Source organism: Nesoenas mayeri, assembly GCF_963082525.1.
Source record: "Nesoenas mayeri genome assembly, chromosome: 1".
Lineage (NCBI taxonomy): Eukaryota > Metazoa > Chordata > Aves > Columbiformes > Columbidae > Nesoenas > Nesoenas mayeri.
The window spans coordinates 69,820,703-69,960,460 of record NC_137541.1 but is presented as its reverse complement, the minus strand read 5'-3'; the positions used below and the strand labels follow the sequence as shown (position 1 = coordinate 69,960,460).

General features: G+C 36.2%; 1 protein-coding gene across 1 annotated transcript; it reads left to right on the top strand.

The window, feature by feature from the left end:
* Window positions 1-18,167: 18,167 nt before the first annotated feature.
* Window positions 18,168-125,784, top strand: CCDC91 (coiled-coil domain containing 91; the record flags this gene model as incomplete). The annotated part of the gene is made up of 12 exons (XM_080358420.1): window positions 18,168-18,197; window positions 18,303-18,381; window positions 22,055-22,212; window positions 25,472-25,660; window positions 27,578-27,682; window positions 51,107-51,184; window positions 65,548-65,655; window positions 80,351-80,443; window positions 80,623-80,691; window positions 84,331-84,507; window positions 98,904-99,017; window positions 125,662-125,784. The coding sequence occupies 12 exons, from the start codon at window positions 18,168-18,170 to the stop codon at window positions 125,782-125,784; spliced, it is 1,323 nt and encodes a 440-aa protein (XP_080214546.1).
* Window positions 125,785-139,758: the final 13,974 nt, after the last annotated feature.

Genomic DNA, 139,758 nt, shown 5'->3' with positions numbered 1-139,758 from the left:
CAAAGCAGCTCTATTGTTTTCCCCTCCTCAGCAGGTTGGTGAAGAGAAAATATAGTGAAAGACTCATGAGTCACAGTAAGGACAAGATCACTCACCAGTTAACATCACAGGCAAAACAAACTCAACTTGGAGAAATTAATTTATTACCAGTCTATTCAGAATAGGTTAATGAGAAATAAAAACTAAATCTTAAAACACCTTCCCCCACCCCTTCTTTTTTCTTGGGCTTAAATTTACTCCCAGTTCCTCTGTCTCCCACCCTGAGTGATGCAGGGGATGGGGAATGAGGGTTGCAGTAAGTTCATCACGTTGTCTCTGCTGCTGCTTCCTCCTCAAGGGGAGGACTCCTCACACTCTTCGCTGGTCCAGTGTGGGGGTCCCTCCCATGGTAGACAGTTGTGCATGAACTTCTCCATTGCAAGTCCTTCCCAGGGGCTGCAGTTCTTCAGGAGCAGACTTCACGAGTGTGCATGCCTCATGAAGTCACAAGTGCTGCCAGCAAACCTACTCCAGTGTGGGCTCTTCTCTGCAGGGGGTCACGGGTCCTGCCAGGAGCCTGCTCCAGCATGGGGTTCCCAACCTCTTTTGGGCATCCACCTGCTTTGGCATGGGGTCCTCCATGGCTGCACATGGAGATCTGCTCCAGGGTGGACCTCCATGGGCTGCAGGACAGCCGGCGTCACCATGGTCCGCACCATGGGCTGCAGGGGAACCTCTGCACTGGTGCCTGGAGCACCTCCTGCCCCTCCTTCACTGAACCTGGTGTCTGCAGAGCTGTGTCTCTCACATGTTCTCTCTCTTCTCTATGGCTGCAGTTGTGCAGTTTTTTCCCCTTCCTTCTTAACTGTGTTATCCCAGAGGCGCTACCACATTGGGGAAGCTTCTAGTAGTTTCTCACAGCATCCACCCCGTAGCCCCCCTGCCACCAAAACCTTGCCAAGCAAACCCAATACATTAGTGAAGGGTCTAGAGCACAAGTCTGATGAGGAGCAGCTGAGGGAACTGGGGCTGTTTAGCCTGGAGAAAAGGAGGCTGAGGGGAGGCCTTATCGCTGTCTAGAACTACCTGAAATGAGGTTGTAGCATGGAGGGTGTTGGTCTCTTCTCCCACATAGCAAGTGATAGGACGAGAGGAAATGGTCTCAAGTTCTGACAAGGGGAGGTTTAGATTGGATATTAGGAGAAATTTCTTCACAGAAAGGGTTGTCAGACATTGGAACAGGCTGCCCAGGGAAGTGGTGAGATCACCATCCCTGGAGGTGTTTAAAAGACATGTAGACGTGGTACTTAGGGACATGGTTTAGTGGTGGACCTGGCACTGCTAGGTTAATGGTTGGATTCAAGAATCTTAAAGGTCGTTTCCAAACTAATGATTCTCTGATTTTTTGGAGTTATCCTTAGAAATACAGGGATGAACTGCCTTTAATGTTTATAAAGAAGGCTGACATGTCTTTTGTTGGTGTTGAAAGACCAACATTGGTTTAAGAACCACATTTTCTTTAAAAGGAGAAGAGATCAGAAATAATGTGCTTGAAAATTTCCAAAATAGAGGCAACATATATTTATTTTTGGATACTATTAAATTTAAATTGAGTGTATGCCCTGAAGACTTTGGTATACATAGATCCTTTTTGTTTTAGTATCTGAAAAAAAGTGTGCACCCTCTATATTTGTGCACACATATGTATACACACATCGTTGAGCAAAGTTATGAGTGTGGTTTTTTTTTTTTGAACTATAGCAGGCAGCAAATGTGTAACATAAATCCTTAATACTTTCAGTACACACACTTAAAAGTAAAACACCTTTGTCATGCATTTGATAGAGGCCAAGGTAATCCTGTTATAAACTGAAATTATCAGCAACAGATTTCAAGATATTTTGAAAAGGGTGAAGATACTGACCTGCTGAATTGCCTTGATGTATTCCAGAGTGTGTTTAAGAAGAATTTAAAAAGGTAGTTTTTATAGTTATTGTGATGTAAACAGTATCAAAGACATGTTTTGGTAAAGTGGATGCAAATCAGAGTTGAGTAAAGAATACTGAATAGCAGAAGTGCTCAAAAGTAGGTATAAAAAAAAATTAAGTCACTTTTTATTACTGCTGATCTACATGACATATGTGAAACACACACTCAGAAATGAAGTGATTTATTTTTTTTTTGACGTACCTGGATAATTTTTCTTAAAACCAGAAAAAAGTTAACAAAGTTATTGCAAAAACATTACACATTTTTATTTTAAATGGTTGTCTTCAGGGAGTAGCTATGCATAAATTGTTCAGATTTCCTCACAGTGTAAACTACACTGTGGTATGATTACAGTGTCTAGTTTAGAAGTCTAGATAATAAATGAGAGTTTAAATTTAAAAAGAACAATAAAATATATACAATTGTACATCACCATTGAACCCTATGGAAAAATGGACACATCTGGATTTAACCTGGTTCCACTATAACTGATTATGGAACATCTGGAGTTTGTAAAACTGGTGGAGGAAAGAACAGTAGCAGTATCTTTGTTACAGCAGGGGCTAATGTGTAGTTTTTGCTTATTAATCCAATCCTGGTTCCTCCATTAGGTTTGACTTATAGAACCGCATGCTAAATAAGAAAGTGCGGGAAGGGTGAAAGAAGACCAACAGTTTGCAGAGTTGAATTTAGTTATAGTCTTCTGGCAGACTGTACCTCCTGTTCAGTACCCTGGTGACAGACAGGCAGCCTGCATTCTGAGCTGCTCTGGTTAAATGCACTAGGCTTGAATTTCTTGTAATTATTTTGTCATTTTTGATTAAGAAAAGGGTTTTTCTTTGTTCTTATTTAGTGAAAAGTTTATGATAATAATTTTCCATATAGTTTGTCTCTAAAGAAAATTATAATAATTACCTGGGACTTTTAATTGTTAAATGCATTGGTTTTGTTATTATTTTATATATATAATATATCCAAGATATATAGGGTTAATGGTTATTGTTCAAATATTCAGACTTTTTCTTGCAGACTTTAGTCAGGCAAAATTTGCCTTCTTTGTGAATTTTGCTGACTAAAGACTATGTAATTGCCCAGTAATTAATGTAGTTAAAAGATACCACTTTACATGTAGTTTACTCTTTGGAACCTGAATGTTTTGCCTGTTTTCTCTGTGTTGCCAGAAGGGATCACTTCTGCATAGCAATTTTTGGATAAATTTCGGTTGTTCTCTTTAAACAGTGCCAATTTCAAAAGCTATTAAGCTCTCCGAATATATAAGGTCCTTGTTAACTTAAGTAATTCTATGAATTCTCAAGTATATTATATACAAGTTCACTATAGTTTGCCATTATTTTCTTCTTGTATATGTATTCTACATTCATGGTAGTTTTATACTTTAGGATGGATATCTGTTAGGCGTGCATTTATTTCCAGTTTAACAAAGATGTTGGAGAAGATACAAAACTGTGATTTCAAATAAACTACGTGGGAGAAAGAACCATTAGTTTCGCTTGGTTTAGGAAGGTGTGGTACATTTTGAATTAGACACAATCTATGATGAACAGAGGCTTGTCTGAATATATTGCCTATACTTCGTAAACTTTGTGCATTCAATTTATTCTGCATCTTAGCTGTGAGGTGATGTATGTTTTATGAATTATCTAGTTTTTATGTGTGTGCATGCTAGTGTGAGACTGGATATTCTTACTCGTCTAATACCACATGGCCATTGATGCCATCGTTGCTGCAAAGAGAAATACAGTAGAAGGCAGAGTCATTTTGAAGGTGATCAATGTGTGCTTAGTGGCATAGCAGAATATGTTTTCTATTTCTGGAAGGATCTGCTTGATAAGCCTTGTTATGTGACAGTATTTTAACTGCTAATAGAACTGAGGAGATATTGTGCCCACCTTGGAAAAGAAAGTTGAGTTTGTGCTTCTGGGGCATTCCTGGTGTGCTCCCTGCCTAACTTTGTAGGCTGGCTAGGGAGACAAAATTCAATGGGTTATAGGATGGGTGAAGAATATGGCTGGTATCTTCTTGTCTCTTTGTTTGGGGGCAGGGGGAGTTTAGCTTCTGTTGAATGAGAAATAATTGTTGCTTAATTGTTAACCGATGAGTAATATTCTTGATATCAATGCTCTCATCACATACTTGGTAGTGAAAATACTTAAATGTCTGGTAACTTGTTGGATATGGGACCTCTTAGAAAATGTCTTCCTCTTTCTGCAATGGGTGCAGTAGTGCCTACCCATCTTCCTCATAAGCTTTGGGACCAGAGAGGAACAATATTCTAGAAATGTGTAGTAGGTATAAGGAAACAACTTGGAGAAAGAAATTACCCAATCTATGATCTCTGCTCACAGCTTCCTCATCGTATTACAAAGGCATCAATGGCAATCAGTGTTTCCTGTGAGAAGTAAACATATTTTTCTTGATTGCAACAGGGAATATCCATTTGATCAAAGGTCATGTGATGAAAGTGTTGTATTACATGCTTAAAATAGACCAAAGATGAAAAAAAAAAAAAATATAATGTGCACAGACAGTCTGGCAGCAATGTTTTCCATTGGAAAGTAAATTAGTATTTTTGTTTTAGTAGTTCAAGGATTGGGAGTTGGCCACTGTGAAACCTTTCCAGTTTCCTTCATAAGACTCATATGAAAATTAGTTTAAAATCATCTCTTGGGCTTCTTCTCCATGAATTGAACCTTCCCTTTAGGAGAGTGTGAAAAATCAAATTAATATGCTTGCTATCTGAACAAAAAGTTATTAAGTCCTCTTTTCAAGTATTACTAAAGGGAGAAAAAGTTGCAATGATGCATTCTTCTTTCCATGTGGAAGGGAGTAATGCGTGGTCTTTTCTGCTTCTAACAGTAGATCCAGAGACTGCAAAAAAAAAAAAAAGGTTACAAGTTTTTATAATGACAAGTCATGTTTTATTTCAGTGTTTGGATTAAGCTTTCATAGAATCTGAATTTCCAGTAGATGGCAGGCAGGGAGGGTGTGGGGGGAGAGTATTATTATGGTTATTTAAGGTGTTCTGTTTCAAGGCTAGCAGTTGGCGTATGTAAAATCACTAAGACTTTAAAATCTGAGACATAACCTTTATTCTTTTTGATAATATCATGTCAGAGAAATAGGTTAGTATCTTTTTCTTTCTTCAAATTAGTACCATGTCAGCGTGAGAAAAACTGTACTTCCAGGGTTTGGAGGAAGCTGAGCGATGAGTTCTGTTAATTGGAAAAGTCTTCCTCTCTATTAGGAGACATACAGTAATAATAAAAGAATGCTATTTATTTTTATTTAATATAATTGCTATCACATCGTATTTTGCATAACAGAGGTACTATGTGCTAGTGATTTTTTTTTTTTTTTTTTTTTTGGTAGTATATCCATGGTCACCTGTCAGCTTTTCTAATGTAAAGATAATATTCTTTACACTGCCATTTTGTAATTTTTGCAGACTGCCTGTACACAAGTTAAATGATATCGCTTTCATAATCTTTAAATATCAGGTTACTGACCATCCTTTATATTTGTCAATTTACTATTTTATTTTTATTTGAGAGAAAAAGCTGTATTTTAACCACATATTAAAGTGATTTACTGAATTTGTGGTTTTTTCTTCATATGAAAGGTTCTTTTTTCCAGTGGAAGTAGTGGTATGTTTTAGAGTCAGTGATTTGCTCAGCACCAGATTTTTCCAAAGTGGTTCATTGGACCAAAAATCTAGTATTATCCTCTTTCTTGGTTTTTGTTTTTATTTGCTTGTTTTAAATCTGTAAAGGATATATCCCTTGAGCACTCTTTTATTAGCATTAATGGCATTTATTTGTACAAGTTACCACACATCCATACAAGCACGTATTGAAAAAGTTATGGTTTTTTGCCACGTTAAATTAAATTGTTGCTATGATGCTCAAATTGTTACTAAGATTGTTACAAACCTTCTATTTTCAGATCTCTGATTGTGTGACAAAGTTCCCTGGGGGCAGAACTTAGTGGTTTTTACTATCCGAAAGCTTCTCCCTTCATCATACAGACACCTCTTTTTAAGTTCTAGTAAAACACATTAGTGTGATTTGCAAGTAAAAAGAATGGATTGCATTTAGGAACATTGTATATTGACAGAAAATAATAGAGAAGCAAAAGTATTTCAATTTTTAGTCCAAGTTCTTGAAGCTTACTAGTATTTTAAGTGGAAGGAAATGCATTTGAAATACCTGTGACCCTTTTATTTTACTTTTATACCTTTTTTTTTCTTAAGCTTATCAAACATGGACTATAGAAGAAAGTCCAGTGTTTATCCTAGCATTCCCAAACCCTTAACAGTGGATGTTTCTGTACCATTCATTTCCTTGATTGTAAGTAAAAAGATTGTGTTACGTGAATAAGCACTTCACAGAAATTAAGCAGATAGTTGGAATACCCAGTTGCACAAACTGTCTGGAGCTGATATCGAGATCTTCTCTTGAGAGAGAAATGTTAAATAGCAAAACATTGTATCTATCAAGGCCAAGAGGAAGATATAGACTGAGACGACTGAAACTGTCTTAAAAAAACATTAATTAATTATGAAACTTTAGACTTTTGTTTTTGAAAAGAGAATTGCTATTTGTAGATGTCTTACCATATTCAATGTCAAATCCTTCCATTTAATGATTTTTAGGGAGAGTTTTGAACAAATAAAGGAATTAACATTACTACTTCCAGAGAAGAAACATCCCCATGCAATTTTTCTTTCTTGTCAGGATTTTTTTTCTTAATGCCAAGTTCACTTCAGCCTTCTTCAAAAAATATCTTTGTTGAGAACAGAGATTTATGTAAGACATTTTTTTCCTTGAACTCATTATGAAAATGCTTCATTAGGTTTTTATTACTTTTGTCCCTCCTACAAGAGTGAAGATTTCTAGAGGTACTCTTTTCATGCTTCTTTCTTGAAGATGGTTCATTTGTCATTAGCAAACCCAATCCTAAAATGATCCTGGACAGATTTATTTATTTTTTAATTTATTATTTACTAAACTATTCTGGATAAAACTGAAAGCTTTGAATTGTAGACCACACACATATAGAAGGGACATCCGGAGGTTTTGTAGTGCAAACCTCTGCTTAAAGCATGTATGGTTAGAGCAGGTGGCTCAGAGCCCTGCCTGGTTGAATTCTGAATATCTTCAGGGATGAAAAGTCCACAGTGTCTGTGGGCAGCCTGTTGATCTGGACTTGATGTTGATTAATTGTAGATAGAATTATTGAATTCTTTTGGTTGGAAAAGACCTTTAAGTTCATAGAGTTCAAATGTTAACATAGCACTGTCAAGTCCACCAATGTCTCTAAGAACCTCATCTATACGTCTTCTAAACCCCTCCAGGAATGGTGACTCCACCACTTCCCTGGGCAGCCTGTTCCAGTGCCTGACAACCCTTTCAGTGAAGAAGTTCCCCCTCTCTATATTGTATTGCCTAGCTACACATAACAGAAATATTTAATTCCAGTTTAATTTAAGCTACTTTCTGAGGGGGTTTGGGGACAAATGGGGAGGAGGCTTGTTGAGGGGAGAGGTTTTTCCTTCAGAAGGCACAACATGTTTCATGTATCAGCTTTGTCAAACTTCTCACATCAGTTTATGTACATTTTGTGATAGTGTGTGGCTTTTGAAGTAAAAAAGATATTTGTGATAGAGAAGCTTGTAGAGGGACACTGAAGAAATTTAAAAAAAACAGTTAACTGTGTGATTCTTTATTTTTATAATGAATCAAAACCTAGTTTTTCCATGTTCTGATCACAACAAAACAGTTCTGATGAAGACTGAAGACCTTGGAAGGACTTCCTATATCATCTTGAGTTGCTGAAGTTGTTAGAATTAGGTCTTGAGAAATTTCTTCGTCTCCAGAATCTATAGATACTAAGACGAATAAAATGATAATATGCTACTTCTGCTGGAGTTGCTGAGGTTTTATTTGAACTCATCTTTGAATATCTAGAATGAAATGGTCAGTGTTTTTTAAGTGGAAAATTCTTCACATTGGGAGAAACTGATAAAGAATCATGGGCAAAAATGTAAAATGATCATCAGTCAAGAAGTACATGTGTTATAATAATTACTTATGTCAATAGGTAACCCTCGGGAATAAAATCCATATTTGTCTTGTTAGGGATTTTTTCTTCCTGACCATAGATAGATTTCAGTGACCAAGACATTTGGAAGCCAAAGTATACAGACCTTTTCTCTTTCCTACTTTTTAATTGAAAATATGTGCTGGAAGAACCACTGTGATACTTGCAAAGTTTTTTCTTCTGAATGATGCTGTCCTCTGAGTACTTATGGTTGCACATGAAATCCTCATGTGGTCCATGGGTTGTGGTCTGGCGTAGAGACAAAAACTGTACATGCATGTGGTAGATCTCTACCTCAGGAAATACACTGAAGTTAACCCTGGCAATTATTTCTGAATCACAAGCAGAATAGTATTTTAGAGGTTGACCTATGGTTCACACCATTTTATTGATCTAGGAGAAAGCACTTCTATCTCTATTTATATTATTTCTTTCTTGTACATTATGCACACCATGTATTTGGTGATTTTACATATATGCAGAGCTAAGGAGCAATGAGGGAAAGTCAGGCAGTTTCTATCTAATATTGCACCTTTTTTCCCCGCTTGTGATTTCTTTTGCTCACAGTCTATATCCTTTTGTTCTTTGTTACTCACAGAATAACATTCTAAATTACTTCAGTACATCATACCTTTTACAAATACATTTCTTAATAGCTTTTCAGAGATCAGATTTCACAGAATGATGATGTTAGTTTCTTCTAGGATATGTGTGGGGAATTACCAGTTCTTGCATGCGTTTTCCACACAAGGCTGTGTTGTTCTTTTTCTGTCTTACATCTTAGGTGAAGTTGTAGGCCAATACCTGCCTTCTCTGTAGGAGCTGTCAGAGCCCTTTTTCTTCTTGTGGATAAAACTGGAATTTTCACTTTCTTTTTGTGAAGCTGTATCTCATCTAGGGACATGAAATGGACTTGGAATTTACACTTTATTGCTTTTTTTCTTCTTTAAACACTGTCTAAAAAAGACAGAAGTGTATGCTGAAGAAGAGGACCCTCAAGTTCTAAAACAACTTTTTATGGAACTAATTTTGCAGATTATCCTAATACCTATTTTTGTGGAATTTCAGAGGGTTTTTTACTCATATTAGTTCAGCATCTTTCAGATGAAAATATGATTTCTAAAGAATATTTTTATTCCAGTTTCTTTAATAAAGACTATAACCAGCTAGAGAAGTCTTGTTTTGTTTGTGATTCTATGTGGTTGCTGAAAATTTTGCCACCCATATGACGCTTATAAAAGTTACGGGTATTTACTTGCATACTGTGGTTCATTGTTCTAAAAATGCCTTTGAAAATTAGATTAGGAAGGGCAGTTATAGAAGTCTTGCAGATTGCATAAGATGTTCTTGTTACATGAAACCGATACAAATGCTACAGCTTTTGCTGTTATTGTTTTATTACATAGAGCACTTAGATATAAGCAGTGTTATTTCAAAATTGCTTATGAAGTTAGGTATGAAATGTCATGTCATAGGATATAGTATCGTACATGCTTCTTACAGGATCTTTTGGTCCACCTGGTGACTTCTGAGATAGGGACTAAGTGGTAATTTTTTATTTTTTTATTGATTAGTTTCACTGTAGGAATCAATAGAAAAGTTTTAGGTGTTGACTTATTTTACATACTCTTATTTTGTGTAAATCAATCCTGGACTTTTATTGTCATGTTCCTTAGTGTGCTGTTCTCATCTCTGAGCGTTGAAACCTGGAGACTCTTCAAAAATAAATGGATAAATGAATCGATGAGAAAGGTGATAAGGAAAAGAAAATTCTCTTGTTATCTGCACTGCTGTTTAACTGCTGTTGCCTTGTTGGACTGGGGTCTCGTCCTTTTAGATATTCTAAACTTGACTTTATGTGACTTCAAACAGCTACGGTGGCTTTGATTTCAGGTGGGATTGCATCAGGTGTCCTTGTGAGATGCTTCTCAAACTAAATTTGTTCTGCGATTCCTTGAATATATTAAATTGTATTGGTTTATTTGGGCTGTGGAAAAGAATTAGTTAGAAAGGGCACATTTTTCTTAAAAGTCTCATAGATTTCAGTTGAATCAATTACAATATAAGCAATTACTACTGTAAAATAAGTGATGTTTCGCGTCTGCTTCCCCCCCCCCACCTTTATTTTTTTTCTTTGAAATTAAGAACCTGTTTTATTTAGTAAGTGTTTATTGAGTGAGTACTGAGTTTTAAATGAAACAAACTTGCTTCCCAGGAGAAAAGTGCTTTGATGTGTTCTGTGTTGTCTTCTTTTTCCCTATTACCTTGAAATCTCTTCCTTTAATATGTGATTGGGCATGCTTCTGTTGTGTGTTCAAACACAGGTGTTAACTGCGATATTATTGTGCATTTCATTATGGGAGCTGAAATGCATACTGCTTCATGCTGGTTGGGATTTCCTGCGTAACAGAATGTATGACTGAGTACACACTGTAACACGATGGAGAACGTTGGCATTTTGGTAATGCCTGATTTTTGCTATCTCTTGAGAGGTCTAGGACATAAAGCCCTTGAAAAACTTTGTATGGTGTGGTACCGTCTGATTGAAAGATAAAAGGATGGTTGTAAAGTAGTGAAATACTCTTGTTTCAGTCTCACCCTTGCACCTTAGATGCTACAGGTTCTCAGTCCCCTTATATAACCACCTGCTTTAATAACTAGTCTATACAGGCAGACGTAAGTTTCTATACCTACAGGGATTCAGATGCTCTATTTCAAGAAAAAAAAATTGTAGGCTTTCTTTTTCTGATGTAGCATGGATCAAAGTTTTCATTTCTTTACATAGAGAGATGTAGATGCTGTATGCATTTGGCAGCAGTTTGTTGGTTTGAATAATACTAAATGTTACTTTCCAAAGTTGTTAGTTTTCTCCTTTTTCTTAAAATTTTGAAGCTGTGTTTGCTTTGTATTGTGGTTAAAAGTGACTTAAAAAAAAAGAAAACAAAAAAATCCCAAAACAACCAGAACCAAAAATTAAGAACCATAAAATGCCCTGCCTTTCTAAAAGTAGAAAACTTAATTGAATTTCCAAGTTTATTTGGGCATTTCATTCTCTGAAATGATAAAAACCATGTATTTCTATTTCTTCTTAAAAGGTCTTCCTAATGTTTACCTTCTGTTCTAGCGAGATGTCATACAGATATCTGATTGAAAAATAGTAGCTTATCCAAGATTCATTAATGAGCATGGAGCTTGAAGCAGCATATTTCTTAACAGTCAAAGAATTTCTAGTATCTCTGAAGAAATAATTAGCCTAATTTCTTCTATATAGTTGATTTATTATATTTTTGTCGTGAACTCTTAATTTCTTATGTCTTGTGTTAATTTTTCAACTTCCAATATATTTTTTTTAAATAATGTTTATTATAATTACTAATGCAGTCTACGTTTCCAAATTGAAAGACGGTCTTAAATTTCCCTCTGGTCTCATGTCCTCATGGTCTTGTGATGTCAGCCTCTGCTCACTCTGTATTTTCCTTGTTAGATACAGATGATAAATACTGAAAATTTAATACAGAATTTAGGAGCTGTTAAGAGCTTTCCCGTTAAAACCAATACAGAATACTCTTTTTCTGTAACAAGACTGTGAACTCTAGTCATTAAACAACAAACCACTAAGTGAATGTTAACCACATGGATCATGTTATCTTTGTAGGAAATTTTTCCATTAAATTTTACTGTATAGTCAGCTGCTTTAGTAAGGAAAAAAAGTCTGCAGAAGCTTTTCATTGCAAACAAGATATTACTATGAGGCAAATTACAGAATTGGAAGTTACACAAATAAAACATTAAAAGTGTTGAACTCTCCGTTGATTTGAAGGATTGAGAATTACTGCATCATATTGTTGCATTCATTTTGGAAAAAAAAAAACAAACTCACCTACATTTCAGTACCTTGTTACAGCTTCTAGTTTTAGAAATCGATACCCATCAGGTATGCTAGAAGAAATTAGCCTTTCTACTATGAAGGGAAGTTAGAATTCCCCAATCTCAAAAAAAAAAAAAAACCAACCAAAGAAACACAACAAAACAAAACAAATCAAACTGCCAGTAGCAATTGCTTAATTTTTGACAATGATTTTTAGTAACATCTATATTGTTTTGTGCCACTGAATCCCTGGCTATAATAAATGAAAAGTATTCCTCTATTTATGATCTAAGTGTTATTAAACAGGTTACTTTTAGTGCTGAGATCTCAGGCAGGAGTGAAGTGAGTCATCTAAGTTCTCTTTGTTTTTTTTTTTTATTAGAAAAGTTTACAGGTGCTGTAAATTTATTTCAGTTTCTCCTGTGCTGTACGTTCATATTCTGGTCTTTCTTGGCTATGTATCCTTTGTGGTATGTGTATTCTATAATAAAAATTTTCTAATTAGTGACTTAGTACCTACTGTAAGTTAAGATGCAACATGCTTATTCTGTCATTGGTATAGATCAGGAGAAGAGTCTATATCAGCTGAGTAAAAAGACAAAACTTTGTTCCTGTTTTGAAATTACTGAGAGTACTGGGAGTTTTGGCAGAAGAGCTATGAGGAGAAGCGTATGTGAGCTGGTTAGAACTTTGCAATACAGAAATTTATCATCTGTTCTGCTCTTTATTACAGAGGTATTGCCAGTATATATGCTTTCTAAATGGCTTTTTTTTTTTTTTTAATTCTGAACCTATCTAGGATAGGCTATTTGGAGCCTGCGCTTTTGGCCAAAGATTATTCTTCAAATAATGCGGTCTATGTTATGTCCGGTGAGGAAACAGCTAATAAGCCTGTCTTAGATTGGGCACATTGAATGAGTCATTTAGTAAGCATAAACATGCAAAGTAAAACCGATACATTGTCATAGATAGGGGTTAACCACTGACAGTATTTGTCAGAAAGACAAATGCAGCAGTCCCACCCTCAGCCAGCTCCACACATGCTGTTCTGACAAAACAAACAGCAATGTGCTCTGTAAGTTGTTCCTTTAAAATGTACAAAATTCTGCAAGTAAGTTAGCTGCTTGCTCAAAATCGCAGGCCAGGTAATATAGTTTACAGTTGAATGTACCTGGCAAAATTAGTTGTCTTTATTACTGAGGCAAGTCTATATTTTATTTATCAAGCAATAGATCAGGACTTGATTATTTTGAATTCTTACTAACCAGAAACAGATGTTTAAATGAATGAAGAATCCTTCTAAATTCACTGTTTGGTTTCTCTACCACTTTTGCCTTTTGGATATGAAGAATACTGGGATTTCTGGTAGGATTACAACATTCTTCCTCCTTACAGTTGGAATGGGGAAGAGGGGATTTTTTCCCAGCTTACATTTTTCTGTCTTATTCCTTGTGAATGGGTCCTGGTCTTCCTGTATATAAAAACATGATTTTGGTATGTCTGTTAGGTAGGTGCATTTCACAAAGTTCTCATGACCGTAAGCTGATGGTCAGGCTTTGGTGACTGCATTTTATGTAGGAAAGCACCTTAAATACTCACAGCTATCTGTTTGCTGAATACATTCATCGTGCATTTATTGATCATAGAGAAGAAAGTCTCGAGCAACCTGATCTGAATACAGTGTTGGCCCTGCTTTGAGCAGGAGCTTGAATTGAATGACCTGCTGGTCTGAATTCTGGCCTAAATTGTTGTATGGTTTGATGAATACAAACTTATTTATATAAAATCTACTGAAAATGCAATGGCTTACATATTTGTGATCCATAAAAAGTTTCCTTCTTTTCACAGGAGTATGACTGGAGAGCTTCTCAAGCCTTTTAGGATATAACTGTCTTGAAAACTGTAATGTTTTGGAAATGTCCTGGGCTGGATGACCTCCTGTGTCTTTTCCAACTGTAATTTCTATGAATCTGTAATTTTGAGGTTGACTTCTTGTTGCCCAATTTTACAGTTACTTAATTCCAGTATCAGGCATATTTTAAGAGACCACATTTAGTCATGGTAAGACTCTGTGGGTTGTTTCAGTTTTTTGCTATTTTTTAAATCCTTCTGCAGATTGTCTGCACTTAATGTATTTTTTCCTATTCCGCTGCCACAAATAATGTTCCTAGTCTGTGAGGAAATAAAAGTCTGATGACCCATTTTGGAATAGATGATTGATTGAAAAATGCTTGTCCTGAAATCGTTGCAGTTCTGTGTGAGGTGTTAGTCTAGTTCTGCTCTTTATTTGTACCAGAAAAGCATTTCCATCCCCAGAATAAGGGGTGGAATTGAGAAATTGTGTATTTGGTCATATTTTCAGCATTGTTTTCGGTTAAGTTTATAACAAATTATTCAAACATTTTTTAGAGCTAAATGAACAAGTGCTCTTGAGGGCTATGAAAGACTCCTAGCTAAAAATAGGCTTGATTAATTTTTCTTCTAAAGAGTTCTTAAAACATTGGTGTGGCCCAGTTCCCTTCTTGCAGAAAGCACTCTTTTATGCAAGAATAAACATCTTTTTGGAAAGACATCCTCCAGTAAGAGCCGTTGCACTAATAGTCTTTGGAAAGAACACTTCAACCTTTGAGTTTTTGAAGTGCCCCGTGTCAGCATCTCTCAGAACTTAATCCATGCTTTCTATCCTAATTTGCTTCCTGCTTGTGATCTGTACTAAGTTTGCCAGTTTCATTCTGAATTTTGTCTTCTTTTTCCTACAGCAAACAAAGCTTGTAAACAAATCAGGATTTCTTTTTGATGGACTAAAAACTTAGTTTTGCCTTTGAAAACAGAGGCGCATGTACATGTACGAATATATGTTATACATAGACAAATAACAAATAGTCCTTGCTAGCTGTTTGACAGTCACTTAGCTCAGAATTCCTGTGGAATCTCCAAAGAACTGGAAATTGGAGGATTAGCAGTTAGGTGTGAAAACACCATTGATACTACTAAGACTTGCTTGGAGTCTGTTTCTCTTTTATTCCATTTAAATGATGTGTGGAATAATTTATAGATTAATCATGCTATTCATAAAATGTCTGTGTTAAAATTTGTGGAGTAAGGTAATCTTAGGTCAAAATAGTCTTGTGATCATTACCAGACTTACAAAAACTGTATATGAAATGTAATAACAAAGATGATGGATTCAATAACAGGTTGTTCTCCTTTTTTTTTTATGCCCCACATCCTTTTTCTCTATCAAAAATTACTTCTGTTTTATGTATACGTAAGTTCCTATAAATTTTCTTGTAGGAGTTTATGTTGCCTTCCTGGAAATCCTTGCTGGTATTTAACAAACATTTTGCCTTCAGAGGCTTCTGTCCTTTACTGCCCTGTGTCAGTGCTGCATTTGATGATAAATGAAAGTAGTTAATCACTTCTTAGAACATTATTTTTTATTTGACAGATAATTTTGTTTGCCTTTGCAATTTTTTTTAAAAGACTCTCCATTTTAGTGTGCCTTTCCAAAACTGCTTTAATTCTGTTGTACTCCTCCAAACCTGTTTGAGTTTGTAGTTTTAAAACACAGTACTGAGTATGGAATGTACTTTCTCCAGTTAAGATGATGGGAATAATGTCTCCTGCTCTTTGGGAAAAAAATCTGCTGTGGTCCTTTGAAGTAACTTTGGGTAGAACCTGTAGGACCTGTTAATGTGATACATAGTGAATAGATAAAATACCTATTTACCTTTCTAAAGCCCCTCTTTCTCCAACTGACTTCTCTGATTGCTCCTTGATTACTGCATTTTGCAGTACCTATATGAAATTACCAGTCTGTTTTGTGTAGCATTTAGTAGCAGGTAGCATGAATACATTGGCTTTCTCAGTTGTTTGCACATTGCTGTCTGCTTCAGCAGTGATGTTCTATCTGTACAACTTGCATTGCTATCATTTGTGTGTGCATGCATTATTTTTATGAGTTATACAGAGTGCTTCAAAAATAAATCGCATTGCGACTTTCTCCTGTGAAGATATGTCGAAGACTGTTTTTGTGCCACCATTAGCGACTAATCTGGGCGGCCTCAAAAACAATCACAGCAGCAGTGGCCTCAGAAGAGACTTTCAGGGGAGTTTGGGACAAATTCAATTAATTAAATGAATTTAACTAATGTCTTGGTGTTGTCAGTACAGCAGGTGGAGGGAACATAGAGCACTTATAAAACGGTCACTAAAACTTGTTAACTCATTAAACCATTTTTGTGTAATTGTAACATTGCCCTTGTGAAATATACTGCTTTGAAATTGGGTCCATCTTTTTGAAACACCGTGTATATTAAAGCTTTGAATGTTAATGGAGTGCATGAATATTTGACCTGTTAAGTTTAACATTGATGGGGAAAATGCCCAACTGCCTTCGTTCTCTCTAAGAACCAAAACAACACAAAAGCCAACTAATACAAAACCAGCAGAACACCTTGCAGACCCTAAAAAAGATATTTAGTTCTTATATCACATGTGAATATTGGACAATACTGTTCTTTAACTAAATCTGCCTGCTTACATTGTGATAGTGGTGATTTAATAAAGTTCATCAATAAGGAATTGGAAATCAATTTGTTAAATTTTGTCAGATACGTGTTTGAATTGAAGTCTTTCTTGGTAGTGATTTTCAGCAGTAGATATGAACTGAAAATGTCCCCTTCTGGCAATCTAATACTTTAATTTGGAGATTTCCTCCGAACACTTTGAATTCTTCTGTTTCTGAACATGTGCTTTCATAGTAATAGAAGATTCCCCAGCTTGTAGTCTTCTTTTAACTGAAGTCAGTTAACTTTACAAACATTTTGACATTCTATAAAGACCCTAACTTATTTTGGATCATCTTTTAGTATCAGAATGATTTTTTTTTTAAGATGTATAATACCCTTCTTTGAACAGACATGTGTATCTTGAGTTACTTTAATTAGCTGAATAACTTATCCTGCATTTTTGTAAAAGGAACTGCAATTTAACTATAAATATATCAAAATGCCACAGAATTCAGGGCTATAACTCAAAAATGCTGATCAGTTTGTAAAATCTAAATCAGCCTCTCCATGAAACCTAGAGAAGGACCTCTGTGGTAGCAGAAAAATTTCCAGAAATTCACCACAGTCTTTTTCTAAGTTGTAGTTTGTGCTGATGTTGCCAGACAGCTAAGAAGAGATGGGAAAAGCAGGAAGTCTTTTTGGATTTAATCACAGTGCTGATTTGGAAAAGCAACTTAACAATGGAAAATATTTTTATATTTTAAATCATAAACACAAAACTATGAAGTACATGGTAGATCATGGTTGCATTAAATTGGATCTGTCTTCATTACTAAAGAAGAAAATACTTCATCTTGGAATTTGATTTTCAGAAATCCCACTTCCTGGATCCTTTTTATTTAATATGTAGCCAGACTAAGTTACTTGTTGTTTTCGGTACCATTTGTTGACATACTGGGGTTGAGGTAATTAACTGCTATACTTGAGAGCAGTAGGTATGGTACCATCTTTCTGTTTTCCTATCTTAGAAAACTTTTTCTATAGTCTTGCTTTCAAAAGATGTTTGACAATACTGATGGGCAGTGCTTATCTTTTCCCTTGAAGGTGTTTGATTTCCATTGTAAAATACTGATTTTTTAAATTTATCTTGATCAATAAATAAGTACTTCTTAAGAGAGATCTTGCAGTTCTAGCCCTTGCATCCTCTATATGAAAAAGTTCCTATTTAGGTCCCTTGACCTTTTGTAGAACTTGTTAGTTAGGAAGACTTCAGTTAACCTGTGGAGAAGAGTACTTGGGTGAAAGACTGAATACTCATTTCTAAAGGAGAAAGTGATGAGGTTATGAAGGGCACATAGATGAGCTAGGTAGCAGTTGTATCCAAGTGAAGGTCTGTACCCATCTGTCAGGTAACTGGAGTACACAAACCTGAATCATTTTGCATTTTGACTCCTTCGAGACTGGCCAATGAAATACACCCATTTTCCTGTGATGTAGAGCATTATATTACTTCATATTGCTGGGATTTTGGGGTTTGACCAGAGTGACTTGTTCTACCCAAGACTGTCCTTTAAAACTAATGCCATAACTTTAGTCTTACAAAGTTTGTATTGCTACATTATGAGTGAGGGGGATATGATAATTTAGTATTTTTTGGTTTTAATTCAAGTTTTCTGCTGTATTCTAGTACCAGTTGAAAGATGGATGATGATGACTTTGGAGGATTTGAGGTATGTTATTTGGATGACTGAATTTTTACATTTAATTATTAACAACTTTTAAATAGGATTCATAGTATTTTGTAAAATAAGTAACTTTATTTTTTGTGTTTCTAGGCAGCAGAGAGTTATGAGTGTGGAAATGGTGAAAAGCAAACTACATCCCCTGCTATTGCTTGGGCAGCATTTCCTACAGGTATTCATAAAATCACAATAAAAATTCTTAATAATCTATTGATGTCCTTCTCTATTCACTCTAAATATTAGTACCCAGAAGGGTGTGTATACACAATGAAAGAGTAAGCAGCAGTGAGCTAGCATAAGTATGTTTCTGAGTAATTATTTTGGGAAGCTGTGCTTCTCAAAGTTAAACTTTCTTGAGGAATGAAAGAGAAGTAGTTTATCCATTTCAAAGTGTGATTGGGATCTCATGGGAAGAAGAAATGGAGCTTCTTCACTCAAAAGATATTCTTACTTTTGATTGTGGAAGGTCTGTGACAAATTGTGGGAAAACATACAAATAGCAAACTTAAAAATAGGACTTGAACATGCTGCTTTCTCCATTAGATTTCTTTGATTATGATGGAGTCTTTTAATTGCTTTGTGGGGGGAATGATCTTTTTTACTTCAGCAGTTTTTAAAGCATCCAAGCAGAAGCTGAAACCATTATGGCGCTACTTCCATTAATTTATATAAATGCCTGCTGCCTGTCTGGATTTTAAGAAATGAATAAAAGCTCATTGATAGTGGATAAATGTACAGTATTAGTAGAACTAAAAGATTAAGGAGGTGTTACTGATGGACAATTGATTTTCTTGTGAGAATTTAGTCTAGATTTCACTGCTTTCACAAAAGAACCACCACTTTAACAGCATTAGTTAAAAAAAAAAAAAAAAGCCACAACAAAAAAACAAGCAACCCACATCTTATACACTTATACTTCTTATACACTTATACACTTACACTTCTGTGGTGACACAGAAGTCTTGGGCTAGGCTGTACCAAAGTATTTGAAGTATTTCAAAATTAAGGGAAAAAACCTTGCACTCAGAATGTTTCTTTAGTGTAAAATCTTCATGCAACTTTTTCATGCAAATGTCACTTTGAATAAATTAACTTACTGCAAGAGGCAAGATTTTAATAGGATCGATCAAAATGCTTGTTAGGCATGGGTTTTCTGGCCAGACATCATAATTAATATTCAGCCTCTTTGAATCACTTCTGGGAACCAAGTGAACTAGTGATAAGGCACTAGAATATTCCATAATTTATTTTAGAGTTTGTAAAAACCTACATTTTTTGCTTTCAGTTTTGAACTGTATTTGTCTGTAGCTTAAACATAAGACTTAGTACTCCCTTACTGTTCTTAGATCTCATCTTTCCAAATAAAAAGCTTTTATTCCCGAAGTGGTTTTTGTTTGTTTATTTGTTTCTTTTAAATAGATTTTCCTCTTGTTCAACTTTACAAATACATGTACTTAATCCATGGTAATAAAACACTGATGTTTGAGTGGTTCCCCCACAGCCCATACACTGGGCATACAATAGTGATTCTTTTTAGTACTTCCCCATATTAAGACAGCAAATAAAAAAGGAAATCTATCACACATATAATGACACTAAGTAAGAAGGACTAGTTGTTGCTACCTCAGTTAAACAATCAGAAGGAACAGACGCAATGCAACAGGCACTTCTTTGAACTTTGCTAACAGTAGTAGCAAAGACACCTTAGTAACAGAACCACACAAATGCACATTGTTTTTCTTTCACTACTTGCTCATTCCTTAATATTCATAATGCTTATTTTCTCAAAGAGTTAAAGGTCTTTGGACCAGCCCTACTTTCTATTTCCATGTTTATAAAGCAGCTGGTATGATGGATGCTAATTAAAACTTGCAGCCATGAGAGATTAAAAGTAAATAAGTTTGTTCTCACATTTACCATTTAGAATAAAAACGATGTTTTCCTATTAGGTGACACTGCTAGAGAAGACTAACAGAAAGAAGTACATGCTCTCTGGTAATTGTCCTGGTAGAAGGGGAAATTCTTACAAATTCCTATTTTTCTCCCTTTCTAAACCAGCAACCACAATTAATAAATGTTTTCTGATTTGAAGTACTGCACAGACAAGACTATTTGCACATACCAATAAACATTTCATCATACTGTAAGCCTATTGAAAAAGTGAAATCAACATTCAAAAAGATAGGCAGAAGCCCAAGGCAAATTTCAAGGTCAAAATTTCTCACTGTAATCAACACTGGTGCCTTAGAAATAATGTCTGAATTCTTCTTGCACGCTCAGAAACACTGCAAGAGGTTTCAGTGTTTTGTTTTATAACTTTTTTCTATCTTATAAACATCAGATATGAGTAACATACTCCCCCTCCATAAAGTTCAGTTAATCTTGGGTATGTATAATGATATTACCCTCCAAATTTATCAAATCATCTCAATAGCACCATAATACCTTTGAATTTTAACATTTTTGCTGGAAACCTTATTGACTGGCAGATTTCTAGGGTAAGGCAAGAACAACTTATCTATAAATAACACCGGACAGACAATTCATTTATTTCTCTTACTAGAAATATTAACTTCAGAAAGTTTTATGTGACTTTTTCATGCAAACATATAGTTAGTGCATTTTCATGCAAATGTTGCTGTGAATCAATTAACTTATTGGAAGAGGCAAGATTTTAATAGGATCAATCTCTATATGTTGATGTGCCACTGTCAACTGGTATGTATAGAGAAGCAGCCAAGTGTTTCCTCTTGATCGGAGGACATTCATGCTCATTGAAGTCAACAGATAAATTGCTATCAACTTTGTTTTCCTGTTGATCTTATCCTAGTTACACTTTTGGAATTAACACTTACTTATGCTTTGCTTATTTTTGAAGTCTGTATTCTCCAACAGATGTGGAAACGCACCTCATTCTTGTGAATAAGTGATTTGCAAATACAGTGATTAAAAGTGTTGGTTTTGGAAGGGGAAAATTGCTAAGGAAACGAATAAAACTGCAACAGCTTTGCAGAATGCTATGCATGCCATCCGAGACTCTTACCTTTATTATGGGCATATTGAATGTCAGCTGATACCTATTAATGTATCTCTCTACTCATTCTTTAAGTAATTTAACCTTTTCTGAGAGTGATCCATTTACATTCAGCTGAAAACAGTGTAAGTACAGGAAATACTTTGTCTGTTTTGATTTAAATTAATTAGTTGTTGCTGTTTGTTTCACAGGAAAGATAAGATTTTTTTTTAACAGATTCTGTTCTTCTTTCACAAATAAAGTTGTTTTCCACTGACAGTGATAATTTTATTGGGTGTTTGTTACTTATGTATCTTAGAGTGTATTTGGCGTATTCTGTCATGCTAGTTTCCTGCATATTGGCAAAAGTAAATTGGCTGGTGTCTGTAAATACAGTAATTTTCAGTTTATTTTTTTCTAAGGTGCTTATTCAGCATTATGCAGGCTGTAGATTCTGCTCTGATGTTACAGCTGGCAGAAATTCCTGCCATGTAGAATTCAGCTTTCTGTCTCTTACAGTTGTCCTTGAGCAACCATATGTGGGGCTGGGATTCAAGCAGATTGCTGAAATTTGAACACACTAAAACAGCCTTAAGCTTTCTATCTGAATTTAACTTTTAACTGAAAATGTTCCGTGATACATTTTACACTGTATACAGGATAATTCTCTCTTCAGTGCATTTAGATTGTAAGAGGTACATAACTTTACATTAGTATGACTGTACTTGCTACTAGCGTGACCAGTTTTGCTAGGTATAGATTACAGAAACAGAATTAATTTTGGAATTCTTCACATTGTGTGTGTGTTTTCTGTTTTTATTTCTTGCATTAGTATGTGAAGTCCACGTATCTCCTGATGTTCTTCTGGAGCACTCTGTGTTGCCTTCCTCCGTGATTCCTTATGACTCATTCAGTGTATCGAGTGATAATGTGACAACAGCTATTCAAATAGCCAACAATATTATAAACCCAGCGGTTCCTGAAGAGCAGGTATAATCACAATTTTTGTTTCAGTATGGGAGCTTGGTGTATTAAACATCTTGTTGTTGTGTGTTTTCTGTGCAAATTTAGATTGACTTGCCTTTAAACAGCAAAAAGTACTTGGATTCTTGTGATACAGACTTTGGAGTGAAATAATTTTTAAAGGATGTTTATATCATGTTACTGGGAGACACCATACTATTTTGGTATGGACTGCAAGAGGGATAACTGTGTTAAAGAGTTCATAAAAGTTAAAGGCATTATGGTAGTGAGAGGCATGAAACTAGGAAACAATAGCAGGAAGGTTATCTAAAAAAAATTGTTGCTCCTAATACTGTAAAGATTATTGCTGTACAAATATGTCATACTTCTATGTTTTCTCAAGCAGTTAAGTGGTTTTCGGATTAAAGAATTAATGTTTAATCTTTACATAACTATAGTTAATGAATTTTAGTTTTATTTTTTATTTTACTATATTTGACTGCTTTCTCCATCATTACTTTTAAAATTGATTTTTTTTTTGGCAATCTGACACAGTCCTAGTTGTGTGATCTTGATCTCTCCTTGTGGTTGCAATACTGCTGACAACTGATCTTTTCTGTTTGGGGGGTGAAAGTGTTTAGTTTTTAACCACATGATTAGGTGAGCAAAGGAAGGAAATGCATTTCTGCCTGAAGATTAGCAGAAGAATGCTAAATTGCTGTGGACAAGAATGAAATAGACTTACTCTTCTAAGTTGATTTTTATTGCCATTGATTGCAGTGACACCTCATTGAACCAGTTTACTGGTTATAAAGTTCCATGTTTCAGGACTTGAATTAGAAAATGCTCGTCATTCTCGGAACCAATCAATATTTAGGGCTATTTTTGACCTACCCATTTTCAGTGCTTGGTTTCTTATTCTCCAGGTAGTCTCATCAAGTCCTAGGGCTACTCATGGTGAAAACTGTATTTCACAATTGAGTCAGATTTCCATAATCTAACCATTTACAAGCATTTATGTAGAGCTATTTAAACAACTTGTACCAAATTTTTGTTTAGATTACACTGAATCTTACTGTTTTTCCTTTGAGCAGCATCTGTGTGTTCACACTTCCAGAAATACTGTGGCTAGTACAGCTCCAATAGTTCAGTCTTAGTAATGAATTAGTTACTGGTTTGGATTTGTTCCCAGCCTAATGTTCTGGGAAAGCCTAAAAAAAGTGAAGAAGAGATGTGCCGAGATGCAAATGATACCAAAGAAATTTTCTTAGAAATCCAGAAGTTGTAGGATTTTTCTTCAGAGGGGGGAGTGTTTATTTTCTTTTTTGACTGATGCCAGCTAGGGTCATTTTCTGTGTTGAAAGCTCTTCATCTGCCTCTCTGACAGTGTTTTGGTAAGTAAATTTGTATTACTGGCAGGATGATCAAAATCAGCTTTTCTTCAGCCACCACAGATCCTACGCTTTTTGATTTTGGCTAACAGTGAAATATGAATAACCTGTGTCCTTTCTTGTTTGAGCTGGGCCAGCCACTTCAGCTTGTGTGTTCTCTGGAAAGAGGACTTTGGATATTCAAGAATACTAATGCTTATGTATATTTTTTGAAACTGAAAAACCTTTTGATTAGGTCATCTTACTAAAAATAAGAAATATACTTTTTTACTTCTGAATAATTATGTGTGCAATTTCTAGTTATAGGCCTTGTTTCAGCTTTTCTCATCTTGTTCTGGTCAGCTGCTGACAGACCCATGGTTCCATAAACTCTCTTCTTAATGCAGGAAATCATACAAACTAAATAATACAACATTAGCAAGTGTTACTAAAGGGAGAAAGGGAGCTGAGAGGAGGTCCTTTAACATTATTTTGAAATGGACATCAGCCCTTGCACTTTTGGATAAAACCAAAGGAAAATGTTGGGCATAAAACTATAATAAAATATTCTTACACCTGTTGGAAGAGGATGGCAGCAGACCTGTATTCTATGATTTTATCTCTAGAGGCTCTTGAGCTTTCATGTTAAAAAAAGCTTGAACATTTCAGGTTTGAAGATCGCAATTTTCAGAGCTCCAATCTAATCTTGCGTAGTACTCAGAAGCAGAATTAGCACGTCTAGCTCCTCTTTACTTCTTGCAGAAGGGGAATTCAGAGCACAAACCGCAGTTTTCTTTCTGGCTGTTTTGTCAACTTGATCTTATGTATCCATGTACAGTCAAGATCTCAGTTATTTTTGTTTGTTTCCTTCTTTGATTCCTTTGAGAGATACTTATTTAAAGAGAAGTCTATCTGTTATTTGAGGGTCAGTTTGAAATAAAAGGTGTTAAGGTAACGGGTTAAATCAGATCAGTCAAACGTCTCTTGATAAATGCATTGAGATCTTCCTTTCACTAACCTTTCCCAAATATCAAGTGCTATTGACTTTCAAATTGTAGCTGAAAAGGTGGCAGCTGGAGTTAATCTACCAGCCTTTTCCTTAGAAGTTCCTTTACTGTGATAGAAAAAAGTTTTTGCCTTTTTTTTTTAAAAAAAAAGGAGAAAAAAAAGCTTTGGCTTTTGTTAATTATACCACAAATTATTTAAAGCCTCACCTAATTTATTTTTATGGTTTTCTGAAAATGTAGGTTTATTATTAGTGTTTGATCTGTTTTGGGTTGTATATTCTAGAAACCTCTGCTTCAGTTTTGTACTCCTACAGTTCACTGAAATAGCATTAACAAAATGTTGTAGACATGCCCCAATTACTCTTATTCTGTTGGTCTAGCCTCAAGATGACTTTCCATTTATTTTAGCACAAAAAATCAGTACTCCCTTTCCATGGCTACTGTTTGCTGCCCGCATTAGGTGAAAACATAGAGTGACTAATTCACAGAGAGTTTATTTTGCTGTAAGCCTGATGCTTTTAGAGAGATGATTCAGCTTCACTTCTGTCTCTTTCCATCTCTTTTTGATTTTTTTTGACCTCATTGGAAACTGAGGCAACCGTGCCATCCTCCTTGAGGCCTTCTCCTAGAGTATTCTTGAAAAGCACTTGAGGAGATCGGAAGTGTTGAAGTGGATCCATCTAGAATTACCAGTTACTGTTCCATTGTCGGAGTTTTCTTTTTGGCTAGCACATCCTACATTTGAGAGTGTGCGTGGCCAGTTTCAGAGACATGTGGTTTCAAAAGAGTAACCTTAGTATTTACAGTTCTTAAGTTCTGTAATATCATCTGGGAATGAAATTTGACTTGACCGGAATGTTAAATTCCCTTTACCATTTCCTTTACCATTTTGTTTCTTGTATTAATCAGATTCAAGCAGATATTCCAGCTGTTTCTTTGAATGTAATTGAAGACAAGACTTTAGTTAACTCAGCCAGTGCTTTGGTTGACGCTGAGACAAAGAGAACAAATGAACAGAAGAGCTACCTTCAACAAGCTGTTGCAAACCTAGAAAGCAAGCTTTGCACTGCTGAAGAAGACAAATTAAAAATGAAAAAGGTATGAATATTTTTTGAAATTCAAATGGCATTTATTTAAATATAGTTGGAACTGGCAGGGATTTGCAATGCATGTTTTGTAGAAATTAGAAAAATTCCAGAGAAATTGGTGAAATTCAGCCAACATACTTATTTTTTTCGTGTCTGGTGTCTGTTTTATACTGAATTTTTCCAAAGTTTCAGGAAAAATCCCATTTTATTTTTCCTGGAGGGGGAAAAAAAAAAGAAAGACAAGATTTCTGAGCATGGACACATGTGGTTAGATGGTGTAGTGATTCTCCCATGTTTTGAGAGTGTGTGGTCACCAAAGTTGAAAATGTCCTTGGCTGTCTATATGAACATAACACATAACACTTTATTTATTTTTTTTTCCGCTCCTCCTCTGGGGACTCTGGTAACTAAATCTTTCATATTCCTTCTAATGTGAATATGATAGAGTACCGAACAGGACTATGCCTGTAGTTATGCATCTGAGTTAGTGAAAGGTCACTGAGGCACAGGAGAGTAAATTTAATTTCTGCTATTCTTAATACTGTTCCTTGATAGCTATCAAGGTGTGCTAGAGAGGGAGGAAATGGCTTGTTGGAAATTAAAATGAGGTTGAGTAACTGGAGCCAAAGGTGAGGAGGTCTGCAATGGATTGATTCTTCTAGGAGTTAAGTGTGTAGAGAGTAGGGCTAGAAGAGGGAAGCTTGAATACAGACTGCAAGAGGAGAAACTAGGCTGTGAATTGAAGTGGTGTTGCACAATCAGTTTCTGTCTCTACAGTTGAAGCAAAGACTTTGAATCTCAAGAACTGTTTTTACTATTTTGTCCAAAAGCAGCATTGAACTAAGCAGACCTGCTCTTTCTGTCCTCCTTATGACCCTCTCAGTTGCGCCTTTGTTCAAATAGCTGTGCAGTGATCTGGCAGGTCATTTGTTTCTATACTGGCTTCCTGCGTGGCTGCAGAAATAGTTGTTCTTGAACAACTGAAAGGATGCCAACAGCTTATGTATAGTAGGAGTGAGTTTGGTAGGAGGAACAGCTGCATTGAGGAAAAAATAAGAATCTTTAGCTCTTTGTACAGCAAATAATTTTGAAGTTTATTGTCAGTAGTGTCATTCTCCTTCCTGTCTATTGCTTCATGTTGGGCAGGCTTCTACAGTGGGTCTCTGCAAAATCATAGAATATTTTAAAATATATTCTTTTTGGAGATGCAGGTAGAGATTACTGGGGCTGTATGTAATGGGATTTCTGCCTTTTTAGTGAAACCATTTGCTAAAAGAACATTTAATATGATTCTTTTCAAATGCAGAAACACACAACAAGCTGTTAAAAATATGGAAATAATTGGAATAGAATAGTTCCAGTTGGAAGGGATCTACAACAATGAAAAGTTAAAGCAAATTATCCAAATGCCTCTTAAACACTGACAGGTTTGGGGCATCACCCACCTCTCTAGGAAGCCTGTTCAACTGTTTGGCCAACCTTTTGCTAAAGAAATATTTCCTAATGTCCAGTCTGAACCTCTCTTGATGCAGCTTTGAACCATTCCCAAGTGTGCTATCACTGGATAACAAGGAGAAGAGCTCAGCACCTCCCTCTCCACGTCCCCTCCTCAGGAAGCTGTAGAGAGCCATGAGGTCGCCCCTCAGCCTCCTTTTTTCCAAACTAGACAGACCCAGAGTACTTGGCCACACCTCATAGGACATGCCTGCCAGGGCATGCCTTTCATTTTAAATACTTTATACTTCTTGAAAATATTGTCTCAGTTTAAAGACTGCAATCAGAGTTTTCTTATACAACCTTTTATCTCTGTGTATATTACGATAGCAAATGTAGCTTTCAGAAATAGTTGGAATGACTACCTGAATCTGTATTTTCACAGGTTGTATATGTTTGTAAATTCACGTATTTTATTTTGTAAACTTTATAGGAATTGGAACATTTACTGGAAAAACATAGTATTCTGGAAATTGATTTATTGAAGGAAAAAAAAGAAGAAGTAATTTCACATCAAGATCATTACAAGATGCTCCAGGTAATTTCTTTCTTGTAGGATCTTAATTTTTTTCAGGAGAGTTTTCTATAAAGTATATTTCTGTCCAACAAATATTCTGTTAAGTATCAACAGGCCTACTTCAAAGCCTTTTGAATTTAAAAAATTTCTAAGGTCTTTAGATCAGAGCCTGACTTTTGATATTAGTGGGAATATAGGCTTAATAGCCCACTTGCATAAATACATTATTGTAACTTGGATCACTCATCCTTGTTATGATCTGTTTCATAGAACAGATGAAAAGAAAGAACACTGCACGGTAGATCTGTGTTTAACAGTATGACTTAGCGTTTTCTACAGTAGCTTTGGCCAATTATTTGTAAAGTATTATCTGACTTGAATATGCAATAGTTTGTATTGTGTAGTGAAAACCTATGAAGTGCAATGGAATTAATATTGCATCCATTGCAAAAATCAACACTGTTCATTAAATACATATGTGAAGTGTCACACAGAAGACATTTTTCATTGAAGTTTTCAGTCTTCTTCCAGTGTTGTAACAGGACAAGCTATATATTATAGACTTAAAATATTTCAAAATTTTGGTAATTGTTGGTAATTCAGCTTCACTTAGGTTTTGGGGTTTTTTTTTCTGCACTAGATGGTTTTTAAGTAGCTACAGCATTGTTCCCTGCTCGTATTTCATGGTTGCTGTAATAATTTTTATGGAATTTTTCTTCCTAGAACTTATGGTAATATAATAAACTAATATTTTTTTTTAGTTTGTTTGTGTAACATTCTACTCAATGAAAGAAATATTTGCATAGCTATGTTATAAAAATAAGTTTTTCTTAAAAAACTTCCAATTTATGGAGCATCATAAACTCTTGACAACAGAATAAGTGTTTTTGGGTTTTTTTTTAACACTTTCAGGATGCTCTTCAAGCAGAAGTGTTACAGTAGTGAAAATGTTATGTTACTGTGGTTTGCAAATATCAGTCTGTCTGTATCACGCCTCTTTGAGTCAGGTACTATGGTTTTCAACAATGGCAATGAAAGCATCACAATGTTTAACTTACTTTGTAGAAAAGCTCACATCCTTCCTCTTGTTGTCTTCTGGATGTAGCCAGAATCAAATCAGAGAAGAAACTGAGTCATGCTTTTAAGAGTTGACAGTTAAAATGACTTTCATGAAACTTGAATATTGGATGCCTTCTGTTAGAACAGCTTTTAATGCCAATTCCTTTTGTCTTTCTCCTTTGGCTCCTGCTGCACTAGGGTCAACACCTGTGGCCACACAGTGAGTCAATCTGGCAGCTATGCAGTACAGATGTCTGTCTCGCTAGCATTTCTTTTTCCAGTAGAAACAGCTGGTTATTAGTGCTGTTGACTCAAAAAGCTTAAAAGCTGACTGTAATTGTGACTCTGATACAGCTTTGGGAACTCTCAGGACAAGACTTCCAACTGAACTGATTTTGGCATCCGAAGCTGTAGATGTGCTTTGCCTTCATTTCTCTTAAATGAAATTTCTAAGTTAATATTTGAGTATAATATGTAAAACAAATGCCTCATGAGATGGTTCTAACTGCCTTTTACATGAACATGGATTATTTCGTACACATTTATATTTACTAACTAACTAACTGACTTTTGGCACTTGTGACATAGGTAATTCTCGAAAGCTGCTTTGGAAGTAATAGAGACAGTCAGTCAAATCATTAATAGGGTGATATTTAGATTAGATTTTTTTTGTGAAGTTATTATGCTTAATTCTGAGAGAAGATTTCATTGATCTTTGTCAATTAAGCCAGTAATTTCTTTCATCTTTTCCTGTTCATTTCTGCCTCAGTCAAAGGTGACAGTTATGTTACCATGGTTTTGTTGTCACAAAATTGTTTCGATAAAATATACTTTCAGGTTTTTTTCATGTTAAATATTTTGAAAGGCGAGATAGGAACATAAAGCATATTGCACATGTTTTCTCTGAGTTGGGTTAGCATGCTGATGGAGTGAATTGTTTTCTGGACCAGTCACAAACTTTCTCCATTGCAGGTATGAAAAAAGCCATATATTTAATTTGAATGAACAAATTGAAGGGGAGGGATAATTACTGTTCCTAATCAGGGGGACAGAATTCCATGTCCTTGATAGAGTGTTAGCATTTAAGCAATGGATGACAATGGAGTGTTGCCACATTTATGCTTGCATAAAAGAGAAAAGTAAAAATTTCTGTGTTGCGTCTAAATATAATTCGCTTTAAAAGATCAAGATTGAACAGAGCCTGTAGTATTTTCACATTCTTATTGTTGCTTCCCTATGTTACTACAACAGCCAGAGACAGTAAAGGGGCAGCAGTGGGTTCATAACAGAATAAACAAATTGGTGTTGACTGATATTATAGAGTTGTTTGGATATTTAATGCAATGTTCTCTTTGAGATCTTGAATTCATACAGGCTGGTAAAATTAGAGTTATGATTCTCACATTCTCACTTTGGTATTTAAGAGGCAGAATAACATGTTGTAATTCAAACTTCTTTGCATACAAAATATAGCTGAATTTAAATTGCTGTGGCAAGTGTTTAGTTTTCTTGACTTGTGTGCAGTGTTGCAACCATAAAGTTACATAAATATAATGTTAGCCTTATAATTACTTGCTCATTTAGACAGGAAAGAAACAAGAATAAAAGTATGTCTCTCTGTGTTTTTTGTTATATCAGTCTTATTTTTTCCCCTTTTTTTGATCGTATATTCTAATATATTCATCTCAACTTTTAACACCTCAGCTCTTCTCTAAATGGGAGGTGCCACCTCTTTTCAAGACATTTAGTGCTATTTGGCAATACATGTTTTTGACCATAATGTAGAATAATTTGTCATTTTAAACCTATAAATCTAAAATTTTGCTGCAGCCCTACTGCAATATTGTGTAGAAATGAATAAATACCACATTTTAAAACTACCAAACCCCGATTTGTAATATAGTGAAAAACCATCAATAGCACACAGAATCACAGAATGTTAGGGATTGGAAGAGACCTCGAAAGATCATCCAGTCCAATACCCCTGCCAGAGCAGGAACACCTAGATGAGTCTACACAGGAATGTGTCCAGGTGGGTTTTGAATGTCTCCAGAGTAGGAGACTCCACAACCCCAATGGGCAGCCTGTTCCAGTGCTCTGGCACCCTCACTGAGAAGAAGTTTCTTCTCAAATTTAAATAGAATCTCTTGTGTTCCAGTTTGAACCCATTACTCCTTGTCCTACTGTTGGTTTTCACCGAGAAGAGCCTGGCTCCATCCTCGTGACACTCACCCTTTATATACTTGTAAACATTAATGAGGTCACCCCTCAGTCTCCTTCAAGCTAAAGAGACCCAGCTCCCTCAGCCTTTCCTCATAAGGGAGATGCTCCACTCCCTTGATCATCTTTGTTGCCCTGCACTGGACTCTCTCCAGCAGTTCCCTGTCCTTCTTGAACCGAGACGCCCAAAACTGGACACAATATTCCAGATGGGGTCTCACCAGGGCAGAGTAGAGGGGAAGGAGAACCTCTCTCGACCTACTAACCACCCCCCTTCTAATACACCCCAGGATGCCATTGGCCTTCCTGGCCACAAGAGCACAGTGCTGGCTCATGGTCATCCTGCTGTCCCACCAGGACCACCAGGTCCCTTTCCCCTACACTGCTCTCTAATAGGTCATTCCCCAACTTATACTAGCAAAATTACTACTTCTATTTAGTAGGTGATGGTCTCTTATTTCCAAATCAGAGAGGAAACATTGAATTTGAGAAGGGAAAATAGTGCCTGAGTTCTTGCACTCTCAGTAGGAATTTAAGTCTTTGGACAGATAATTTAGCTGATAAGACTTCTGATGTTCAGTCTATCTACAGACAACTATTTTTTGATGATTCACTAAGAATGGGATCATACTTTTCCTCTGCTATTTCTTTATTTACCACACAGTTGTACTTAAAGTAATACTGCACTGCTGCTGGAAAACTTTAGTTGTGGTTATACACATTTTTTCCCATCATCATCCCCTTCTGGAAGTTAAGTGGGCTGTTTTTTCAAAGAACAATGTAGTTGATGTAGTGTCATAATTCTTTTTGAAATAAGCTGGTTTTGTTCGTTTTGCAATTGACATCTGTTCTTCTCACTTAGGAAATCCATCCTTGTTTTGAAAGCACCAAAAATGTGTTCTTTTGGAACCCTTCGTTTCTGTTCAGCCTTTTTTTTTTTTTTTTTTTTAGCAAATGTCTTGTAATTTTTTTTTTTTTTGAAAAAAATGACTTTAATGTGCTTCTTTTATTTAGCAGGTGGGGAGTATGATTTTGCCTCTAGTATGAATACTTCCCAGTGTTTGACAGAAGAACCAACTGGGCTCTCTAAGTTCCCTAGCCTTTGTTTTGTTGTTGATATAAGACTGCTGTCAATTTCTAGCCAGCACTAGACCTATAGTATGTGATGGATTAGCTGTCCATAATGTGAAGATTCTCAGTGGCTGAATCCTGAGGACATGAGAGAAATCTGAAATGCTTATCTTGTATAATAGGCCTGTTCATGTCGGCAACAGGAAGGTGTCAAAGTTTGTGTGTTTGGAATGAGCACAGACGATCACAGACAGAAACCTACCCATTCTGGAAGACCCCTGTATTATGCTTTTAATGTACATAAGCAATCCCGGCCTTGTATGAACATTAATTTCCTAAAGTAATTTCAAGAAGCAATCTTGCAGTTGGATGTCTAACAAAACAAGCTCTTGGAAGCACTTGCAGTTGAAGTGACAGGTTGAAATGGTCATGTTTCCTAATGCTAGTTGGCCATATGCTGAATACATTTTGTATCCTGTATTGGAAGGTATAACTTTCTCTAGAGGAAGTATTCCCTGTGTGTTAATACTCTAGTAAATGTAGTGTATGTTTGGAAAGCAGCTCTGTGTTCCTCCTGGGTTAGCTGCTCCTGCTTCCACCTCCTCTACAGTTCCATTTTATGCCAGAGTTTAGTGAGGATTAGTTAAACCATACGGGCCTCCTGCTGTCCTGCCGCCTTTGCTTGATTTTCTGCTTATCACAATGGACCATCCGTGAGCTCGGAGGAGGTAATCCTTAAATAGCAACCAGCTCTCTTGGAACCCTCTTTCTAGGGTTGTGTCTCATGGAATTCTTCCAGGCAGACCCACACAGAGACCAGAGTCTTCTCTCCTGAAGTCCAGTGTCATGATCCTGCTTTTTCCCCTGCTCCTTCCCCTCCCCTGAACTCCATCATCTCATGGTCACTGCAGCAAAGGAAGGCTGCTGCTGATCTTCACGTCTCCAAACAGTCCTGTGATTTTAAGTATCAGGTCTAGCAGAGTGCCTCAGGGATTGCTCCTCAGTCACCTGTGTTACGAAGTTGTTATCATTGTGCTCCAGGAGTCTTCTGGATTGCTTATGCCCTGCTGCGTTGTCCCTTCAGCAGATACTGGGGTGGATAACATCCCTCACGAGGACCAGGACTTGTGAACGTGGGGCTTCTTCCTCTTGTTTGAAGAAGGCCTCATCTACATCATCTTCCTGTAGACCATCTGGTCTCTAGCAGGCAGATGCAGCAATCTCTGCTGTGCTCATCTGCCTGCTACTCCCGACCAGTAAGTTCTTGACTGATCACCTACCCCAAAACAGAGCTCCATGCATTCCATATCCTCTCTTGCATAAAAGGCAACACCCTGTGTTCTCCTTCCCATTCTTTCCTTCCAGAAGAATACATTTATGATTCTGGAAAATGTGTTCTGCAGTAGATTGGAAACAAGTCTTGGTGCTTTTTGTGACTGGAATACTAGAAAATGTATGTTTTTGTACAAAACTAATATATGACTTACATCCTGTTAAATACCATCTTCTAAGAAAATATTTAGGTTGGTTTTAGGTGCAGACATAGAGGAGACAGAATGCTAATAATGAAAAATAGGTGTGAAAAAAGTAATCTACCGTACCTGCAACTAAATTTATAAAAGAGATTCCAGGAAACTTCACAGGTCACAGTGGGGTTTAAAATTATGGAACACTGAAAATGGGGGATTTCAGAAAAGGCACTTTCACAGATAGCAATGCATCTTTTTGCTGAAGTGTTTAAGGTATTTATGGATATGGCAACAATCCCTTGCCCACCTCTTTTTCAACTGTGTGCCAGATACCTCGCGTTTATTTCTTCACCTTTTAGATTTTTTTTTTTTTCAATATTACTGTATGTACTCTTCTTTCAGACACTCATTTTTATTCAAAGTCTCTATTTTATTAATAATTTCAGAGCTGTTTATCTTTCGGCCTGTTTTCTTTCCCCAGTTTTGGTGTCTTCTTTTCTCTAAATTATTTTTCCACACTATGAGGAAAAATAACTTCTTTCTTTTAGGAAAAGATTCTGCTCCCTTGCCTCTATGAATTATTTTATTGTCTTGTTTCAAAACAGTTAATTAGAAGAGTGCATGTAAGACTAAGCATGCTAATTTTGTTCCAAAATTATGCTCTGCTTAAATATGTGTCTGTAACACTATTGTGTTGTTACTTAACAACTTTGAATGCCTAATTTGCTGTGTACTGTAGTATTCAGTTAGTGTCACAAATTATGTGCCTCTTTTGGATGTCTAATTTTAAAGGTATGCAAGAAATTGTGCTTAGACAATTTTCATTTTTCTAGTGTGTAAGTATGTGCAAGTAAAAACATTTTTTTGGAACTGAAATTCCTGTCCTGACTGTTTTCCAACTGGCCTGACCTGTCTTATGCCAGTGTATCCTAGATTTATTTCTTTATATTGACTAATCTATATTCAGTGTATTACAAGGCTGTCACAGCTACTGCACTTCTCCATTTGTGCATTCACAGCGAGTGTGTTCAGGATGATTCCTCTTTTTCTCTTTTTCTATTTAACATGGAAATTCTGATTGAGACAGTTGTGAAATGTCCAAATATATTTAATACTGATAAACTGGAGCTCTTTACCGCCAAGCTTGTCTCATCAAGGTTTTCACTGGATCTAGCTTTTGTAGAAATAGTATCTTGTTGGATTATTGGAGGTATAGTGGAAATGTGCAAAATGTACTCAAAAATAAGAAACTCATGTCAACTAGAACTTGGATAATTGTACTGTTAAGGCAATGTTTCTAGGTCTATTATCTGTCACTTGCCGTGCACTTTCTTAAAAAATGTGAGGAGTAGTACCAAAGCAACTCCATGCCTCTGTATCCACTTGAATGCTGTTTGTATTCAGTGCAAAGCATCTGATACAGTGTAATTATTGTGAGTACTTGACCATTACTGAAATACTAAATCTTGGCCAATATTAGTGAACATTAGTTAATACTTTTAACAGCATTTTTTAAATTTCATGCTTATATACTTGGGAGAAATAAAATGCATAGCAAATATTAGGGTGACATTTTTGGAAAAATTTGGACAGATTGCCTTTTCATTGCCTTTTAAATGCTAAATCATTTTATTAGGTTGGTGCAAAAGCAATTGTGGTTTTGGGCCGTGAATTTTAGATAATTCTAAGTAGGCTCAAACACATCATTTTTAATCAAAATAGGAACCAGTAACATCAACACATTTTTGCCAATGAGAAATAAGTTTGTTTATTCCTGTAGCATGAAAAACCGTGCTTTGGAATTTGTCAAACTCTTAGAAAGTATTTTCTGCATCCTACTGTTTGTGAAAGTGTTTTCCCTGCAAAAAGCTGTCAAGATGCTTGAAGAAGTGGCAGTCAGTTGGCGAGAGGTCAGGGGAATATGGCAGATGAGGCAAAATTTCATAGACCAATTGGTTCAACATTTGAAGCGTTGTTTGTGCGATGTGTGGTTGGGCAATAACGTGGAGAAGAATTGGACCCTTTCTGTTGACCAATGCTGGCTGCAGGCGTTGCAGTTTTTGGTGCATCTCATTGATTTGCTGGACGCACTTTTCAGATGTAACAGTTCTGCTGGTATTCAGAACACTGTAGTGAATCAGAGCAGCAACAGATCACCAGACAGTGACTGTGACCTTTTTGTGGTGCAAGTTTGGCTTTGGGAAGTGCTTTGGAGGTTCTTTTCGGCCCAACCACTGAGCTTATTGTCGCATACAATACACTTTTTGTCACATGTCACAATCCGATTGAGAAATGATTTGTTGTTGCGTAGAAGAAGAGAACATGACACTTCAAAACGATGATTTTATTTTCTGTCAGTTCATGAGGCACCCACTAAATGAGCTTTTTCACCTTTCCAGTTTGCTTCAAATGCCGAATGACTGTAGATTAGTCAATCCTGAGTTCTTTGGCAACTTCTCGCATGGTTGTAGGAGGATTAAAATGATGTATAATGTAAGCACTTTTTTAAAGAACGTATTCCAATATAAAACAGAAAATTTCAACCATGTGAAAACTGCAGTTCCATTTGCACCAACCTGATATTTGGTTCATATTTAACTAGGAATGGCTGCAAAATACAGTTTACTACATTGGTGAAAATTGTATTTCCTGACTAACCTATTAGTTAAAGACCTTTACATTTACTTCTTCAATTCATATTAAATTTTATTTATATATATTACACATGTGGCATTGGAACTTGTTCGTAATTTGAAAGCTTTTTCTTGGCTAAAGGTTTATCATTTAAAAATAACTGATAGTAATGAAAACTAGAACATCTGTTCTTAAATGTGAAGGATGTTGAGATAAAACAGACTTTCCAAATCCCATGCAATTCCTTAAAAATAAACCTATCACTTAAATGTATTGCTAGACAGACAATATTTAGGGTTTAGGTATACAAATTTAAGGATTCTCAAGCAAATGATTGTTTAAGGTAATTAATGTTAATTTCCAGAAATAAATACCATAATGAAATTTAATTTATAATATAAAAATTCAAGTCTCATTAATGCTTAAAACAATAAGCCAAGATACTGTGATATAGGACTGAGAGAAATTTTGAATTTCTTTGTGTACTGTAATATGTTCTATGTGTTAAGAATAATTTCAACTAGTAATTCTTCTCTTAAGGTAGTTCCTGTTTATACAGAGGGAACAATCCAATTTCCTTTGCTAAGTTTTCAAAAGGCTGAGGGTACAGTCTGAATTTTGAGACAAGTATATAGAAAGAAGCAAGTGTGTCATTGAAAAGCAAATTTCCATTCATCTGCTAGGTAGAAGTTTGGAATAAGTCTAGGTAACTTCAGGGAAGCTAAGAAGGAAGAACATAGTTTGAGCTCATAAGCAAGAAGGAATGAAAAATATTCTGGACATCCTTTATATGCAAGCTATATAACAGTAGTATTTTTGATTGAAGAGCCTTCTCGTTAGTGGTAAATAAGAAAAGGAGATGCCCATTTCCATCTTCATGAACTATAAACCATAATTTCAGGCAGTGTTTCAGTTTGCCTGCTTTTGTGGCAATGTTTTACAATTTTTTTTTTTTTAATAAATTAAACACACCCCAAGAAAACAAAAATCAGAAACAACTCTTTGTACTATTTAATAACTACTATTTAAAACTCATAAGAAGATATTATTATTACAGTTCTGTGACAGTGTAATTTTTATAATTACATTTTAAAATAAGAAGACACTTGATGCTTGTTTCCATTAAGGAATATTAAATCTCATGCTTTCTATTTTTATGTAGCAGTTGCAATTTTCAGTGAGGTTTTTAATAATGAGTTGTGCTAACATTTAGGCTTGAACACAAGAAAAACTGTAATAGATTATCATGAAATTAGCTTCTTATAGGGAGGTTCCGCTCTCCTTCCTTCCTTCTGAGTTTTCCAGTGTTTATCTGGTATTTTTCCAATATTATCATTTGCATTCATCCGGGAACTTCCCCCTTGTAAGTAGTGACAAAATAAATTTGGTCACCAGAAGAGAATAATGCCTGGATTTCCTATGGAGTGTGATCATGTCTCTGCCACCTGGGAATTCCAATACCTGCACAGAAGCCCCTGGTTACCAGCCAGAAAGCAGCTGCAGGCAGCTGGCGTGCTGCGAAGTTGCTTCAGTGAATGGGACTTGGACCCATTGCTTATGAAGATTCATTTTAGCCATGTATCACCTTGCCACGTTCAGTGTTATTGTTTTAAGCTACGTTAAGCAGGTCTTAGATATCTTAGATACCTTATACTGTTGTTATTTGCTAAAAATATGGTGGCAGTGTTAACTGAGGAAAATTGTTCAGGGTTTTATGATATTCGGCCAAAAATGCAGTGGACATCTTGCGTGCAAGGAGAAGGAGGATTTTGTAGCTCTCCTGTAATGAAGACTGCAGGAGAGTCTGAAGAGATCTCATATTTTGCATAATACTTTATTGAGATAGTTCTTGATGGATAAGGTCTAGTGCAGGGGTGTCAAACTCAATTTCACCGGTGGCCACATCAGCCTCGCAGCTGCCTTCAAAGGGCCGAATGTAATTTTAGGACTGTATAAATGTAGGAGTAGTCACATTTGTACAGTCCTAAAATTACATTCGGCCCTTTGAAGGCAGGCACGAGGCTGATGTGGCCCCTGGTGAAAATGAGTTTGACACCCTTGGTCTAGAGGAACTTTCCCCCCTTCTTATATCCAAGTTGTCTGTCTTTGCTTGCACATACTTTTGAGAACTGAATGTTTATTAAATAAAAATAGCAGCTCTTTGAGGCGTTGCAATTCCTATGACAGTATTTCATAAACTTTCAACACATTCCTATTCTGTCACTACCAATTAACTTACCTTGTCAGATATCAATCTCTGCCATAGCTGATGAATCTTCCCTTGCACAATAGACACCCAACAGTATTTTTTTAAGGAAGAAACAATTTTTTATTATTTTTTTTATATTTTGTATTTTTAATCTCTGCTGCACTACTTTATAAATATGGCCTCCAGTCTTTAAATACCTTTACATATGCTTAATAAATCTGCATGCATCCAGTTGAGGAAGGCTATATTTCAGTAGGATTTCCTTTCACTTTTAAAAAGGCCTTTAGCCAAGAGCCTTACCTTAAGCAATGTTTGTGCCTCTCTGAAGAGGGGAGCTGATCAGAACAAGAATGTGTCTTGATTGTGGTTTTTCTTATCTGGATTAGCCAACTCGTGGGAGGCCTGATGTAGTGTGAAATATCAAGAAGTTTCAAACAAAGTTAATTACAGCTAAAGCATTCCGTCAAATTCAGTCTTAATGCTACAGCTTTTTAAAATCTGTTTAGATTTTGATTTGTCTTTTACAACAAGGTAAGCGTGGGCTGGTTTCTGCGTCCCTGTGTACAAAGGCTTGTACAAAGGAACCGTGGGACTCTCGAGAGGGGCAGCATATGTATAGTCTGAGTTTGTAGACTTAGAAGAAGTGATATTTATGTCCAAATGAGAGTCATTTTGCTTCTCCCTCTCACTTCTTCAGCAATAGGAGGGTTCTTGCTGTTATTGTTTTGCTTTGGGGTGGTGATTTTTTTGGTTTGTTTTGTTTTTAACTGTAACATATTGAATAGATTAAAGAAGTGAGCTGTGGAGTTACTGTTGTCCAACTAAAAAAATTCAAAGATGAAAATGAAGGTTTTACCATTGTTGGAGGGAAAAGGGGGGTAGAGTGTATTTTAAAAACAATATAATGGCAAAAAAACATTTAGAGGGTGAATGACTGTTGGATACAGTAAGGGAAAAGTCAATCACTGCTTCAAAGGTGTGCACATGCAAGTCTTGGATGGGAGTGTGGTTCTCAAATGAAGACAATGGAAAAATGAAAGACTCTAAGAAGACAAAACAATAAATGCATGTTGATTCTGTTCAGGTTACTTTATCTCTGCTCTTTGTTTGGGCAGGAGAGAAGTTGCTAGGCAGTTAGTTTTGTTTATTTGTTTTTCCCAGTTCTTTCCTTGTTGAAGGCTTTCTGTAGGGGGAAATTCTTTGCATATCCATATACAGATTCAACTGAAGTAAATAAAAGCTTCAGCTGAAGGCCAGATTTGACTTAATTTTTTTTCTTGTTTAACATTTTCCCTAAATTCATGTTTCATCCTTCAATTAATACTCTATTATTTTGCTTTCAAAAAGACTGATTCCTGTTAACAAAAGAAATGGTATTGTTTTTCAAGGAATCTTTCTCACAATTTCTTTTTTTTTAAGTGTTGATATAATCAAGATTGAGAAATAAATGGAGTGTATACTATTAATAAGCGACGTCCCTGTCAACATTCTTGAGTTGTATTCCTCTTACAGTATCTTTTGAAAAGCAGGGATATATGTCTATTTTTGTTGTTTTCCCTATATATTTAGAATTTCCAATATTCATCTCTATGTATCTATTTGCATTTTGTGGTCAACTTCTACAATAGTAACATTTTTAAGAAATGGATTGCATGACATAACTTAATGATCTGTAGTTTTTAAAATCTAGCAGATCTATGTGTTTTTCAATTTGCAATTAAATTACAAAAAAACAAAAACAACCCACACACACTAAAACCAAACCAACCAAACAAAACCACACCAAAACCACAAAAACCCCCAGCTGCCTCCCAACAACAAAAACAAAAAAGAAACAACCAAACAAAAACCTGAACAAAAGCAAACAAAAGAAACCCAGTTAACACCCAACATTATAATAGCTTTTAGTTACCTATGACTTAATGAGGTATCAGTCACTGCTGTGTTTTTCAGAATGTTACATCTGATTGGTTCTGGCTTAAATAAAAAAAATTTAAAAAAAGTTAGGTTTTTGTGATTTGAGAGTCTGCTTAGAGGAAGAGAATAGATTAAATGTATCATCATTTTGATACATTTAGATTTTATACCCACCTCACCCTCAGAAATGGTAACTTTTATCTTCTCGAGTAAGTAGTTTTGCTTTTAGTTCAATGACATCAGTGTTTCACAGCAAGTACCTTAGGTAAATAAGTACATGCATGTTATAGTTTTCACATGGGAATGCTCGTTATGTGTGTAGGCCTGTATCTAGGTTCTAAAGTATGAGAGCTTTTTTGTGAGTGTTTTGGTGGTGTGTGTTTTTTACAAACACTGTACAACTTGAACTTCATTGATGACAGACAGCTAGACTTTGTCATCAACTTTGCTAATCAAGCCAAAGTTCTTAAACACAGAGTTAGGAACTAAGTACTGTCATCTCTTTTTGCCCATCTTATGTGTTGCTAGCAAAGGAAAGGAAGCAAGACTAGATTTCATCTTTCATATATGAGTTTAACATTTATTTATTTTGAGGAAGTGTGATTTTAGTCACCTCAAAGGTGGGAGGTGGTAAAACAAGTAACCAAAACCAGACTTCCACTCATCCAGCAACACAAAAATTGAATAGATTTTTCAGGGGCCCATGTCAAATGTGCGTAAGCAAATACATACAAACTGGGAAGAAAGCAGGAGGAGCTAGAGCTCCACGTGCAGAGACTGACCTACGACATTGTTGAAATAACTATGATGTGTTTGGGTAGTCTGTGTAGCCAGATCTCTAGTATGGATGGTCATTAGGAAGGCAGAGAGGAAGAAGAGGTGAGGTTGGCAGCTTCAGACCACAGAAATCAGAAGAGCAGACTGGTTTGGTTAGGTGGTGAGTGAGCTGGCTGTCACTGTGAGAGAATTCTGCATCAACTCAGAGACTGAGGAAAGTGTCTGATTATTGGAAAAAGACAAGAAAGATGATGTATGGATCCAGACTTGCCAGCCTTTTGATCCTTGGGAAAATCATGGTGCAAGTGCTCTTGGCAGCCATTTCTTGGCCCATGAAAAAGGTGATTGGGAATAGCCAGCATGGATTTACCAAAAGATAAATTATTCCTGAACAACCTGATTGCCTTCTGTGATGAAACACCTAGACTGTGGATGAGAGGAATGCAGTTGACACTGTATATCTTGACCTCAACCTGGAGAAGAGGAAGCTTAGGGGGAACCTGATAGCAGATGTCCAGTGCATAAAAGGTTGTCAGAAAAATGAAGCTGGGCAGGCTCTGCAGAGATCTATAGCAGGAGGACAAGTAGAAGTAGTCATACATTGAAGCGCTGGAAGTTGCAGCTTGGTGTAAGGAAAAGAAAATACTTTTATGATGAAGATAAGCATTGGGGTGTTTATCCAGTGAGGTTGTGAAATCTTGATCCTTGGAGGATTTCTGTGTCTGTCTGGACAAGAATCTGAACAATCTGGTCTGAATTCCGTGTTGGTCTTGCTTTCAGGAGGCGGTTCAACTACATGACCTCCAGAGATCCCTTCCAACCTTAATGATTGTGTGATTTTGTGATTTAATACTCTGGTCATAAACTGAGAAAAATAAACAGCCCACTCCCAGTCACTAAAGTCATAATGCAAATCCAGAGGATACTCCCCAGGCTGAATTATTTGGAATATTTTACTCTAATCTGGCCTACCTCATTGCCAGCAAAAAGACATTAGCAGTTAAGGGCAGGGCCAGGAATGCCTGAACCAAAAATCTGATTAATGCAGTATTTTAAATGTTACACAGAATATCAGTTACTGTAAACTTAAATCACTCTTGTATGGAATATAATATTTTTGGTGTTTTTAAAGATATCTGCCTTGTTAGAACAGGAGCTCACACTATGCAACATATCTATTATCCTATGTGAGGTTTTACAGTAAGCAAAACATAGTCGTTCAGAATGTGCGATTGCATAGGTAGTTCCCTAAGCTACACAACAAGAAGTGAGAATGATTTGTTATAAAGTATGTGCATCTGCAGTTTGAGTACCTTTTTCTGGACTGTGGAAGATGCTTCCTTCTAGCTGGAATTTTTCTGAGGTTAGGCAACAAACCTTTTCCTTCAGAAACCATAGTAATACTATTGTATCTTAAAATGAGGGAGAAGTTAGTTCTGCTTTCTTAATTTACTTTTTTCTTGTCTTTGGAGAGGGTCTTGTGTCTCTTTTGACTGTCATTTTTTTGTGTTTTGTTTGTTTGTGTTTTCCCCCTACATGCTTAGATTATTTATGAATTTGTCAGGTAGGTAAAACAAATAACAGATGATTTAATCTAGAAGTTTACAATTTGATAGTAGTTCTCCGAATGCAAGGAAAATGTTGGAGTAAGTTGCATATGTAGTTTGCATTATGGGTTGAACAATATGGTCTAACTGCGAAGTCTTTGATTTTATTTTATAAACATCTTTTCTCTTGAGCAACAAGGTCAGAAGAAGTGTGTCTTGCAGATCTTCAGTGGAGCAAGTCTAGATAAGGCTTTGCTGTTGTCTTCTTCAGTACTTTTTTTTCTTGGCATTTGTATTATTCCAAGCTCCTTGTTTTGATGCTCAGTTTCCCAAACTGTTTTTCATTCTGTCCTGGTATCTAAATTCTTGTCATCTTTCTATTGTACAACACCTAGATGAAAAGATGCTTATTTGTCTCTCTGGTTGTCCTGCAAGTTCTGTCATTTTTGTTCAACTTGAACATCATACCCTTCGTGTGTTATGTTCAGGGAACAAACAGACAAAAAATCATTTGTGTTAGAGCTGCTTTGCTTGTACTTTCATGGGAAAATAAGGTGTTGATCAGCTGGTTTTCAGATAGTATGTCTGATCTGGAATGTTTTTAGTGTTCAAAAATGTATTTACAAATCAGGAAGGAAGGCACGATTGGAAGAAGAGGTAAGTATATCACCATTGTTTTCTTCCTGAGCTTTGTAACAAGAGGCAGCCAAATAAAATAGTTCAGATACTGCAAATGAAAAGGAAATCCAAATATAAAGATCTAACTTTTTCTGGTGATATTGTGGTAAATAGTATTGTTTGCATTGTAGTTTAGCTTATTTTCTATACTGCAAAAACAAGGAAGGAAGCAAACAATTTGTTCTTTTATTACACTGGAAAAATTTCAAAGATATGTTAATCTTAGAGTCTTTACATGCAATGGTGCCATGAGTTGTTACTTTGTATCCTCTAGAATTAAATCTTAGAAAGTTTTTATTCATGCCTAAGTAGAATTTCTGCCTGTATGCTTTTGAAGCTATTAGACTGAGTGTCAAGTTTCTTTGTTTTCTTAAACATATATGAAAAGACTAAGGCTGTCCTCTAGGAATGTATATGAACATCATTATGTGTTATTACAAGTCTATGAAAATTCATTATGCATTATTTCAATTAGTTGTTTTTCTAAACATATGTTGATGACTTCTCAAAGGTTAACAAAGCTGCAGAGGCAAATGTTACCAATTTAGTTCAATTATAGTTTTGTTAATATAAATGGTGGTTCTGATTACTATTCACTGTGAAATTTGAAGTTTCATATATTTGAAACTAGAAATAAAAGGTTGTACCCAGATTAAATATTGAAAAAACATATATGCTGTAGTGAACTGTAGGCTATGAGTCCTTTGGAAGAGTTTACCTGTGATAGGTCCATAAATATGCAACAGTCCACTGTTTGCTTTGTAATACAACAGCAAGTTCTTTGTAGTGCTTTCTGTGGAAAAGTTTTGAGGAAAAACAAGTAGCCTCATGATTAATACATATAAGATTAGGACTGGATAAATATGATTGTGGTTCACAGAATGGTAGAGGTTGGAGTGGACCTCTGGAGGCATCTACTCCAACCCCTATCTCAAGCAGGGCTATCTAGAGCCAGTTGCCCAGGACTGTGTCCAAATGGCTTTTGAATATCTCCAAGAAGGGAGACTCCACTACTCCTCTGGACAACCTGTGCCAGTGCTTGATCACCCTCACCATAAAAAAGTGTTTCCTTATATTCAGATGGAACCTCCTGTGTTTCAGTTTGTGTCCATTGCCTCTTGTCATTTGCACCACTGAAGAGAACCAGGCTCCATTCTCTTTGCACCTTCCCTTTAGGGATTTATATACATTGATAAGATCCCCCTGAGCCTTATATTCTCCAGAGTAAACAGTGCCAACTCTCTGAGTCTCTCTTCGTGTGAAAGATTCTTCAGTTCCATCATGATCTTTGTGACCCTTTGTTGGACTCCAGTTTGGTTTCCAGCATGTCTGTATGTTTTTGTACTGGGGAGCCCAGAGCTTGACACAGTACTCCAAGTGTGGCCTCACCAGTGCTGAGTAGAGGGGGAGTATCACCTCCCTTGACCTGGGGGTAGTACTTTGCCTCATGTAGCCCAGGGTACGGTTGGCCACCTTTGTGGTGAAGGCACATTGCTGGCTCTTGTTCAACTTCTTGTCCACTAGGACCTGTCAGGTCCTTTTCTGTGAAGCTGTTTCCAGCTGGGTATCCCCCAGCATATGCTGGTGCATGGGGTTGTTCCTCCCCAGGTACAGGACTTTGCACTTCCCTTCATTGAATTTCACGAGGTTCCTGCCAGCCGATATCTCCAGCCTCATAAGTTCTCGTGGATGGCAGCTCAACTGTCTGACATACCACCTACTCCTCCCAGTTTTGTGACACTTGCAAACTTGCTGGGGCTACATACTGCCTCATCATCCAGGTCATTAATGAAGGTATTAAACAGGATCAGCCCCAGAATTTACTTCTGGAGTGCACCACTAGTTTCTGACCTCAAGCTATAGACTCCATACCACTGATTGCCACCCTCTGGACCTCGCAGATCAGCCAGTTTTCAGTCCACCTCACTTTCTGCTTATCCAGCCCTCACTTCAGCAGCTTCTCTATGAGGCTCTTAGGTGAGACATTGTCAAAGACCTTACTGGAGTTTTGGTAGATAATGTTCCTGCTCTCCTCTCAGTGAAGCCATGCTGACTGCTGATGACTTTCTTGTCCTTCCTGTGCCCTAAGATAGTTTCTAGGATTAGCTGCTCCATCACCTTCCCAAATACTGAGGTGAAGCTAACCAGCCTGTAGTTCCTTGGGTCTTTCTTCCTGCTGTTTTTGAAGACAAGAGTGTAATTTTCTTGTCTCCAGTCCTCAGGTACTTCTCCCAATTGCCATGGTTAGTCTAAGAGTACTGAGGGGGGCCTTGCAATGACATCAGCCAGCTCCCTCAGCATTTGTGGATGCATCTCATCAGGCCTCATGGACTTAATTATTTCTAGTTTGCTAAAGTATTTCCTGACATGATCGCCTTCTGCTAAGGGTAATTAATCCTTGCTCCAGACTTTTCCCTGGTCGCTGGGATTCCTGGAGGCTGGTCTTGGTAGTAAAGGCTTTCAGTACCTCAGCCTTTTTATATGTCCTATGTGACAAGGTCCACCATCTTCTTCAGTAGTGGGCCCTACATTTTCCATAGCCTTCTTTTTGTCTTCTTATAGAAGCCCAGCTTAGTTTTGACATCCCTTGCCAGATTCAATTCCAGCTGGGCTTTGGCTTTCCTAACCTCATCCTTGCATGCTCAGACGATGTCTCTGCATTCTTCCTGGGCTACCTGTTCTTGCTTCCAACCTGTGTGTACTTCCTGTTTGTTTTTCAGTTTTGCCAGGCTCCTTGTTCACCCACACAGGCCTCCTGGCAGTTTTACTTGACTCTATAGTCATTGACTTGATCCAATCTTCTGCAGTCTATTTTTTGTCCCTCTGCAGTCTGCAGGTCAGTTTCCTATCTAGAGAGAGAAGGAGAACTCTCCTTGTTTAGTTTTTTCATGCAATTTTTATATAATAATGTAGTATACTGTAGTAGAGTAACACATAAATACTAATATATTTTAAAATATATATAGTATATAGAAATGTGTTGGGTATTATTACTGACTTCAGCATCAGTGGCTATTGATGACAGCCGGCAATCCTTTGCAAGTTAATACTTTGTTCTTTATGAACAGTGGTGGAATTTAATTTATTCTGAAGATTGATGCTCTTGAGATAAAAGACATGAGAATGTCCTAATGAAGATAATAATTCCTTTCATGCTTACTGTGTTTAATGGAAGCATTCTCTTTCATCAGCTTCCCTGGGTTTGTTCTCCTGTTTGCACTTTCTTCTTTGCTTTCTCTGGCTATTAGATCATGTCATTTAGATTTCATACAGAAGTAGGAAGTCATCAGTGGCACAAGATGCCCTGGCACAGTTATAGCTCTCTCTCAAAGAAGTAACTATCTATATAATGTTTTAGAAACCTGAAGGCAGTCAGAGGCAGCTTTGTGAGCCAAATGTACTGTGCTATTCACCATATCGTACAGTTTTGCTAGCAAAATGTATATTAATACTAAGAACACTTATTGTTAATTAACAGGTTGTTCTAAATGTGAGTTAGCTCTTGTTTTTCTTGTTTAATGTCCTCGGTGGAGAATCTCTGTATTTACAACCTGTAGAACAAATGAGCTGTAACTCTGTAGAGAACAACTGTAGTTGTTCTTCACACAATATTGATGTCTTAAATGTGATAGGGTAGAGATCCACGTTACACACTGCAAGTACTTGAAGAATTTAGTTACATGTGTCATGTGAACTACAGTTATGTTTCAGTTTTGGGCATGTACAGACTCTTCCATGCTATTTCCTTTACATAGTTTTTCACATTTAATCAGTCATAATGTCTCCCAGCAGACTGGTCCATTCATACTCCCTCAGCTCTGGCTCAGCTCACTGTATTCAGAAGTTGCTTGTGAAAGTTTGTTCACTACCTCACTTTGTTATTCACTGCAAAGTCTTCTGTTGTTGTATATTTCAGGTAATAATGATATTTACTTATATAAAATAAATGATAGTATCTCCTTGGTTCTGGTGGTGAGCTTAAGATTGTGCACTTTGTATGTTCTTTTGGTTGTGTAGGGAAATCTGAAATCTTTCTTTCCTTCCTATAAAAATGTTTGGTCTTATCATTAGGTTCTCAGCTGGATCCTTTCACTAGGATGTTGGTGATGTGACCAAAGTAAAAATATTTGCTTTGCTATAGACTCGTGTCTTAGTTCTATAGAGTTCACATTCTTATTTCACATTAATAGTAATAGTGACCAATCTGTATTTTATATACAATAGCACACTCTAGTGTGTATATTAATTAGCCTTTATGGACCGATTCTCATCATGTTTAACCCAATTTTCCAGTATTTCTGTTCTGTTGTATTCAGTATGTTATTTTTTTTGTAGAGAAAAGTATAGACTTCCGTGAATTGGAGGAAATCTATATCTACAAATGAAAAGTTACTAGTTTCTTCATTAAGATACTAGATGTTATTTATTATCTTTTAAGGTGATACTTTGAAAGAACAAAAACTGATAACTTTTGTGGAGAGGAAAATCTTGATGTAATGGAGGAATTTAATCCAATGTGAAGAGTCTTAATGATGTAATTGTGTACAGCAAGACTCTGTAAGGTGGAGTTGAAATTTGTATTCTACTTTAGTTGCCTGCAGGGAACTACAGTTTGCCATTTTGCATTACTACAGAAATTAGGAGTGGAGAGTACATCACTTTCTAAGATGTTGGCTTGGACTTGCAGCTATTCTGCAGATACCATAGCCTTACGGAAGACCAGCAGTCAGCATCAACTCAGATAACTGGCTCGCACGTTACATATAATACTATGACACTGCTAACAGGTGTTACTGAAACATTTGTACAGTTAAAACGTGAGTGCTTTCTGTTAACTTACCATTTTATTAGCAAGTTTTTCCTGACTTTTTAAAACAGGGTTTGTGAATAAGTGATGTAAAATGTAAAAAGCACATAAAATCAGTTGACCCCAAAATACAGGGTTTTATTTTATGGCTCATATTTGGTTATTTGTAAAAGTGGGCAAAAATTTGGGATCTTATCCTAAAATTGATTTTATTTCATCTATCATTTTTCCCACATATAAATGTGATCTCATAGTGTTTCTTTGCAGTACTGGATTTTGCTTTATCTGTGTATTACTGCTCTGATCTTCTTTAATGTTATAAATTGTGATTATTTATAATGTAATAAAAATAGGGATTATTACATTAATTTTTTTTTTCCTTTGATCACAAGATAAAAATCAGTGGGGAAAAAATACCCGTAGAAAAAATGTCATTAATTCAATAGGCGTGATATTAATATAAATTAATTTCTTCAGTTACTTTAAAAACTTTAGAGCTTTTAGGTGTTAGTTATCATAGAATGTCCTGAGTTGGAAGGGACCCACAAGGATCAGTGAGTCCAACTCCTGTCCCTGCACATGACAACCCCACAGTTCACACCATGTGTCTGAGGGTGTTGTCCAGTCTCTTCTTGAACACTGTCAGGCTTGAGGCTGTGACACCTCCCTGGGGAGCCTGTTCCAGTGCTCCACCTCCCTCTGGGGGAAGAACCTTTTCCTAATGTCCAACCTAAACCTCCCCTGGCACAGCTTCCTGACATTCCCTTGGGTTCTGTCATTGGTCACCAGAGAGATCAGTGCCTGCCTCTCCTCCCATTGTGAGGAAGCTGTAGCTGCCATGAGGTCTCCCCTCAGTCTCTTCTTCTCCAAGCTTCTCCAAGTTATGCCTGCTGTAGAACTTAGATTGTGAAATTATTATGGTGTTTACCATTGTGGGCTGATTATTATAAAAAGATATGTAGATATTTACTTCCTTTTCAAGTGGCTGTGTTTGGTGTCCCTAATTGGCAAGTCTCTTCTTTTGATGCTGGTTTTGATACATGTTAGATGCACTGACACAAAGTAATTTTTCTAAGCATCCAATTTTGATAATGACAGGAATTGCAGTAGCTTTGAATCAGATGAGAAGTGAGACAAGTACCTTTTCTTCCTTTCCTGTACATGCTTTCATTTATTGCTGTTACAGTATGTGTGACACGTGCAGGAATGCCAGAGTGGAAAGTTAGCGGGGAATCTGTGCAGCCTCTGTGGGTGGCATGCACTTTCCCCCAACAATTCAATACAGTCTGCCTCTTTAAAAGTTAGTAGAAAAATATATCAACTTAAGGGCAAGTAAATATAATGAAATAAAATAAGTCTGACAGGACACATCAGTGAACAGGACGTATCGTTTCTCATTCTTTTGTAACTTATTATACAGCGGTACCTCTTCAGCATGTGTCACCTCCTTTTCTGGCAATACTCCAAAATCTTTACCCTCTGGTCAGTCTGTGATCACTTCTAAGATCCCTGGGTGATCAAGGTTCCCCATTTAAGCCCATCGTGTGATCAATACAACCCACTTACTCCACATGGCATCAATTGCCCTTTGAACATCCAGCCCAACCGTGGCAATCGAGGTGCCAGGAGGAGCTGTGCTTCAGTACCAACCACTTCAGAAGCAGCTTGAGCCCCTCAATATGCTGCCAATATCTCATTTTCAGTTTGAGTGTAGCAGACCTTGGGACCTCTGTATCCCCGACTCCAAAATCCCAGGGGTCAACCTCGAGTCTCCCCTGGTGTTTTCTGCCAAAGGCTCCAGGTAGGGCCATTCTCCCCAGCTGTGATGTAGAGCACAGTTTTTAACATCTTGTCCTGCCCAGACTGGCCCAAGAGCTACGGCATGGACTGTCTCTGGCTTAATCTGTTCAAAGGCTTCCTGTTGCTCAGAATCATTCTTCTTCCAGGTCACTTGATAGAGAGTCTGATTGTGAGGGGACTTGTTTCTGGGTCAGCCATCCTGGCAGTGTAGAAATTACCCCATCTTAGCCAACCCAGCACAATGGTGTTATATGTCCTTTTATAATGAAATTGAACCTGCTTTCTTAGACGCTAGGTTTCACTTGTTTCAAACATAAAGATCTTAGTAAACATGGAATTTTATTATTTAATTTCAATTTGAATTTTATCTTAAAAGCAATAAATATATAATGTAAGTTGTGTCTGGTTTTGCCCTGTAATCACTACAAGGTAAGTTTTGTGTTGAATGTCTGCTTTCTGCACCAGTTTTCCAAGGTGATTTAAAGCACCTGTGACTTGCTGTACTAGCTGATTTAAGAACAGATCTCTGAAGCAAAGGAGGGAGAAGGGAAAGGTTTTCATCTTTTTGCTGGTTGATGATTTGAAGCAGTAGTGCTGCTCATTGGTAAGCAGGAAGTGCTGATTGGAATCTAATGAGGTGTCCTCATTGCAGACACAGAGAGCAAACAACAGGCAAGCATTTTTAGCTAAAAGCAAAAATATTAGAATGTTCTTATTAATGTTATTTTTAAATAATAGTGTGAATAAAATAAAAGTAAACTGTAGAGCTTTATTTGAAAAACATATTCAAAATGTCTTCTGCAAGAACACTTTCCTGGGAACCTTAAGAATAAAAAAAGATAAAAAAGGATTTGCTCTTCTGAGGAAGCTGAATCTCATACTAGTCCATGTCAACATTTTTATTAATATACGCAGTGAATAACATTTACAAAGAGAGTGATTTGGACGTCCTGCCATTCACAGGTATGCCGAGAAACCAGAAAAATCAGGGTAACAAAGAAAATTTTAAAAACATTTGAAGAACCATTTAGCGTTATCTGGTGACTAGTGAAATAAAATTAAGAAATAAAGAAAAATAAGCTTAATACTAGGACCAACTTCAATTTAGCTTATATATAGTGTTTAAAAGGCCAAGACGTGTGCTTTTCTTCATGAAAGATATAAAAAATGAGGAAAATAATTTGTCCTTACTCTCCTAATTATTTTTTTTATGTCAAGTGCCAATGTTATATATAATCTTTCCACTCTTTTGTACAGGAAAAGCATAAACAGGAATTAGAAGACATGAGAAAAGCTGGACATGAAGCCTTGAGCATTATTGTTGAAGAATTCAAGGTAAACGAATTGCCAAGATAATGTAATTTCTATAAATTTTCTATAAATAATATTCTTGTAATAGAGTATAATAAGTTTGTACTACAAGCAGCTGTCTTTAGTACTGCTTGTTCTGATTGCTCAACCTCTTTCACTTTAAGACTGTCTTTTCTGCTGCTTCTAATTTAGACTGCTTGGCCTGAAATTCTGCATGACATGTTTTTCTCACTCTGCATTTTGGGAAATTTCAGATAAGTAGGTTAACCATTTTCAGTAATGAAACTTAAAACCACAACAAAACAGAAATGCTGGGAACACAAATCTGACAATGTAGTTAGTGAAGGGGAAATTCAAATTCTAACTGCTCAGCAACAGCAATTCATGACCAAGGAAAGATCTGGGACAAGGCTAGTAAGTCCAACTTCAGAATGATTTAAATTTGCGGGAAGCAGCAATGCCAAAGACAAAAGGACTTCATGTAAGAGAGTGAGTTTTGCCTTGGTAATGAGGTAAGAAATGTTGCAGTGTTGTCTTGTAGCAATCCATCCTGGAATGTGAGTGCTCAGGGGCCACTTTTGGTAAACAGAGTTGAGGCTGGGGAATGAACTGAACATTGGGCTAAGGTGCCCCATGCCAGTGCTCATAAGATCGGTGCTGGTGCGAGTGTATATAAGGAATTGTCTCATATTGCATCTTTGCAGACTCCTTGTGGGGCTGCTTATGGAGGTAGGACTGTCCAGTCCATTGTTCATTAAATGTGTTTAGGTTTAAGCAGAAATATGTTCGATTTACCTCAAGGAGTGTGATAAAAATTCCTCAGCATTAGTTGGGTTTTGAATGGAGCTGTCAAGGTAAAAAGGGCAGGACTGGGGTTGGGTCTTCTGATTTGAATAATATGCTGAAAATTTGAGACTAGGATCTACCAGTCAAGAGGCCTTTGTTAGAGAGGGTAGGCAGGTTTGTTTGTTTTCAGTGAATACCCAAAACTTACTCGCAATGTATGTTTCTTCCTGATGATGTCAGGATCTGCAGCTCTAGGAGAGCTATCTGTCCAGATTCCAAGTCTGCTGCAAAATTTGAGATGTTAATGTTATGCAAAGGTTTGGTTTTTGTTTTTTTATTTTCTTTTTTTTTGTAATTAGGTTCTATGGGGCGTGTTCCTCACATATAAGGTAGGCCTGCAAAGTTTCAAGTCTAAGAGAGCATCACTCTGTAGGGGACATCCAGGAGAATGCTCTAGGGAGACCTCATTGCAGCCTTTCAGTACTTAAAAGGAGCCTATAAGAAAGATGGGGACAGACTTCTTAGCAGAGCCTGTTGCTGTAGGACAAGTGGTAATGGGTTTAAACTAAAGGAAGGAGATTCAGGCTAAGCAGGAGGAAGACATTTTTCACAATGATGGTGGTGAAGCACTGGCATAGGTTGCCCAGAGAGGTGGTAGATGCCCAATCCCTGGCAGTGTTCAAGGCCAGGCTGAATGAGGCTCTGAGCAACCTCATCTAATTGAAGATGTCCTTGCTTATTGCAGGGAGGTGGGACTAGATGACCTTTGAGGTCCCTTCCAACCCAAACTATTCTCTGATTTTTTGATTATGCCTTTAGGACCCTCTGCTTGCAAGCAGCCCATGTCGTAGACTGCAGAAAAGTATAAAGTAATTCTAGTCATCTGTTTGCAACAACTCATAATAAGAACGCCTATTAATAATTTTGCTAATAACTGTTAGTAATGCTCTAGCTAATATTGAAATTGGACTATCTGTCGAAATATGTCTGTTTCCATCAATACAACTTAAACTAATTCCAACTAAAGGGAACCTATCCAGAAAACAGTTTCAGAAGTTTCCATTCCTGAGAAAAGTTAAGCATGACTGCTGATGATATCTGATTACTCCATGCCTCTCTCATTTCACTTCTGGAGAATTTTTGTCTTTCTTTTCCTTACTTCTTTGGAGACCACTTTGCAGTAGAAGTTCTCACATGGGAGTTTTCTTCAGACAGTCCCACTTTGGATGGGCCACTGAACATGTGGCGTAACAGCATTTTTCATTTCTGGTCTGTGCTAGATGTGGATAATATGTCTGTCCTCTTCTATGTGAACTTATATTTCTTAAAATCCAGTGAGCTATTGGTAATTGCTGTATTTACGTTTCCTCCTATTATTTCAGAAAATATAAACAAATTGTGCAATGCAACAATTTTGTAGAGTTGAATGTAAGTTCTGTATCTTTTCTAGATAAAATATTTCAACATTTTAATGAATGATTTGTCCCTTTTAAGGAATAATTTCTTCGTGTGTAGTTGGAGGAAGGAATATACTCATGTACCATATTGATTTTTGAAAACTATTTCACCAGTCAACTGGAGATTGGAAGATCTGATAATGTCATCTGACAAAAGAAGATTTATGTTTATCAGTTTCTATGATTTGACACAAAATATTAGGGATTTAATTGAACACTCCGATTCTAAACAATATTAATATTTAGCATCTCATTTCTCATAGACTGTTTATATTCAAGTTATATAAAGGCATTATTTAATACCATGGAACTATGGCATGAATATACTTCATACAAGTCTTCCTGTTGCCTCATGTGGTTAATTGCCATATTTTGGTCAATGAGATCACAGTAGTCTGAGGAGAAATAACATCAGGTATGCCAGCCTCTGAGTAAAATACTGCAACCAACCTTGTCTACAAACATGCAGTGAGTTATTTTTCAGAGTAGCAGGAAAAATAAAGTTTGTTAGGTTTAAAACAATCAAGCTTTTTTTGGTTGGTTGCTTATAGCTTAAATAACTTTTTAGTAACCATTTACCATGTATAAAAAAAATGAATACCAGTGAATCATCAGATAATTCAGTGAAAGCAAAAACTGTTCTGTAGTTTTGTTTGAGAAAATAATCTCATGAATTTTTTAAAATGTTAATTCATGATTAATATTTTAACATGGATTAGGGTTATTGGAGTCTCCTACTCTGGAGACATTCAAAACCCGCCTGGACACATTCTTGTGTAACCTCATCCGGGTGTTTCTGCTCTGACAGAGAGATTGGACGAGATGATCTTTTGAGGTCCCTTCCAATCCCTAACATTCTATCATTCTGTGATTCTGTGGAATGTGTTTTTGTAGGTATAAAGTAATATTTTACATTTTGGGGACTACTCATATCTTTAGGAATTTATTATATTTATCAAACATGTTGGCAATTAGTAGTCGGATAACAAAATAAGGAGTCCTACATATATTAATAGCATTTGTTTACAAATGTAAGGTAAATCTGATTAGTCTTTTGAGTGAAATACAGAATTGTGGAACTCACTGACTCTCTTAATTTACTCGTGATAAACTATGATTAATTTTGTGCTAAAATATGTCTCCTTTAGCATTTAAGACTGTGCTACATTAATACGTATCATTTATTTCCATTTTCATTAGATTTTGTAAGTACTATGTAATTAATCCCCAGTTTACCTGGATTGTGGAAATTCACCTAAGCAAGTCTACTGAATTATTTAAAAGGCATACATATGAAGGAAAATCTAATGATAAATACACTCCTATTACACATTCCTTGGGTTCTGATAAAATGAACTGATGCAGGTTATTCCAATCAAGTGTTTGTCCATGGCTGAAATTAGGTTCTATTGCAGTCATGCCTGCTGTAATTATAACTAATCCTCTCTGATACCAGCCAGTTATAATTTTGTAATGTCATGCTAAGCACAGTGGTATCATGAGTGAATATAATGCCCAACATTGGTTGTTTAAGTATAGCTATGTACAGATATGCTATGTACAGCATACATGCTCATAGGAGGGCAATGAGGCTGATGAAGGGTCTAGAGCACAAGTCTCATGAGGAGCAGCTGAGGGAACTGGGGCTGTTTAACCTGGAGAAAAGGAGGCTGAGGGGAGACCTTATCGCTGTCTAGAACTACCTGAAAGGAGGTTGTAGCACGGAGGGTGTTGGTCTCTTCTCCCAAGTAGCAAGTGAATAGGACAAGAGGAAATGGCCTCAGGTTGTGCCAGGAGAGGTTTATATTGGATATTAGGAAAAAAAATCTTCATGGAAAATGTTGTCAGACATTGGAACAGGCTGCCCAGGGAAGTGGTGGAGTCACCATCCCTGAAGGTGTTTAAAAGGCTTTTAGACAAGGTTCTTAGGGACATGGTTTAGTGCTAGCTTTTGGTCATGATTGGACTCAATCATCCTGAGGATCTCTTCCAACCTAAATGATTCTATGATTATATGATTCTATATCAACCGTTCATCATTGGTCCCGGAAAATAACTTGTAGAATCCATCAAACCCCAAATCCATTAAATAAGTTATTGAACCTCGGGATTGAACAACAATGGAAAAGAGTTCACTACTTGCCTTTTCTGTTTTTCTAACATAGAGAGGTCTTCCTACTGATTGATTTGTCAAAGTGCCTTTCCTGTGGTATGCAAAAGAAAAGGGAGTTGCCTTTTTTTCACTTCTGTCTACAAGGTTGCCAAGTTAGTAACCAAATGCTTGCATTTTTCTTACATTTAGAGCAAATTATTACTCCTTGCAGACTTACTGCAGCAGACTTTTCTGTTGTTTCATCTTTATATGCTTGGAAATGGGTTATACTTTCTGATAACCACTCTCCTGTACTTGGGGAATTATTTGTTGCAAAAGGGAAAATATTTCTTTACATTGATCTTTCTTTAGTATGAAAGGCAGACCAGGCACTCAAGTTTAAAAACCAAACCCTCTCAGTTCCTACCCGTGTTGTGACTGGTATTTTTTAATAAGGCCAACAGTGTCAAAAATTGAGCGTATGCAAGAAATCAAATACTGAATGATCTCATTTCAAGGACCTCTGTACACCAAAGCACCTGGAGTTATTGCAGTTGTCTTTGGAATATTGGCTAGCTAAATGTGCTGGGAAAGCCATTAACAAGGACCATTAGACACTTTGTAGCACAAGCCCTCAAAAACTTTGGCCATTGTTGAGCATCTCACATTCTTATCTTCCTTTCAATAAATAAATCACAACATAGTAATGAAATTTGTATTAAAAAACATGGGAAAACAAATTAAGAATGAACTTAGTGATCTGTGTAGGCCAAGTCTCCCCGTCTTGTGTTTACCTAATTTTGTTTAATTTCTGTCTTTCATCTCATTATTTTTTTAAACTTTTATCCCTGGTAATTAACTACGGTAAATAAAAGTAAATGTAGATCTTGGAAGTGATGCTTGTGGGATCGTGTCACATTTTAAGATACATACTACAAGCAACACGAGGATTTTTCCTCTGCTTGTTTAATCAAGCTTTTGTTCTGAAATTGTCATAGTTCTGTAAATAGACCAGTTAAGATTTTTAATCTGTTTTGTTTATTCTTCTCACCATATAAAATATCCAGTAATGTAAGCTTTAAAAAATATGAGGTTACAGGCAGGTGTATTTATTTGATGGTATTTATTTACTTAGATTATTTCATGCAATTATTAGTCTTCTAAAAGACAGCTTTTGTGAATCAGATATGTGTTTCTTTTTATGGAAATTAATTTCCCCAGCCCTTCCTGATACAATTTTGTGTATCAGTTTTCAATGTTAAATGGTTGGGTTATTTTAGCTTTCCAGAATGTAAGAACAGACAGATTTGCAAAGTACGGGATATGTTGGGGCCATCAGATTGTCTTTCAAAAATATTTGTGTCAATAATAGACCTCTGAACTGAAAGGTTACCCTCTAATGAACAAAGGAAAATTTAAAAGATCTAATTACAAAAGAAGTTAATCTAGAGTCAGCATATCTTTTTTTAGACGTAGTTTATCCCTAGTGAGGAGGAAAAACTCTTGAAATGTGTCCAGTTCTCAGCTCCTTAAAACACCACCTTAGTTTATTAAGTTTCCTAGATGACATACTGGCTCAGAAAGGCCTGACATATGAATAAAATGATAAATTCAAAAGTTATTGCAAGAGCTTGTATTTTCCTTCCAAGTACTACACTTGTCTAGTTGCACTAGAATTCAAGTGGGCCTTGAATATAATACACTATTGTTTTTTGTCATGAAAAGCTGATGGTTGTAAAAGTTGAGATTCCTTGTTATTTTTTTAGTATAGGAGTACTCATGTACAATGGTGATGCTACTACAAGAATCCCTCTACCGAATTCTGGTAGGAAAAGGTATAATCAAGTTTCAATCTTCTGAAGATCTATCAAAAATATTTTCTTATTGATTAAAGCATCTTAGTATTGTAACAGTAATTGCAAAAATTACAAGATATCCCTCCCTCCCTTTTTAGTAAGGATGATTTTTTTATATATGGTTCTGACTATAGAACAATATATACAGTGTTAAGTATTATAATAATTGAGAGATTTGATTAAGAGCATGTTTGCAGTTTATCTCTGGCAGAACAGTGTTTTGTAGAAAATTAGTAATTTAAACTCACTTGCCAGTAAAACTGATATATAAATAAACTGAGAATAGTATTCAAACTGTAAGCAGCCCACCATTACTGGTATACCAAAAGCAGTTGCAAATGAAACTGAAGTTGTTATACCACTTTACAAAAAACACATTGCCCTATTCTTGTATTTTATTTCAATGTCTTTTATGTTTTGTCTTTGAAACACCTGACTATAATTCAGTTAACACTGGAAACAGGACAGTGCTTAGTGAAACCATGAACCTTCTTCGTACTCTCATGCACATCAAAATGTGTTGACCTTTTGTAAAGAGTAACTTGTGAGAAGAATTTTCCACAGGAAATACTTTTTGATTCGATATGTAAAATTTCACAGCACAAGCTCTGTTTAAAGCTTTGGTAGCACACTATGACTACGAGTGGAAACAATTCAGGAAATTCAACTCAACATTTTGTTTTATTTCATTTACAACCTACTGCATTGTAAATTGCAAGTTGACTCTGACTTAAGCAGGAGCTTATTTGCTTTCATTTTTAATATTCACTTGTACCAAAAAAAAAATATATCTATCTTCCGTAGCACCTAGATGTGTATGTCTCATTTTCACTTAAATGGAGGCTCACCTGAAAATAGCCTGATTGTGAAAATACACAGTATCTCGGGCTGAAGTGGTTAAGTTGGATTCTGTTGAAAAAGGCATTTGTGGAAATCTTTTAAATAGTTTTCTTTATATTGTATGTGTACTAGCTTATAACTGAGTTACAACACGACCAGTCAAATAGTATGTATTATTGAATTAATATATCTTCTCAAAGCATCAGGAAAGGATTTTGATTGTGTCCTTTGCTCTGTTTAATAATTCAACAATCAGTTAATTATATTTTGCCTTTAAGTAGTAGAAATTAATTAGTGGTGGAGACAGGATGCTGAATTAGATGAATCACTGTCTAATGCTATGAAGCACAGAATTTCTTAGCTGCTATTGCTGAAATTAATACTGCTATTTAATATAATTCACAAGTTTGAAGTAGGATGGTAACTTTACTTTTCACTAGGTAATGTTATTTTTAAAGATGACTGACTTGGGCCATCCTGGTTCAGCAATTTTGAATTGAAGGAGGAGTTTGTTTTACTGGCTTATGTTTAGTTACCTGAGCAAGTTAATAATGGTTGAGCAGGAGAAGGCAAGCAGGGATGATCTTATTTTGGATTGACTAAGGGTTTGAAGCTGTCCCTTTGAGTAGCGCTATAGAACATAATGCAGCAGCCTGCACATCATGACGTATGTTTCATACTGATGTTTCATGTGAGTTGGTTTAACATTTTCAAACAATGCTACACACCTGAGAAGTCTGGTTTTTTCATGGAGTTATACTGTTTTTTTCTGAAGAGATGTGAGGCGATAATAAACTCTGCTCTGTTTTTCCTCTTGCCTTTTTTTCTGACTGTTTTTTTCCTCCTATAAAAAGAGGGAGTTGAGAGAAAGAGATTTGGCAGTTTATTACTGTTGTGGAATTTGGGATTAATTTGGGGATAACAGTCTATATTATTGCTATATAATTCAAAAAAGATTCTCATAAATTCGAGCTTTTAGCCATACTATAAATCCTGTTCTGGGCAAGCATCTGTGGCTTCTATTGCCAATAGAATTAAGACTGTCTGCACGAGGGTTGGGCAAATAGGTTTGTATAAAAAATGGGGTGAAGTATCCGTGCTATGGTTTTCACAAAATTTTAATAATTGCCCCTTTACCTTTCCAAGGATGAGGACAAATTTTAGAAAGCATCTAATACTCTACACATATAAAACTTGTGGAAATGCAGGATGAAATTTTGTGATCATTTGTATTTTCTGATCTTTAAACTTCTCAGATTGGGCATAGTAGAGTTTTTTTGGTCTCTAATGTGGATGCTGTGATGCAGTTCTCCAGTGTTCCCACAGTACACGTAGTGTGCTGTCAATTACATTCCAAGGCTACTTAATTCTCTGACTATTGCTAAAGCATATAATAGAGTAATTAAGATGTCTATTCCCTTAAGGACAACCCAGGGTGATTAAGGATGAAGTTCTTATTATGATCTTTGGATCTAGTTTTAACTCGGTGTCTTCCAAAATTATTCTAATGTATGAAACTTAAAGCTAAGTTTAGCTCTGTATCTGATTTCAAACTGGAACTTGGACTAATTTACTTTGTAAAGTTCTGTTTTGTTTTGGTAAAATTCCTCTTTATAAAATTAAGATTAATTCATTTTTAATCTTTCTGCAAACTGATTTTTAAATGTTTTCTACTGTCATTTAAATGTGTGAAGGTTTTGATAAGAATTTGAAGAAATAAATGGTTTCTGTGATTTTTATAACCCATCATATATAAAACTAAAATGGATATGAAGACTCTTTAGAGAATTTGTTCTTAAGGGGTTTCATTCTCTTTGTTCTGTTAGAAGCCAACAGGCATTTTTGGTTAGTGAAGGAAAAGTGGGATCAATTCTCCGATAGCTTTTCTGTGTTAGGAGAATGATGAGAAAGGAGGAGAGAAGCAGAATTTCCGGAATGGTTTTGAATGTTTCTGATAGTTTATGTTCCAGAAGAAGACTTGCTTTGCTGCCATTGTCATCCTACAATTCCTGTAGTTTAGAGCATTCATTTGGAGCAGCCACACTATGTATATTTACTGTTAAATATGAGCATGCACATTACTCCTTAGCTTTCCTGTTAACAATGTGAATTTGTTCTTTTAGCACCTCCCCAAAATAGTTCATGTGCATATGTCCAGAAACAATGAACAGAAAACATAAGACAGTTTGGTAATGGAGTATAATGTGCATTTGGAATATGATTTATTTCCAAGTGGCAAAATAGCAAGTAAAAGGTAGAATTCCCACATGAATTCTAGCATTTAAACTGCCTTATCATACAGCTAAACCATATAGTTTACAGACACCAGGTGATGTTCCATTGCCCCTCCCTCTCAAGGAGCTACAAGGTTCTAACACATTCTACAATTCTGCTATTATTTTGTTAAGGCTGCTTTACTAACAAGAATCCAGAGGAGCAGATATTAAAATTAAAACTGTAATAAATGAATCTTTGAAATTTTAAAACTTAGTAAATTCAGCTTCATCTGAAGTGGTTCAAGACACATGTTCCTGTTCTTTTGCAAAGGAAAATCAGGACAGAGGCAGAGTGCAGACTCCTAATTTTCCTTTTTGGTTGAATTCCACTGTTTTTAGTCCTGGTAAGATGAGATGAGCATATAATAATTTATTTCATTTGTTTTTGAAGGAAGAAAATACATCTGTACATCAGACTGCAATCCATCTGATACCGGGTAGATTTTGAAAAAGGACCTAAAGTTTTGCTATTCTATATCTGACTCTGATAATGTCCTGTCAATTCTTTGAGACATCTTAAGTTCCTGTACTGAAACTGAGAATACTGAAGTAGATTAATTGTTAAAATATGAGGTATTTTATTCTAGGCACATTTTTTTTTACCAAATAAAACTCACTGGATACCTTAAGCCAGTGTAATTTTCAGAAGTAATTCTGGTTTTAGAGGAATTAAATATAGATGTGTTAATTTGGCACCCTTTTCTTCCTCAAATAATTTTCTCAGTGCTATTTTCTACTGTCATTTTCTTTGTCTGATCTACAAGCCAAAACAGCTATAAATTAATGTCTGAGGCTTAAAACTTGACCAGATTTTGGCTTTGATTAACTAAAAAGATTATGCCAAGTTGGAAATCAATTATAACTGAACCAAACCTAGTAAAACAACGTAATTGTAGACGTTAATCCTTGGTCTTCTTTTTTTTTACCCAGTTTATTAATGGCAAAACTGTAATATGAGATATGGGGAAGAAGAAAATGTTAAAAAGCACTGTATGTATGTTTACCTGACTACTTGGAGCTGTGGTGATATTTTTTCATTTTCTTTTCAGGAGTCAGAGGAAAAATGTTATTAATACTATTCTTACTTTATTATACCTAAAGATATTATGATTATTGAGTACATAAGCTTTGTAAATTCTGTCTTTGATTAGTGGAAAGGCATCAGTTCAAATGAATCATGTACTTACGATCATAACTATGGTTATACAGCCACTATAGTGGCTGCAGTTGGATCTTACATTCCTGCTAGGCTTTGTATTTGAATCTTAAGCAAACAACTTTAATTTTTTATCTAAGGCACCATAGTCCTTTAAACTTTTCCCCGATACAATGACTTACTTAAGGGTTTGGGAGGCAGAAGATTTTTGAAAGCCATAGAAACTGCAGATGGAAAAAGAAGATCTAGTAGCTCCTATCTGGCTCTAATAAAAACCAAAAAAAAAGGTGACCTTACTTTTGGTTAAAGGCAGATATAGTTAGGGCTTGTGAAATGTGTTATGCTGAGGGAGGAAAAAAACAAACCAAACCAAACCAAAACACAAAGCATAGAAATCCTGAAAACCTGAAGCCACCACTTCCTCTCTAACAAGTGTAGGCTGAGTCAACAAATGTGATAGTGTGTAGTGTGATATAGTGTATATGTGATAGTGTAGAAACAGATCCATATCAAAACTGATACCTCTTGCCATCACAGTCCTGAAGTTGTCTGTTGGTACAGGGGGACCCTTGCCACCCTGTGTCAAGAAAGTTCATTGCATAATATGTAGAAGGAGAAATTAATTACCAAGAGCACCCATATTGACATCCTACCACTTGACTTCATGCAACAGATGCTGTGGGCTACATTCTGCTGTAACCTTACTTGAAATGGTTCAATGAGCTATTAAAAGGAGACTGTTCCAAGAATGCCAGCTTGATATTAGGTCAATGGCCACAGATTTGTGGAACATCAGCCCACCAGGATAATTATATAATTAATTAAGCAAGAAAGTGGTGTTTCAGCAGTGATAAGTTGTTGCCCAGAATAGCAATTAGTCAAAAGAGTTGTAGTTTCATTGTACTGAAGGAAGTATATAACTGTGAGAGTGAGAGATGCCTATTATCAAGTAGCCAGATGTATGTTTTAGTTTAGTAAATCAGTTTTTTCAATTCATAATTAAACTAGTTGATTATCTTGACATTTGCAAAAGCTTTGGATGGATATCATGTGTCTCTGCTGTATTTACGCCATCAAGAAACCGGTGAGCGTGATCAGGCAAAGAAAAAGTGACCTCATTTTTTTAACTCCGTGTGTTCTTTTCTCTTTTTTTGGTCTCTCTTTTATTTATTTTTTTTTTTTTTTTTTCAATCTTGGAAAGACTTTATCTTATGACACCTTTATGTTCATATTTACTTTTACAGTCAACAGGAGCCAGGCAGATGTAAGATGTGTGCAATGACCATACTAGTGTCATAGGCAACGACTGCATGTTCAATTAGAATTACAGGAAATTGTCAAGTTTGACTTTTATTTTATTTGAAATATTGTCTTATTTCGGATAATGTCTTACAGGACATGGTTTCAATGATCTATGAAGAACAATAGAAGTCTTAATTTAAAGGGGAATTTACATTTATCTAGTCATGCCAATTCTGTAAGACACTTTTCTATTCATACTTTATAAGAGTAGACTTTTCATTTTATAAAAGTGCCTTATCTGACAGTACTGACAATTGTGATCAGTCCTGAGCATAAACATTTTCCCATGATAAAAAACAAACAAACCAAAACAAACACTCTACACTTTAAAATAAATCAGAGCTCAGCATTCTGATTTGATTTTAGGCGTATCTTAAAACCATAAGGTTCTAAGAATCCCCAGATTCCTCTTGAAAGGGAAAATCTTATTTTTGTACTAAGGAGCTATTGCTATTTCGGGGTATTATGTGCCACACCTCATCTTCTTTTGAAAAGATTGAAAATATTTGGGCCCTGGCATAAATAATTCATTCTCTATTTGAAAGGCCTGTTTGACTGGCTGATCTGCTGCATCTCTCCATAGAAAATAAAGATTATTGTCTGGAGACACAACATAGGTGCTGTCTGTGAAGTACTGTGCCACATAGGGGGATTTTTCTATCTCCTTACTCCAACAATTAGTAGAATAGTCAAATACAGGGTCAGTTCTGTGATACTGTTTAAACTACACTAGTAGTATAAGATAGAAAAGTAAGGCTTTTGTTTAGGAATGTGGAATTTTATGTATTTTCTAAAGAAAATAATAATAAAGTAATTATTAAAATGTAACAACGTCTACGTGCCATCCAATGAATAATAATTATTACTTTGAAAACAGAAAGTTCTTTACACCATTTCATGGGAATTTAACAGTCAACAGTTAAGTTTTCATAGTAAGTCGCGTAAAGCGACTCAACTCTTGGCCTGAGCAAGAAGCTATATAAGAAAGGGTATTGCAACTTAATGACCATTCTGTTACTGTTTTCCCTAAAATCAGCATTTGATTTTTTTTTTCTTTTTGTGCCAGTTATATGAAACAGTTCTTGTCACAATAGTTTAGACAAAAAAAAAAAAAAACCCAAACCATGAAATAGACACTTAATTTTTGCCAGTGATATGTGGCAATTCTAGTTGATAGGCACTAGGATTTAGCAGATAAAGTTTGACATACAGAAGTTGTACTTCTTTGAGTATTGAGTTTTTGTGATTCCCTGAATTTATGTCAATAAAAGCACTAAATTTAGTTGGAAAGAAATAGGCTTTTATGAAAGTAAACTTATGGGTAGCTAAATGCCCTGCAAACACCATTCAACCTATTCTTAAACTTTGATTAAAATAAATGTTAAGCACCATTTTTTACCTTTTAAATCTTTCTGAAACTGTGCTGAAAACTGCTACCATACTATATTGTAACACTATGGGAGAACACTGGTTTTGGCATAAGAGGCTAATTAGTGGAAAATGTGGAAAGGTAGTTCAGTAATTGTCAGAAGGGGTTTTTTTGTATACTTTTTCTTTTTTAAGTATTCAAAGTCATATTTGTTTTGCGTTTTATGTTCCACGAAGTAAATAGATCTTTAAAGTTTGTATGAAAGATGGGATTTTTTTTTCCTTTGTCTGCATTGGGACCAACGGTCTGTTTTCTATAAAACTTATGTCTGTTTTAACTTACACAGTAATTTCAAATACTTCACTATATTGATCACAAGTTAAATATAGTTTGCTATGATGTGTATAAATAGCCGAATGAATATTTGCAAAGTGACATAAATATTTTATAATATTAGGGAAAAAGACTTGCATAGCATAATTTGAGTAAATCCTGTGTTAAAATACCATCGTCGTTTAAAGAAGCCTGAGCGCGCTTCCTCAGATGGTAATCTGTTTTTTCACATATCTCGGTATTTTTTATTTCTCTTCTTGCAATCAGATGCTGTGAATTCTGCAGAGTTCTGTCAAGTGCACGTGAATACACACATATGCATGCACACGTGCTCACACACAAATTAGTTCCTAATTTTATAATCTTTTTGTTACTGTTTCGGTACTTTGACTTTCCGCACTTTGACTTCCACTGCTTCACATTTGAGCGTGAACTTCCTGGGGGGGCATTCTTTTATGTTCCAAATTACTCAGAATTTCCATCTGCTTTTACTTGACTTGTGGTTGTGAAGATCATGCTTGGCCCATGGTATCTTACACTGTGCCGAGAGGATGTGGAGTTTTGTCAGCCAGGGAAATATGCCTGGCTGCTTTTTTTTTCTTCAGCAGCTTTCATATGCTCCTCTTCTTGTGTGGTCCCACTAAACTGAGTATATTTAACAGAAATACTCTGCCTCTGTATCTTCCGTGTGCTGCTCTCTTTTAAGCAGACTGTGTATTAGAAATCTGAGGTCCAAAAAATTTTAGTCCTGACTGAAAACAAGGTAGTGTTACATAGAAAGGTACTTTAATAGTTGCACATAGCAGATTTATAACAGCATTCCGCATTCTGGTTATACACGAGTATGAGTAGATCTGCAGTTACCAATAAACATCCCAGAGTTATATCTTTGTCGAACGTTCTATGCTTTCTTTTTGCAGGCACTGCTACAGTCTACAGCTCAACAGAAAGAAGCAGCTATTGAAAAACAGTATATACTAGCAATTGAAAAACATTCTCAAAAATGTGAAGAACTTCTTAATGCTCAGGTATGGATGTACACATACAAAATTTGTTGTGGTTTTCTTTTAGCTTAAACTCTTTTCTGTTTGAAAAAATATTAGGATATATGATCACCAAAGAAAATAATCAATCTTTCATGTTATGTCCTCAGCATAACAATAAACGCAAGTATTTAAAAATGCGAAGTAAATAATGATTCTTCATCTGTTGGGATCAAAGGTGTTTTATAATGTTTAAACCTGCTTAGAACAGATTCAAGAAGTGTGTAGCATTGACAAAAAGTTTGGGAGCAACTTGATACTTCCCTCTTTAATGGATGCCATTTTCTGTAGTCTTGGGGAAAACATGCCATTATTTTTAAATTATGTAGTTAAATGAAGGATTTAATTATATGGGATTTGTACAAATTTTTGGTCCAAAACATCTGTTGTCCAAACCTATTTTTATTTCATCAAAATATTGCATAAAAATAAAAAACTAGCTATAAGTAATTACATAATGTTCACAAATCTATATACTCAAATAGGCCTATATTGGCTCATTTAATGTGATGAGTAAAAGCACACTGCATAACAAGTATTTGGAATCGCATCAATTACTGGAAGTATCTGAAGAGTGTAAACCTTTTTTTTTAATTGAAAGTATCTTGATTTGACTTATGTATAGCTCCTGAATTAAAATAATAATTAATATTAATATATAAGTGGATTTTTTTGTTGTTTTGGTTGGTGTTTATTATGGGGTTTTTTGTTTGTTTTGTTGTTTGTTGGTTTGGTTTTGGGTTTGTTTTGGGTTGTGGTTTTTTTTTAAAGCTAATTTACTAATAGCATGCTGAAGTTGTTTACATTTGATTTAGCAGTATTAACAGTAACCTTTTAAGTGCTGTTAGCAACTATTTTAGTAAAAATACAAAGGATAATAGTGTATTTATTTTCTTGGCAATATTAGACCTAAATACATCAAAAGTCCCTTTGAAATATTCCACCATTTCCAAGTGTGTTTTATGACCATTTGACTGTTCTGACAATATCAATTAACACTTAGTGCAAACATGTATTAAGTATATAAAAGTCTGTATAAACAGTATGAAGGAAAGATGTAATAGTTTAGAGAATCGATTCCATCATGAATGAGTTTATTGCACAGAACTACAGTTATTAATGCTGTATTAATGAAGCTCTGCCTAACAAGCAAGTAAAAACAAATTTTAAGAAAATGTTTTCTGTTTCTGAAATGATCGTATTGTTTAGTGACTTGATATCATTTTCTGAATGTTAAAAAAGAATCAATATCATGAAATCTGGAAGAATTACAAGAATATTTTTTGAAGGTGTACTTATATGTTGAGCAAAAACATTACTCCCGTGATCTGTCACATTTGCATTGTAATCCTAAAGGTTTGGACAGGAATGTGAAAACCTGTTCAAGAGGTTCAGCTTTACCTGGGAGAACCTAACAATGAAAGGGTCGTGGAACAGGAGAGTACATGTGACATATCACAGTGCCCAGTTCATGTCATGTGTATGTTTAATGCAATTTAACACCCTCTTTGAATCCCAGAAAAGGTTTATTTGATAAACTTCCAAGTCATTTCTCATTTAACTCAATCAAGTTTGCCACCTTCAGTTGTAATATAAAACTGGGATTTTGAAGCCTAGTCAAGTAGACAAGTGTGAATCCTTATATTAATAGTAGAACTACCAGGTTTAATAAAATATGTTGACTCCTAAATCTTTGTTGGAAAAGATCTGAGAAATGTGTAGTATGTTTTTATTCTTTTTGAATAAATCTATTCTTAAATGTATGCTTTGGTGTTTTAAGATTTGGTTTTTGGCACAGCAATAATAACACAGTTCTGTACACAAACATATCTTTTTTTTTTTTTTTCTATTCTAATATTCTTGCCTTACAAGCGGTATTTTGCCTTCAGACTTCTAAGCCCACATAAAACTTTATCAACCCACGTAATTTTTGTCCTTGTTTTCCATTCCTTCTAAATTTTCTGCTCTTTTATTTCTAGTCAAGATTATCGTATGACTCCTTCCTTATGCTTTCTCCAAATCCCATTTTCCCCATAAATTCCCATACCGATCCCTCCCAAAAAATCTTTTTGAGAAGGAAGGAAAGCTGTTTTTCTCTGCTTGTCTGTAACTTATCATTAGAGTATATTTAAGTTTCTGCTTTTGAAGCTATATTTTATCAGAGTGTAGTGCCTGTGATGGAGACGCATGTTAAAAGTGTCGAGAGAGGTACCACCCTGGTGATAAGGTCAGTGTACAAGGCTGTATCTTCCAGATTTTAGAGGCCTAGTTCTATGGTTCTATTTCAGTTCTCTGCTGGACAAATCTGTGCAATTCATCTTTGATCATTCCATGTGAGGTTTTTGCAGCATATTGGCTAGCTATAGGTAACATCATTATCATGTACAAGAGGGAACCATCAGCCCATCAACACAAATTGTGTTCAGTTCTATATCTTGTTTCAGACTCTCTGTTTACTGTACTCTTCTAGTTCTAACTCCATAGGCCTGCAGCTTAGAACATTGCTAAAACTGCAGAAACTTCTCCAAAGTAAAATTCTGAACCATTTTCTATTCTGGTCCTTCTGACAGATGCCTTCTCCACTGATCTTAAAGTAAGAAAGTTCCAGTCTATTTTCTAGTTGAGTTTTATTTGCTTGAAGTTCAATATACTCTCTGACATACTATACTGAACTGCCTCTCAGTGAAGTGTCCCTCTATATTAATCATTTCTACTGTCCATTGCTTTTGAAACAAACACTTGAGAGATGAGCTGGTGGTATCACCTTACTGTTCACGTACTGCCCACAGATGCCAAGTATTTCTACATCTGCTCTTTTCTTAGACCATTAATGTCACTTGTGTAGTATATGCTATCTCAGATGTCCCCTGGGTCTGAAGTTTATGGGTCTCCTTCCCCCTTTCCTGGAATGCTTTGAAAGGACCAGCTTCTTCTAAGAAATTTATGATCACTGTAACGTATGCTTCCTGAGGAACAATCTATAGGGCTGCTGTTTTTTTCAAGGAAATTTACTCTCTTATCAATGTTTCAAAAAGCAAACAGACATTCTTGTGGTATATTCAGGGGCATGAGGTTCAGGGTGTCTTTCATCAATGAACAGGACCATGAGAACTCTTCTGCTCTATGCTGGGAACCAGTCACATCATAAAGTGAATATTTGGGAAAGCAATGTATGCCAGTTGTACATTTCAAATATTTTTGGATAGTAGAGAAAATGTAATTGGAAAACACGTATCAGTTTATTACAAGTTGGAAAATCACAAATTTCATCCTTATCTATTTTGAGAAACAAACATATTTGATGTTGCCTCCAGAAAATGAACACAAACTTTGATTTTGTGATTTAACTCATACTGTAAGAAAATACATACTGAAAAACATGATCAACAAACTTTGAATATAATTTTTTAATACACAGAAAATGAAGGTACATATTACATCAAGTTAATAAAAATGCCTCAGTATAGTGTTGGTCAGTACTAGAAGTGAGATGCTACATGGGGTAGAACAATATGTATCTTTTAAAATATGGATATTAAAACCAAAACCTCAAACAAAACCCAAAGCCAAATCAGGCATCTCACAGTAAAATTTATCTCTCTTAGAGATTGCTGACAAATTTAGATCATAGTTCTACCTTCTTTACTAAATGTTAGCAATTTTTTATGACAAATGAGAAATGGAAAAGGTTTACAGGCTGGGCGTACTTTAATTTTTAGCAGGGAAAAAGCAGCTATCATATATATAATTCAAGTTCATTAAATATATCTCGTACTTATGGAGAAATGTGATTTAATCACTAGGACTTCGTAACAAACCAATTGTCTGGGTTGGATTCTGGGTGCAGCTAGCAGGGGCAGGTGTCACTGGCAGTATTCTGCTGTTCCATACTTCAATATGTGGAACAGAGTGTCTTTCAGCCTTCCCCGTTTTCCAGTGTTTGATTAGAAGTAGTCTGTTCAAACATCAAAGTAGGTTTTCCTTCTGAACATAGAGAGGACATAGAGACTGAGTAACTTGAAAAACGTGGAGCACAAAAGGCATCATAAAAAGATGGACTATGAAGAATCTATTATTTTAAAGTATGTATGTAGCTATGTAGCTAGGATGTTCTAAGAAATTTTCTTAAGTTTGCTAGATGATGAGCATGATGATGTAAAAGCAATGACCTGTTTTCACTGGAAGTCCTAGAAATGATAATGTATTAGAAATTTACCTCACTATTTAAAGTAGATGGTGTTAAAAAAGTAGACTACATTGAGGTTGATTTTTATATTGTTTTTAAAACAGTTAATGATATATGTATTTAGGTGAAGTAAAATCTTAAATACCTGTAGCAAATCACTTCTCATTTATGAGAAATCATTTTCCCTCTCTTTGTTTATCTTGCACTTTTCATTCCTTACCTTGATGGTCTCCTTCCTTATTGCCTTCTAAACAGTGTGCAACAAGCATTCTTGGATAGGGAGGGACTAAAGTACGTGTGAAATGAGGCTCAGATCACACGAATTCCTCTTTTTCTGTGTTTTCCTGTGGAAGCAGTATCAATCGAAGAGAAGCAACTGGACATCCTGTGTAGTGTTTTCATGCTTGGGTGTAGTTAAAGGGGATATATTTTACTGTGGTACTTAATTTTGTTAGCATATTTTCCATTTTGATTCATGTAAAAGAAGAATAAAGAAAGTCAAGGAATAGAAATCTTTTAATTCTGTAGTTCAGTGACATGCATATTCCTTTCCTGGGCTGAACTTATTTTCTTCAACTTTGTAAACCCTTGAGGATGTGTGGCCTACAGTTTTCCTTTGTATAGAGTATATTATGCTGATTTTTTTCTCCATAGTTTAATAAGCCAAAGGAGCTGCTTGTGTAATTGCTGAGACACAACAATACTGGAAGTGTCACATAAAAAGGAAAGAACTCAGTTAAATGCTTCCTCTGCACTTTTGAAAATTGATGTTTTGCATTATGATTTTATGTGAATCTGTGAAACAAATCTGGCCTTTGTAGATGCAACAGCCTTTAAGATAAGTAGAGTTAACCCCATGTCCTTAATTCTTTTTCCTCTTTGCTTTGTCATGATTTTGACTGTCATTTGTATCATAAATAGTAGTTCAAAATCTGTTGGATGGTGCATGAAAACTTGTGCCCTTTTTATGAGTATTGGTTTAGCTTCAATTTAAGAATAAGTTGCTGAAAGGTCAGTAAGAATACAAGTTCTGTTTGCTAGAACTCAGTTTTTTGAAGTGTATAATGGTTCCAAGAACAACTTGTGGACAAGCAGAAGACTTGTGTGACAATAGTAATGAGCTGCTGGAATGTGATAGTTGCCTTCTTCAGTATTTGGATGATGCATTTTGATGTGTTTTGCATAGCCTTCTGTGGAGAGTACCAGTATCAGTAAGTCCAACGGTTCCTGAAATGTGAAATGTAAAAAGTACTTGTCTTGTATAGCCAGTGATTGTTTGTTTGCCAGATAAAATGTTTATTTCATTCAGCATTAGTTCCACAGTCAGGAAGCATAATTTTCCATTGTTTCTAATCTTGTTCTTACATCTACGCATAATGTGCAGCATATTTATATAATAATGCTAATTTTATGAACTTTGATTATTTATTTTTGTTCCTCTTGTAAATAAAAGAGGTTCTGTGTTTTTCCCATCTAATGTTAGTAATTCTGAAATCTATTTAATGCCTGATCTTGAAGGGAGCAAATGCAAACTAGATTGTTAGATAATATTTGCATTTTTAGGAGACATTAGCCAAATTTTGCAGTGAGAGTAATAGGTACTTGAATAGTCCTGAAGACCTGCAGGTTGAAAAAATGAAGAATGTAGTGGACATAACCTTTCTTGTTCATTGCATCCAACTATGATAGGTTTGGAAATTCTTGAGAGTATTTATTGTGTCCCCTTTCTTGGGCATTTCCGCTCAGTTCTCAGAAATCTTTCAGTTTGCTGCTGTGGGAGTAACTGTTTATTCATTTGCTCCAAAACAAAGCACTTTCTATCAGTCATTCCTGTTACATTTTCATGTAATTCACTTTGCACCTAACTTGTCATCCTTAAACATAGTTCATCTAGATGTGTCTTTTCAGGTCAGCTGCTCTTCTGCCAAAAGCAAAGTTTGGCTTTCTCAGAACTTCTTTATTCTCTGGTAGTTCCTGATTATGTTAAGGGGGAGAGGAGTAGGGGGAAAGTATCTATTAGAATCCTGTTGTAAATTGGAGTCATTTAGTCCTAAATTCATCATCCATGTTTTCTGTGTATATAAAGAGAATTAGAGTGAAAAGATGAAGAATCAGCTATTCCTGTTTTGGGAAGGCTTTTTTCTTTTTTGGATGGTTGGAGGTTTTGTTTCCTTAAATCCTGAAATAGTTTGATTTATCCTTGCTCTTTTGGTTTTGTATGTGTTGACTTTGTATCCAGTGTTGCTTAGTATTTACCTCCCAAAGTAAAAGTTATATTGTTAAGATTCAAAGGCATATCTAATTTTTGGAAAAAACAGAGTTTTCTAACTTCATTAGAATCTTTCCACTATCACAAGCTAGTTAAAGGATGATTTTGCAGTCCCTTTGCACTGTTAATTCAACCAGCATACTTTCAGCATCTCAACCAAAAATCTTATTTGGAAATGGTATTTGTTTCCTTGGATTTGTCAAGTTCCACCTGAAAGTAGCTCTTTAGTGTGATTTTTGCTTTCTACCTTTTGCTTATGTTTCAAGTATTCTTAAAATCTTCAATACTTGTTATTAATTTATATCAACTCAATATTAAACAACTAAGTTATATAGTGTGATTTTTCTCAATTATTTTTCTGTCGGCTATTGTTGGAATTTTTTTTTACTCCCTTTTGCTATCTTCTGTTACTGAACCTTTTACTGTTTATATTGCTCATATTTTAGGAGCTCATTTCCTTTTATTTTTTCTGATAGATGGAGCAATTCTGTGGAAACTATTACAGGCTGTGGAATGAATCAGATCACAAAAACAGAAGGGCTAATTAATACTTTTTTTCCTTCATATTTTTACTGAAGTTCCTTATCTCTGTATCCTTAAGATCTCGAAACCTGTGGGGTTTTGAGTAGTCTCTATTACTATGTACGCTTTCTGAGAAAAGCATTTGCATTATTAGGTTAGTTTGTATAGATTCTTTATTGATAAAACCAATAAAGCACATATGAAGCAAAATGTTTTTAAGCTTAGTTTCAGTCTCTGATGTGCCTCAAATGATACAGTTTACATACTGCCTGTATAAAGCTAAGTGGAGCCGTGAATACGAGTATAGGCTTAGTTGTTTTATTACCACTATTATAATTTTTCTTTATATTTTCATCGTTTTGACTTTTCCGGTTGAATAATGTTTTGCTGATTCCTGAGCTTTCTTTTACAAAAGTTTTACTGCTTTGTTGCCACTTGGACCTCGAACTGGCAAAAAGATACAGTTCAACCATGCAGTAATAGGTTATAATTTGAGGAAGTGGAAACATGTAACAGATGTTGGAATTCTTCTGACAGATTTTCCACCTTGTGCTGCCAAAGGCTCAGATGCCACAGATAGTGAGGACAATGTAGGAAACCAGTCCTGATTACCAAAGCTTGTCATTTGACATGGGCATAGCTTAGCAGTGGTGAAGAATGTTGCAGTATAAAAGAATATGCTGTTAAATATAGCTAGCCTTTCTACAGAGGCAGGAGACTATCACTAGTGGTTTCATTTCCTTAATTTGCCTTTTTCCTCAGGATAATATTTTGAATAGGATGTAGGAATGGACATATTTTGATAACATTACCAAATCATGATGCTATAACTGTGTATTTTTGTTATGTCATCTTCCTTTCACATAGAGATGTTTCCCATGACCTGTGGTATTTCTTCCTACTGTTAGATTCGTGCATCAGAGACAGAAATAAAAGTAGAACTTTGTGGGTTAAGAAGGTTTCTTGTTCAAATAGGTGAACAAACTTGAATTGGTGAATTCTTAAAAAGCCTAATCTAGTGGTTTATTATTCCTGCTGATGAAGAACTGAAACATTTGCGAAATGTTTCTGAAAACAATTTTTCCCAGATCTTGAGGGACAGGGGTTGTTCTAAGTCCGTATGTAATGAAGGTAGACAAAAATATAATTATATTGGAGTTGAGAGATAAAGTCTTACTATGCCTGTGTTTTTTTCTGTTAAACTACTAACTACAGTGCAGTTTCATTAGACTAAAAAAAATCAGTAGATTTTTATTACAAGAAAAAATGGTCATTCACTGAGGGTGAATTAGACATATTTATGTCTTAATATACCGTTTTCCAGAATTACGCCATTAAAACAAGGCTCCAAGTGTCATTTCATTACTGTGTGAAAACTGTTTCGTATGATGAGAGATCTGTGAAAGTGTGAAATATCATTATTTTCCTACAGTGACACTACAAATAACGCAAGCTTTTTCTTTTTTTTTTTTCTTTTTTCTGTTTAGTATTGGGATATTCATAATAACTTTGGTCTGTGATGTTGTTTGCAGTTTTGTTTTTGAATGATTATCTAATTGACTACTTTTACATAAGCTATGAACAGCAGCTAACAAAATGAATTTATCCATACTGAGTTTGGTGATCTGTACAGGATGATTTACTCAATATTGTGAAGGAACCCATCTGTAGAGACATAAAATGGGTGCCTATTAGTTCTAGCAAAAGAAATGCATCCTAGTTTGTTGATGAAATCTGGTACTCGTTTCCATTTCAGTGAAATAGTACAGGGCCCAGGAGAAACTATGTAAATGTTTTTTAAAAGCGTTTCCCTTCATGCAAGATACCCTGTTTTCTTTTTGTCTATAAACTTGCAGTTTAGGATTAGTAGGAATATGCAAGGAATTATAACTGTACTAAGTTAGAATTAGTTATTAATAGCTTTAATACAGCATTTTAGCTGTGAAATAGCTCATATCCTACATTATTTCATTCACTCCATAAATTACTGTAATATATACTATGTAATCCTTCAAAAGATGCTTACCTGAAAGAAAAATGTCACAATTCCTTAGAAATGAATTTAATATATAAAAAGAACAAAAAATACTGACTAGTTGCTATTGTGATTAAATCTGTTTACAATGTCTTCTCTGACTCACATTCCAGGAAAAAAAGAAAGATTTTTTGGATTTCTTTTTTACAGGAATCAAGAAAAACCACAGGGCCTCTGTATTTATGTTTGAATCTACATCAAACGGTTTTCATTTGGAACCATTGCCTAGAGAACTTCTTGCAGGGAGAAAAACATTATAACCTATTTTTGAATGCCTTTTGTTTTCAATTGATTTTCAGAAGACTCTTCTTGACCCTCTCTTGCTGCTTTCCAGAGAGCAGGGTAGAAATACTAGTATTTCTTTCCACTTTGGAATACCACTTTTCTAAAAAGTTTGGTTTTTTCTTTTATTGGAAAACACTTTCTTGTGTCTCATTGGGCCATCATGTCCCACTACAGTTTACTCTTCAGAATTTTTACACATCAGAATTTTGTAGTCTTAACCCTATACTCCCTGTCTAAGGAATAAAAGGAAGCAAATTATACCTTTGACAGAAAGAGGGCTAGGTAAGAGTGTTGGGGTATAGAAATAAGTTCAGACGAGTAATACATTGAAGAGATCTACTATCTGTTGTACCTAAGCTAAAGGTTTTTAGATCTGGCCGAGTATCTCTGCTTAGCATTGTCCTGTGTGTGCCTTATAGATAACAATGTGAATTTGCAGCCTAGCAAACTTGCACTGGCTGTAAACTTTCTTGTTGCACTGAAGTGGAGTTTTCACTGAGATGTATTTTGGCCTCACACTGGTTCATCCACTCAGTTTCCAGTTCAGGACATTTCTTGTTATTACTAATCTTACTTTAAGATTATCAGTAGCCATGACTTTTCATCAATTTCCATTTTTGCAGTTAAGTCCAGAGAGTAAGTAAGGTATATTTGTTTAATAACAGCTGGATAGTTGGATTCAAAGTCCCAACATATTTAGAATTTTCTTACTTGCTTTTTCATTCTTCGGTTCTTGATTAATAAAGGAAATTCTCACTTCAACTTCTGTTTAGAAACTTAATGGACACTGTCTTATAGTCTACACAGATCAGGTGCTTTTTTCTAAACATAGGCTCCATAACTAGGTCTCCATCATAATTTTCACAGGAAGTGAAGAAACCAGACTAGATTATTTTTCATAGGACTGTTGGGTCTGATAAACTCATTAGCCTACTTACAGGAGGCTGATCACTCTTTCTCTGAGGCTTTTATTAGGTTTACTTGTTGAAGCATGGGCAATATCCTCTTGACAGGTACAATTACCAGGAGACCTCCAACTTTGACATCCAGATAAGCCTAAAAGAAAGTGGCCTCTACAGTGCTTGGGAATCGAAATTCACTATGTAGATAGCGCAGGGTGGTGCCCGCAGTCTCAACACTTTTCCTTTATTCCTTTAATACTGTCTAACAGAGAGAGGAACATGTTCATAATACTTACCTGTGGAAACTGGAAAGGCTGAAAGAGATTCATTCAACTCACGTACTTTCTATAAGTTTTATTTCTGTTGAGAGGGAGAGGGGTCTATGAGGTAACTTTGCTTAGCTATAGGCATTTATCTCAGCATATATGATCTTTAATTTGGCATTAGTCTTTATTGTTAAGAGACCATTACTTTAGTGTAACAAAAATCTACAAGGCAAGTAAATGAGCCTAAAACATACCATTATTTCCTATTAGCTAAAAATACAAGAGTACTTGAAAGCTCTCAGATGAATAAGTGTTGAAGTGAAACTGTCGCCTTTTCTTTGTTTTTAACCTTCAACTCCCCTTAATAAATTCATCTGAAAGACCAACTGAGGAAGAACTGAATGTGTATAAAGTTTACCGTGGCTATTCAGTACCAGATTCTGCATATGTCTAGAACTTCTACTTAGAAGGTATATGGATTCTTTTAAAATCTGAATTACCATGCTAGTTGCCCTAATTTAAAGACTATTTCCAGTGGAGTTACAATAGATTGCTGTGTAGAGACGTTTAAACTAACAGCTTGGATTTCTATTCATACATTCGCTAATCAATTCCATTGCATTACTGCTTTTTTTCAAAGTCTGACAGAATGCCATCTTTATACAGAAATAGCTAAAATTTTCTTGATCGCTGACAGAAGAGAGCATGCACAGAAAGCTTTACTTTCCATAACTTGCCACATTTTCTGCTCAAGTGTTATGCATAACCTGGAAACCTGAGTATGCCTTTGAAAGATCTGTGGTTCTGTGAAAAGGAATTCAGGTGACAAGGTGGTGCATTCTTTTCTGTGAAGTGGATTACTAGCACCACTGAGCTTGCTTTACTTCATTTTAATAAGCACAGCTTCCAAGGAAATTACATGTCTCCCTATGAGGGCTAATACTTCTGTGGGGCACAGTACTGGGAAAATAAAAGAGTTCTTGATAAGTAATTAAATTGTTTATTAATTACATACAGAATGGAAGCTTCCATGCTTTTTGTTGTATCAATGCTAACTATGCAATATGGGCTTTCTAGACTCAAGACCTGTTTCAGGGAGAAACAGTTCATGTTATTTTATTCTGCTTTGTCTATTTCCAGTTAGTTATTTCTTTTTATATAATTTATGTAATTTAATAGCTGAAGGTACATTTCTCTCGGAAAAAGAAAACTATTTGGCCAAATAGAAATTCTGAAGCCAAATAAACAGTTCTTCATGGTATTTCTCTAGAACTAGTACAAGAGAATTTGCTGTACTGGGTTGTATGGACAGCTGTTGCAACATTTGTGATGATTTATGAACTTTTGAAAGTTCAGATATGAAGGTAACCATTTGTGGAAGGATTATTCCACATGAATAAACATTTACATTACAATAGGAGGGGACATGCCAAACTATTCACAAGAGGCTTACAATCTTGAAATTATAAATTTTACATTTTGATGAGAAATAGGGATGCTGTGTAATGCAAAAGAAGTTGCATTGAAATATGCCAGAGGTCATTAGCTTTTATTTTGAAAGCATTCTAAATGTGCTCACAAACAGTTACCTTTAGTAGCTTGAAAAGTAGGAACTGGTGTGTTTTTATACGCAGATACAATTCTTAATACAGTTTTTACTGAATTTCTGTGAATACCATATGACTTAAAATGTAATACCATCTAGATATTGTAATCTACCAAGGAAATAGGAGATCCTTAGCTCAATTAAGGTAATCATACTACAAATGGCAGTAATGGAAGTCTTCATAGTTATGGTAGTTGTTTACTCATTAGGTGACTCTTTTTTTGTAGTTAAAGTGGCAAGCAAAAGCAGTATATTGCGTTTTAAAGATTTCCCTTAATGCTCCCACAAGAAGCAAACTGAGTTATTTTATGCTGCTGTCTATATTTTCATTTGTTTGCTTTGCTGTATCTCCTTGGAACTGATTGAATTTGACAGATATGTGCAGGTGTTGTTAAACTCCTCATTGCTGTAACAACCAGCTGGAGTAATATTTCCTTGTTTTGTACAAAGAGCTGATCTCTGGATTTAGTTGTGAACTCTTCTTTGCAGTCAAGGAGATAGATTTTCAGTTCAGAGCTGTATTAAAGATCAGAACTTTTCAGGTTTCATTATGATAAAAATGTTTTGGTGCTCATATCCATGTTTTTCGGTGTTGTAGATCTACCACAGCATTATGAAAAGTAAACTGCTGTGTAGTGATGTTAAAGTCACGTAGGAGGCTGCAGTCATGAACGTATTTGATCTGCAGAGAGAATAGAAGTTATTTGTCTCCATTGGCCGTGTTCTACATTGTATTAATGCAAATGTCTGCATTATTTCAGGACTTCTAGGATGGGCTTGAATGTTTTCTTATACAGATATGTAAAATAAAATTTCTAAAACTGCTCTGAAGTTTAAAGGCTGAAAATTGTAGTCCCATGGAGAATGTTGTGAAATATATCTGGTAGCTGGCCCATTATGGCAACTTTAAATATCCATACACAGTCTTCATATCTAACCTAGAAATCTGATGGTCAAACTGGAATTAAATGCCTACAAGTCTTACACTAGAAATTCTAATCTCACTGAACAAGTTGACTGCTATTCCATTGTAGATGTTTTAAAGATAGAGGTGATTTTCTTTAATGACCTCTCCTTATCAAGTCTCTCGTTAATTCTTCACTGGAGCAAATAAAGTTTCAGTCTTTTAATTAACATTAGTGAACTTTGGCTTCTGCCATATGTCTGATAAAATATTTCTCTTCTCTTGAGTCATTTTTCCAAATGAAAGTGAAGGTTTGTAGTCTCTGCAGTCAGGCAAGTGAAGAGTCACGGATATCATTTAACTAATAAAATCCATTTATTGTTTCACCTTCGAGTTACTGGGGAAAAAAAAAATAATCTATAAGTGCCCTGATAGTTAAAGGTAATGTCTGAAAATACAGAGTCCACAAGTTAGTTACACATCATTAAGTATAACCATGATGTGAGTTTCACCTCTCCTTCCACAGGTGTTTTCCATTAGAATATGTCTGCTCCATTCAGACCTATTTTAAGTAAATTCATAAGGAAATGCCTCTTTACATGTTTATCCTGGAAGGGCAGATAGGTGTTTTATTTTATAAAGCAGTCTAGAAGCTTTCTATTCTATTCTTCAATGAAAAACTATTTTTCAGAACATAGTATTGCAGTTTGGTAATGTATTTGTAGCTGCCATTAGAGACACTTAGAATTAAAACATAATAAAATTCATGACACAGAAATGACTGTTTCTTAGAAGTGCTGGTGAAAGGGGTATTTGCTTGCATAAGTGTTTGTGTAAAGATTTTATGTTCATTATATATACTTTTATTAACATAAAACTCTACTGTTACAATTTCCTTCAGATGATCTTGTAAAATATTATTATGTATCGATACTGTAAGATTATAATATATCATCTCTTAAATAACATGTAAAAAAATGTACCAATTTGCTGGCAATTATCTCATGACAAATACCCAACATCAATAATTTCCAATAATAATTTTTGATTTTGGAAAACAGCTTAGCTCTTATGGACAAATACCACATCTTTCAAATGTTTTAATTGGTTTAATGAAAAATAGATAAATGGGTTATGATTACGAACAGTAACAGAATACTTGGTCACTTTATTTCAGTGTTCATTTTATCCCTGGAAACTGTTACAGTTTACACAAAAATTAGAAGACACTAGCATTCTCTTTCACTCTCATTTCCTGGCTTTCAGAGCTCATGGTATCACAAATGGTTGAAAAAATATATTCCCCTTCTGTCCTCTATCTGTATAACTGAAAAGTAGTACAAGCATAATTTAAGTTCTGCAGCTGTTTAAATGCAATGTTTAAAGTGTGATGTTGCTTAGACCATCCTTGTAAATTTTGTAAGTGTTGCTTTTATATAGTGATTTTTTTGTCAGCTGGTTTCCCAATGCTCTTCAGACTCAGAGGAAAAATTAGATAATCAGGAGGCTAAACATTTCTATTATTGTAATTTTTTTTCCATGACATGAAGTCAGTTAAAGGAGTGCTGTATATGTCATTTAGCTGAATCTGTGTTTTAAGTCATTTTGTAAGGAACTGACAAACCTAAGTGTCTTGGATGAGTTCTTTTTGTCTCTTTTACTAGCAGATTGTGGTTACAGTAATATGTATATTTTCTCCCAATAGCATCAGCGACTTCTTGACATTTTGGATGCAGAGAAGGAGGTGTTATCAGAAAAGATTGAAGAAGCTTTGATGCAGCAGTCACAAAAACACAAGGTATTGCCATTATTTACCAAAAAAAAGAGGCCTGATCTGTACCTTGGAGTACACTGGGAATGATCCCATCGCAATCATTGATGGGAAGAGGAAGCTTCCTCAAGCACTCTGACTGTTTGAATGATTTTTAGCTATTCCTCTATTGTGTATTGCAGCTTAATTTTTCATAACATTTACAGGAAGTGCTTGACAAATGTTTGGATGAAGAAAGACAAAGAAGTAAGGAGGCTGTGGCAGCTGCTGCAAAGGTATCACTTGTTAAATAGTAGATATGCAATGTAGATTCCATGTGTGTCATTACAAATGCCAAGTTCAGCAACTCATTCTTATTTCATAACTAAATTTGTCAAAATCTATGTTCTCATCTGTGGTTAAAGGAAGCTATTTCTATAAATCATGTACATATCTGCTATATCCTATGCCTTAATAGAGACAGTAACTTGCTTCCAAGTCACAACATAGCACTTCAGTTGTTCGTGTTACCTAAACAACCATCGTTTCATGGTTGTTCACTGAACAATATCAATACATCTTGATTTGAAGAGCTAGGTAGCAGAGTTTACTGATGATCTTAATAAGACAGTTAGCATTGTGTCTTATTTGACTTTCATTAAATATGGTCATTTTCAGTGAGGATAGAACTATTTTATAAATCGTATTAAAATTTGTACATTTTAACAGGTTTTCAATTATGAAAGTCAATAATTGACTAAAGTGAGTATACACTTTTAAAAATACGATTTCTTCAGTCTACTTGATTATTAAGTGCATTGGAGTGAGGACAGAAATTTTGTAAATGTTAAGCTGTTATTCATTTCTAATCCTAATGTAGAATCCAGTACAAAATTTCAGTTGCATGTAATGATCTGGGAAAACCAGTGATGTATGCGACCTCACACAATTGGTTAGGCTATATTTTAATTTCCTGTATATCTTCCTATGTAGTATGTGAACACAAGCTGAGCACTTCTCTGAGTAACAATCAGTAACACAAGAAACATCTGTTACATAGTTGATATCCAGGGGAAAATGTGTGTATGATAAAATAATTTAATGTATAAATAAAAAAATTAAGTCCCAATGAATTACAAGAAACAACTTTATTTATAAGTGTAGGTCTTTGAGGAACTCAGTATTTTTTGCCATTTATAACTTCACTTGATCAGTTCCACAATCACCACCGAAGGGCATTGAAACGACCTGTAAGCTTATGAAAACTGATGGGTGTGTGAATGTGATTTGTCAGTCCATGTTTGTTTATTTTGAACTTCAGCCTGCCATTATTTGTCTGTAGTTATTATGCAGTGTTTGTCTTGCTGGTAAATATATTTGTGTGGTTTAGGACTTATAGAGCTGCCCTTGTTACTTCAAATTCAGTATGTGTCTTCTGACAATTTCATGTAATGGTTGAATATCAACACAGAATGACTGGGGTTGGAAGGGACGTCTGGAGATCATCTTGTCCAACCCACCTACTAAAGCAGGTTCACCCAGAGCAGATTGCATGGGAATGTGTCCAGGCAGGTTTTGAATGTCTCCAGAGACATCTGGGCAGCCTGTTCCAGTGCTCTGGCATCCTCAAAGTAAAGAAGTTTCTCAGATGGAACCTCCTATGCTTCAGTTTGTGCCTGTTGCCCCTCATCTTGTTGTTGGGCACCGCTGAAAAGAGTCTGGTTCCATGCTCTTGACACCCACCCTGGAGATATTTGTAAGCATAAATAAGATCCACTCTCTTCTTCAGGCTGAACAGATGCATCTCTCTCAGTCTTTCCTCATAAAAAGATGCTCCAGACCTCTGACCGTCTTTGTAGCCCTCTGCTGGTCTCTATCCAGTAATTCCTTGTGCTTCTTAAACTGTGGAGCCCAGAACTGGACACAGTACTCCAGATGTGGCCTCACTAGGGCAGAATAGAGGGGGAGGATAAGCTCCCTCGACCTGCTGGTCACATTTTTCCTAATGAACCCCAGGATACCATTGGCCTTCTTGGCCACAAGGACACATTGCTGACTCATGGTCAACCTGTTGTCCACCAAGACTCACAAGTCCTTCTCTGCAGAGCTGCTTTCCAGCAGGTCAACCTCCAACCTGTACTGGTGCCTGGGGTTATTCGTCCCCAGGTGTAGGACCCTACACTTGCCCGTGTTGAACTTCATCAGGTTCTTCTCTGCCCAGTTTTCCAGCCTGTCCAGATCACACTGAAAGGCAGCACAGCCTTGTGATGTATGAACCCTTGCTCCCAGTTTTGTGTCATCAGCATCCAGGTCATTGGTCATTGATGAGGAGGTTGAACAAAACTGGAAATATTGGGAAAAATCCCAATGAAACAGTACATCTTTATACAAAACATAGCTGAGGATCTTTGGGTGGGAAGGTGCATTTCTTTTAAGTATGTATTGGCTACTTTGCTCAAACTGGTTTTGGACTTTAGATACTTGTAGGTAAGAACAGGTATGTCTCATACTTGGGAATATCAAGCAGTGTAGAGAGGCCTATGGTGTACCTACACTTTACATGGTTTCTGCTGCATGTTTTACCTGTTGGCATTAAGCAATCTAGGTGGGTATTTAAGATCCTTGCTTGTAACTTTGTTTTTCTTTCTGTAACTACAAAATTGTTGTTGAGTGGTACTACCTACTTGGTAGCACCTTAGGAAAAAATTAAGCTCATGGTAAACTCAGAAGTAAAAATATTCATATCCCATATCATGTCAGTTCAGTGTGATGAGTGACCGTGGTGTCCCCCAAAGCTGCTCTTTCACTTCTCAGCTGGACAGAGGAGAGAAAATGTAACAGAAAAGTTCATATCTTGAGATAAGGACAGGGAGAGATCACTCACCAATTACAGTAATGGGCAAAGCAGACTTGACTTCAGGAAAATTGATTTAATTTATTACCAATCAAATCACAGTAGGATAATGAGAAAATAAACAAATCATAAAACAACTTCCCTTCACCCCTCACTTCTTCCTGGGCTTGACTTTACTCACAATTTCTCTACTTCCTCTCCCTCAGCAGCTCAGGTGGATGGAGAGTGGGGGTTGCGATCAGTTCATCACACATCTCTGCCACTCCTTCCTCTTCAGGTAGAGGACTCATCACATTCTTCCCCTGCTCCACTGTGGTGTCCGTTCTATGTGAGACAGTTCTCCATGAACTTCTCCAACATGCATCCTTCCTGCGGTTCTTCAGGAGCTCCTCTAGTGTGTGTCCCTTCCACAGGGTGCAGTCCTTCAGTAATCCAACAGGGTCACAAGTCCTGCCAGGAAACCTGCTGCAGCCTGGGCTTCTCTCTCCATGGGGCCACAGGTCCTGCCAGGAGCCTGCTCCAGTGTGGGCTTCCCATGGTGTCACAGCCTCCTTTGGGCATCCGCCTGGTTTGACGTGGAGTCCTCCATGGGCTGCAGGTGGAGATCTGCTCCAGCGTGGATCTCCATGGACTGCAGAGGACAGCCAGCCTCACCATGGTCTGCACCACAGGCTGCAGGGCAATCTCTGCTCTGGGCCTGGAGCACCTCCTGCCCCTCCATCTTCATTGACCTTGGTGTCTGCAGAGTTGTGTCTCTCACATATTCTCACTCCTCTCTCCCAGCTGCTGTTGTGCAGTTTTTTATCCCCCTTCCTAACTATGTTTTCCCAGAGGTGCTACCACCACCATTGATGGGCTTGGCCTTGGCCACCAGCAGGGCTGTCTTGAAGCTGGCTGTCATTGGCTCTGTCAGAAATGGGGCAAGCTTGTAGCGGCTTCTCACAGAAGCCAACCACACTACCAAAACTTTACCATGCAGACCCAATACACTCATAGATCTCATTAGAAGTAGTAATGTACATAAATTAGGCACCCGTGTTGGACATTTTGGTAATTTATTTGTGCTTGATTTGTTTCAAAGGCTGAAAAAGAAGTAGTGCAAGAGGCTGTTCTGAAAGCAGTAGAGGAGGAGAGGAAAAATATGGAGAAGATTCATGCAGAAGAAAGAAAAATGTGGGAAGCAGAACGTGACAGACAGAAAGAGAAGATTGTCCAGGCTGTTTGGGAAACCATGCAAGAGCAAAGAAAGCTTAATCAAGTCAGTGTTATTTTACCTTTTCATGGACTTGTTTTGTGCATTTTTTATTACTTCCTAATGTGTGGTAGATTTTCTTGTGACATCTATCATTCATCACTGCACCAAGCTGATATTTGCAATGCACAGCAATCTTATTAGTTTATCTTCATCTAGACTATATGTATGGAGGGAAGTTGGCACATTCAGAACAAAATTTCTGTGACCTTTGCAGATACATATATTGAGATGAGATGATTCATGGCTTGTAACTGCCCGTTTTTGTCCACTGACTTCAAAAGGAGCTCAAGATGACTAGCTCAGATACTGGTATTTATGTTGCAGACAGTTTTAGTGACTTTTTCTTTTTTATACTTATGAAAAAAAAGTTACATTTGCTCCTTATTCCGCTGGAATTCCATTATACCTCTTAGTAAAAACAGAATAGGATTATAAAAACTGGAAACCTAAACCAGTAATGAACGAGAAACGTTTCTAGAGTTACTTTTTAGAGAAGTGCTTCTATAAGGATAATTGCACATTACTTAACATAATCTGAGAGGGACATTCCCAACATTACTTTTAACAATTGTGGTAATTGCAAATTAAATATGTTATAATAGCAGTTAAATTACTCTTCCAAAAGCTGGATTTTTTTAGTCACCGATGCTGAAAATATCTGGGGGAACAGCCTGTAAATTTACTGACTTCTTGGTGGCATACCTGAATGTTATAGTTGAAAGAATTTTAAACAAGGTATGTTTCATTTTGGTTTTGGAATTTAATATTACTATATTTTTCTATGTCCTGAATAACAACAAATAAAAAAGATCTTTAGAATTTTAAGTATAATAGAAATAAAATAGCATATCACAGAAGTTTAAAAATCAAGTAATTGGAAACAGACCCTATTTCCCTTTCCAGTGTTAAACAGAATTACTAACTTCATACCTAATCAGCTACACAAAAAGTTGGGGTTTGATGCAAAGCCATTATTATACTCTATGTGGCTTACATGTCTAGTGCAAATAGAATGATTTTACTTTGTATATAGCTTTTTTACTACTTTTGAATGTAAAGGTATCCAGTGGTAAAATGTCAGTTTTGAAGACTGTAATTTTACTATACCGGTACCCCTTCAGGCACTCAAACTCTACTTTAGAACAAAAAAAATAAACAGCTGACTTCAATGCTAAATTCAAGCTGAGAAGAATTGTTCAGGATTTAATTAGATTCAAATCACTTAGAGTGTACAGAATGAGAGTTGGTACCAGTGGTGTAAAGGATCTGTTAATAAAAAGGAGAACAACGAAGTAGTTCTTTACTACAGCAAAGAAAAAGAGAGAATTTTATAACCTGTGGAACATGGAGATACTAGTAGGAAGATGATCATGTTAATGAAGTTTGAGTTCTGATGAATCCTGAAGATTTTTGGTGAAGCAGTCCCATAGCTGCATGTATGAGGTTGGCCAAGGCACTATATTTACGGATTTGGGGACCATGTAAAATGTACAAGAGGTGGGCGTGGGGTGGATTGAGCTGATGTAGTGAGTCAGTGTAGGTTAACCTACCCTGTAAAGTGTTCTGCCAGAGTTTCTTGTTGTTGATACCGTCTTTGAAGTTGTCACAGACAACTGTAGTAGTTTAATATTGATGGATGTATTCTTTCAGACAGTCTTAAATATACTGAGGTGTTAGTGCTTTTCTGAGGAAGAAATTCAGGCCTTTCAAAAGGACAGGTTTTTCAGCTCAGCCTACTAGTTGATCAAGTAGTTGATAGTATTTGAGTATATAGTGGTGTACTTGCTGCAATGGTGAGTAGCACTGAGGTATTGGAGGGTGTTGTGATTAATTCTGCAAATATCTTGCTCTTGAAGTCTTCATGTAGTGTTAGTTAATTCCATCTTTTTTCACACTGAATAGTTCTGACATATTTGATAGTAATAGGAATTATTTATCTTATTCAGTTATAATATATGATGATTTCTCACTTGAGTTAGGTTTATTTTTCAAATAGCTAATCTATTTTCAGTTGGGGAAAATGCAGATTTTTCTTGAGATTTCCGAAATGAGCTCACATAAATGTATAGCATATTTGAAGTTACACTCTTTATTCTCTTATTAATGAGTACAATTCTATAGGGAAGACGGACTTTCATGTAGAAATTTGTTTCTTGCAAAAACTTTCACTTGTTATCTCTGCCGAGAAGTTGCCTGCCTCCTTTACGCTATTATGATTATAAACATATGACAACTACTAAAATTCTCTGACAACAAAAGTCCTGCAGAGCTAATTTGCCAACTGATATAATGCCTATATATGGTGTCAGATGTGGCTTTGGTTTAGCAATGAAAAACACTTGGTAATTATCGTGGTTTAACTTGAGCTAGCAATACAACTGAGACAGCCTCTCACTCACCCCCTCCCCGACTCCACCAACAGAGGAGAGAATCAAAAGGGAAGGGAGAAACTTGGATTGAGATAATCACATTTTACTAAAATAACAAAATACTAATACACTACTAGTAAATATATATATAAGATAGAAATAAAAGATGCTCAAGGCAATTCCTCACAAACATGCTGAGAAGCCAGTCCCAGGAAAATGACACCTGGTCTCAGCAGCTGATCCCGGAGAGACAAAAGAGGAAAAAAGGCAGAAAAGCCCAGGGGCCTCTGCAAAATGGCAAAAGGCTGGACTAAACGTCCCAACTGAAACTCCCCCAGCTCCGACAAAAAAGAGTGAAGAGAGAGAGCCAGAGAGATCAGAAGAGCCAACCAGAAAGTCCCAACTCTCCTTAAATAATTAGCATGATGCTAATGGGGTGGAATACTCTTATTGATCAGTCTGGGTGTCAGTCAAGCTCTGCCCCCACTCTGCCCCCACTTTCTCGATGCCTCACACCTGTGGGCAGAGCGCTCAGAGTGTCCTTGGCTCTCAGACCAGAGCAATTAAAAACAACTCAGTGCTCTCTTGTTCTCAAACTAAGTCCAAATAATGAGAGTGCTAGCTATGAAAAAGAAAGGTTTCTAACTGCATGAAGAGGATTAACCTGCATAGACCTTTCCGCTCAGATTTGTTTCTTATTTATGTTATTTTACTTTAAGGTTTGTCTTTCAAGAGCTGTAACTGCACTGTTGACTTTCTTGCAGTTATTATTTAGACAACATAATCTGTCAAGTCAGCTCTGTAATGGCCAAAAGTAAAACATAGAGTCTAACATTTTAGACAATGAAATTGTGTAAAATTGTGGCTGTGTAAGCCTTGTCTCATTTAATTCTTTATTCTGTGCTGTGTAATTCTTTATGCTTCCTGCTTCAAAATTGTCACCGGATACTATTATTATGTTTAAGTAATGAAACAACTGAGTGTAGCTAAATGTAAGTGAACATGTGAAATAATCTTTTGGTATGTGACATATAAAAAGAGCAGTACTATTGTTTCAAGAAAGAGAGCTTGCTTTCAGACTAACACATGATTTTGGAACATAATACTAGGAAAGAGAAGCCTGACTTGTTTTTTATAATAGTAATTGTTATAGAAACCTATATTAAAGTTCAATTTTATTCTGTTGTGAATTAATTTGAAGAGATTTGCTTTGCTGATTTGAGCTAAAACAAAGAAATTAAGCATAGTATTAATGAGAAGGAATTTTCCTTCACCAATACTGCAAGTCTGCAAAAGGAAAGATCAGAAAGGGTTGGTGTAGTCTTCTGGAAATAGGTGAGGCAGAATGGCTTCTGGTCATGGCACCTGTAAGTAACTCTAGGAATACTTAATGGAAAAATTTGAAGACATTCCAAATTTTATAATTTTCTTCGAGGTACAAACCCACTTGATAAGCTATGTGGACCTATGTTGACAGCTGAACAGGACCTCAAGAGAATTGTGTTAGTAGAAACTGGGGTACAGTGTCAGTAAACACTGAGAATCATAACCAAGAACCTACTACCCTGGCCTTAAGAAAAAAAAAAATTCTGCCGAATGGATGTGAATTAAGAACAGAGAAGATGCACAACAAGGTAAACCACTGAAAAATAAAACTAGATGAACCATTAGGGAAAAAGACATTATATGCCTGGTGCAAGAGTTGATGGGAAAGATGTATTTCAAAATCTGCAGCACTATTGTGTATATGTATGTCGAGGGTTTTGATTGCGGGGTGACAATAAAACCGTGGCAGATGTACTGTGAACCCCTGCTTCCCCCTTCCCACTCAGGACAGGCGATCGGGAGGGAAAGAAGGACAGAAGAGAGTTGGAAAAATTAAAAATGTTTTACTAATGCTACTGATAAGAATAGAGAAAATAATACAAAATATACAAAACAAATCTTGAAAGTCTCAGCAACTGCAGAGCCGGCACCTGAAGTCCTGGATTGGACTCTGCAGCCAACTGGAGCTGAATTCAGTCTGTCACTAGGCCTCAGTTTGCGGGAACGACTAGCAAGGCCCTCTCCTAATGTCAGCCATAAGCAAAAGGGACAAGATTCTCGTGATCTCCCACTTTTATATGAAGTATTCATGTGAATGGGATGTTATACACAGTTGGTCAGTTTAATGGTCTCATTGGCCCTTTTGCAAGAGGTGCATCAATTTGTTATCATAACTTCACATTCCATATGTATCTGGTTCTCCAGGAAAATGCAGCTAATATGAAGGCTTCAGCTGACAGGCAAATTCACTAAAAGAGAAACTTGTTTTTAACAAAACCAGGACAATGTAAAACATTTAAATTATAAAAATGAGGGAAAATAAATTTCTGTATCGTAATTGTTTGAATTTGTTGGCTTCTGCTTTGCCTTCTAGACCAGAAAATAAGTTTAGGAGTTTTTATTCTTTGTTTTAAAAGAAGAATTTACTATTCAGTAATTTATAAAAATAAAGGTGTTATTTTTTTTTTTACCAATTTTAAATGCAGGCATTAGAAGAACTCTGTAGCAATTGGGAAAAAAAAAAAAAAAGTATACTAGTTAACCTTTCTCCAGTCAATAAACTTTAGCATAAGAACAATAAAGCTTTGAAGATCACAGTTCTGCTGAATTCTGCAGTGAGATTTCCATTCATTTTCTAAATAATTTGTTTGAAAGAAGAAAAGATTAATGTTTACTGTGCAAAGTATACAGGTATTTTTGTAGACTTTTGTTGTCATTGTGGAGTGGCTGGGAAGGAGAGCCATAGTGGATGCAAATCTGCTTTATGCAGAACAGGTTCCCCGGAGAGCTGGTAGATGCCCCATCCCTGGAGACATTTAAAGCCAGGCTGGACGGGGCTCTGAGCAACCCGATCTAGTTGAAGATGTCCCTGCTCATGGCCAGGGAGTTCGACTAGATGACCTTTGAAGGTCCTTTCCAACCCAAACTATTCTATGATTCTATGATTTCTTCTACTTGTTAGATATTCATGCTTGACAAAACTTTGTCCTAAAAAATTGTATGCCCTCAGTCAGGTAGACGTTGAGTTTTTAGATAAGAAGATGCTACATCCATATAAGATTTTATTAATTGCCAGAGAAAAATCTGGGGTCTTTGGGACTGTTCAGTAAATAACTCATGATTAATATCAAATATTTTGTTACCAAATATGAAAGAGCAGAATAGCAGTAAACTTACAGTGAAAGTCAGAACTAAGGCATACTGAGTTAATGTTTTGGCTTGATGGAGCAACCTTGACATACCCCCTTCTTTTTTTTTAAGAAATTAAATGATTAAAGTAACATGAATGTCAAATGTGTTTTCACTAAAGCTTTAACTGTTCCAGTAACTTTGGGTCTTTACTTACAGACATGGGATTTTTAATTAAATTGAAGATATTATTTTTTGAAGCTTTATAACTCTGAAGAGGTAGATGAGATGTATTACGTCACCAAGGAAATGGCAGAAATTTTTCTAGAGCACCGTCTCCAGAGGCCATAAGGTATTAGAAGCTCAAAAGACTTTCCTATTGGTTGAAGCTGGCAGCATCTTCAGGTTTTATGCATGTGTTATCTAGGTAGTTAGTGCTTTTCTAAAAGAGATTTTTTTTTTATTCGGGAGAGGATTCTTAGTTTTTAGGAGGGTTGGCTTGCATTTTAAATCAGAGAGAATACGTTCTTCTTGAAAGATGTGCGCAGTCTTTTGATTAAAGATAAAATTAATTTGTTCAGTAACCTCATGATCCTTTTACAATACATTGAAAAGTCATTATAGATGAGGAACTCATATGCAGTAGGCTATTTGTAGCCTGGCATGTCTCCAATATTTTTTTCCTCTATTTTTGAGACATTGTTTGGCATTTTTCACAGTGTCAACTTCCCTGCAAGACTTTAATATGTCTGGTAGTTGTCAGTGTTGAGAGGAATGCTTGGTGAAAGTCTTCCACTACAATACTTTTTCTAGAGCACTTATTTGAATAAAGAAGTGGTTACCATCTAGATAAGGAGAAACTATATCAGGTAATTTGACTGAAGCGGATTTTTCCCTAGAATTCAAAGCTGCAGTGAAGCTCATGAGATACAACTATAAGCTTCAGTGAAAAAACAACAGACAGAGTTCTCCATTGTCATCGTCTTTCTGCTTATTTTTACTCTTTGAAGAAACTGAAATCTAAAAATTCTTTGGGAATATAGGGTTATGAGATCCATACAATTTTGGATAAAATAGAAGCATGATGCATTGTATTTAGAATTAGTGGGCAATGCAGACTAGCTGTAGCAGTAGCTGCATAGCTATAATGATATGCATGAAGCTCTCTGCTTGGTAGTTGTTATCATTTTACAAAGCTATATACTCAATTACATAAATGAGGTGAAATAGAGAGGAGAGAGAGTAGCAAAAGCAGATAATTTATACACCGCAATTTTTGTTTTAAAGAAACTTCATTAAAAGTCAAATAGAAAGCAGGCAGCTGCAGGGTGAGCCCTGGAAATTTAGGTCCATGTCATATTTCAAATGAATAACTCTCCTGAAGCACTCAAAGCAAAGAATCACCCTTGTCATTTCCTGAAGTCTTAAATTTGAAATACTGTGTATAATCTACTGCAGTTTACCCTAATTCTCAAGGGAAAAAAAACACGTTCATCATTGCCATAATCCACACAGCAGATACATTAGGGACTCAAGTGTTCTGAAGGCTGCAAAGAATTAGGGGAAAAAAAAGCCCTTAATTTATTAAAAGAACTAACATAAACTCTGCTTCCTCTTGGACATGAGCAAAAGCACTAAGGCAAAATGATCTTACCAATGGGAAAGTATTTCAGGAAAACGGAGGCTGCAGTGTTTCATTCAGCCAAGCCACAACTGAGATATACTGAGATATACAAAGAACAAACATTTTTGCAAGAAAAGTTGACTAAAAGGCTTATGGAAAGGAAAAAAGGTGAACTTCCCAATAGTCTTTGCTGGGTTAATCTCTAAGCTTTCAAGACAACTGGATATTCACACTTCTGAGGGTTCATGTGGTCATGTTCTTTGTAGAACAATAAATATGTAATTTGCTGTCTTGGAATGTATTAATATAGTTTTACTGGCAAACATCTAAATAGCTGAAAAAAATATTATTCTGTACTGTATGGGCTTTAATGTACATTAAATGTTTTTTTACAAATAGCAGTATATGACATTGCTTGGAAGGTGAAAGCAAAATGTCTAGAACACATGGTGCTTAATCACAAAAACTGAATGGCTACTTAGCTATTACATTATTAAAACTTTTTTAATGTTCATGCTCATTCATATTTGAGGGAGTGTTTCTGTTGATAATTTTGGCAAGCCTGAATCAATTTTGTCTTGAATATCTTAAGGAATTCCACACCCAGTCATATATTAGTGAACAAAAAATATGTCAGTGAACATCAAGACATTGTCTGTAGGCTTAAAGAACTGGCTTTTGTTTCTGTTCTGCCATTGCTTAACTGTCAATTTTTTGTTGAAAATTGTTATTTTTCTAGATATTTTTCCCCTATTTGAGAAGGCTGGAAGAACTAGTAAATAAAAAAGTTTGTCTGCAATGTTATTTCCCAATCTAGCTTTCAGTCAGATTTATTAGCTGTAGAATGGCCCTTTCCTAAATACATCCTCAAAACTCTTCTCATCTTCGATATACAAAGCATTGAGTGCAGTGCCAGTTAAGGGAATACAACATAGTATTGGTTTATCAGTCTTTCTTCATCCATTTGTTGTTTCATCTTATACATAGGTTACAGAATCCTATGGGGGAGGCAGAGTTTGAAATACTCCACTTATTCTGTGTTTCTGAAGTATTCAGCAAAATGGCTTATTTGGTATTGGAATTCCAAGAATAACTTTGTTAGACTTCGTAGGATTTTGATTGGGTAGGAAAGTGTTAATCCTTGGAAGAAAAAAAAAGGTATTTATTCAGCAGCAGACTTGGACTATCATAACATAGCTGTTTGTGTTCAAAATCTTGTGGAGTCATATAAGAAGTTGTTGGGGTCTTTTCTCAGCATCATAATTCGTACCCAAATAGGCTATCGATAACATAGTATCATGCAATGTGTTGGAGAAAAACTTGCCCTTCAGAGGACATCTTCTCCAATTTCTGTTGCCTTTACTATATTCTTCAGCTTTCGGTGGGAGAGTGTGCTTACATTTCTCCCAAGAGTATCTCCAACCAATATTTTCAGTTTCACTTTCTTCTTGTTTTTCCACCTTCTTGCAGAAATATTAGTGTGTCCAGTGTTTATAGAGACCATGGTGAGTCCATAAGGACACAGAAAAGCATTTTTCATTTAGAAAAAATGTTGCATAATTGCAAAATGTTGCATGTGAGGAAGCACGGAACTTAGTAGCACTGAGTGGGAAGAGATCCCTGCCATTAGATAGGTTTATTTTTAATATGATTGCAAAGTCTGGACGAGGAGGAGGCTGCTGCATGCAGGCTTTAACCATGTCTGACTTCAGAAGTAGTTTATAACCGCAGACATGATAATTTGAGGGTTACTATTTTCTGAAAAAGCACTAATATTGCTGTCTGTGGTTGCATTTCCTAGATAAAATTTAGTACTGCCACCTGATACTTGTGCGAAAACAAAGGAATTTTCCTATAAAATTGAAAACAATTATATGACTCTAAAAACAAACAAACAAACAAACAAAATCCACCACACAATTGACTGGAGTTCTCTGGTATATACAGTATGGTGGTTTTTTTCTGTCTTCCCGCAGATATATATATCTGTAGTGAATATGTGACTGTGATTATGTGGCTGAATATGATTTGTCAATTGAGTACTTGAATACCTTTATTTTACTTTTATTAGGTATTCTAGCAAACAAACAAAAACCAGAAACGCCAAGAGCTACACCTCAAGTGCAATTTGTGGAGTGCTGTTCCTCGAATTCTTATGTGAAACTGGGCTTCCTCATTTTCTTGAATCTATTAAAATAACACTACAAGCCTCAAAGAATTCTGTACCTTTTTTAGCTAAAGATGAAATAAGGGACAAATTTTACCTTTGCAACCAAAATCTAAATTAGGATAAAACCTAAAGGGTATAGCATAACAGGAAAGAGCAATGAAAGAGATGAAGGAAAAAGAAGCACATACGCTAACACTTTGTTAAACACTAGTAATCAGTACTATCACATTTTCAATAATCTTCATATCAGTTGATAATTCACTGTAACGACGGAGAGAAATAGAGCAAAGACAAATGATGACTTCGAGAACGTAGAGGAGAACACTTTATGAAAGATCGTATAGAAGAAGGTGTGAAGATCCTTTTCACAGAAGGAAAAACTAGTATCACTGATTAGTTTGAAGGACAGAGCAAAAACCTGTGACTGAGTTGGATATTGTATGATGTTTGCTCTTTGAAGCCCTCTAAGAACTGGAAAGGATAAAAGAGTTTTCTTCCCTGTCCATTGATACTGCAGCAAATCTGTCTTTTGATAGTCTTTGGTATTCTGGCATTGTTATTACAATGATCTGTGTTTCCCCATCATGAGCTGTGAGTAAAGGACAGTGCAAACTACATCAGACAGGTCAGTAGTGTTGTTAGTGGTTGTAGTGTCTGTTTGTTAAGACATAAGCCTGGGAAGGAAGCTGTGTGTTTTCTTGTACTGTTTCATTTCTCCTGAATTTAGCAAGCAGGATAACATTTAAACTCAGTTGAGAAACAGACATTCAAATCACAGAGAAACAGAACCATGTGATTCATCCTTGTGTATGGTTGGTCAAGTTTAATTGCCAAAATTAACATTTCTAGAGCAGGAGTCTGGTAAATACAAATGTTAGGATGGAGCCCACTGGAGTACAAGTCTTTGTATACAATCAGGCTGTCTGCTGACCACATGAACTGTCTGTAGAATTACCACTGTCATGGCAGACTGTGATTGTTGAGGTAATTTTCAGATGATACATATCGTTAAAATGCATCTGAAATAATGAATTTCAGTTCTAGTTTCATTATATTAATTTTGTTTTACCAAGTAATAAATGTTTATATATTTGGAAGATATATCAGTACTTCGTTTGGTTAACTAGAATATGATAGATGATTCATAGAATCATTTTGTTGAAAAAGACCCCTAAGATCATCAATTCCAGCCATTAACCTAATGCTAACAAGTCCACCTCTAAAAAATGCCCTGAGCACCATGTCTACATGTCTTTTTAACACCTCCAGGGATGGTGATGCAAACACTTACCTGGACAGCCTGTTCCAGTGCTTATTAACCCTTTCAGTAAATGTTTATTTCCCAATATCCAATCTAAACCTCCCGTGGTACAACTTGAGCCATTTCTTCTTGTCCTATTGCTTGTTGCTTGAAAGAAGAGATGAACACCCTCCATGCTACAACCTCCTTTCAGGTAGTTGCAGATAGTGATAAAGTCTCTCATCAACCTCCTTTTCTCCAGGCTAAACAGCCCCAGTTCCCTCAGCCTCTCCTCATCAGACTTGTGCTGCAGACCCTTCACCAGCTTTGTTGCCCTTCTTTAAACACGCACCAGCACTTCAGTACCTTTCATGTAGTGAGGGGCCCAAAACTGGCCACAGTTTTTTTAAGGTGCGGCCTCACCACTGGGTACCAGGGATACAATCACTTCCCTGGTCCTGCTGGCCACACTATTCCTGATACACACCAGGATGCTGTTGGCCTTATTGACCACCTAGGCATTCTGCTGGCTTATATTCAGCCACCTGTCGGCCAACACCCCCAGGTCCCTTTCTGCCAGGCAAGTTTCCAGCCACTCTTCCCTGAGCCTATAGTGTTGCATGGGGTTGTTGTGACCCAGGTGCAGGACCCAGCACTTGGCCTTGTTGATCCTCATACAATTGGCCTCAGTCCATCCATCCACCCAGTCCAGATCCTTCTGTGGAGCCTTGCTACCCTCCAGCAGATCAATACTCCCACCCAACTTGGTGTCATCTGCAGACTTACTGAGGGTGCAATCAATCCCCTCATCCAGATTGTTGATAAAGAGATTAAACAGAACTGGCCCCAATACTGAGCCCTGGGGAACACCACTCGTGACCAGCCGCCAACTGGATTTGGCTCCACTCACCCCAACTCTTTGGGGCCAGTATTTTACCCAGCAAAGAGTATGCCTATTCCAGCCATGAGCAGCCAATTGCTTCAGGAGAATGCTGTGGGAAACAGTGTTGAAGGCTTTACTGCAGTAAAGCTATATTTACTATGTTCTCTAAAATTTAACTTAGTATGTGCTGTGACAGATGTTCTCAGTCAAATTTTGAGTCATCCCCTGTGTAATTAGAAAAATCTTTACAAAACTAAAGAAAGCACAGGAATTAGAGAACTAGGAATACCTGTTCATCATACTAGCTATTCTGAGTACCTTTTAAAATAGGTATTTTCTTTTCAAAATTTTGAGATTTTTTAATATCCACTGGTTCAGGATTATTAATTTTTTTCTGAACTGCTGGATTCTTGGAATAAATAGAAAAACTAATATTTATACTGTAGAGTGAGCCACTGAAAAACAATTAGGAACCTGACTGAATTCTTAAATCTTCCATTTTTTGGAATTTCTATGGAATCTAAGAGTACCTTTGGATCTCCTTATTATAAAACTCCTACTTTATAAATATTATGAATTTGACAAAGGAAGAAAAAACAACTTAAAAAGTTAAGGCAAGTTTTTTATTTAATAGTAATGAAGGAATCGGTAACCTTTTGTTCCTTGTGGTAAAAGAAAGATGGATATATGATGTTATAAAATAACTTTATTTTAATCAACTTGTTGGTCTTGAAATAACTATTGGTAACAGTAAAAACTAGCATAGTTATGATATGCTTTGCTTACTGCCTCAACAAGATGCTATACAACTTTACTCTCACTGTTATCTGTAACTGTATGTTCTTCAGAGAATTAATATTGGTCTTAATTTTGGGAAATTGTCATGTTAAATGCAAAGTAATTCTTTTCAGTTTTATTTTTTCTGTTTTAATCTTCTTGTAATAAAGCAGTCTTCCATGAAGGTATTGGCAGTGGTTTCTGTTTTCTTGTGTTTTGGTTTGGTTTTAATAGACTTGTAGAAATTAATTCTAGTTTTATTTGGAGCTTTTTTCATGTAATTTTTCAAGTAGCATGATATCAAGAAAATTTAACACACTTTAGTTGGTTGTATTTTATTGATGTAAAATTTTCTACATATTAAGGGATAGCACCTTATCAGTTCTGTAATTTCCTTTTAAGAGTTTAAGGGGGTAAATGGTGGGATTTTTTTCAATTCTAATACAAGACTATTTTGGGACCTTTTGACAAATTAAGCCAACATGAGAATATAATTACAAGAACAGTGTATTTCTAGAATATATAAATTTCTGCTACTTTTTCAGTTAGTCTTGCCTGAATTCTGTAGTGAAAGAGACCTTTGTCTCTGGATTTTTCTGTGGCAAACAGAGTTAAAATACAAAAAAAACATTATAATAATTTTTCCCAACTATGATTTCTGTATTTGCTATATCCCAGAACAGTAGGGACTACATAGTTGCACATTTCAACATTCGAATTTTAGACTTTTTCTGTTACACAGATAGCAAAGGTATATTTTTGCAGAAACTATGTAGTTCTGGCTGAAAAGGGACAAATAGCTAAAGGTAAGAAATAACAGTTCCTTTTTCAGTTGAAATGCTTCCACTGAAGAGTTTTTAAAAACAATGGAGTTTAGTCCAGTGCTGGTATTCTTGATTTTATACACTAATAGCATATGGTAAATGTAATGTTACATTTTTATATGGTTTGTTTTCAGGAGTCTTGTGCTTGTCACTTAATTTTCCTGCATTTTGGAATCAAAATAATGTTACTGTTTCATGAGTAGATTTGGGATGCTGGGACTTAAGTTTTAGGATAGTGACTTTGGTCCAGGCAGTTGTTTCCTGAGCTGATAACGTACACAGATAAGTTGTACGGGAGGTGATAGAGTTGTTTTGAGAAGTGGTTCTTGGCTTTCTCTGCTGTGATGCATTTCTAGTATTGAATCAGGTTTGATGTAGGGCAATGCTAATTTGGGGGCTGGGTGGGATTCCATTGTTGCTTTTTACTGCTGTGGACAGAATGAACCTGGAATTTCCCAAGGTTTGGAGACAAATTTATTGTCATTAGGACTCTAGATATTGTGATGCTAGAACAGCCTGCATGCAAGTTCTAAACAGCCATGCAATATGAAGGAAAGGAGATTGAAGGGCGACCTTGTGGCTCTCTGTGGCTTCCTGAGGAGGGGACATGGAGAGGGAGGTGCTGAGCTCTTCTTCCTGGTATCTAGTGCCAGGATGCATGGGAATGGTTCAAAGCTGCATCAGGGGAGGTTTAGACCAGACATTTGGAAACGTTTCTTTACTGAGAGGGTGACCCAACACCGGAACAGGCTTCCTAGAGAGGTGGGTGATGCCCCAAGCCTGTCAGTGTTTAAGAGGCATTTGGACAATGCCCTTAATAATTTGCTTTAACTTTTGGTCAGCCCTGGAGTGGTCAGGCAGTGGTCAGGACTTGATTATTGTAGGTCTCTTCCAACTGGAACTATTCTATTCTATTCTATTCTATTCTATTCTATTCTATTCTATTCTATTCTATTCTATTCTATTCTATTCTATTCTATTCTATGCTGTGCTGTGCTGTGCTGTGCTGTGCTACTCTATTCTACTCTATTCATAGTAACTAGTACATCCCTGCTTCCGTTGGAGTATAGTACCTGTATTGCTTCCTCCTCTTCTGCTCTCAGGGAACATTATGTATCCATTAAAACAGATTTAAAGTGTTTATTTCACTCTTCTTTAGGCCCTTTAGTGATCAAAGTACAGAATTCATGAATTTTTGTGAAGATATTGCATACATTTCTGATAACTATCATCGAGAAAGTAGTGTGGTCAGGATAAAATTTTGGTAGGAAGGGATGACCTGTATTACATTTGTGAAATACTTTTAATATTTACACTTGCATGTTTCCTTTTAAAAAGGAAATTGTTAAAGAAGCATTAATGGAGGAGCAAAACCGAAGTGAAAAGGCAATTGAAGAAGCAGTGAAAAGGACAAGAGAGGAACTGATGGAATATATTAAAGAGCAGAAAAGGGTGAGTTACCAGTGGCTAATGGGTTTCATTTCATTCAGTGAGAAATTGGTGAAGTTTAATCCTGAAACATCTTAAAATGCACAAGAAGGCAGATTCAGGAGCTACGTCTTCGGATTTGTCATTCATTTTTTCAAACAGTTTGTTTCTATGATATATTTCTTCATGTATATTTCTATAAAGTTAAGCTCTTCACAAGATGAAAGCACAAATTCATGCACTGGTTGAAATTTACAGCATTTCTTATTACCGTAACTTAAAGATCAGGCACAAATGCAGTCTGTCAAATTTAAATTGTGATCTGAGTTCAGCTCATTGAAAGCATTTTGGTATTAACAACAGATGCTATTTTATGTTCACAAATTAACTTTATTGTGTAGTTTGTGTGCACATGAAGGTCATTAACTTTTCCTCTCAACTGACTTATACGATAGCCTGAAAATTTATTGGTATTCTATTGAGCATGATTTATAGCCAGTGCACTGGCCTTGTTATGAAAGGTTGTAATGTTCTGAAACTTGGTTTCAAGTATTCTGTTAATGCTGCATACTTGTGGTTTTATGCTTGTGTGTAAACAGTAAAATGTAATTCAAAAGAGAGTTTGATTTGCTTCCCGTAGGAGGAGAAAAAATTAACACACTTCTCTCCTCTGAGGCTCTTTATAAAAATAAAAAAAAGTATATAACCTCTTCCTTTCATATGGTGGTAGCAGCCCAAGATCAAATTCAGTTATATCACTATTCTCAATAAACAAAGTCACTAACCTTGAATCTAATTGGTAATGTCCTGAGAAGGAAGTAGAAATAATATGTTTGTCCTCTTCTATTCTGTGCTTTTATGAACTGAGTAGTATTATAGGAAACAGGATTTAACTTCAGAAGTTTCGCTCTACTACTAGTTAAGATTAGTATTGAATGAGTACTCTTCTATTATGTTGTGTGTGGAGAAGTTTACATTTAGCATCCATAAGGATGTTTGAGCTTATTTATATCTGAAGTTGGTCATTTACAAAGGATAAACAGTGAGGAAAGTGAAAATAGGTCTACTATTAAAATAGCTTAAATCAGAAATAAATTGGTCAATAGGACCACTAGTGCAGATCATCTAGTCCCTCTATGCATACTCCTCACTGTTGGCAGCTAGATCGCACCATTTTGGATTGACAGTAATTTCCTGCAGGCTCTTCAATAGCAACTCATTAGTCCTTAATCTCTTATATTTCCATTTGCATCAGGAGTGGAGACTTTCTTCCACTTCTTTCTACCTACACACAGCTGGAGCACATTGCCATTATTTGCATTGTCTGACTAGTGTTAGTCTATCTTACACATGTGAAGTTCCTCTTTGGTTCATCTAGAAGGAGCATCATTTCCATTCATTCTGCACAGTTCTTGAATGTCAAAGTATTTCAGTCAACTTCTAAGTTTTTTTCTATTCTGTAATGTGTCCTTAGTGTAATTGTTTATAATTTTTGCATATGGAATTGGTTGGAAATTCTTTCTGTAATCGTTAATGAAGAGTTTTATAACCCTTTTCTGTAAGGAGCTTTATCCACTGCCCCCTTTAAATAAACAGTGAATGTCAGATTTGATTTCAGTATGAATAAAGTGCCTCAAAAATGTCAGCTTTATCCTGGAGCATGAAACTTTAACTGAATTTGTCTAGTTATTTTATAGGAATTCTTATTCTTTGAGTTATCCATATTGGAGTTTTTTTGTTATTTAAAATGTCATTTGACATTTTAAATAATTTAATTACTTTGATTTTGTCTCTTTATGATTACTTAGTCATACTAAATTTTGTGCAAGACATTCGTGCACTGTTTTCTCTTAATTTTTTTTTTTTTCCATGCCTGTGGTTGACTTTTTAATGTCTACAGTGCTGTGCATAGTGTTTTAAAACAACTATTTCCAGTAGTGTCAAATAAATAATCAAACTGGATTCTGACAGGGTGACTTCACATTAATTTGGAATATGTAAGATCCATTGTGATATTAAATAATATCTTGGTGCAGAAATTTTTATTTCCTCTAGTTTTCCTTTTCTAACAATTTTTCTCTTATAATGTCTCTAAAACTTTTTTTTTTTAATTAAGCCAAGAGTAGGATGGGATTCTAACTTACGTTTTTCTGTACTCAAAAACAGTGGAAGACTATTGAAAAACCTGTATTTAGTGTAGAATTTTCTGTTCCAATATCTAAATTTTGTAGGAAAATTTGCTTGAGAGAAATTTGACTAATTAGAATGGGTATATAGATCTACTAGATTTGTGGTCTTAGAGACTAAAGGTTGAAAGAAGTAGAGTCACAGATTCGTGGAATGTCCTGAATTGGAAGAGACTCACGGGATCAATGAGTCCAGCTCCTGTCCCTGCACAGGACACCCCACAGTTCACACCATGTGTCTGAGGGTGTTGTCCAGTCTCTTCTTGAACACTGTCAGGCTTGGGGCCGTGACACCTCCCTGGGGAGCCTGTGCCAGTGCTTCACCACGCTCCGAGTGAAGAACCTTTTCCTAATGTCCAACCTAAACCTCCCCTGGCACATCTTCCTGACATTCCCTCGGATTCTGTCTTTGGTCACTAAACCTTGCCCCTCCTCCTCCCCTTGTAGCCACCATGAGGTCTCCCCTCCGTCACCTCTTCTCCAGGCTGAACAAATCAAGTGACTTTAGCCACTGCTCATACGGCTTCCCCTCCAAACCCTTCAGCAACTTTGTGGCCTCCTCTGGACACTCTCTAGTAGCTTTATATCCTTTTTATCCTGTGGTGCTCAGAACAGCACACAGTGCTCCAGGTGAGGCCACACCAGTGGAGAGCAGAGCGGGACAATCACCTCCCTCTCCAAAGAAGAAGTCAGAGCGTGAAGATGTGTGTCATTGAGTATCTGTCAATCACATACTTAGTTTCACCTCAGCTCAGCTGAAGTGAGAACACATCTTACTTGATTTATTTTTTGTCCTTTTTAGATTGAATGTAAATTAAAATTTATTCTCCATGTGTCATCTGAAATGCCCTTCAATTTTTGTATTTCTATTTTTACATCAATATTATGTTTCAATTCTTTTATGTTTAAAAAAGGATCTTTTACTAGGAGCCCGGTAGTCATCTCTGTAGATCACATTGATTCACACCTGGTTTTCTTTTTAAAACTATGGTTTTTAACCTTTGATATTTAATTGTTTGTGTTTAAGATTTAAAATGCAAAAGATTTAAATACCTTTTAAATACCAATGTTTTGCCAGAATTATATAGAGCTATTTTTATAAACATTGAACCATGCACTAGGGCAACAATGTTAAATATTTAATGTAACTGAAGCCAATCTCAAAAATAATAACAGATCCTGTTCTACAATGCATTTTAGTCCCCAACAATTGCTTAGTCCCCATCTTAGGTGTCTCAGTTGTTTTAGTCTCCAACTCAGCAGATAAAGTTGCTTTTCAGAGAGTGTTCCAGTAAAAGATTGATTAAATTATTATATATTTCAGCATTAAGTTAACTGTGAATGACTTTTAATCTTTCCCTTGCCTTCAGCATACCAACCATATATTAAGGAACTTAGTGTGATTTACAAATTTGCAACTTATCTTTGTTTTGGATATTTTTATCTATTTCCTCTATTTCTAGGCCACAAGATGAACTTGATTTAGTTGTATTTAATATTCAGTATGTTCAAATTCTCATTCACTTTATTTTGGTACCTGTTGGATCATTTGAATCAACATGGCTACGGCAGAGAAGAATAAACACAAATATGAAGGGTTCAGTACAAAAAAATAATCACTCCAATTAGAATACTATTATCTTTTTTATTAAGACAGGTTGAAAATTAATTGCTACCATTTCTGATTCTTAAAGTGTAGAAATACTAGGTGTGTCTCAACAAATAAAGTTAATGTCTGTAAGAAGTGCCAAATCCATTGGCCATGCGCTACATCATGGAGAAATACAAAAGAAGGCACTTGGTTGTTTTCCATTTCCTCAAGGGGACCAATGTAGCAGCAGCAGCAGCTTCCATATTTGTAGGACCTACCTGTGGCTCATGTACCATTTGTTACCTCAGTCCTAAACCGATGTGAGTTTTTATTTCGGCATATGTGCAATCAAGTCTTCTCTGTCTACCAGAAAAGAAAGATGGATTTGTGGAAAGTGGTAGGATACTAATAATTAAATTATGACTCGAGGTCTAATTCCAAATGTTTCTGCTTTTACTTGTCTCAGGAAGCTTGGAGAACTGAGCTCTTACCAAATCCGTTATGCTTTCATGATATGAAGTAATACATACATGGACTTCATTAAGACTTTTAAAAAAGGAAATTATTAAATTAAAACCTGGTACTTAAAAGTAAAAACTACTTGTGGTATGCATGCCTTTAGCACATCATAGCCAGCCAGCAAGCAAATTTTAATTTTTGCTATTTACATTGACATTCTTCTTCCTTAGGAAGATTTATTGCTTGTTTTCTGACAGTAAACCTATAATTCTGTTAAGCAGTCATATTTTGTGTGGTACATTGTACACAGCTCTCATTGACTTTAAAGGGCATATTTTGGCCTACAGGGGAAAGCATACTTGTTAGGACTTGAGTAATCATTTGAATGACAGACTTGTTTTTATGCAGCCCATGTTTCCCTGAAAGATACAGACACGTCACAAATGCACTCCCATCCTGATTTAAGGGACAAAAGCTGGAAGCAAAGATCTAACCATTGTAATAAAATTCACTGTACTACTGTGTGTTGTCATATGATTTGTGCAGCTGTGCCTCATAACCTTTAGAAAAAAAGCATAACTAAACATTGCGTTTCTCTGACTAATATTTACCAAAATATAAGTGCACACTTCAGAATTGGGAATATCCAAATGAGATTATTTTTTGGGTTTAATATTTCATAGATAATTTTTTCCGAAACTATGTAAACGGAGGGCCTATTACGACAACAGTATTTTATTTGTACTTAAGAATCACTGGCAAGCTGGTATAAGCCCTGTCTGTCTTACTGTAAAGTGCAGAAAAATCTGGCAAGTTTCTCTTCTGGCTTTGTACAGAGAAATTATTCCTTTAGTTTGGTAATAATACAATTGCTTTTGGAAAGTAGAATTCCAGGCCTATTTCCTGCTTCCCTGACCAGGTGCTTTCTGTGTGAGTTTGTCCAGCTAGCGGGATGCGTGGGACGTTACCTCTGTGGGGGCTTGGTATGAGCTAGGACAGTCAGCTTAGCTATTTACCGTGTAACTAAAAGAACTGGAAGTATTTTTGCTCTTTTCTGAAAACCTCTTGGAATATTTAGAAAATCCTCAAGATTACCCTAATAACACGCAATTATAGAGGGTCAGCTCATCTTGGGCCATACCTTAAAGTGCAAGTCATACATTTGCCCAGTTTCAGTGGGATTATTCTGGAAAGAAACAAGTATTTAATGTTTGGAGAGGGAATTGTGCATTTCATTCTGTGCACAGTTGAATTATAGTCATAATGCTGTTTAAGGGAAGAAAAATACTGACCAAGTTATATCCAAGATAGCAGGAAATATCTATTAGTAAGTCAGATTAACACACCTAATTTCCTCCATGGCCATTCTTGTGCATCAGGTTCATTTTTGATAATGAATTACATTTGTGGAGTATACTTTGTGTGTTTATTTTGTCTGAATAAAACAAGTAGGCTTTTGTTTTGGTCTTTTGAGACCTGTACCCTGTTTTGGAGTTCGGTTATGTGACAAAATCAGTTTCAGGGTTTTTTTGAAGTTCTGTGTGCTGCATTTCATCAGATTTGATCTATCATGAATGTACTTCTAGAACTGGTTTAGGTTGGGGTTTTTTTGTCTGGTGGGTTGGCTTGGGGTTTTGTTGTTGTTTGGTTGATTTTTTGTTGTTGTTGTTTTTTGTTGTTTTGTTTGGGGTTTTTTTAACTTTTGATTTTGTAGATCAGCTATAAAGCTTACAAAATCTATCTTGAAAGCACCTTTACCAGTATAGACCGTGGAAGATTATCTATGTTACAATTGCTATAAACCTTGTTATCTGTGTATATTTTTTTTTTCCTAATTTGTTAATTATTTTCTTTGCTGTGTTCATAGCATATCTTTATTGTATTCTTTCAAATCATAAATACATAGTACCTGGATATTCTGCAAAGCCATCTGTGTTCTCAACTCCCATCACCTGGCTATAATTCAAGTCATATGCTTATAAAAGAGAATGTAAAAGTCATTTATGCTCAATATTTGTCATTTGCTATCACCACAGATAACAACATTTACAGTTGAGGTTTGTTTCTGACTTCAGAAACATTTAACTTTGTTCAATTAACAAAACAAAATCAGACCTTTTTTAAAGGTGATCACAGAATGTTAGGGATTGGAAGGGACCTCGAAAGATCATCTAGTCCAATCCCTCTGCCGGAGCAGGAACACCCAGATGAGGCTACACAGGAATGTGTCCAGGCGGGTTTTGAATGTCTCCAGAGTAGGAGACTCCACAACCTGCCCTGGGCAGCCTGTTCCAGTGTTCTGTTACCCTTACTGAGAAGAAGTTTCTTCTCAAATTTAAGTGGAATCTCTTGTGTTCCAGTTTGAACCCATTACCCCTTGTCCTATCATTGGTTGTCACTGAGAAGAGCCTGGCTCCATCCTTGTGACACTCACCCTTTATATATTTGTAAGCATTGATGAGGTCACCCCGTAGTCTCCTCCAAGCTAAAGAGACCCAGCTCCCGCAGCCTTTCCTCATAAGGAAGAGGCTCCACTCCCTTGATCATCTTTGTTGCCCTGCACTGGACTCTCTCCAGCAGCTCCCTGTCCTTCTTGAACTGAAGGGCCCAGAACTGGACACAATATTCTAGATGGGGTCTCACCAGGGCAGAGTAGAGGGGGAGGAGGACCTCTCTCGACCTACTAACCACCCCCCTTCTAATACACCTCAGGATGCTATTGGCCTTCCTGACCACAAGGGTGCAGTGCTGGCTCATGGTCATCCTGCTGCCCACCAGGACCCCCAGGTCCCTTTCCCCTATGCTGCTCTCTAATAGGTCATTCCCCAACTTGTACTGGAACCTGGAGTTGTTCCTGCCCAGATGCAATACTCTACACTTTCTCTTGTTACATTTCATTAAATTTTTCCCCGCCCAACTCTCCAGCCTGTCCAGGCTTCGCTGGATGGCAGCACAGCCATCTGGCGCGTCAGCCACTCCTCCCAGCTTAGTGTCATCAGCAAACTTGCTGATAGTACACTCTGTTCACTCGTCCAAATCGTTGATGAATATATTGAATAATATAGGCGCCAGTACTGACCCTTGAGGGACTCCACTAGATACAGGCCTTCAACAAGACTCTGCCCCATTGACCACGACTCTCTGGCTTCTTCCCTTCAGCTTCTTCCACCTCACTACCCAATCATCCAGACTGCACTCCCTCAGTTTAGCTGTAAGGATGCTGTGGGAGACTGTCAAATGCGTTACTCAAGTCAAGGTAGACCACATCCACCGCTCTGCCATCATCCATCCACCTTGTTATGTCCTCATAAAAGTCAATGAGGTTGGTCAAGCACGACTTCCCCTTGGTGAAGCCATGTTGAATTCCCCCTAATGACCCTCTTATCCCTGATATGCCTTGAGATGGCACCAAGGATAAGTTGTTCCATCAGTTTCCCAGGGATGGAGGTGAGGCTGACTGGTCTATGGTTACCCGGGTCCTCCCTCTTGCCCTTTTTGAAGACTGGAGTGACATTTGCTTTTCTCCAGTACTCAGGCACCCCTCCCGTTTCCCAAGACTTAGCAAAGATGATGGAGAGTGGTCCAGAAATGACCTCAGCCAGCTCCCTCAGCACCCGCAGGTGCATCCCATCCGGACCCATGGATGTATGGATGTCCAGGTTGCCTAATTGCTCCCTAACCTAGTCCTCGTCAACTGAGGCAAACTCCTCCATTTTCCTGCCTTCCACTGGGGCCTCAGCGGTACGGGGCTCCTCAGGACAGCTTCCGGCAGAGTAGACAGACAAAGAAGTCATCCAGTAACTCTGCCTTCTCTGTATCTTCTGTCACCAGGGCACCCACCTCATTCATCAGTGGGCCTACATTGCCTCTGGTGTTAGTTTTATCTGCCACGTATTGGAAAAAGCTCTTCCTGTTATCCTTGACTCCTCTCACCAGATTTAATTCTAAGGAGGCCTTAGCTTTCTGAGTTGCCTCCCTACACCCTCTGACAACAGCCTTATATGATGTTGGTTGGTATACTGAATCATCAATCAGTTCAGAAAAGCATGGTCTAATAAGGGTAATGGTGTGCTAAAATACATACCAAGGCTCAAAAGTCGGATATGATTGGCCAGATATTGTCCTGGTATGTCCAATATAAATTTATTTTAGGTTTATGCCTTTGACTTCTGTAGCACAAGTAACTTTCTTTGTGGGTTGGAGTTACAGTACCTGGCTTTTAAGTAACAATTTTGAACTTATCCAACAAAGTAGGGCAGCGAATATTTTCATGCCTTCATTATGTAAAATTTGCATATATTTCAGGTTCCTTTTTACCATGAAACAAGTTATTACAACTGTTTTTGATTCATTTTTAGCTTTGTTTAGATTCAAGACCAAATAATTAACCCATGTTAATTCACTTTTATTAGTAAAGTAAGATAATAGAAATGGAAAAACATAGTGAAAGGACATAAAACAGAAAAGAAGTGCTGGTATGATACCCCACATAGAAAATACTCTCAAATTAATCTTTAGAGACATTACGTACCCACTCATCCTTCATTAGTAAATTAGATTTTCAGATTTGCTTACCTCCTATCTCAGTTCATACTCCCTGGGAAAAAGTGGGTCTTCCTTATCAGCACATTTTACTAATACTGGTGCAAGCCAGAGTTTGTTAGGAGATCTTCCAAGGGCTAAGCTTTTTTTTTTAATAATATTCATCAGTTTTAAAAAAAATAATTTGAGATGATGATGGCAACATTTTTTGGCAAAACATAGAAAACTTTTTCAGAGATAGTTTTGGAAGATGCCTCTGTATATGAGGTCCATCGTTCTTTAATATTTTAAGAGAAGATTTTGTGATGAAAACTAATATCTTGTATTAGATTATTCAAGGTAAAGAATGCTTGAAGTTCAGGGCAAACATTCAAATTAATTAAATTATCCACCCTGTTGAGGAAAGGCAGCAAATTCCTTCGGGTTGTTCAGATTGTCTGAGGAACTCTCTGTAATTCACTCCTCTGCGTAGTTGCTCTTTTATTTATCCATCAAAATTATCATACAAAATGGTCGATGAAGTTTTTCTTAAATGAATCAGATTAAAAGTTCGCCCTTTGCATATTTTAGTGCTGCAGTTGAAATAGTATTTTAGTACTTTACAATATTGGCAAAAATGCCTTAGTTAGCATACAGGTCATATAATCTTCATAAGGACCTTGTAGTTTATAACCCTTCTAGTATCAATAATTAGATCAAATTAATGGGGAAAATCAGCACAGTAAAACAGAAATAAGATGTCTGTCTGGTAGCTCAAACTGGCTGTGATTGTAAAATGTTATTTGAAAGCAATATTTTTATCAGAAAACTTCTCCAAACATTGCTTTAATGGAAAATAACAATGGCTTATTGGCCCCTGTTATCAAACAGATAAAAGTCTCTGTTTTTAATTACTATTTCTGTTAATGATTTTTAATTTTTCTGCTTTTGGAGGTGACATTAGCTATGTAGAAAAATCTATATATGTAATTGATGTTTCTGCTACTGAGGAAATGTCCCAAGGTTGGAACCATTTTCATCTTACCCATACATCAGTCTTCAAGCTTATTATCGAAATTGTGGTGCATTGCAATTAAAGCAATTTTTATAGCATTCTACTTTCTGTCCAACTAAGAGTTGACGCAGAGTTCAGCTATTGCTCATGTTTATTTTGTCTTTCTTGAAATTATGAAATAGGTTGCCTTTTAGGCATCTATTGATAGGTAACATCTCTCAGCTTTATTTAGCTGAGAATTCCTTCACCTTTTCTTGTTGATTGCACCTTTGCTTTCCTCTCTGTGCTTCTATACATGCATCACTTTTGTGATACATCTGTTGGCAGTAACCATTGCAACTCAGCAAAATCACTTTAACTTTGAATCCTAATGTAGCTTTAAATCCATGATAATTACACTATGAAAGCTGAGCATTAGATTATAAATTTTTTTTTTACTTTCTTTATGTTGCCTAGACTTCTCAACTGTGCTCATCCAGTCTTGTTTTTTTACACTCTTAAGTAAACTTGCCAAATTATTCACTATTTCTGATAAAGTATATATTTATACAACTGACTGGCTTGATGATGAGTGGAAGTAAAAGAAAAAAATCTTTACTTGCCTTTTAGAAATGTACTATACATGCATGTGAAATGATGTGCTTCGAAAGGCTTCTAAAATGCCTACTAATGTCTTGGATTGAACAGAAAATAACTGTTACCGTAAACTACTTCAGTAACTAGGCTGTACACTTATAATCTGCAGGCTTTTAAAATATTGAGTTGACTTCATGGTTCCAAGAATAGTGCTGATGTGCTTGCATGGTTAAAAAGTGTTTGCTGCCAACCCTTTTCAGCAATAGCTTAGAACAGTATTAAGGATTCAGCTGCCTGCGTTCTTTCCATTTACTGTCTTCAGGAAAGGCAAGACAAGCACACAGCACCTGCTTGTCCAATGCTTTCAGACCGAAATCTGGGAAGTCTGCAAATAAAAGTGGGGAGTTTCTACACAGACTAGGTCATGAATTGGCACCTACTGGGTCACACTTTGTCATTCATGTTGCTGCTCAGCAATTTTTAATGATTATTTTTCAAAACGTAGACAAAAGAACGCTTGGAATTAACTCAGTATGTTGGGTAGAAGTCTAGAGAATATTGTAATCTCATATTCTTCAAGTGACTGCTGTGCATTCTCAGTGAACCATTTCCTAATGTGTCCTGGTAGAAGACCTGGCACTGCTTTTCCTCTCTCTCTTTGGTGAATCAGTAACTTCACATTCTTCAAAATTTCCATTTCTTCAGTAGCAGATAAACTGTCTTTAGTCACTGCTTTGAGTCACGTTTACAGTCTGCTCTTCAAGTTAGATTAATTTGCAGCTCAGATTCCTGTCTAGGGGAATTGCATTAGAGCAGTAATTAGATAAGATGCTCCATACATCCCACATAGAACCAAACTGCAATTTTTCCTGTATAGGGGATGGTATCTATACACCGTGTTGCATTACAGAAACTGAGAGTAGGGTAGGCAGGGCTGACCATTCTCTTATTGGGCAAGAGGTCCCTATTCCTTACCCGGGACAGAAGGTATATCATACATTTTTTCTAGTGCTCTCGATCTGTCTACATTGTGAGATTACAGGAGGATGCTGCTAGAGTCTCAGAAGAGAAAGACGAGAAAAACAAATAGCTGGTGAAGCACATTTTCACCTTGAATGCCATGTGTTTAGGAAAAGAAGGTGACAATAAGAGAGAGAATTTAAACAGATGCTGGTATGAAATGTTTCAGTGACAGAGTTATGACATCAGCATATGTTCATATTATACAGGACCCTTCTTAAAAATCTTGCATTACAGATTGGTGACTTTCATTTATTCATCCATTTATGTTAAGTCACTTGCAAAGTCCTGCATCAAAACCAGAGAAATTATTGTTGAACTCCTGTAGGTAAAACTTGTTCCCTTCGGTGTTATCCATTTATTATCAGAATTTTGATATGTGTTGTTGCTTTGCAAGTGTGCTTGATTTCAAGCATCAAACACAGCTTTCTTTTCAAGGTTTATTATTTGAAGGCAAGTGCGAGTGAGAGAGGTTATGAAAATCAGTTTCTTTTAAGTTATTAATCTCAAATGAGTGATTTTTTTTTTAATACTTGTTATATTTTAATATGGCTTAGAACAAAATAGGGTGTCATTACCATTCTTGTTCCTGAATGTTTGGCTTGGCATTTGATGCAAGGCCTCAATTGCAGGCTGAAGTGCCAGCAGCCAAAGCTGAAAACAAGGCTGCGGTGGGCAAACTCAAGATTTAATTTCAGAAAGAGTGTTTATATTTTCCCTGGGGCCACATTAATGAGAGTCCAAACCCTAAATGTTACCACCAACACATTTTAACAGACCTGTTTCCTAGTTTTTAAAGTGTAGTGTCACCTGGAGTATTTTTCTTTTAACTTTTTCCCCTTCTTCTGACTTTAAAAGAAAAGCAATAAAGCTGTATCATTTTTGGATGAATTTAATGTCATAGTTGGGGAACACAAAGTTCTGTGTAATGCAACAAAGTTGCATTTAAAAAGGTTTAATCCTATCTTTCTATATCCACTGTTTTAATAATTCAGCTTGAAGTTACCAATGCAGAACTTCATGTTACTACAAAGCACACCACCATCTGGTATGTACATACGTGTTGTAGGGGTACACATATTGATGTCCTGAATCAGCCTGATGTCAGAACATCTGTGCCATGCCGAGGATGAACTTGTGACCAACAGGTCAGTGCCAAGAGAGACAGTAGTGGTGGGGTCACTGAGAGTTCCTCAGCTCAGTTTCCTGCTCCTTCAGCTGGGCCTGTTTTGTGGCTTTAATAGGATTAAAGAAACATTTACATTGAAGCTCTAGGAGCATTTTCACACTGCTCCTTTACCCAACTCAAAGAGCAGCATAAACCCAAAGGATTAAATAAGGGATTTATGTGAAGTTGTAGTGTAAGATGAGTTGGTGCACCTGGCTCTCCATTTTCTCCTCTGTGAAATAAGGCAGACTGGAGCAGTGCACTGCATGTCATACACAGGAGAGCTTGGCATTTCTTCCTGGACTTTTAAAAATTTTGAAATTATTGCTTCTGAATATTAAAATGAAATGGTAGTTTCTGATGAAGGAATATAGTATTTCAATCTATAGATCCTATTAGGCATTTTTCTTCAGGGGGTCTTACGGCATTTTTTGTGCCACTTTCCAATACTGAATCATCATGCATTTAAGAGAATTTTTAATTTCCTGGGAATTATAGTATTCTGTCTCTAAAAATGGAAAGGGGAAAACATACAATTCTCTGCCACTTACTTACATTCATTAAAATCCAAAGGAAATTATTAAATAACCCAAATTATAATTTTCAAACTCCTTGAGTAATCATTTCTACTGATGAAAGCAATTTAGTTGAAACTTCATACATAACCTGTTGTATGCTTTTTGCAATTCCTTTAGAATAAAATGCCAGAGCTTGAAAGTCTTACTTAGGTTAAAACTGTTTCATATATCCTTTTGTGCCTCACTGTATAAATCTACAAAGACCAAGATTATGTCTGCACTCTTTAGTCAGGCAAGATTCCAGTAGAAACTGAAATCAAGTGGTGTTATTGCTGAGAAAATATTGTGCTATCAAAGCCAAAAGGGGAAAAAATAACAGGATGAATTATAACGTTCAACGGTGAGGTGACTGATTACTACACTATTTCAAAGCTACTCTTGTAAGTTAGATGCATTATGTTTTGAATCCAATGTGCATCATTATAATTACTGTAGGAGGTATATCAACTTCAGATTTGGTCTGCAAATCACATAATCATTCAACTTGCTCTGTGTCTATAGACTGTTTGCATTAATAAAGATTTGTAGTGTACACTGTACTAATGTCACCCAGATGTATCCATCATGGTGTTTTTCACATCATTAGGTAATTAAGCAACACTTGAGGTCTGGAGAAATGCAACATCTGTCTTCCAGGGTCCCTCCATTCTGCAAGTATTTGATGAGGAAGCAGAAGAGCCTTCCATGTTTCTTTCTGCTGTCCATTCACAGGCCGTGTGTGACAGGAGGAACCGATTCACTCTGACACACCTCCTGTCCTCCCTAATTGAGGGTCTCCAATATTACGCCTGATTCATCCTTCAGTGTCATAACTGAACAGTATTTTGTACCGTACTTTTGGAAATCTGAGATTTCCAACCAGATCATTTGCTTTGAATTTGGTTATTTTGCATTCTGTACAACTTCTCAAAATCTGCTTTGAGATCAAGTAGAGAAAAAATTCCAAGTTATTAATTAGTTGTACGGGATTGCTAATTTTTAATGCAACTCGTGACTTGTCCATAGGCATTTTCCTGAGAGCTTTAGATTGACTAAGATGAGCTAATTAAAAGAACAGAAAGAAACTGTGGATCCTTGTATGTGAATGAACATGAATACCCTTATTTTACCATCCTAGTGAGAAAGTCAGACAGGTCAGCTGAATTTTGGAGGTTAGACATATAATAAGTTAAGACATATATATAAGTTAATACTTCGAGGAGGAGGACTTGGTGATGATTTTGTCACTCCTATTAAAATAAAATTTTTGTTCATTTGCTGTCTTTTTTCTTTCAAATTCAACTATATGCTTGTAACCAGATTTGTATTCGAATGGTTTGTACTTCACTGACATTTCTTAGTTCAGAATTTTTAAGTATATATAAGCATGTATTTTGTTAACACAGCAACAGTTATAAATTTTCTTTTTTCAAATTATTCCATATTATTTTGTGCTAAATGCAAGGTTTAATCAGTTCAGTATGATCAACTTGGATTAACTAAAGCTAAGCAAATTATGTGCAATTTTATTTTCTTAGTCATAGGCCAACAACAGTCCCTATTGTACCATTCTTGTGGCACCGAGGGGATCCTAGAAAGTCTTAGTAACTTAATCATGGATGTGCTCAGTAAAGACATTTTGGCATGCAGCTGCAAGGCTGTCACATTGCAAGAGAGAAGAGTCAATTGTTCCACTCTAGTATTATTGTGAGTTCTTAGTGCAAAGATCAGAAGTTGGGTCAAGGTCTCTTCCTTCCCTAGATTTCTGTGATACCATTTCAATTACATTAGAAATGAGTCCCAAAGAGACAAGAACAGAATACAGAAGGACCTTTTTTCCATTGTGTTTCCATGACATGCAAGGACACTGTTGTGGTCTCCAGCTTTGTGTTTGCAAAGATCCAGAACTCACAGGCATTTTAATAAATATAATAAAATTAAAACAAACAAACAAAAAAACCACATACACACACAAAAAAAACCCACAACAATTGTGATCTTTGTGTGTATTATTTTTCTGTCCATACACCAGAGCAGGATGAGCCTGGAATAGGCCCAGAGTAATTGCAGGGCCACCACAAAGTCCCATTACTTAACAGATCCTCTTGGCTCTACAGTTTTGAGAGAGAATTAATTTTTTCTTTTGTTCAATGCACAAATAAAATGAGTAGATAGCTTTGTGTGTAACGATGGCTTATTCTGTTCCTAAATGTGTTTTGCTACAGCTGAGGATTATTCAGAGTTCAGTGTTTGTTTGAGTTTTTCTGTACTGCGTCTCATTTACACCCAAGTCCTTTTATGTGGAAGTACTTTAACCTCTGTAGTTTTATCTGCTTGCTTTTTTTTTGTTGGGTTTTTAGCTGGGGAATTATTGGAAACATTTCAGAACTGGTTATATGTAGAAATTTTCAAGCCATTTTTATCTCTAATCTTGCAGCTTCTTTGCTTTATTTTTCAGATATGTCTTTTACTGTTTTTACCCTTCTGCTGAACTGTGATTTAAAAAATAAATGGGAAAGTTGGCCTTACCGTATGTGTTTTGATGAATCTTTCCTATGATTTTTCCTTTAATTGGATTTCTGCAGCAAAGCAAGTGGGATCAAAATTTGAGACTCAATCAAGTTGTCTGTGAAGCTAAAGAAACATGTCAAAAAGTAGATTTTCTTACCTACAGCCATAGTAAGATTAGATAGATGAAGCAACATGAGGTAGTTTCCTGTTTACTTATTTGTATTCAAGTCAATGTGAATAATAAAAAGACGAAGCAGTCTTTACCCATGTGTTAGAAATTCAGCAAGATGCTTCAGTGACTTAAATATATATTTAGTTAATATGTATATATGTTGTTTTTCTGCTTTGGCTGCAGACTACTGACTCATATTGTTTGCTCGGGGATATTTTTCTCTCTTGCTCTCCCCTCCCTGCCCTGCTTAGCAGTGGTTTCTTGTTTGTTTTTGTTTTAATAGTGTAAAATAAGGTATTCTCAAGGTAAAAAGCTACCATTCTGTTTGCAATTGCACATCCTTGATGTTATTCTTTCACTCCAAAGCCTTAATACAAATCTGCATCTGGAAAAGAAGCAGAAGCTGGTCTAGTAACCAAAGGAAGCTGCTTTGGCCAATGTACTATATTCATGTTGTTGAGAAGTCTCTGCTGGCTGGCAGTTGCAGAAGTAATTTGGAGTTGTGCAGAGCATAACACCTGCACATGATTATGTTTTGCTGGTGATATTTTTCCTCCTCCTTTAGAATCTTCTGTTTGTGGTGTTGTGACCTGCTGAGAGCCATGGGTTCTCAACCTGTGTATGTTTTAAAATAAGGAGGTCTTATCTTTGATGACATTGTTGCAGCTGCAGCTTCAGGAAGTGATTCTCCAAGCAGCTGTCCTCAATTTTGCTGCAGTAATTTGGCTTCAAATTCCAAACTGGGGTTTCCAGTAAAATGTGTCTGTCAGTAAAAAGCATTAGCAAAAGCTGCAATCCTCTCAATACTGAAGAAGTCCAGTACTAAGTGCAGTCTCAAAAATGCCTATCTGAATAGTAGAAAATTAATTTTCTGTTCCCTGAACCTCAATGCTAAATTACTTATTTTAATGCATGTATGTGCTTACCTCTGACCTAATGCTAAATTTATCACAGATTCACTGCAGGGTGATTTTACTTGTTGAATTTGTTCATGTGGATCCATCGACTTTAATCTAGAATGATAATTTTAGAAAGATACCTGTATTTCATGTGATGTAATCTCTGCCTATGTCATCAGGTATATATTGTTTCATCCTGTCACAACTCAAAATTGAAGCTTCATTAAAATGAAAATCGAAAACCTGACTGTTAAATCAAGTGTTCCTCAAAACGAAGAGGTAGAATTTTTCCCATGCTGCCTCAGTATGTACCAAACTCCAGTGTGTTGTTAGAGGACACGTTGCTTTAGAGATAACTAATGGCATATAGTATCACATTTTCATAGCAGCCTTCAGATAATCATGATATATCTCCAGTGTTCTTGATATCTAAGTAGAATAACTACAGTCTTAACTCCTTATGTTGTCTGTAGGTTCAGCTTTGTGTATAACATTGTTTTTCACCTCCCAGTTTAAAACAGTGATTCTCTGTGATGTCTACTATTAACCACCTGTTATATTTCTACTTAGAGGCAAGGAAATGGTGCTTCTGGTGGCTCCCCTATTAATGAAGAATCATATAGTTATCCAGAACACAGTCATGGTAACAAAATATCAGTTATACAACTGCAGAAAGATTTACTCTATAGTTGCCCAGTCATGCACATTATTAGGATAGTTGGGTTTTGTTTAGTTTGTATCCACTGCAAACACTTTTGATGCAAGGATTATTTCTGTTTACATACTTATTCCCTGATGCTGTTAGATACATTCCCACAGTAATAAAATATATTGTTCTTATTAATATCTTTATTTGTTGTTTGCTTTTCAGTTAGGCTTAAGTAATCTAGTTCTGTAGATACCATCTCAATACCATGAGGCAATTCTGTGAGCATGACTCACCATGAGCCCATCAGATAACAATTTTTAATTGGTTTGATAATAGCAGCAATTTATATATGTAGGAAAATATTTGTTGCTTTTAACCAAACATGCTTACCCTTGATTAACTTGGAACGTGTGTGCATCCTGACAAGTGAAACAGATCTTTGGTACCAGACTTAGCACCCAACCCTGCAGCCAGGGCTTTTCAGAAAGCACAGTCTGATAGTCTTTAGGCACTTTCCTGTAGAGATGGTAATTTGCGGTTATGAAGCTCCACGGAAGCCCTGTGTAAGCTCTGCCAAGTCATTTGTAGCCATATAAAAGCAGCATGTGATCGTGCCTAAGACTGACTTGCGTACTTAAAACAGTTCAAGATTTAAAAAAACACAAAACACAAGCAAGCAACCCTCCCACACACTATTAAGGACTTCTGCCCTCTATGAGGACTCAAGATCTGACAAGCCCAGATAGAAAGCAATCTGAGTCACTTACAAATCCTTTATTTAGGTTCAGTTATACAGGGTGTTTCAAAAAGATGGACCAAATTTGGTATTTAATGCTTTGAAATTGGTTCAATCTTTTTGAAACACCCTGTGTAGCCCCAGTTCCTTCTTCCATATCAGAGGAGGTGATCTGATGAATTTAGCCCTTAGTTACATTGCAATTAGTCTTCTGCTTTGTGCCTACCTTGTGGGGACTGTTATCTAGTGGATATCAGAAGCTGTACAAACACTTGCCAGACTTGAGATGCTGAGTATGAACAGGGATAAAAGAAACATTTTGAATAAACAGAGGACCAGAATGTCTGTGATTTGTGCCCATGTTGTTTGGTTTTTTTTTCATTCTCACAACTGGTAGAAAATTTTATGCCTGGAGGAAAATATGAATTGGTTCTGTGTGGCATAACATGTGGGAAGTTGATTTTATTTGAAACTAGACTGGTCTAAGCCAGTGTTACTCAGCCTGTAGTCTATAAAACATTAGAAGCAGTCTGCAAAATAATTCCCTGTTCTTCTCTTTTATGAATTCAAATATAAGCATTTTTCATTTAATGTACAGGTACCAAATTTAGTTGTTTTCTTATTTATTTTAGTAGTGGATCTGATCTTTGCTTTCCTAATTTTTATTGTCTATTTAATACTCTTCAATCATTAAACAAGAGAAGTGCACAAGGTGGTGTTTTAGTTTTGGGTTTTTTTTTAATTTATAAAGACAAGCAGGATGTATTGACACTGAAGATAGTGCGTGTTTTTGTAGAGGTTTCCTCATAAGAGGGAACCAGAAATGGCAGAATGCACTTTGTTTCAATACCTGTAAGTAGAAGTGAATTTTAACAACTTCATAATTCTCTGTAGCTTTCATTGGCAGCATTATAACATCCTATGATCTTGGAAAGAACAATTAAAGGCTGTGTATATGGATATGTGCACAGTGGAATATCATTCCTCAACAGTGAGAAGGGAAAGATCAGTGTAAAAAACCAAAACAAAACAGTCTGAATTCCTTCTTATATTTAATCAGCATTTTCCTTGCATCTGATATTAAGCTGTGATGAAGACACTTGTTTTCTACATGTTCAGCAAGTTTTTACAAAAGCTTTTGCTTGGGAAACCTTTAAAAATTGATGAGATTTCTGTCCATGTAATATACATGGGTGACTTTAATAGTGGTAGAGGCCCTACTGTGGTCAGTTTTGCTCCTATGCGTCCAAATGTTTGCAGCTTCATGTCCTCAGTTTGTAAGATTACACAAGTGCATTTCATTGTATAAGGCAATGCTTAAGTACTGTTTGCATTGTGTCTGTGTGTTTGTCATAAGTATGTTGAATCTGATTGCTAGACCAATCAGCCATTGTAGTAGCAATTATGGTAACTCAATGTATTTAATGTATGGCAATAGTCTATAAATAACTTGGTCAAGGAATCCTATGTTCCTAATCTGTTAAGTAGGTAGGTCACTCCAGGCACTGCTCACGTGTTTCTATACATAAGTATTTCCATTATTGTTTTAGTACATTTAGATAATGCCCATTTTTCACCTTCTGCAGTAGTCTGAGGAGGTAATACAGCCATTTTTAGTTCCTTTGCGCACTCTGTATAGTTTCCTTGATTGAAAGAAAATTTCCTTCTCTTATTTATATGAGGGAAAGTTAGTATTTTCTTACATTCCTGTGTCCAGCTGGGAGACAGTGGAGATTCTGAGAGGGTTGACAGGGTGTTTTCCCACCACCTTTGGCAGACTAGGCAAATCTGTTTTAAAGATGTGTCCAACATATGGTATTATTTTAATGGCTTCACTGATCAAGTTCAGAGCATATAATCCTAAAGGTTTAGAAGCTGCAGCATTATTTATTTAAGGAGAAAGAAGCATTTTCACATGGCAATATAATTTATTAAACATCACTCTTTCCTAGAGGTTCAGACTTGAACACTGATGTCTTTCTAATGTGTAGCAGATACTGTATAAATTACAGCCATGAAGAATCTTGTTTTTATATACTTACTAAGTGTTATCAATAGTAGAAATACACAGGTGGACAGACAAAAATGTCCTGTTCTGGGATTAACTCTAAAATAAGCTCTGCTACACATATGTACCATATGGATCTGTTTTCCTTCTCATCCATTATAGAAATGAGAGGAAGTAGTTCATTGTTTTCTCATCCAACTTGCAGATTTGCAGGTTCCTCAAGGTAATAATTTTTTTATATGGTCTCTTTAATGTGCTAGGGAATTTTTTAAAGCCTTCTGTTGAATCTGTGGGGAGTTCATGTTAGTGCACTGGGGTACCTTTCTGAGCCTATAGTTTTACTAGAAAATATAATCACATAGCGGAACTTCTGCAACTACTTTTTTTTATTTTTTTCAGAATCCTATTGGACTCATTCACTAGTGTGGATTAGTTGCATGAAGAAAAAAAACCAATAAAACCTACATGGTATAAAAATTGTACCAAGCGAACCCCTCACATTTGATTTTTCCTCAAAGAGGGACGTCTACCAGTCAAAATATGAGAAGATATTTGTGAGTCTGTAGTTACACTGTAATGTTCTGCTGAACACTGGGTTTGCTAACCAGTTAGTTTCTTACTTTGTTAGTACAGTATATGTGAAGAATACTAACGCTAAGTTGCAATAGTCCATTTCAATGGATTATTACACACCATGAATGGGAGCAGGAGGAGTCTACCAAAGCCAAGATTTTAATCATAAAAGAAACCCCATCATTTTTCAGGAATAATTTTTCTCTAGAAGTGTTTAGAAAGTGCCTACAGATTTAAAATGCAGTCATTTATCCACTTAGCACTGAAGTTCAGGCCAGTATTCAGAAAGGCCAGAACTGTATTTAGTAATGCAGACTGGACTGATGCGAAAATGATTTAAAGAAAATATTATGTATTAGTACAGATGTACATATAATTAGGACAAACAGAAATAATTAATGTGAGTTCAATTGCCACATCAATGATTGACTTTAAGCAAGCAGTTGCATTACATCTGGATTAACTGCTCAATGGGCAACTCAGTATATTTTTAACATCATATTGGCTATGTGGAATGAAATTATCAAAAAATCATAATCTGAAGTATGTTTATAATCATTTGTTAATTTATATTTACTGTGTTTTTTTAAAAAAAAAGTTCTTTAGTTAGTTAATTCATAAAATAGAAAACAATATGGAAAATAAGAAGTAGGAACTATAGTTAGTTGGCAAACAGCAAATAGACAAAGCTTTTATATATTTATCAATAATGAAAAAACATAGAGAAATAGAAGATAAAATTTGACAAATATTGCCAAAAAAATCTCCGTTGCTTTTACCTACAATGTTAAAATGTCTCCTTGCCTACTGAACATTACTTAGAAAAGGGACAGGAAACATATAAGGTGGCTCCTACTACTAGTCCTTTGAAAAAAAAATGTAATGGTGCTATGATGGTGTCTATAAATACTTGTGGCTAATCAATACTCAACTTCAAATAATTACATTGGCAATGAATCCTATTCAACAGCTAAGAAGCAGCTGCTTGTAAACACTAAATAAATGGAAAGCGTTTATATCAGCCTCACTCATCTGGGCCTGCTAAATGCCATCTTCAGAACACATTCTCTTATACATCAGTTTCTTGTGTTTTCAGTTCCCTTAAGCATTCATTTTGCATTTGAATGTTTTCTGGATGTACAACTTTGCGTGAGTTTTATAAGAAATTAGCAAGACTCAAAAGCTTATTTCTGATTTTCTGATCTCTAAGGAAAGTACTCTGCTTCATTAAATTATATTGGCATGATTATTTTTTATTTTACAGTGTACATATGTGTGATCAACTATGAAAAATACCAGTAATACAAGTAAAATTAAAAACTTCTTACTCAACAGCTTTGCTCTTTTTAATCTCTCGTCATTCTATTTGTTGAATCTCATTATAAAAAGAAGATTGCAACTTTTACTCGTTAGTATTACAGAACCAGAATAGTGAACTGAACTGTATTTGAATACATTGCTCATCAGATTATCTTTTGAAGTACAGGCAGATTGTTCAATACATATTTTTATAATTTTTCTACATCTACCAATATATTTGGTTTTGAAATTTTTATTATCTGAAGAACAATTTGGAAAAACACATTTTAAAACATCTTGCTGTTCATACAAAAGGAACAATTCAAGTGCCACATGTAACATTAATTTTGCTTTCTTCACTTTTCTGAGTGATCTTCAGACCACAGTGAGACTAATAATGAAAAATGTCTTTACTATGGTGAGATCAGAATTTTATCCTTAAATCTTCAGTAATAAACCTAAAACTATATTTTCCATAAGATATTTTATTAGTTACTAGTCATGGATAATATAATTCTGCCAGGTAGCAGTTATTTATAGTGTTCTGACTGGGTTTCTCTTCTAGCAATTTGAAATTTTGAACAGGTTGGAACATATTTAATAGAGGAAGCCAAGCACATATGCCATTGCAGGTAGATGTTACAAGGGGAAAATATGAAGGATATACATGCTCCGTTATTTATGTGGCAAATTATTTTGCACTTCCATTCCATTTTACAGAAAATCCGAGCTGCATGCGATAAAAGCTAAGAAAACAACGAGCTAAGAATAATTGTTAACTTTGATTTGAGCAGTGGGTTTATGAAGTGATGCAGGGCAAGATGGATTGACTTTAAAATAGAGCAGCCTGGGATGAAAGCAGTCACCTGGTGGCAGCATTCTGCACAGTTATGTGTGAGCCCAAGTCAAATTCCTGCATCCAGTGATAGGAGTTGTGCTGAGGCCTACGCCTCCCTTCAGGGCCTCCTTGCGTGGCTCACAGGCGCGTCATTATGGATAGTCTAGGGATAATATGACTGAGGTGGGAACCCACAGGGAGTCTCATCCAATTGTCCTTGGCCAGAAGGATGGTGGAATCAGTCTTAGACCTTAAAAGTGGACTGAAATTTAAACAGAAGGGAAAAAATCCAGCAGTTAATGTGTTAGAATGTCCTGCAAGGATCAGCTCATTTATTGAAAATTAATGTTTCCCAATGACTGTGGGAGTTCCAGGAGTGGTATAGACCCTGGCGAGCTCAGGAACTATTATTCCAAATCTTACATAGCCAATTCCTCAGTAGGTTCCATGCAAGTACATAGCAAAGCAACTTCTGGTTCTTAAAAAAAAAAAAAAAAAATCTGTACAGAGTTAAGAAGATACTGTTCTGTACAGAGTTAAGAAGATACTATTGAGTAACTTAAAATAATGAAGTTCAGAAACATTAAAACTTTGAGCTAATTAAAGCTGTGCTAGTAGGACACAATGTACAGAATAGGGAACTTTGAACTGGATAGCTTTCACATGGTGGAAGAGAATCATTGACTAGTAATAACAACAATGATGGTACAACGTAAAAAATTGCCTTCTCACGTGGTAGATCTGGACCAACACAGTGTATTTTTCAGTATCTATAGAATTAGAACATTTGGGATGGTTTGGTTGTGCAAATGCTCAATCCCTAATATGTTACTCATACAGATTACATTTGCATATGAGTCACTTTTAGTTTCAATTTGCCAGATGTATGAGATCTCTCCATGAAGTGAACAGGACCTAAAAATATAGAGGAAAGGCTGTTTAGAAAAACAAGATTTAAAATGCCTTACTTACATATTTGCACGACTTATGGAATATTATGCAAGCAGAAGCACAGCAATGTTGAGACACTGTTCAGAAAGAAGTGTCCATTCCTAACACTTCATTAAACAGTATATTATATGACAAGACTTCATTGGTTTTATTTCTGTCTCCCAGTCAATTTCTCTATTAATGAGAATGTTCTTCTTTTGAATACATTCAAATGTATCATTTTCAAAGCCAGCGTAATTTTGCTGCTTCTCATTTTGTGTTATGTGAAGATCCCGAGCCTTTTCACGGTGTTGTATCATTACTGCAGCATGGAATGTGCTGCTTAAGGCAAAGCACTGAGCAGACACGGGGCAACTGAATTCTGAATTTTTATGTTATTGAATTTACATAAATTTTTAACAAGCAATAAACTTTTCTTATGCACAAAGGGAGACTACCAACTAGCCACTTGAGTTCAACAAAGACTCCTTCATGGTGTACTTAAGTCATTTGAGACTTTTAAAATCTTTCTCTTGAAGAAATTCTGTTTTGTTCATATTCCAGCCAATCACTGGACACATTAAACGTTTACATTGATACTTGGTGAAATAAATTGAACTGTATACAATTTGAAATTGCTGCCTTAGTAAAGAAAGTTCACAGCAGTGTATCATAACACACACCTGGTGAGCTACTTCGATCTCTTTAAAGCAGAATCTTCAAGGAGAGGCTACAAGAAAAGAAAATTGAGAGTTTAACCAAACCTAGATGAAGAACTATCTGGGAGTATAGATGATATAATATGCAAAAAAGGAAAACAGCAAGAATCAGTTTCATGCTAAGCTCCTCTAAATATCTACCAGAAGCAACAGAATTTGATGAGAATATGTTTACAGAAAGAAGTTTCTCATGTTCTTTAAGATGTAATGGATATTTTTTATGAATTGCACTATATCTGCCCATTCCTCAGACAAATATGGGTCATAAGCACAAAAACATCTGCAAGCTTTCCCATGAAAAATACTCTTTATATTCCAGACCAGAGAAGAGGAAGAAGGCAAAATACCTTTCAAATCAGAAGAAATACACTGTCACAAGATTGTGTTTAGGTCGTTCATTTGTTCCAGATTATCTTTTCTAGATACAACTTCTTCAGATCTTAATTTACTGTTTCTAAGTCTTCCCTTTTCTTGTTAGCAGCGGCTGTTACTTAAATATATTAAGAGCAGACTTTTCTGAAATTTGTTTGAACTAGATCTGCTTTAAAATCTGTTGTAAATCAGTGGACTGGGTTCACATCAGGCTATTCGTGGAGCACTACTGTCTGCTTTTGCTAAGACATACAAAAATTTGCGCAACAACTGGAAATTTGCGGGAGAAGTAGAAGTACAAGCAGACATATTACTGAAGGAGAGTTTTATGATTCTGTGGCTTCTAGAAAATATGTGTATTTTCTGTTTGTGACTAGATTTGACACGTTCATTTCTGTTGAAACAAAATGTCAAAGTATTCCAACTACCAGAGCCTGGTTTTGTGTGTTAGAGGGGCTTAAAGAGCAGCAAAGCACAGAGTCATAAAAATGTTTAGCTTTGTGTATTTAGTCACAGCAGTGCAGCTATACCCTGAGCACATTTTCAAAGAGAAATGAGAAAGTGTCATTAACTTTGCCTTGCATTCTCTATTAATATATTTTTTTAAAAGATTGTATCTGTTATAAAACAAAATGTCTGTTCAAGTGATTGTTAGAGCAACTAACTGAAGCGCTGAATGATGAGCATATATGTGCAGAGAGATACCATAGGATCAGAGTTTTTAGTGAAAGCTATAATTAAAGCTGTGAGTGCTAGATGCATGAGGCATGATATATTTTTTGAAGAAATGTGGCCATTTGCAGATGATTGCCACCAGTGTGCTCGACTAATTCCTCTAGTCTGCCAGGGCCATGTGGCCTCACAGTAGCATTTTGCCATTGTTATGGAGTTGGAGACATTGCTTGTGGTCTTATGCACAACAGTTTGACAGAGGCACAGACCTGGACTTCTTACAAATTCTGTTGCTTCCTTTCTGTTGGGTGCCAGAACTTTTATGTCCTATTAGCCTTGTACCACGACCTTTCAGTCTTACTCTGTGTCATTGTTATGTATGAATTTTGTTAAATTTGTGGCTGATTGAAGGATAGTTAAGTTGAAAATATCTCTGAATTGCAATATTATTTGTTTGACATTTGAACTTCAGAATTCAAATGAAAGGAATTCTGCAGTGCATTTTATTTATTAGCATTATAATGTTAGGAAAGTTCAAATACTCTTTGGTAAACCATATTTGTATGCCATTTTTATGACATAACCTACCAAGTCTTGTTATTGTGGTCTTATCTTTTTAGTGGGGAAGAAAGGGCCATTGTCTTTACTGTAAGTAAATATATAGTTCACATTGTTTGACAGTAGGGGATTCCAAAGAAATGTTGGAATAAACAAAGTAGGCAGAAAACATTACCACTTTTCCTCTGGGAACTGTTTAAACATGATGCCATTTAAATTTACTGTAGACTTTGGATTTTTGAATATGCAGTTTTATGTAGTGTTTGCTTTAAAGCAGAAGCAGTGTCTTTCATAAAAGTAACAGCTGCTATTTTTAAAGATGTGGTAAGGATCTATCTAGTGTGACAGGTAGGCTGTTCAGCTTTTTCAAATTACTTGTGTAGAATTTGACAGCTGTTGGAAAGTTACTTATAGCCTTATATACATTTTACTTTGAAGAAACTCAAATACTTCACTAAAAAGTTGTTACTAAATTGCACACATAGAAGTTACTTAGGTTCTTTTGTTGTTGTTGCATTTGGTTGTTGAATTTTTATTCTTGAATATGGTTGAATTTTTGCTGCCAAACCCTGGCACTTATTTCCAGCTTTTCTTAAAGTTGATCTATCTTTTGTTTTGTTTTGGTTTTTATTTCAACAGCTTGATCTAGTTGTCCGTCAGAGAAATCTGCATAGTTTGGAACTTTTCCTCTCATGTGCGCAGAAGCAGTTAAGCGTTTTATTAAAGGAAGAACCAGCCACTACAGAGGAAAACAGAGACTGACGTTCTCAGCACTGTTGATACTCTCTGATTTGTGAAGCCGCAAACCTCAATCCAGGAAATGATGAATATATTCTAATCTTTTGGGATTGTATCATTGATTCAAGATTGATCTTTTATTTGTTTATTTATTTTACTGCTATTATCAGATTGCAAATACAGGGAGGGGGGAGGGAAATCCTTGGAAAAATTGTTTTTATTTATTATTTTTCTTCCATTATATTTTCTAGTAGCCCATGATTGAAGTGCTAGATAGCTGCAGCAATGATGAAAACGTTTCCCTGTTATGTGTGTTTTAAATTTGTCATCATGTCTTAATGTAATTTATCAGTATTTTTGGTAATTTAAAACGTCGAGAAAAACATTTAATTGAATATAGATACAAATGTACCTCTGTTTTCAAAATATATGCCCAAGTGCATTGCCTCCAGTGACCCCGAGGAGGTTATTATTTCTTATTACTTTGATCTATAACAGAAGAATCAATACTGAAACATAAAGTGTCATTCTTTAGTAATGTATAAACAACTGCAGCTCTTTTAATATAAAAGTTTAAAAACACTGCGTCTTTTTAAAGTAGTACAAAGCATTGCCGTAGCCGATGTATGGTAGGTATTTTATTTCTGTTTTACAAAGCGAGTTTGATTCCAAAAGTCCTTTTCTCATGAAAGTACAATTAACGTGACTGACCTCAGTTTCAGGAAGAAGATGTATGTAATTATGTGGAGACTGATACTGCACTGCCTCAGTGGAATTTCTGACAGAATAAGGAGTGCTGCTTGCTGACCTCAGATGCCCTTTCTAAACATGTGGAAGGAAGTAGAAAAACTCCTCACTGACATTATTGGACTTTGAATCAAGTCTTTGGTCTTTCTAGTCTTGCTGGTGGCAGCATGGAGGGGGTTTTCTGTGCCTACACTCTATTGATTGTAGATTTCAGACCTTAGTTATAAAATTTCTGAATGAAATAAGAGAAAATAAATGCTCATGCTTAGGAATGTAAATAAACTGACAATTATATGTCTTATGGTGAGCTTGTGATTCAATGGGGGACTTATCTGCATATTTTAGTGTGGTTCTTGTTACTCAGTGGTGTTTTGCTTTTTTTGTTTAGCTGGGGGTTTTTTGCATCAGCAGTCACTTTTCATAAGTGACTTTTTTATAGAAATAAGGAAACACCAAATGGTTGAATATGTATTTGGCAGTATGAAATATGTATTGCAGAGAGTTTAAGTTTTTATTTAAATCTTTTTCTCTGCTTCAGTTTTATGATTAAAACCAAAAGTTTTGTATTCGGTAGGCAGAGGTTCAGTGAGGAAGTAAATAATGCTGGTTTTATTAGGTGATGACCTCACCCTGCAAATGGATGAAAATTGAGTCGTCTTTTTCATATTTCTTGACTGACTGATCAGTTTCCATTTCTTCTGGCAGACAAAAAATATTTTAGCCTTAATGAGTCGTCTACTTATTTATCATTCTTAAGACAGTGAAATTCTTGTCTTTGTCAGCTGCACTAAAGACGATACAGATGTCCATGTGTGGTTTTTTTGAAAGCAGAGGTAGTGTAAAATCAAATTGTCTACTACTGTCTCACAATCTACATTGAATTGTGGAAATGGTATGAGCAGATTCCAAGATGAACTTCAGTATTCTCGTTTTTACTTCTAGGCCTGTAGATGGAATAGTATTCTTTTTTACTGAAGACCTCAAAGCATTCCTCATCAAAGCCAGAGCCTTAGTGGTATGTCAGCATTCTCTTAGTAAAGAGTTTTGCATTTTGACTTGCAACAATATGTAAAAGCACTTGTTGGAGAAACTTACGATTGGAGTCAGTAAGATTTCACTGGCAGCTATGGTGTATCTTTCCCGTTAGAACATCACGTGTTGTTTAATCTCAGCTCTTGAATATTGTGATTGTCACAGAAAATGGTATGTATTTTTTCTTACCTTTGACAATTTTGGTCCTTTAATCTTTCTCTCTACCCTGAAAGCAGAACTGCAGAATTAGACCACAGACATGTGAGATCAGATTGGGAGCTTGGATGGCGTTCAAAACTCCAAGTCTCAGACAAAAAATTTAGTTATCCAGCAGAAAAAAACCTATCCATTATGCAAGCTTCAGAGTGTCCAATAACCTCCATCTTCTCCACATCACATCCAAAGCTTTCAAGCTTAGTTCTATTATTCATTATTTCTGTGTGACCACAGGAGGATACAGTTTGTGGAAATGTTATATACATATATGATTATGTACTTTATATTAGAAATAAACCATAAATCTTTTTATGTAAAGATGTGTTTTAAGCAATCAGTTGTTGATATTTAAAGTTACCTAAACCACAGGGTAACAGTAGATCCCAGTGTATATCATGGTGTATTTCACTGATGTCAGTCAGGCCCGTTCTATTTTAACACTTCTACTTGATGATCTAGAACAAAGATGATCAGAACAGTGGTGTTTGTATCTAATAGTTTACTAATTTTAATACTGAATATTGTGATATCATACAGTCCTACTGTATTTATGTTATATTTCTGTATGTTTCTGTTGGCTCCCTATCTGCTTCCATTACAGAATTCTAGATCAGCTCTGAGACTATGTGTGTACAAGTCATTAACAAAGAAGAAATCATTTGCCCACACACTTTTTGTGCACTGTCCATGGTTAAGATATGAGAATATTTGAATTTTTGTCTTACTCTAAGAATCTCATTGACAAATGACACTTGAATTCCTTGAAGCATTGAATTCCTTCACTCCATCACAAGAAAGCAGAACAAAGTAAAAGCAGTAGTCATTCCAGAGGCTGAGATCACATTAATGTTTTGAGATTTTTGTACATCTTTATATTGGCATCTAATCAAGAGCTGCCTCATGTCCTGCCAGCTCAGTAAATGGCAATGTTAATTCCTGACTGTCTGAAATGATCTGTGCAGACATGACCTTAAAGAGCCTAATCCCTGTTCACACTGAAACTCCCCTATAGCATTCTAGACCCTCGTGTTCCACTGTTCATTTCCTATGTCCACATATTTGAGCTTACAGATTTTTCCCCACCGCTTGGATAAAGGGAATATGTGATAAGATTTCATCCTGTTTCCTAGCAGGAAATAGGCACCAATAAAAATAATTTATCAAGGGGACAGGTATAATTTATGCTCACTTTCAGATCATGTACAGTGTCAGTACAGTCATCAAATGGACTTAATACAAATGTAAAATGAGCTGGATTGGGGCACTCCCAATCAAACTTCCAGCTAGTTGGCTTTCTTGAAGGTCAGGTGGATAGGTGGTAAAGCATAGAGCACAGCAGGGTCTGATGAGCCGTTTACATCTTCCTGCCAACCCAGCTGCATTGCAGCCTACACTTAGCTACCTGAAATAGTTTCCTTAAACTAGTTTACGTACTGTAAACTCAGTACAGGAGTGATAATTTGTGGATGAGATTGTCTAAAAAATATTTACCTGGCCATTCTGGATACCACAGAGAAAGATTTTATAGCATCTGTGGCATTCCTTTTTCATCAATGGATTCTAAATCTGCCAGAGAAACATTGGTCTGGAAAACACTTCTTCCATGGGTATAATTTGGGCCTTCAATTCAATGCGCTTGCAGGAACCGAAGAAACAAATGTTTTCTGTGTTCTCTCCAAGAATAGTGTTCTTCTAAGGCTTCAAGAATCAATGGCTTATCCAGTAGTATAGCTTAAGCACAGTTTTCTTTATTAGTTTCCAAGCCTAAATAAAATTAATAATGCTGCTGCTGAATTACGGTCACGTTTGAACAGGTAAACATGATGGGGAGACCATCTGAGTTGCACTTTCTTTGGTGTAAATTTTGTATTTGCCTTGGGAAGCACATGCTTTGTTAGCTAAAGGAAAGCACTGAGGTGTGTAGACTTCTCATTGTAGACATTACCTAAGCAGTTCACTTGCCATGGTGATGTAGTAGCTAAAAATGCCCTCATCAGCCTCCCTCATACGTGGAGCAAAAGGTCAGCCTTCCTTTATGCCATTTATGCAGATGCACTTTTGCCACATGCCACATGGTGTGTTATGGTGTTTACATTTCTTTGGGAAGTGCTGCCAGCATTACATTACTAAGACCTATAGTAATGTCCTGAAAGTGGTTAGAGTCAGCCATAGGTGCTGGTAACAGCACAGCATTTAGCAACACAAAATAAAGGTGATTAATTTTTTTTTTAATTGATCTTGTTTATTGTATAGTGTGTATTTTAAACTTGTTGTATCACCATTCAGTAATACAACATTCTTGTGATGATAGTAATTGTTATTATTATCCCATAATAACAATTTCCTGTGATAGTTGTGGTGTCAGTATTTTATCTGCAACTTACATGCTGTTTAATTATAACATTTTTAATATGCGTCACAGATTCACATTTGTTTCTATTGCCTGTAATTCTTCACATTTCAGACTTACAAAACAGGCATTTTTTAGATGTTTTCCATTGTCCGGCATGGATGATATGATACACAAAGAAAGTATTGAATAAACACTCAGACTATTCTACTTTTTTTGGATAGCATTTTTAAAGAGTTTAACAGCAAACAGTAGTGGAAAAATAAGATGTTTATTAATACATAGATCCTAAAAATATAAATGCTACAAAATTTATAGAATCATAGAATAGAATGATAGAATAATTTTGGCTGGAAGAGAGCCTCAAGACCATGCATTCCAACCATTAACCTAACACTGGCACTAAACTACGTCCCTAAGACACTCATCTACACGTCTTTTAAACACCTCCAGGGATGGTGACGCAACCACTTTCCTGGGCAGCCTGTTCCAGTGCCTGACAACCCTTTCCATGAAGAAATTTTTCCTAATACCCAATGTAAAGCTCCCCTGGCACAACTTCACAGTTTCCTTTTGTCCTATAACTTTTTACTTGGGAGAAGTGACTAACACCCTCTCTACTCCTTTCAGGTAGTTGTAGGCAGCGATAAGGTCTCCCCTCAGTCTCCTTTTCTCCAGGCTGAACAGCCCCAGTTCCCTCAGCCGCTCCTCAGCAGACTTGTGCTCCAGACCCTTCACCAGCCTTGTTGCCCTTCTTTAAATGTGCTCCAGTACCTCAATGTCTTTCTTGTAGTGAGAGGCAGAAAACTGAACACAGTATTCAAGGCGGGGGGCCTCACCAGCACCGAGTACAGGGGGACAATCACTTCTCTAGTACTGCTGGCCACACTATTCCTGATACAATCGAGGATGCTGGTGGCCTTTTTGGCCACCTGGACACACTGCTGGCTCACGTTCAGCTGCTGTTGACCAGCACCCGCAGATCCTTTTTTGCCAGGCAGCTTTCCAACCAGTCTTCCCTGAGCCTGCCTGGGATTATTGCAACCCAAGTTCAGGACCCAGCACTTGGCCTTGTTGAACCTCATACAATCAGCCTCAGTCCATTGATCCAGCTGGTACAGATGCCGCTGTAGAGCCTTCCTACCCTCCAGCAGATCAAGACTCCCACCCAAATTGTTGTCATCTGCAAACTCACTGAAGGTGCAGTTATATATATATATATATATATGTTTTTATTTTTCAGATTTGGTAATAAATCTGTATCAATAGATATAGATCACCATCAGATGGCAAGTTATTGACATTCATTTTCTTTCTTCAAGTTAAAATATTTTGTCTTCTCACAAAAGCCAATGGGATTTGCACCTTTCCGAGTTTGAAAAGAAGCTTAACTCATCCCTCCGCAGTATATTGGTAGAAGGCCCTTTAGCCAAGGGAGAAACAGCATTGTTTTTACTGAGTGAACTTTGAAGGATGTTTCAGTTCTTGTACTACTACCAAAATAGGGCATCAGTTAAGTCTTCACATTGATCTTGCTACATAAATTTTCTGAAAGATAGCTGGTCATGATGATAAATGGCCAGTCTCTATTTTTGTGGCAATAATTTTAAAAAATACATTACTTAAAAATCCTGCTCCTTTATTGTGACTGTAGATTACATATTTAGAGAGTGATGGTGAAGCTCTGGCTCCCAGGAAGTCAGCAGGAATTCTGCTCTTGTTTATGTCCAGCTCAAAGTTTCATCCTTCCTCACATTTTTTACGATTGTGACTACAATGAATATAATGCACACAGCTTTGTTTTTTATGGTTCTGGAAATATATTGAAAAGTTATTTCAAGAGCAGATTTCATGATCAGTTATTTGAAGAAAACATCAACGTTTGTTCTGTTCATGGTATAGTGAAGAGGGATAAGCTGTTGGCTGAGACACTGGTGAGGGGATACGTGTTTCTCATTATTACTATACTACTGGTAAGAGGAAGATATTTTCATATTCTAGTTGAAATAAGCTACTTCTCCCTTGGTACATCAGAACTAATAGTGACTCTGTGGTATTCCCTACTGAAATGCCTAGAAAAAACGCCTTAGGTTATATCAACAAAATCACTATCACAAAGATATAAATCAGTCCATTTTAGTATCAAGCTTGACAGTAGTGAAAACATGAAGGTAAATGTAAGGCGCTACTATTTTTTTTGTATATCCCTTTAACTACTAGTTTTACTTGACAAAGAAAATGAGGTCATTATGAAATGCTCTATTTGCAGGGCAAATTCTGATGAAGTGTACAGCTGGATAGTAGCTTGATACTGGATGAATCTTAATAAGTTTGTCAGGGTTAAAGATTTGTACAAATGAGAGCATCTTGCTTTTTTATGGATTATTGTTAGAATAAGTCAAAATCTGTCCTGAAGTGTCAGTGGCCAAGGATTTCAGCAGTTGCCTGAATATAACAGAACTTCATTTGGTCTGTTTGAAACAATAACACTGACATTGGAAATCATGATTATTTCAGAAAGCTGTCCATATGCAATTTTCCAGCTCTTGTGTCTTTAAGGTTTTTTTGTGTGTATTTTTCATGTATTCCTTACCTTAGGGTAAAAGGAACAGTGTTTTCATAATGGTTTATTAGCATGATGGTGAAACAAAAGGAGGAGTTGTAAGCTAGGTGGAATTTATTTTCTCCGTACACTTTTGGTAGTGAGTGCAAGGGATTTGGTGAGAAAGAAGAGATAGAGATATTCTTTTATAGTGTGAACTTTGTGTTATATTAAGAGAAAAAAAATACGTGATTTCACAGAAATGCAGACAGGAGATTCTGAATCCTTTAGAAGGTACTTACCTGAACGTATGCACTTTTCAAATGTCAACAGTGAACTGAGTCGGAAATACGAAAGGTGGAAATTCACTTACTTCCTCTGCAGTTTAAAGAGCATTTAGTTTCAGGACTCAGATCTTCTCAAGCTTAACAGTGGTTTCTGTCAAGACCTAGACTATTAAACCAGAAGGTATCATGTCTCAGAAAATAGCACTACGTGATAATCCGTACTTCAAAACAGCATCCAAAACCTCAAAATAAAATAAAATAGAAGTTTATGCTCTGGAAAGCTTAAAAGCATTTCAAGGCTGACATGTTGAGACCCAAATACATTAGTCTGACAAATCTCAATAGAAATTGCTGGGCATCCTGGACATAATGTTTTGGGAACTTCTCTGAAGGAATGGTGCTCACTGGGGTACTACTGTATCAGGATGCTGAACATATTCTTGCTTGATTGTTACACTACTATTAAAAACAAAGTTATATACACAATGGAGAAGTCTTTAAATGTCTGCCAAATAAAACTGAAAGGGATCCAGATATTGTGTTCAAAGCTAATATATCATCTATTCATCTTCCTGGGAATAAGAAATGTGTTTAGGTCTCGGACAAAATAATTTTTCATTTGCAGAGATTAGAATAAATATTCCTGTAAAATCAAGACAGCAGTGGAGAAGGTCTACAAAAGACTACTTGGAAGAATACAAATAACTTCAAGCAGGTTCAGCATTGAATTGCACTCAATTTGATTATATTAATATATATTATAAACATCACAGTCATAATGTGTATGCACAGTTTTCAAGACAATTTTTCTTCAGCAAATTTTTCAAAGAATAAGTAAGTTGAAGGAGGAGATTACAAGGTCATCCTCCACTGTTTTTAAGAAGGATCCAAATGGATGGTTGATTGCTTTATTGTATGTTGGGGTCAAATGTTAATACCTATTCAATGCATAAGCATCTAGAAGTGCATGCTGGTTTTCACAGAGCAATCATTGTCAGTTGCAATTAGATGTTTTAATCAGATTTTTTACTGTTGGCTAAGCTTCGATAAATCAAGCTGGTAAGTGGAATAAATGTGCCTTGCGTGCTGTTGGTTTCATGAATAATTTAATCATGGCTGCCACCAGGACAAAGCTTGGAACTGTCAATTAACAACTTTTAAAAAGTTTTTCTACATTATATTGAGAAATGATTCACGATTTCTAGAGCTTCTGTTTTTTGAGCTGGGTGAAATGGGTCCTGTTTTCCTTTAAAGAAGACAAACTGGGGTGCCAAATTTGCTTGGTTTTATTAAGAAAGCCTGTTGGTCCAAAATGTTTTTTATAGTGCTCTGAAAAATATCTATTATTCTGAAAGCGTCCAGAAATCAACCAGAACAGATTTATTTTTTGTTGACTGGAAAATCAAAGTCGTTAGTGAATTTTACTCCTGCTGTTAATCAACGAGGCCAGGATTTTGCTAATTGTTTCTAGGTGATGCCTTGCCTTCTTGGCAATGGAGCTTTGAGGGAAAATCAGCTAAACCACCCTCAAAAAGGACTCTCTGACAAGGAAAGAGAGAAACACTGAAAAGCATTCCATCCTGGAGTCCAGCTGGGAATACGGTGCTTCATCCTGTTAATTTCTCTCACTAAATCTATCAGCGTACTCAAAACTTACAGGGAGAACTCCCAGACTTACATGGTTTATAATGTGTTTTGAGTCTTGGAAAGAAATGTTTTATCACACTTGTACAGTGACAATACATCTTGTACTCAGCAGTGGTCCGTGACATGCTGTGCTATGTTGATTTTTTCATAGCTGCCTGTTGTGCATTGTATTAAAGATACTTCAGATACTCTACTGAAAGGAAACTGACTGTATGAAAAGATCTTTAATTTTATTTTCTGTTCCATTAGTGAAAACTGTTTATATGTCTTTGTACAGAGGAGGAGATTGCTAGTACAGGAAGGCTTTCAGCATTCTTTTAATGAAAAGTATTTTATATGTGTCTTCAAGAGTCCAGTGCCCTTAGCACTTAGAATTGGCTGATGAGAAAGAATTACTCAGAAGACTGTTTTTCATCCTCTTCAATTTAGGGTTTTGTTTTGTTTCAAAGGCAAGTTTTGTTACATCTAAAGCATGTGAAACAAGTGCCTGTTAAAAAGAACAAGTGACATGAAGGTTCGCATAGAGGAGATGCTGAAGCAGTCTCATTCCTTTCCTTCTGGAAGACGTGAGGATCAGTTTTAGCCTGACCCATGAGAGTAAGTAAAACAAGGGCCTTTGATCACCTTTGCATAGTCAGAATATAATGCAATCCCTGTATAACCCAGTTCTCCCTTCATGCTTTCCCATGCTGTATTGCCCCAGACTCCTATGAACAGGGAGCAGGATGCTAACGACGTACTCACGTGTAATGACAAATGAGCTAAATATTAGTTGTTGACATCGTTGCCAAGCTTTGGTCACTTTCTTCTAGCACGTGGCGGCACAACTTGCAAAAATGGCATCATGTATCATTCAGCTTTAGGTTCATCTTTGGTAGAGAGGTGTTGTACATAATTCTTTTGACATGTTTGAGGAGTTGACCCTTGTGTTTGCCTCTCATGAAATGGCCAGTAAACTAGTGCCCCAATATGTACATGCTTGACAATACTATAAAATCCTAAATAGTCAAACATTAGCATCAAATATTGCAAGATCTTCAGATATTTCTGAAAGTCATAGGGTGGTTTTAGTAATTTCAATAATAAACTATGCTTTTTTAGTGTGCCGTACAGTTTTTAACTCCTTAACATTCAAGCTTTCCTCTGGAAATAGAAATGCTAGAAAGCTTTTTTTTTTCCCCTTTATGAAATCTAGGATTTACAAGCATCCCAGGAGGTAAGGTGTTAAGGAAAGCATCTATTATTATTATTATTATTATTATTATTATTATTATTATTATTATTGTTAAACAACAATAACAATAATAATATAAATTAATAATAATATAATTAATTAATTAATAATTATTATCAATTATTAAATTCTATGATAAAAGCACCAGGGGAGCAGCCATGGCTGGGATGGATCAGTGGTTCACTTAGGGGAGGGTGTCACACTTTTGCCCTGCTTTTCCCACCCTTCTGTTAACCGTAGTTACATGGTCATAACTTCTCTCACCCCTCAGGGTAATGGTTTGGGGTTAGTTCTCAGGTTGGCTTTACACTAATGCTGTCTTCATTTGTGATCTTACAGTCTTCTTTTACGAATGACAAAATATAGGCATTGTACCATTCTGTTGGGTTGTCCTACATTATATAACCTCAAAGCTCTTGACAAACATTTTTTATTCAGATTATTCAGGAGAAAAAGGACTACTGTCCTTTGAACAAATGTCACCACCATGGAATACACTAGAAAACAGAGGGACACAACTTTGTGTGAAAAAATGTAAATTCCGATGCAATCTGAGTTGGTAGGCTGCTTCTGATGCTTTTACGGGAGCCGTAGCCTCTGTGTTTAGGGAGAGTATGGAGTCCTCACTAGTTCTTGTTGACAGTCTGCCATAAATGTGAACAAAACCATGCAGACTCTGAATTAATCATTCCCACATTATTTGGCTTATTGCATACCAAACTGACAGGCTGCAAGGCAGCTTGGATACAGATAAGGCAAAAATGTGGAAACCGACAACTGCTTTGTGTGTCAAATTTCTGTCGATGATCCTGTTTACAGGAAAATTTCTTCACATTAGAAAGTCCTAGGCTTACCTCATTCTGACACACAATAAAACATGATAAAATGTAGAGCTGATATGGTCAAAACATATATTTGCAGCACCTGTGACTTAAATCTTGGCAATTGTATTTTAAATATAATTGCCAACAGGTAGAGGAGAGCTTGGTACTGCCGAGGAAAGACAGTAATTCTTTTCTGTATTGATTACCCTGTGGATACGTCTGAAGTAAGGTTAAAAATAAAGAACATAAACAAAAGTGGCTGATCATAGGTTCGTAGCCAAGATAGAAATTTGTAAAGCGTATTGGGTCCTCATTGAAGTTCATTAAATCAGAGACAATGACATAGGCTTGGACTCATCAGAGCATGCTTAATACAATGTCCTTCATTCAACTGACTGGAAAACTGAAAATGACTGGTTCTCAATGTGCAAATCAAGATCAAAAGGCGGCTTGTGTCTGTGAATGGAAAAAGCAGAAAATCTGTGAAAGAATGATGATCCCTCAGCATTGTGAGAAGTTCTCATTGAGTACTGTAAATCAATACTAATTTAATAGTGGAATGAGACTGAGTTAATAATATTAAGTATGAAGACTCTTCTTTCCTCCTCTGTAGTGTTGGACATGTAAGCATTGCAAATGAATAAATGGCTCTTCTGGAGAGTCATTTTTATTGTCATGTCAAAAAGCTCTTCTGCTATGCATTTCCTAAGGGAAGCAGCATTGCAGAGAGCAGAAAGAAGATGGAACAAATGGTCCATCATCATTAGCAATCTTACAGAGACATTAAAAAATATAAACTTGCTCAGAAAAAGCCTCAGTGACAACTCGTTGAAGTGAATACCTGCTCCGGTCTTGTCAATGGGGCCAGAAAACCGATGCAAATCTCCCATAGGTCTTTACTCATCTCACAACATAGTTACATTGTCAGCAAGAGCTGGAAGCATAAGAACAGGGGAAAGAGGGAGAAAGAGCGTAGTGTAGAGGAAAAGATTGGTATGCAGTGCCAGTGGTGAGGAGAGAGCTCTCAGGACAGAGTCCGTCCTTCCTGAGCGTGGATTTGCGTATAAGAATCTCAGCAGCATGTGAGAATGGCAAAATGGCAGAACGCTGAGTAATCTCAGCTAGCACTCAGGTACTCTGTCCTGAAGGTTAGAATACTGGATGATATAATAAAATAAGGTAATAGCGAAACAACTGATAAGAGAGCAAGGAGTAGTGTTGAGAGCTGGCACCACAGAAGTCAGCAAAGCAGGGGCTGAGCTAAGCACAAGAGTGCAAGGGTGTGATAATGAAGATCACAGAGATATCCGAGTTAACCACACTGGAAATAATGGAAAAGTGGTTAGTGAGAGAAAGTTGTGACAAGACTAATCAGAAAGAAAAAACAAATAGTGACAATTCAGATGCAGAGCTACGGTTGAGGGGAGAGAGGTGGGGAACCAGGAGGAGAGGATGGACTTCTGTGTAATATTTGTTTTCACACACACACTGTTAAAGTTGGAGGAGAGTGGTGCTGAAAGAGATTTAAATAGAGTTGATTTCCTGAGCTTGTAATGAGTCTGTGCAATTTGGGTTTGGCTGACTTTTTTTTTTTTCCTTTTTTTTTTCTTTGTTTTGTTTTGTTTGGGGTTTTTTTTATTTTTCTTTTTCCACAGGAAGAAGTAATAACATTTTCAAACCAACTGTCGTTCTGGTACAAATCAGTTTTAAGATTCTAGTTTGGGAATGACAGGATCAAATTCTCACAAGCCTTCTCAGGAGATTGTGGCCCAGCAAAGATTAAGATATTTCTGCTGTCTTGATCTGGATCCAGAAATTCTTTCCACTTCTGAGTCTGCTTTCCAGCCAGTGCTGCTAAGGTGTATTTGAATCACAAGTTTAGACTCCAAGTGGCTGTTTGTCTCTCTCCTTTGTCCTCTTCTCTCCTCCCATGTCCTAACCCCCACCACTCACTGAAGTTTCACCCTCTCCTCTCTCTACCTTATTGCCAACTAAAAAGGAAAACAAAAACCTCACAGGTCATTCTCCTTTTTTTTACTAAGTTCAGATTTTGAGGGTTTGGGTTTGACTCATGTCTATATGAGGTAAAAACCACTCAGCCTTTTTTCTTTTTTTTTTTTTTTTTTTTTTTAACCCAGTCTTAAAACCTGCTGTTGCTTTGGGTTTGTGGTAAAGAGGAGATTAATGTCCTCATGGATTCACATTAACAAAAATTTTCTTTTGCATTCAGTTTTTGCATTGAGTTTTTCAGAAGCTCACTACCTACTGGGCTAGATTGATAGCTGGTCTTAAGCCAACATGTTTTTTCCTATGTTCTTTAATGTTCCTGCTGACTTCTGTTTTCTAGTGTGTTTTTGGATTGCTATGATACAATGCTGTCAAGCAGAAATACAATTGTTTGATTTCTTTTCTACTGTCAAAATACTTCACAAGGTGGCCCTCGGCTTTAACAGCAGGAAGCATAAATACACACATGCAGAAATACACATTCATCTGTTACAGATGTTGTCACGTTGAGTTAATCATGCCGTCCATTTAGAAAGCTGTAATTGAAGGCAGAGGAGGAGTTTTGCAAATCAAAGCTTGACTGTAGAATCACTTGAGCAGTGACTCACTGAGTAGCCATTGTAAACATATTAATTTGTGCCTCAGTTTACTGCACTGTAAAAATGCATTGCTTCTAAAGGATTTAGAAGTTGAAACACTATTTTGAGAACATACTGAGGTGCTTTCTAATTCAGGTGACTGTTGAAAAGCATTATTTTGACTGTATACCCCCTGAGAAATAAACAAATTGGTACTTGGAAAGCTGCCATTCCCAGTAGCTGTATACACAGACCATCCCTCCTTCTCCATCATCTCAATTTGTTTGTAAGGAACTTTTTGGTTGTTTTCTTTATACTGGAAAATGTGAAGCACAAAACAAGCATGAGGCAAAAAAAATTTGCTAGGAAAGGTAAAACTGTCAGGACCTTTTCTAGAAAATATTTCCTTCATCTTCTTTTTATTGGGAGAAGGTAAAAAGCAAGGAGGTTTGGGGAAAGGGGGTGAGGGAAGTAGGTTGTACGTGGATATAATGGTGAAATGTTAGATTTGTGTCTTTCTTTTCTTTTTTTTTG